Here is a 121,896-nt window from a genome sequence, read left to right as displayed (position 1 = left end):
AACAGTGTTACAAAGGTATGGGCGCAGCATAAATAGCAGCTGCTCTTATGCCTGATACCTGAAAACTCAAGAATATAGACATTTTTCCAGCTTTTTGCTATCCAGTGAATTTTAAGTGGGTGGCACTGCATAACCCTGAAAACAGTTTCTATTCTCTGCTGCAATACAAACCCACGCTGTTCAGAAGCCAGGTTTCATCTGCAGTAAAGTTTCTGGTAACACAAGCTCTGTGTGCAGTAAATTGACCCAAAGGCTGTGCCAAGTGGAGTCATGCACACACAGAACTACAGCAGACAAATCTTGAAAAAAGCGTATTTATTTTAAAGTACAACCCAAAGTTGTATCTGTAAGAAATGCACATGGTATCTTGTTTCTTGCACAAGTCTTGGCTGTGTGCATTTCACTTCAACTTAAAAATGCATTCAGGTTTACAAATGTACAAACAGCATAAAGTGTATTACAGTCTCAACAGAATGCTCTTACATTCAGCCACTTTGCTCTTAAGGTTTTGTGTTGGTTTTGTTGGTATTTTTTGTTGATTTTTTTCCTTTTTTACATTCTTACAACCTGTGTTAACAAAGACAGCCTTATTTTAAAAAAATACTCTGCATTTTAGCACAAAGTGCCTTTTGATTTTAAATTAGAACTTGGAGGATAACACTGGAAAAAATTTAAAAACCCAAACTTTTCATGAAAGTATTGCATGCCAGGACCATTTTAGAGTTCAAATTGTTTCCTAAATAAAGATGGCAGATGGTAAAATATGAAACCAGTGAAACTGTTCATATTTACAGGCTTTAGCTGTACTTGGGATTTGTGACCACACCCAGACATTTCCAAGCTTATCTGCAACCTCACACTACCAATATCGCAGGACAGACTTTAGAAAGGAGCGAGTGATGAAAGCACGACTGACGGGGAGCGGGGCTGGGGCAAGCAACGGCCTCAAAACGATGTTTCAAAAATTTGCATTCAGAATTATACCATGACCTGAATATGAGTTTTTTTTTTTCTTTTTGCTTTAGTTTTCATTAGGATAGTGTGAATTTGACCAAGGATCTGAACTTCTTCTTCCAATTGTTGGGCTCCAAATTCTCCAAGGATTGTAGGTCTGTCCCATGTCTTCAGCAGGATTGGCAACGGTGGCAGCAGCAGGCGGTGGCGGAGCAGCGGCGGAGTTCTCACTACCCATGAGATCAATGCCTGACAAGGCGTTGGCTGGAGTGGTGAAGGGAAGGCCACTGTTGAGATTACTTGACCAAATGGAACTGCTGAATGGAGTGGTGGACCACAGGCCACTGGGGTTGCCCAGGATTGACTGCAGTAAAGACAGAGCAAGGTAAGTGGCAGTTTGGAAAGGCTCAATTTCCACCTTGTTTACACCCTCCAAAAGAAAAGTATCCGAGTAGCAGCAACAAGAAGCCTCCTCTGGAACCCCTTCCATCCCTACTGCAACACAGAGCTCTGACCTCCCTTTACAGAGTTTGCCCAGAGGAACCACACTGCTCCTGCAGCTGAATGCTCCAGGAGCTGCACAGGCTGCAGGGCACGTTGCATTACAGCTTTCGAGCTGTTTTCATTTCAGTTGAGACATCCCCATACCAGTGCTAATTTAAGCACTATGAGTATTCAACACACAAGGGCCAGAACACTTAAGTCTAAACAAACTAGTTAGAATGAGGTAGATACACATAGTTTAAATCTCAAAAAGAAAAAAAAAATTCAAGTTGCAGTGGAGGATAACAGCAAAGTCCTTTTTTCATCTTTTATACTGTTTGCAAATTTATCTCCCTGTAGTCAGATGTTGTCTATTTTGGATGAATCTACTTGTGTTCAGTCCCACTGTACCTATTCCATATTCCCAGTTTATATTTTTCCCCCATCCAGAATTTCTCCAGATGAAGGGAGAGGGGATAGGAGAACTGGCCATTTATCAGTGAATTCCCTAAAGTCTATTCTGGCTCAAAACACTTGGAACTCTCTAGCAAATGGTCATGGTGCAGATACAGGTGAATTCCAGCACATCACAAATGCATCTGGGATATATGGGACAGGTACAGGAAGCCTAGAGAACACATGGAGGAACACAAGATCCAGGTTCTGTCAACTGTATTTTATTAAAGCCTAAACAGTAGCAAACAGCAAGCAGAGGAACCTGACCCATGGTGTGGTGGAAAGTGATACCTGGAAGCAGCCAAAGATGGAGTTGAGAAAGGTTAGCATAACTTTCTGCTAATATTAGCACAGAACCTGCTACATGTAGGCTTCTGGAACTACATAATCCAGTGTCAACAGATTTAATGTACATAAACTGTAAATTCAATTTGCAAATATACTGGAAACTTGATACATCCAAAAGGCAGCAGACTTGTTGAGTAAGTGCTGTTAGGTATAAACATCCTTATGTTTGGGTTTAGGGGCTGGACACAGGGCACCCCTTCCAAAGATCTATGCCCTTAGATAACATACACTAAAGGTTAATCAGTATCTCTCATGCTCTGGAATGAAGAAGAGAGGCTTGGTCTAATCATACCTGAAACTGGCTAGATGCTAACACACCACAAAATTTTCTACCAAGGGCTGGATAGGAATTCAGAGCATTGCTTGGGGTGAACCAGGCCAAAACCATCAGGAATCTCCAATGTCACAGAGAAATTGAGCAAGACCAGGGTCACAGTATATTACTGTCACATAAATAAATGGCCATACCAGCATTAGGCTACTAAACCTACAGCAGGAAAAAGTCTGCTGCTCAGGAACCTATGCTAACACACTAAAAATCCACCCTATTTACTGCTGCAGGCAAGAGGCAAGAACTATTTGTTCCTACTTGTACCAAAAGTGTTTGGGAGATCGTGATAGAAAGGCACTTGTTTATAAAACAGAAGCAACCAGGAAAAGAGCAGCAGAGAAGAGCACCTACTATGCCCTTTCAAGGCTGGTGGAAGGAGGTACAAAGTGGCTGGCAGGCAGAACTAGAGAACAGAGAAATAGAGGAACAGGGAGTAGGAGAATGTGGTTAGAAAGAAACCTAGGGGGAAGTACCAGCAAGGCTGAGGGGAAATGGGATCCACAAGGCAAATCCTACTTAGCACAGAAGTAGAGCTGTGAACACAAGGAGAAAGCAAAAGGAATAAGGAAGGAGAAAAACCAAAACTGACTCTTCAGAAGCATTCCTAGGAGAAAGGGCAACACAGAAGCCACTGCCTAAGTCCTCTTTGCAACAATGGCTCTGGCTCCTCTCCCAGAACAGAGGAAAGGGCAGGGACTGGTACCTGCTCTCTTATCAGGCACCTAGAGCAAGGAGGCTCAGCAACAGGAAAAGCCAAGCTTTTCTGTTCTGGCTTGCCATAAACACTTGAAAATACCACTATCATCTATAACAGCTTTGAGTACTTCAGTCAGTTTGCTACTTGCTTCTTGTTTATTATGTGATCTCCTTGAGTAAGCACCTAAAACATCTCCTCCCAAATCCAAGTACTTAAATGGAGAACTTCACACATCTATACCATTTGTCTGGCTTCCATCTTGATGCTTCCTGAAGCACCTTCTTTTTCTTCTAAATATTTTTCAGAAGCAGCTGGGAAATATGAGTTAAGAGCCAGAGAAGTTGTTCTGGTTGTCCTCAAGCCCTCCCTCTATCAAATGCTGAGAAACCTGCCTTCCATGTGGCCAAAATGCAAGCACCTTTCCTTACATAGTTTCAGTGGGGTTCCAGCTCTGGTTGTAACCACATGACAGGGGTGGGATCTGCAAGCCAGTGTCTATAAGAAGCTGTGTGACCTTCTTTGGCTTCCCCTGTCCCTGGCTTCCCCCACTCCATCTGAACTGCTCCCAGGTGAAGTAAACACTGCCTCTTACTCACTACAAAAACATTTTCAGAAGTCAACATGAAGGGTTTAAGCTGGCAGTGAAGACAGCTGTTGAACTATAAGTTCTAATCTGACACAAGGATGACAGTGCAGCACTACAATCTGTAAAGTTGGGGTTTTTCCTCCTTTTGCTAGACTCAAAATCTTCACTGAAATAAGTAGTCAGTTTAAAGACTTCACTTTGTGTTCAGTCCTTTAGTGATTTTTCCTAAACTGAAAAGAATATATTTAAGGTCTTTTAGATTGCTTTTTTGGGACCTTTTGTTAATTTACAAACAGGTGCAACACTGGAAAGCAGAATCAAAATGTGGAAGTTATCATTTTGCCTATTTTCTAACTGTCTATCAAACTGGAAGTAACATGTGCAGTCTTCAGCCATGGCACAGGAGCAAAACTGAAGGATGTGGGAGCAGAACACATTTGTAAGTGCTGCAAGGTCCTCTTGTGAGAAGTATTTTTATGGGAAGCAGTGTACATGGATTCATCATCTGCAAGTGAGAAGACTAGTAACTCTTTGTACAACAGCCATGTCAACTTAAACACACCAAGATGAATATGTGTAAATCCCCTCTTATTTTATTCTTCAGTTGATTTCTTCACATCCCCAATTCCTCTGAATTACATTACATGGCACATACAGAACAGGTTGGTAACAGTAATAAACCCTGTATTTGGATGGACTGAATACTTACTGCAGTTGTATGAGTTGGAGAACTTGAGCTTGTTGGCCAGGAGGGTACAGAATCTGTAGCTGAAGGATCCCAGATGGATGATGGAACATTATTGAATTCATTCCAGTTTCTCTGAACATCCTGCCCATAAGCAGATCGAGCTAAACCAAGCTTGCTAAAAACCTCTAAAAACAAAATGAAATAAAAATGAGTACATTACTCTTCCTCTTTTTCCAAGAACAATACTTTTCACAGTTATTTTCCATATATTTCTAGCAGGTCCTGCTACAGTGATATTAGAAGAGGTCACACAACATAGAAATCTCATCTCATGTGACCAGCATCAAACAGGGCCACAAAGTTAATCAATGTTACAGTGAGGAAAGAGAGTTGAACACTTGCTGTGGGTAATTCAGTCCAGCCTAAGCAGAGCAAGACTCAAGAGCACCCATGGCAGTTCTCCATGGCTGCAGTTCTCACTTAACCTTGCAGCACTCCCTTCCCAGGTGACTCCTGGTAGGAGCACTGGGAGTGCCCCAGCCCCAACCCCATCTCTGCTTTTAGAAGGAAAAGAGAACACCAGCAGTCATGGCTTGCCTACTTCTCACACCTGGAACTGATAACAGGCATTTTGCTGATGCCCTCAAAGCCACGGGTGCCAAGTGTTGCTGATGAAAAAGAAAGAACCCCACAGCAGCAGCTGCCATTGCATTTCCAGCAGACATCTAAGTGTTGCAGTAAATAGTATTTTTTCAGTAGACACTGATGCCACATCCAAAGTTTACTTTGCTTATCACCTTTGCAGCCACCTCAAAACACACCACACATGCCCAAGGACACAAATCTTCCCAAGTACACAGAACATCCACGCCCTGCAATCTCAATGCCTGGCCACCTCTACTATATTTACCCAAATATTTAAATACATTAATTAATTGCTGGGTTTAGTATGCATCGGTTCACTATGTAGCTATACAAATACTGCAGGAAAACACAAGAGGAAAGCAACATGAGCGTTGGGCCACTACCTCACTTAACAGTTTTAGGCAGGTGTTTATGCTTAGGAAACCACAGGCCTACTGGCACTTTTGTGAGATCTACAGTAAAGTTTTGGGGGAGGGATGGAGAGGAAGAAGATTAAGGAAATAAGCCCCAGAATCCAGAAATCTTACTGCAACAGAGAAACTCCAAACCCAAGCATTCTCAGCCCATCAGTCTATGAGATTCCACTAACTTTCTCTGGAATGAAACACAGAATCTATCACCAAATTTTTAACAAACACTCCTACATAGTCTTCCCTTTCAGGAGTGAGGATAGAAAAACTGTCTGTACTTAGACCAGCAGAATGAAGACACAACATTTCTTTATCTGTATTTAAATGCAGAAAAATATTTGAACAGAAAAACTCACCTCCAGTTAGGTTAAAAGAGTGTCCAAATGCAGAGAAGGAGTTGAGAGGTGTGAAATCAGGACTGCTGGGATTGCTGATAGGACTCCACAAACCCGAACTACATTTTATGGAGGAACAGAAAGGCAATACACAACTTATTAACACAGTACTATTGACAATATTAACTTACTGATCTATATACACATGCATGTGTGTATATATGTTTAGCTATATATAATTATATATATGTATATAAAACCATATAGTTAAACATATACTAAATAAATATTTAGCATTGATCAAGAGTTAGGAAATCAGTTTGTTTTTAACAATAGATTTTGGTAATATACATTTTCCTGTATATACACCCACCAACAAACATGAGAGTAGTTCTTTTGATCAGTTTTTCAGAAAACTCATGGAGTTCAAGCCATAGTACAGTTTTTTTCTCAAGCAGATAAAATTTACAGTCACTTGGAAGGGATACAAATACACTCATGGACAAACTTTTTAAAAATAACAGATGAGTTAACTGGAACCAATGTTAAACTTCCACCAAAACAAAAGAAAACTCCAATACACAAACCTCACTCAGAAAGCAATTCCTTTGCATATGGAAACTTGAATTCAAGTTCTACTTGAATTTCTCCTACTCCAGAGAGGTTACTACTTTTTACAACTGATGGGCTCACTGCCAAAATGTCAGAAAAGACATGTGCCTCAGGGAATGTGACTGAGTGCAGCTCTATCCTGCTCCTGACAAAGCCCACTGACTTTTCTGGTCTTGGTTAAAACAGGAGTGAAAGGCATTGCTGTGCAGCAAGGTACTCTGCCTGTGAACCTTCAAGGGACCTTGGTACACACTCCTCAGTACTGAGAGAGCCAAGCTGATTTCTCATTGTGTGGATGCCCAGGAACACAAAATTGTTCAGTTACTTGGAATGAGGGGGAAAAAGCTCTCATCACATCCAGAACATCTTTCTCTCTACTTTTGAGTCACTTGCAATCTGAAAGTTTACTGCAAGGTGAGAGATGCTGTGCCTAGACTTTAAAACATAGTTTAAAAAAAAATGTAACAAGAATGAATTCTGCCAGTCCCTTCAAAATGCCATTAATAGCTCAACCTTCTTTTCTTTGCCTAGAGAATAGAAAAATTACCTGTCAGAGCCATCACTGTCAACAACTGTGTGGGAAACGCTGATGTTGCTGGAAACATCTGTCTTGCTTGGAGAAACCTTTGGTAAACCACTGCCACCTGTGAGAATATGCATGTAAAAAATGAGTAAAATAAACCCCAGCAAAATAACAGAATATTCAGGAAATATTTGGAATTATTAAGAACTCCAAACTGGTTCTAGTACCTGGACTTTTGTCATAACCTGCAGCTACAGCAGCGAAAGTGGGGTTTCCATTCCTGCCTGGAAGAGAAGCTGCCTTTGCCAGCTTATGTTTGGTACCATTAGGCTGCTTGTTTTTTGTTTCACTAAAATGAGAAAGAAACCAAAAAAATAGAGGGTAAAAAATAGAGATTAAGGTTTTGGACTTCAGAAGTTTGATTAAAGAAGCAGCAATTTAATCTAGCACCCAAGTAAATGTTTAGAACAGCCCAACAATTCGCATAATTTCACATTTTTCCAATTTACCAAGTTGTATGGCAAGGCACAGTGGTGTACCTGCAGTTTCCATGGGAAGAGGAAACGGGTCTGAGAATAGGGAGATGCCCCATGTGAAGCACAGCTCCACCAGTGCTCAGTGCCAGGGAAATCAGTAGGAGGGTGGATCTGGACTCACTTGCTGCAGCTGCTGTTGACGATGCTGCTGTAAGTGCCTCCTCGTGGCCCAAAGGCAAAGGATGTGGGAGGAGGAGGGGGAGATGGAGAGGCGGGTGTTGGAGAGGGCTGGCGCTGCTTCAGGAAGGCATCTGCATTCAGGGTTTGCAGAGAGAGCTTATACAGGTTGTCTGTGGCTATAAAGAGAAACACAAACCATCTTCCTGTAGGATTTATAATTTAGCAAAGGTTTCTTAGCTATCCCTTCTGTTTAAGTGGAGGAATTATGAGAAAGGCTGTTTGCTCCCAGTGATGGAAGCAGCAGCTCCTTCATATGTTCACCTATGGTTACTCAGGTGTGCTGTTTATTTTCAGAGAGACTGATTTGCAACACAAACAGCTAGGAGGAAGTGAGTTGGTTCCCACACAAGGGGTTTACAATGCAACCACAAAAACTGTAAGTGTCCCAGGCTAACCACTGCACTAAGGTGTTTTCAGTGTTTCCTCTCAAGGACAAATAATCTAACAAGGTCCAAATTTGTCTGAAGCAGACCTAACCAAGCAAAACCCCATCTACTGTAGAAAATACGTAATTTCTGAGCAGCAATTCTCATTTTCTCAATTTCCTCAGCAGCTTCTGAACCCTGTTCATCAATGGAGAGCTGTAGAATGACCCATGTCCTGTCCGTGCCATTTTCAAACCTCCCAAATCATACCAGATGCTATCAATAGGGGGCCTACAGCAGAAAAATGGAGCTCAGCTATGCAGTGAAAAGAAGACAGGAAGATCTATAAACAGATTAAGCCTATCTACAGATACTAATTGCAGAACACTCATTCTGCCATTGTCTAGTGATTACTTACAGCTGCCAGCTTTGTGGAGAGGCACAGAGTCCCACTCTGGTGGTGGAGAATCCTTTTCCCCTTCTGAGCTGCTGGTGTTTCCTAGCTCCTGTGCAGAACCACTGGGGAGAAATTTTGCTAATACTGATGGTCTGTTCTCCATTAATTTACTACTTGGACCTATTAAAACAAAAGAAAAGCCAAGTGTGTGGATAATAAACTTAATGGTTTTCTTCTCACACCAGACTTAGAATTAAGCACTCAACAGCAGTTACAGACAATGATAAATTCTTGAGATATTTACAAAAAACAGCCTTGCACTACCTCTTGTTTTGGGGAGGTTTCTTGATTTAGAGCCACTTGACAAAAGATGTGGTGTAGAGATCTTGGATGGAAAGGTTTTGCGCTGCTTGTTTTCCAGTGGGGGAGTATAAGACAATTCCAAGGGACTAAAAGAAAAAAATAAGTTCTTTTATTTTAAAGCTCTGAAGTACTGAAAAGCACTATATATATATGTACACATACACATATGATGCTGCTCCATCACATTTCACTCTAGAGCTCCAGGATCACAAAACCCATTTGATTATATAGAGGCAACAAGAAATGGCAGCTGCCCTTTTCCTACTCTGCCCCTACACACCCCTGTCAGACCCCATGCTCCTAATATGCTATTGCCCTAAAAACAGGATTGGTTTTTAATCAATAATATAAAACTACTGAAATGCACCACCAAATTCAATTGCCTGTATATTGCTCTTTTTCTCCAGGTATTTGATTCTGTCTCTCAAACTTACTAGGGAAGAACTGTTTTCCCTGTTTCTTGCAGAAGAATTCCAAGCCAGCTCTCAAGCCAGCCTTTGAAAACCATGACATGTAATGAACTTGTAAGTTATAAGATAAAGCAAAGCACATAATTATAAGAATAAGCAAGAAGGAGACTTTGCCAGGCAGTGTTTTCAGAAATGTTTGGAAGAACATTAATTTCTTCCAACTATAAACTCAGTGTACTATTAATCACAACAGAAAAAACACAGCTGATATACCATAACTCCATCTGGTAAAATTTACTTTTGTGGCACTTGGATACCAATCTGATTTCACAATACTATTTCAGAATAGTATTACTAGCTATAGTAAGACTAAGATTCTTCATGTTTTCTCTTATCTATGCTCAGCAATCAACCTCATGCCAGTAAGAGACAGGGACTGGCAGTGGCAGCAGCCTCATTTAATAAAGCATCCAAGACTCACCTTACTCTATGATATGAAAAAGGAAACTGAGGCTGCAGTTTCCCAAGGGCAGCTAAAGGCACTCACATTAATGCTGGTTCACTGTGCTGCCCCTAGAAACTTTAACTCCACTTTTTGTATGCAATGCCTGTTATAAAAATCTTAAAATTGCTTTGCCTGATTTTCATTGCTGGATTTAGCTCTCACTTATGTGCTGTGCTTCTGTTAAGTAATTTATTATTTGCAGCTTCAGATACTCCCTGACATCAGGAAGGAAGAGGAAGCTGCTTAATGGTACCTGTTGTTGGCATTTGCCAAATTGGCAGCTACAATGACCAAATACAGTTATTTTTATCAATCCATCTTCCCTTTAAACATGATACCTTCCCTATTAAACAGCCTTCATCATGCTTACCTGGCTTTCACATCTACAGGGATTTCTTTCTTGATACTTGTAAGCACTTTTTTGGTTTTCTGTTTTACTGGGACTGTTTCATTTTCAGGTTTTTCTGCTGTAACTTTTCCCTTTTGTTTCTCAGGTTCCTATAAAAGATATAACAGCACATTAATAATCACAAAAAGCAAAGTCCCTCTTGCATCAGAACACATGTAACAAAGAAGGCTGAGGAAAGAATGCTGCTGAAAAACATGAGTATTTTTGCAGTATTGAGGGGTTTTTTCACGACTTAATGAGTTTGCCTATAAAATATGGTTTCTATTCTTTCTATTTGGAGATGCAGAAATGGAAATAGAAAATTAATGAGCTTCAAACAGATCTGATGCTTGCAAACACACAGACCCCCTGGCCATAGCATCTGAGTCTACTCTAGCTCTGTACTGAGACCTTCACTGCACCTGCTACATGCAGTCCAGGCCACCTGAAACAGACTCTTCAACAAAGCAAATACAGTATGAGCAACTTCACAATTCAATTTATTATTTTCTTTAACCACTTCTAAGACTTTCTAAATACAAGTATATTCTCACATAGCCATCCTGAAAAAATCAACAGTAACTTTCAAGTGACAACTTACTAAATTGTAACCTTTAAAATATATCCCTTGGATTTCTTTTTTCCCACAGCTATAATCCCTGTCTTTTACAAAGTTCAAATTAAAGACATCAAAATATAGGATTGGTTTCCTTCCCTTTGGCATTACCTCTCCTTTGTTTACAAAGACTGTTTTGGGACAAAATACTTATGACAATCCAACCACTACACAAATTGCAGACATTAGTTTATTACCTTGGAGCATGTGAGCTAAATAATTTAAGGTAGGAATATTGTATAAGGTAATTAAGTTAACTACATGCTGACAAGTTACCACCATTGATCTGAGTCCTTGTAACTGAAAAAGGGCATGATTTAGCATGCACCTTAATTATTGAATAAAACTAGCATCCATATTATGGCATTTTATTCTGCAAATAGAACAGGCCAGGAGACAATTATGACAATGCTGCTGACAGGTGCTGGATAATTCAAGCCACAGTCACCTGGGCATTTTTAGTCCTGAGACTACTGGACTCAAGCATGTTCACACTCAGAGGTGCAGACTTGATACAGTGAAGGCAACAATTCGGAACGGTGCTTTTTAATTAATGTTCTGCCATTTTTAGGTATTATATAAAACCTGAGGATGGTGTGGGGGAGAGACTGTGTTCCTACTCCAACAGGCGACACATGGCTACACAAGGGCCTCCTTTTCTCAGCAGTGCTGTACCTCTTTGAGAAGTGGTTCTGTATCTGGGTTGGAGGTTTCTGTTGTGGTTGAAGAACTGTCATCATCTGCCAAGGAATCCTTCAGCTCATCCTCCTGCTGCTTTCCTTTCCCTCTTCTGTCCTTTTCTTCCCGCTTCTTCTGTGGCTTAACCTTGCGCTGAATTGTTTTCCCTTTTCCTAGAAAGATAAAGATGCTTCAGATTCTCAGCAGCAGTGCTCAGAGATGGGCTAGTTCCCTTCATTTTGGAGGCCACCTCATGTGATTAAGCCTCTGAAGTTGGTTGCCTGTTATGACACACCAACCACTTTTGCCTCTTTGCACCAAATATGAGCAAAAGAACTCCTCTGATCTCCACCACCACATTTATGCTCCTGAGCTGTCCCCGTTGCCTCTCTGTGGATGTGGGCACCTAACTGCCTTTTAATTCATCTCTGCTCTGTTCTTGGCAATCCTTTTAAACCATAGAATTCAATTTGACAGTTTAACCACATAACAGTAGATTTAAACATAAATTTCTGAGGATGGCAAAAGCTCTATCTTCCAAACAAATGAAGAACAGAAATGACCAGCAAGCTTGTCTGTTGAAAAAACCCCAACAAAACACAAAACAACTTGAAATAAGACTAGTGTGGATGAGAGAAATCATTAATAGTATTTGTCTAGCAAAGAGTTTAAAAACCCACATGACCAAAACCTGAAAATCTCACACCCAAGTATACTTTCTCCTCCTCATGTATTTTATTCCTTCAGAGTGGACTATTTGCTATACAGGAACTGTGCATGTGCTTGTGTGAAGTCTAAATGAGCTCACCATCACCTACTGCTGTGCTCTCACAGGATTTGAGCTTTTACAAGAGTCTTATGCCTTACTAGCTGTAGTATGTGCCTTTACTCATAGCATCCTTCTTAAAATGTTGCTCTTCAAAATAAGCATTCTCATTTATGAGCCACACAGTACCTGCATGCAGCCTCCTGGATGGATTTAATTGTTCACACAGGTAAAGACTCAAGTAACAGTATTTTGGCAAATACCAGATACATATCAGTGTCTTCAAGTTTTGTTTTTTAAGACCTAAGAGTCAACGTTTTCAGTATCTAGGACAACAAAACTATGGGAGATAAAAATATTCCTTTTAGCATGAATGCAAATAGATATGTAAATACAAGTAGATCTTACCAAGAACAGTTTTTCAAGGTTGACTTCCAGCATATTGAGGGCATTTTGGCTGGAACTCAGAAGGCCAAAATTTGCTTGAAATGTAGCCTACATTCAGGATTGCTAAACCGTTTAATGTTGGTAATTACAAAATCAATGTAAAATGTTAGGACATTAAAATGTAACTGCGGCTGTTTAACAAAAACCTAATGCAGCTTCCACTGCAGTCAGCTAGGACCCAGGTATAAGGAAGCTGAAACAGAAGACTTTTTGAGACAGCAATTCTGCACAGGTTTTATGATAGAGTTTTAGACCAGAAGCTACCTGCTTCTGCAAAAGTTTCTGATTGGCTCTAAATATTTACCTAAAGACAAATACCCGTGCATATGTAGATACAGATAGATTATGGAACTTTCCCTGTGGTTTTACATTTTAAAAAGGACAAATGGAAATGGGCACACTACATTACCTGGAGTGGAAATATGCTTTTGAAATCAAACTTGGTGGTCTCCACATACTGCATGTAGCTGCATCACAAAAAGCTCTCAAGTGCAAGAGCTGCTTCCTTCTTAGGGGGAGCTAGAAATGGAAGATGTGCTCCAAAGTGCTTTCAGGCATTCAGTACATGGACTGGATCAGTCTACTGCACACCCATGTATGCTCATATGTAACCCATATGTGGCATCCTCACTACCAGGCACTTTGCTTTCCAGAGCTCCATCACTGTACTGTTTGCAATTATGGACACCATCCATGAAACCTCCCTACCATTACATCACCTTCTGGACTCCTATTTAGCCTTTATAGAGTGAATACCTAACAAACTGATGGCAGTTCTCTTAATTCTTCCAACTGTGAAGACCAAAAACCAAACAGCCCACAAACAGAGTAATATACTCCAGCAAGACACCAAAACCTCTCATCGCTTCAGAGGCATCACTCTGAAAGTCCAAACACATCCTAACATCCACTCTGAACTAATTAAGAACTTCCTACTCATTACTACCTAACAGAGTGAAGCCTTCGTCTTTGGTGAAACACAGTCTTACAGATGGTGCAGTGTTCATACACCTTTCCATGACTAATTTTCTGAACTTTATCTCTAACAAGCCACACAGTATCAGTGCCATTTCTGTACAAAGGTTAGTAGCAAAATGTGAAAAATTGTTTAGAAAGAACACTAAATAATCATATAACTCTGGGATGCAATTGAAATTGCTAATACAAAAATCATAATTAGAAATCCTACTTAAATAAGTGTTCATAAGAAGGCAATAATTGACATTTCAGAAGTCTAAATGTATCTAATGTATGAAATTAAATTCATTATTTTAAGCACTACACAACTGGAAAGATGGATAAACAAGTCCAAATCAACTGTAGCCTCATCCAAAAATGAATGCAATGTATAGACACAGGTGCCTTATATTAAATTGCTGACCATCTGACATTAAGGATTTTCTACACGCAAGTCTGGGCATGAAGAATTCCATTCCCAAACAATACCACAGGGGCTATTTACCCATCTCTCTCTCTTCCCCTCCTCCCTTTCTCCCTGCCTCACTTTTCACAGTACACTAAGACAACTTTCTTTTCCCTTTGTCAGCCCTGAGCCCCAAAGCCAAATGCTGGAGGTGGGAGGGATGGATGCCAATCCAAAGGCAAAGGAGTAGCAACAAAAAGGATTTTTCTTTTTCAGAGAATCAGGTGTCTAGATATTCACACCTGCTTTCATTCTTCCTGCAGAAACATGCCACCGTTTTTGCAGGAAGAATGACAAGCTAGCACTGCACAGTGAAGTTCACAGTGAAGGTAACACAAGTGTTCAAGACAGGCACACAGCACAGGCAGGGAACCACAGAGAAGCACTCTCTTTCCACAACAGAATTGTATTACCTTTGTTTTTTGCTAGTGGAGATGGGGGCTGTTCTGTAAACACATCAGGGGAAGGGGATTCCGGGTGGTCAAAGTCTTTTTCCATAGTTTCTATGAGGCCAGTGAGATCTGAATCCTCCGAGCTGTGCCTTCTGCTGCTGGCACATTCACTGTGAGGCGGGCTGAGAAGCGGGAGCTGTGGCAAAGCACTTTCAGTCTGTTGCTCTTGCTGCTGGGGCCCAGATGCTGGGGGTGGCTGGAGGGGCTGCTCTGCCAAAGCTGGTGCCTGCTGCTGCATCAGCTGCTGGTTCTGCCTCGTCCCCTTGGCTCTTTTGCCTGTGGCATGAGTCTGAGCTGTGGCACCTGAATCCAAGGTAAAGGGGCCCGTTCTGTTTACTGACGGCATGGAAGCTGCTTGTGCTGAAGTCCTGTTAGGTATACTTGAATTGGTTTTGGATTTGATGTTTTCAACATCAGGTGCATTTCTATTGCTGTGAAGGTGTGCTGTTGCATTGCATTGCTTATGATTCCCTGCACCGGATCGTGAAGATGAACTGCCTGCTCCATAAATTCCTCTGGACGAACTATGATTAGAATCCGATCCAAGTGTATTCAAGCTGGAAGAGTAACACATGTTTAAACATACTCTAAAATGTTTCCATTCTTCACCATGAAAAGAGACTTAGTATATCGAAAAGAAGCCTTGAACTATATTATCCTTGGCATACAAAATGCTGAAAATGCCTGAAACTGGTATGGCAAGTCAGTAGCCTTTACTATTTCCTGTTCACCCACCTGCTGTTTGTAAGAACAAAAACTCAGTAAAATGACTGTTGATATATATGACGGAGGGATCACTGAAAGATGATCTTTACTTAAGACACCTAAGGTAGGAGCTTCTGGTCTGCAAATTGTTTTCTTGCAGTCTATGTATTTCATTTTTAAGAACATTAACAGGAAACTTGGCAGGGCTTGGTTCTCGATGGATTTTTTTTTTCTTTCATTTTTTTTTCCCCAAAAGAAAAATATTCCTTACAATCACAAAATTAATCTTTTCATCCAAATCATCTTTTTACAAGCAACTATGGGGATACCTTTATAGATCCACCTGTTCTACAGAGCAGTATTGCTTTCTTAGTAGCCTGATAACTAAAGAAGAAATAAATGGAAAAACTACCACAAATAGCCCAAACATTTACTTACTTTCCATCAGATGAAATTCCAACTATTCTCCTGAGATCAAGTGGCCTTCCCATATCAAAGGGAGGGTTTGAGGCCTCAAAGGACAAGCGTCTTCTAAATGGCTCCCAAATTCCTTGAGCTTCTAGATAGGCTGTTCCAATTACCAAGAGAAAGAGTACACTGCAGAGAAGAAAGGTAGTCATCTAAGGATTTATTTCTTAGTTTTGAGCATTTAAAAACTACTGACTCTAATCACACAGGACAAAAAGTTTGTATCCTGTACTGAAAATACTTAAAATTGCATCCAAACCAGTTTTGTCTGATAGAAACATAACATACACAAGACTGGCATGATATGCAAATCACCAGCACTAAGAATGGGAGCTAGATGCAAGCATGACATGCAGTTCCTGAGTGTATTAATCCAAAAGAAAAAAAGTTGGAGTTCAAAACTTGGAGCCACAAGCATGTAACTACTCAAAGCAACAGTGATTTAGGGAAGACAAAACTAAATACCACCTTATCAAATTAAAAAATATGGGCTACACAAACACCTAGTGTTCATTCCTAGAAGTTAAGGATAGCTTTGCAGTGATATGGAAGAGTTATTTTAGTTGCAACTAGTGAACACATACATAATGGCATCCTAAAAGTTAGAGGCAGTTTATGCACAGGAATCTTGGAATATTATAAAATATATTAGGAATCTTCTTTAGTTTGCTATTAAAGAAGCACTTGTGTATTTTTAGAAAAAGACACAGTAAGGGAAAGGGATTAGTATTTTCTATTCTTTGTAAACTCTAATTAACAAATATACCACATATAAAATTATCCAAGCAAACTACACTTATAAGCTGACAAACATTACTTACTCTGTCAAATAATTAAAACCAAATTCAGCCTATACATTTCTAGCACATAAATAGAAGAAAACCACATAAGTACTCACTCAGCACTTAAAGTAATGCAGTGTTAGTGACGACACAAAATTTCCTAAGAAACAGAAATTTTCCTCTTACTTTGGAAAACGCAGTTTCCTCACTAAACACTGCATTACTTAGCAAAGTGCTGAAGAGTCAAAAAGGAAAATGAAGTGGGCTGTAATTTTATCTTCTCTATTTCTTTTGTTAATCCCTACAAGGAAAGACAGTCTAAGTGAACATTTGCAAAATGGAAGAGCCAGTAACTTACCATGGAGAAAAAGAAGGGAATATGGCATGTATGTGAAAATGGTTTGGATTTGCAGTACACAGAAAAACCCCTTTTTTAGAGGCATCTACAGCACCAACACATTTCACACTAAGATATAAGCTTAACACTAAAAGCATCAAAGGAAAGAAAAGAAAAGCAGCATTTTTTGTTACTGATAAGTAAAACCTCATACTGATAAGTTTCCATGCTAGAGTTTTCTCTGCACAAAAGCAGTGGGGTAAAGTGTCTCCAAGAGGTGAGCAGGGACATAGAGTTTATAACTCTTGATTTCAAATAAAGATAGGTAGAGGTTAGACCATGAAAAGAGTGGCATTTTCAACTCATAATTCAACACAGAGTACAATTAATACATCTGTTTGCTGAGGAAAAACAGACATTAATATCTTACTACACAACCTGTAAGTGTGCACTGTTGCAAACAATGTTCTTCAGGTTCTCAGAAATCCCATTATTAGTATCACCAGTTGTCTGTCATATAACAAGTGACAGCAAAGTTAAATTCATCCAAGGCACCTGCTAAGCTCATTACAGTCACTGCCTTATATCTCTCTAAGGCACAATACTCCAGAAGGATGCTCACATTTCTACAGGAATTCACTGCCATCAGTGCTTTAATACCTAATATGTTTCAAGTTTGGCGTATTTATCAAAACCCCTACAGATTATCAAGGCTAAGAGGAGTATATATCTCACTTAAGCAAATAGGTTCAAGCAACAAGTGTATGATTTTGTCCTTGGTTTGAGCTGAAAGTCAGTACTCCTTTGCCTTAAACAGTTCATACTCAATCTATAAGAGTGTTTATCAATTGGATCTCCTTTTAGCCTATTTTATTTTACAACAATTACAACATATGCTGAATACCCACGTGCTTCCCTGTAACCCATATTCGAGCAGAGGCAACTCACTCCCATACAGCAGTAAGAACAAACAACACACAACCTCATTATTCCTGAGATGATTATGTACAGTGCCAGCTCCCAGTTGGGCCTGGGCAGTGCTTCTGCACACGTTGCCAACATGTGATATGGAAGCGATGCATTCAAGATAAATACAAATTCAGAGCCTCCTGCAGTGATGAATTTTAATTCACGTATAACTCTGGAAGCAGTGAAATCTGGTGTAAACCTGGAAACAACATAAAGCACATTAGAACTTTTCATATGAACAGCACAAAGGTTTGAGGCAATTTTTATGTCACAAATTAAAAAAAACCCCTGTAATTCAACTCCATCAATTACCTCACAGCCTAAAAATACTTGTATATCTTTCAAATACATCAAGATGTGTTTGACTATGTTCATTAACACCTACGCTTAACACTTCTGATTCTAGATTACTCTGGAGGTCCCATATGAAGTAATAAGGTTTTAACCTGAAAATAAGGTTTTACCACACCTGTTAATAAAAGCTATGAATGCAATAAAAATATAACAACAGGTCTAAGTAATGGAGCCAACTACTGTGTGAGCTATAAATTTTTAAACACTTCACCTTTGAGTCACAAACTAACTTTTGAAAAACACCACCACTACTTCACAGTCTCATCACAAACTAAGATTGTACAGAAATACTAGTGAAATACTATTTCACTGCAGCAATATTTCATATATCCGCTTGCAGAACAGAAGCAACTTCTGAACTTTTTAGATATCATTTTCTGAATAGTTAAATTTACAACAAAGCACTGTTAAAAGTGCTTTGTTGTGGTTGGTACAGAGATTTTTTACAATAAAAAAATGGTAGAACTACACAACTGACAAAATATTCAAGACTAAAATACTGTGCATTACAATAAAAATCCTTGGACCAAAGGCTTTCTACATACTGCAATGCACCAAAACCATATATAGGTCTAGATCCCATGTGCATTCACAAGTTAAAGGAGAGAAATTTATATAACCCCATACAGTAACATTATTCTAATGCAGGAAGTTATACTCACTGAATTGTAATGGAATTAATACTATAGTCAGTCAAGAAAATGGTATAATAAAAAAAATCAAATCGTGTTTGCAAGAGAGAAAAATGTCATAGTTGTATAACACTGTACAAAACCACCATATACTCAAAACTTCAGTAAAAAGCTCTCAGAATTTAACCAACCAGAGTTTTCCTCTGAAACAAAATTAAAATTCCAAATGTAATGCTCCATTTAGATATAAGGAAAAACACTTACAATATGACAATGTCTTTAGAGGCATTGGCACTTAGTGCAAATTCCTGACAGTTAACTACTTTAAATCCATATCCTTCACATGTGTAGCCACTGATTTCCATCGTTTTCACATTAATCTGCAGCTGCCCTGTATTTTCCACTTTAAACGTTCTTCTCAGTGTGAAATTTGGTTCTTTGTATTTCATTTCTAGAAACAAACAGCAGTGGTTAGTGTTATGCTAAGCAGATATCCTTCACTACATTCTTATTTTACATTAGGAGAAAGTTCTGTCAGTATTACAACATAAGGGAGACTAGCAAGATCCATGGAAATTACCTTGTAGGAACATATCTCTGCAGCCATATTCCCATCACTGTCAAGGTAGGACACTTGTACAATTCCAGAACCCTCTAACTCCTCAGGGAAAAAATACAAACCCCCTAACATCTGACAGCACTGCTGCCCCACAAAGAAATCATCTAAGCTGCAAAGGTATTTGATGTACTGTCTATTGTTGTGGCATTCTGCAAAGAGCCTCAAAAGATAAGAATTAAAACAGTTTTTTTTTGTTTCTTTTTTTATGTGTCTTAAAAATAAAAACACATGGCTTAACTACATATACCTTATTAGCAAAAAATTCCCTAACCACAACAGGCAAAAGGCAATGACTAAGCTTTACTCCAAGTTTTCTTATTCACCCCTCACAAAAAGCAGAATAATCTCAGATAATAATTAACATAGCACTTAGAAATGTCTGAAAAACTGCAAAGTAGCAAAGCAGATTTTATTACCATATATAACTAAAACTCTTCTACCAGTTTCTTAGGTAATATAGGTACTCAGCTCTCCTCTCAGGGGCAAACCTGAGGCCACAAAGCAGAAAAGCTCTCTCTGATCTCAGAGTAGAATCTGGGTGGGATTTAATTTCATCAAGGAACACGCCTAACCTTTTTTCCCCAATGGCTACATGTTTAAAGGTTGTAAAGGTATGAAAACCAGAAGTACACAGGAAGTTACACCCATGATCCAATTTGTATTGAATTAAGGAACCAGAGATTTTGCTCATAAATATGACAAGATCTTTACCTCCTCTGTCTTGAATTTAAGTGGACAAAGAGCTTCTGTTTTCTTTCCTAGTTCTCACATTAAAACAAAAAACATAATATATTTTGTATTCTGTCTAAAAAAAATAGCATTTTTAATGTATTTACAAGAGTTGAATTTCTGGGTCACTAGAGGAGGGGAAAAATATTTCCACACATTTCAAGTTTTATGCATAAACTATGATTTCTTTTCTGTTCAGCATATTAGCTGAAGAAGTACTCACTTTCTGAACAGTCTTTTAATAATGCTTCTGTGATTTTAAAGCGTAAAGAACTTCCTGGACCAGGAGGTTTGCCTGCAACCTTCAAGCTTTCAGTTGTTCCTTGTCCTTGTACCATTACAGCATCTACTACAGTTAAATTATTTCTGTGGGGGAAAAAAAAAAAAGGTGAGGGGAAACATTCATAAAAGCTTCTCTATAGAATATGAGTCCATATCCCAGATCTGGAGAACAAATATATAATCTGTTCCAAAGCTAATTCCTCACATTATGGAGGTAAACAGCAGGGGTTTCAAATGTAGTGTTTGCAAGACAAAACTCCATGAAATCCTAACATAACATACAAATATAAACCCCAGCGAAATACCAGTTAAAATCTGTATCTCTTACTAAGGCATCACACCTGATTAAAAAGTGAACTCAACACTCTTTACTAGAAAGAATGAACTTGCATTGTAGCTTGGTCTTGCAAAGGGCATCTTTAACAGAGATCCTTCTTTCAAGACAGTGTAGGATGCATTTCAGAAATCAAGTCTCCATCCATTGCTGGGTGAGAGGCTGGACATGACCCAGCAATGTGCACTCGCAACCCAGAAAGCCAATCATACCCTGGGCTGCATCCAAAGCAGGTGCCCAGCAGGGTGAGGGAGGGGACTCTACCCTTCTACTCTGCCCTGTTGAGGCCCCACTAGGAGTGCTGCACCCAGCTCTGGGATGCCCAGCACAGGGAGGACATGGACCTGTTAGAGCAAGTCCAGACAAGAAACACCAAGGTGATCAGAGGTATGGAGCATCTCTGCTATGAGAAAAGGCTGAGAGAACTGGGATTACTCAGCCTAGAAAAGTTTCCTGGTGACCATACAGTAAAGGGAGCCCATAAGAAAAATAGGGCTAACGTTTTTAATAAGCCCTGTAGTGACAGGAAAAGGAAAGATGATTTAAAAAAAACAAAACAAGGTATATGCAGACTAGATATAAGGGGGCAAAAATCTACAATGAGGGTACTGAAACACTGGAAGAGATTGCCCAGAGAGGTGATAGATGTCCCTTCCCTGGAAACATTCAAGATCAGATTTAAGAGGGCTTTGAGAAACCTGAAGATGTCTCTGCTCATTGCAGGGGGGTTAGATTAATGACTTTTAAAGGCCATTTCCAAACCAAGCCCTTCTGTGATTCTGTGGTAAGTATAACAGTGGCTTATATATTTATATTACTGAATATGCACTGAATACAGTTAAAATACTCTAAGACATATCACAATTACATTTACATGAAATATTTCTGCAGACACATATGATTGTAGAATTATTCTTGTAAAAGCAATAGTTTTTTGACAGCTGATTGCAAGTATGATCTTATATACAAATAGAAAAACAGAGAAAAACTCACACTTATTTCAGAAATATCTCTCTTACCTGATAACAATCAATGATGAAACAGTTTTATTAAGAACTGGAGTGAACTTTACTTTGACAGACTTTCTCTCACCAGGTTTTAGTATTAGACTTAAAATGGAATGACGAGCCAGGCCCTTTGTAAGTCCCACAGTGGTCTGAAGTGGCTGGACCTTAAGAGGGTGGGGAAAACAATGCAACACTTTAAAAAATAGGACATCATTACATGTATTTGATAGGAATTGTATTATTTTAGCTAGAAAATTGCTCTTGTGCTAAAAAAGGATATCACTCAATTACATGTTCTGTTTTTTTAACCAGAAACTCTGCTTAGCACAATAATTTCCCTACTTACTAGTAAATTGCTTGTGTTAATGGATAAGCAGAACAACATAACAAAACAGAACTGAGCTAAACTTCACCCATGTAGATTAATAAGTGGAAATGGAAGAAAGATTCCTACATATATTTTTGAACACTAAATTAGTATCAAGCCATAATGGAATATTTTTCTCTTTAGAATTTTGCATTGTTAAGCAAACAAAATAGAAGAACTACTATAAAAAAGTGTATTTTGATAAATTTGCCATTTGTTTTGTCTTCAGACACTGAATAAGCATAAAATGGTAGTCTAAAACAAACTGCAAATGGAGGGGAAAAGTCAGATTAAAAAAAAGGAGTGTTTAGGATGTGGCATGCTCCATGTGAAAAAGCACACACTTAAAAGTAGCCCACAATACTCAAATCACTTAAAACAACCAACAGAGCAAGGAATAATCAATTATTTGCTACTTTTAGAAGTAGTAACCACTATGCTGAAGAAAATAATTCTGTCAGTAAGAGAATAAAAAATGCAGCTTTCCTGTAACTCCCACAGTTCTATTATAACGTAATTATATAGAAAAGATGACTTTATTAGTTGCATTTGAAGAAATATTTCTTTTTCTAATTTCGTGATATCCAACATATATTACATTTATATAACATTTTACACACTGATGCCTAAACTTGAAGATATGTATGACTGAGATCCTATTGACATTAAAATACCTGAATTTAAAATTATCAAGAATGTATTGAAACACTTACACAATTTCTGAAGACTTGGAACTCTAGAGTCCTCTGATTGAAATTAGTTGGTTTACTCAAATTAAACCTGAAATGAAATTGCAATTTTTTTCTTTCTCACAGATCAGGGAAGGTAATGACATTCTTGCATTTATGGATTTTAGCACAAATCAGGTATCTATGGTAGCCCAACATGCAGCTGAAAGCATCCTTTGATTTTACTTTTTCTTATTTCCCCCCATTGCACATCAAGTTAAGGGAGAAATGCAAACACATTTTAGATCAGTAAAAAATACAGATGTATGCTCAATGGTCTCAACTGGCCTAATAATTCAAATTCTAGAGGTAGCCAATACTAACTACCAACACAACTGCCATATCATGAATTCATTCCTTATAAAATGCATTTTTTCTATTGAGGATTCCACCCCAAGGATTCCACAATAGCACTTACCGTTCTAACAGCTTATCAACAAAAGTGGATGGGTTAGAATACAGAGCTACTGGAAGAAACTGAATATACACAGGAGCATCAGCTGGGTTTTCTAGAAAAATTTCTTCTTCCTATTCAGAAAGAATTTTTTGTAAGTTTACATTACTATTGATGCAATTAGAAACACCTGTTAAAATGATACTATCACTAAAATAACTTACTGATGAACTGTTTGTGTTGGTGAGAGGGAAGTTTAGATGCCGTGGTGAACTAAGGATGGAAGGCCAGGACATTTCTGCTGTAATTTTTAACCGAACATCCTTCTGAAGATCTGTGTCTACTTCAAATACAGCATTGAGTCTGGAGAAACAGTTATACAACTCGATTTTACATTTTGAGAATATAATTGAGATTCAGATCAGTAAGAAAAATAAACCAAAATGTATTTGATGATTTGCAAAGATACAAATAGTAGAAAGGAAAAACTCCAATATAGCATCCATAATCCAGAAAATGTATTTTGCCTGCATATGTACAGTAAATCAGTACATCTACACTCAATGCAATGGATACACAGACTCTGCACCTGTACATGTCCAATAAACCTAAAGCTAATCTGAACAATCTAATCTTGGTGCTAGCCACTGTTTCATCAGTCATCCAGACTAGGTTCCCCTTCTCCTGCAAGCTCTCCAGCATGAATTCAACCAAAACTAAAACTACTGAGTTTTCCAGTCAGCAAAACAGACTGAATACTAGGTTTCAAACCCAGAGAAATATTTTGGAGAGACTCCAAATCATAACCCCTCTGTTTTCAGAAGTTCTCTCCTTTCCCTGAATGATCCTTCAGACAAGTGGGTAATCTTAACTATCTTTAAAAGCATTAAATACTTTAAAATATGTTAAAAAATGGAAGTATTGTATATTCAAGCCAGAACAACTCCTTATTCAGAACTAATCTTTAGTAGCATTCTCCTTTACTGTTCTCTTACTGTAGGGGATAGAACATTCTTGAAAGTTACTGGTGTGGCTAAATAGAGGATTCTCTTTAGAACAAGTTTTCTCAGGAGTTAATATATCACCATTATAACACAGAAGCAATAAAGGGAGAATGCTTTTGGATTCTAGGATCTATTTAGCTGCATACAGACATTTTGTTTCTTCATATACCTTTTTTGTAAGGGTAATCTGCATGCTATCAACACAAAAGACACACACACTTGCTGTTTATGTTAACTCATGTCTCTTGGAGATTAAATCAACCTTATGTATGAGAAGGCAGATACTTAAAAGGTATGTAGCAGTCTACAGACTGTAACTTTTCTAAATATTAAGTAGCAACCATTAATCGTCTCAAGGTAAAATACAACAAAATTTTGTAATTCACTGAAATGCAAAAAACCCAGTATGATAATAACAGAAAACCTCATGAAATCTTAAAAGGAATATTGAGGATACTATTCTAAAACAGTTTAAGGAGGGATACAGAACAACCAGTATAATCTGTTTTTGGAAATTTTTGCAGAGTAGAGACTGCCTCGTTGTTACAATCTTTTCAAGAACTCCAGCAACTCAGTGAAGGGTAACTTCCAGTGTTTCCTTTAATTTGAGGAAATTATTACTGGTTTTTAACTTTTCAAATGCTCTCTCTAATGGTTTTGCAGAGAAGGCCAAGCAATTCCTTCTTGGCCTGCTCTCAAAGAACACAGCAATACTAAGAAGCTTTGTATTCTATAAGAGCACACATATCACAGAATTATTATCAAGGCCAGAGCAAACAACAGGAATAAAATACTTACCTATGGCTTGAGTTCTCTTTTATTTCTGTCCATTCTTTGAATAAATTCTCATGCAAATCCCAGTCAGAATCCCATGCATCTTCTTGCATTGCTATGCTGTGCTGAACTTTAGATTCCGCTGCAAAAAATGATGTGTTTTTATAAATCTTCAAGTAAAATCATTACTTAAGGAGAAAACTTATTTTAAATTATTTTCATTATGAAATTGAACTTTACTTACATTTAGATAGAAAAGGCAATCCTACATAACAATGATCTCCACACTGTAAACCAGCATCAAAATAAATATTTGCAATCTGCAAAACATGCAAGAACAAATCAATTAAACAGCACAGTTAATCTAACAACCAAAGAAAACAGAAGGAAGACTTCTGTTGAACACAAACTTAACATATGCTATATAAAAAGAGAACTTATAAACGTTTAGAAATAAGACATAAACAAACCTTTGATTTTTTTCCTGGCTCTAAATCTTCTTTATTGCTTCTTAGCCTCTTATAATAAAACCTTACATCTTCTGACAGGGACCGTATGTGCTGTATTTTCACTTTCTGAGAAAAGGAGTTCATAATGTTCAGGCTCTGGTGAACTACTTTTCCCTAAGGAAAATAAAAGGAAAAAAGTCTGGAGGATATGCATTTTTCTCTAGCACATGTATCTATTTATGCAGGCTGGCAAAGACCACAGCACTGCTGAAATGTTAAATTGAGATTTAAACTACACTATCTTAAAGAAATGCCATTTGCAACACTTCAACATAGTAAGTTTCTGTGAAGTTGTATTTTTAATTCCATCTGCTTCCAAACACAGTTCCCCTTTCGCTGAAAATTAAGAACACCTGAAGTATCTTGGAAGAGCTAGGACAACAGCTCTCTTTAATCAAATAATGATAAAAAAGGTATCAGAAGAGTAAAGGCAAGAGAAAACTTCGGTTTGCTGAGCCTCCTATTACTAAAGGGAAACAATCTTTTTGTAAAATATTCCTGCTAGCAATTAGAAATAGTAATCAGTTGCTATTAATCAGAAATAATCTGAAAGGAAAAGTAAAGGGAAGCTATGATTACAGAGGGCTTTTAAAACCCTCCTTTCTGCTTCCAAATGCAATTAAGACACCACACACCAAAACTACATTTAAGAAGAAAATTTAAGAGGAAGTTTTTTTCCCCCAGAGTTCTATACCCTGCCTCCTTTTCTGAGTCAAGCATTATTTTACCTTTTAAGCACAGAAAATGTAGCTTAATTGTCACGATCAAAATCCTTACAATGCTCAACCTCTACCCCTGGCTCAGCTGTAAATCAATGATTCTGTGGCCATGTTTTACACTTTACCTCAACACCCAACCCTGATGTGTATCAGAGGAAACAACAGAAACAAAAGCAGAAAAAAAAAGTGCAACTCAGGACTGGTGGGGAGACTTCAAATTTATGTGAAAAAAAAAAAAAGAATCAGAACGAGCAAATATAAATACCCAAGACTATCTTTTAGTAAACATGCTTTTTTCTTCTTCCCCTTAAATCAGTACTTAGGACTTAAAAAAAAAAAAAATCTCTATGCTTAAGTGGAGACATGGGAGAGGTCATTTACAGGGTCAAAATTTGACTGTAGCCTCAGGAAACAGTCACACACTGCAACAGTCTCAATAGTAGTAATTGCAGAGGCAAAGAAACGACAAGAATAAATCCTTAACAGTACAGTCCTGTTAAACTGAATTAGGAAGTATGTCTGGGCTTCATCTGTGAACTCCTATGAGTAATAAACTGTCATCAACCGGACAAGACTGAGGTTTGTTAAAAGTGTCTAGAACAAATAAATGGTATTTTACTATGACCTTTACATTGCATTTGGACATGAAACAATAGACAAGGGAAAAATGTTGTTCAGTAGTAATAAGAAAAACAGAACAGTGCCATTTAGCATAGAGGTGCTCAAATATGAGTTTTGATCAGGGAAGAGTTCAGAAGTGCCACTGTGAAGTAAAGATGACACTATGAATCATGAGTCATCACAGCTAAGATTTGCTTAAATCAAGACACTGACCTTTACAAGGCCTGTGTACATTGTCAGTGTATTGCTGACAACCTTCAACAGAATACCAGAAATCACACTTAGGTACAAATACACTAAAATTATAAACAGACAGACAGCTCTGGGAACCAGGCAGCTGCAGGAGAATTACATCCTAAGTATAAACTGACAAGCATGTGTTACTAAAATAGTAGCACCTAGTTATTCCTGGATGGTATAGCTGTCAAGTTTCTCTACCAAACACTGAAACAAAAAGAACTGATGCTATTTTAGGCTTATTTTCATAAGTAATAAAGGCATTACAGAACAACTAAATGCAAGAGTAGCATTAATTCAGTGAGCTGCTCATAACAGTTCAGTAGCACAATCTCTCCAGCAATTTGACATAGACTTCAGGACAGTAGTCTCCCTTGAAAAAGGCATATAAAGAAAAAACACAGCAAGTAAACATTTAATCTTCCCCAACTCTCTTACCGGAAAAGAAGGTGGAAGAAAAACATGCTTTGGAGAGCAGGTCAATGAGCCCACAGCAATCACAGCCTTCACTGGTATAGTTAAAATCTGGATAAAAAAAAGAACCAAGAAAATTTTAGAAAAAAATCCCTTACATTTCCAGCCTTTAAATACCTCTCCCACTTTTAAATTGCATAGAATAACAAAACCCTGAAATTCTACAATTACTGTTGTCTAGGATTACATAAACATTTAAAACATGGAGACATGATTTACGATTTCTACCCATCATCATATTCTGAACAGTCACTCCATACTGCCAGGAAGCACTCCTTTACTCAGCCACCCCCAGTTCTCTTCTATATGGAACAGAAAAGCCTACTGAAAACATAAGTTCCCCAATGGAGTATGATATAGGTCTCATTTGAATAGGGTTTACTTTGTTAGAAGACTTCTTGAAACACTGTATTATTGTAATACCTTGAGACACACATAGGAAAAGTAGTGTGGAAGAGATGGCAATGCGATTCAAGTACCAATATAAGCAGAATAATTTGTAACAAGCAAGAAAATAAAATGCTTCAGAATCTGTAACCGAAGGGTCACATAAATATGTGGATATACTAAAAAAAGCTTTAAATCTCCAATAACTGACAGAAATTGAGACTTTCCCATTTTCTGTAGCACCATCTGAACCCCACAATTAGTGATACAATTTCCTGATTTCAAGCACAGTCACATTTGGGGTATTTTTCCATGTATCTCACAAAGACAATAAATACAGATTGCATTATTCATTAGAGTGCCTTCCACAAAAACACGGCAAATGAATTTGAAGCAATCAGTTGTTCCTGCCATAATTATCAGTGCAAGGATTCTGTTTCATTAACTGCCAGCAAACTGTGGCAAACTGCAGTATGGTTTAGTGGGCATGGTGGTATCCAGGCTTTTCAAAACCTAATGATTCTATGACTCTCCAAAACACCTTTAACACTGCGTTTTAACAAAAAAATGCTGATATTACAGCTCAGTTTCAGCCACTGATAATGTATGGAGAAGCACATTGTCAGTGCATGATATACTCCAAGATCCACACATTGATGCTTTGAGGATGTGTCATGTCACTGAAGAAACCAAACTGCAAAGCATTAGGTCAGATTTAAATGGTTAGTTCTGAAAACCAGATGGAAATCATAATATAAGGATAAGTAGCATGTATGATGCAGGCTTAACTTACAAAGAAAACCTGACCTCTGGAGTTCCCTTCCAATCTCAACTTCTCCCTCATGCTACAGTCTATCCACTAATACAACACAAAGACTAAACAGATCTTTTGGGCAACACCCATTTATTATTCAACAAATATACCTCATAATCTGTCGTGATTTGTACAGCTCCATCATGAATTCCTTCAAGTTCCTTCGCTATTAGATTTACTCTGAACACTGCATAATAGCCTGATGCAAGGATCACCTGTAAATGGTAGAAAAAGTCACCAATATATTCCTCTAAACGAAAAGAAATTTCATTAAAACCAGACTCAAAATCCATTTAAAACTACTGTCAGTGATAAACAAAAAGTTTGCATACAGGACTAACACAAAAATTATCTATTTCTTGTGGTGATAAATTTCCACTCATCCCAGATTAATGATAAGCACCATCTGAGGTTATCAAGACTGGTTAGATTTGGAAAAGGTGAACTTCAGAAACAGCAATTTGAATACAAAGTTTCTCCTTAAAATAAATTTAGGATGCCTACATGCTTTATCATACTCAAGTTCAGACAAAAATTAAGAATTCTTATCTCTCCTCTGCTAAAATGAAAGAAGTTGCAGAGGTTTGTCTCTTCTCCCCTCCTGTATCTAAATGTAAGCAATGGATCCAAAGGTTTACATACCGAAGACTGATCAGATGCAGTAGCATTTTGTAGTTCATGGTGGTTTGCAATTATTGTTGTTCTGTTTCCCTTTTCAGTTGTTAGAAGTTCTACAGCCAAACCATCCCCTATAATATGCCAACTTTTTATAGCCAGCTTAAAAAGAACGAAAGGTACTGTTTTCAGTGACAATGCTGTTACAATTTTTTAAAAAGATAAATTAAAAATAAATGCATCCTCACCTCAATTGGATTGCTGTTGATGACTGCGAATAAAATGCTGGTAGCTTCTGTTGCACTCAATATGCCAAAATCTATAAATCGCTCCTCCGTTTTTGGAGACAGTACAAAGTACTAGAAAGATGGATAAAAGTACTTTAGCATAAGTAAAATATAAAGTGTGCTCAAACTATAAGCTCATTAAAAAAATGCATTAATAACTTCAATATAACACTACCATGACAATCTCAGAATTCTACATTAATAAATTTAATATGTAAAACTAAAGATTTAAAGGGAACAAAAAAGAATTTTTCAGCAGACACCAAAGTAGAGTAAAGAATTAAAGAGTCCTATGGAGTCTGCCTCTAATTAGACAGAAGTTGCCAAAAATAATAAAAAAAAGGAAAATACTTACATCTAGAAATCCTGTGTATGCTCGGACAGGTAGGTGAAATTTCGAAGCATTGGTGATAAGTAGGATATTGTTATCTACATGAGCAGATGATGTGGAAGGCATAAAATTAAGTGTAAAAATGTATCTGGATTCATTGGGTGGAATTAAAACTGGTTTACTGAAGTTCTGGACCTAGATCAGTGAACAATGAAGACCAAGGTTACAATTGAAGAAAATGCATCACATTTAAGCATTTACTAATAGGTAAAAGCACTTACTGAAAAGGGACTTACTTTAAACATTGGTTTTGCTTCTTCTGGTAACACAACATCATGTATAAGGACTGCAAAACTGAATGTGTTTGTTAGATAGATCAGCCTTTCCACAGAATCAGCAGCACTGTCACGGATGTGAAAGAGTGTGGCAGCATGATCAAATCCTAAATAACTATTAAAAGAAAACAGTGTAAAGAAAATAATGATTTTCCTCAGAGTGTTTTCCTCACACAAAGTCTAGAATTCATTATTTCAAACAGCAAAATATGTCCATACCTCACTGCATGCTGAACCTATATTATCAGCACTGCAGGGACGTTAATAACAAAGTAATTCAAATAAGATAAGAAAATATGTAAATCAGAATAATAGGAGGACTAAAAGGAAGTGTTGAAGTATCAAGATAATTTGCAAATGATGTGTATGTTTTATTAGCCAAATCATGTGTCTGCAGCACAAAAATTCTGATAGGTAAAATTCAGAAGTTTAGTTTGCTTGCCTTTAAAATACTCTGCCAGTTCTGTTGATAAAACAGCACCTAATTCATAAGGTTTTTAAAGTCAACTTTGTAGATAAGTAACAAAAACCACGAAAACACTGAGACTTCTTCCAAAATTTTGCTTAAAACCAAGTGTTTTCTCTACCCATACTTTATATAGCAATAAACAGCAAATACAAAAGCAGAAATTATTCCAATACTGCATTTCTAAAATGCCTCATATGCAGTCTGCTCTGAGAAACAACTCACTAAGGTAAATTTTAACTCAAGCCTTGAAAACAACTTATGAATGGCTAAGACTACCTCATCCATTTGTTTAAAAACAGGAACATTCCCTTCTAATTTGGAGCATTTAGTCTTTGAACAATGTTCAGTTACTGGAAGCTTACCCATCCAACACTTCTGCTTGATATGGTATTTCAAGTTTGGAATAGCTCTTCTCTTTTGCTTTAACAGTTATTTTCCCAGAAGACTGTGATGCTCTTTTTGCTTTTGATGCTGTACACACAAGAATATAAGAAGCGTGTTAAAGCTGACAAAAATTGATCCATTAAGTTAGACTAGAATGAGTGGAAGGATAAAACCACAGACATTAATTACCATGGAAGGAAAAAAAAGTGGAGCTTAAGGAAATTTCAATAAGCAAACCAACGTGGTATAAAGTCTATGAAGCAAGAGGTCCCAATTCTGAATTCTTCCCATTTAACGCATTAGATGACATGCCTGATTTAGTAAGTTTTCTACAATAGGGAAGCCTGATTGTTGCTGTCATAGAAAAAACTTAAATATGTTCAGAGAATAATTTGCATCCCAGATGAATTGAACTCTCCACTAAGAATATGGAATAAAAACCCTTCCCTAACAGAACAGAAGCCTGAGCTGGGCCCCTTACTTAGAACGATCAGTAGAGAGAGGAACTTTGGGCCAGAAATGTAACAACTTCTTAACAATGAAGAAATGAAAGACAAGCTAAATGTTGCAAAAAGAGAAGTAGAATCCATATAAAAATGCAAAACAAGCAATGTTAACCTGGAAGCAACAGTGTGGGAAAAAAAAAAAAAAAAAAAAAAAAGAGGTATTTAAATACTAATTAAGAGAAGCCACTAAGCTCCTAAAGCCCCTGCATTTAATAAGGACAGCTGAAATTGGAAATATTTAGGGCTGGCTGCTTCACTGACAAGAATTCATCAAGTCAATTCCTTAAACACATTAAGCAGCTTAACTGGGTATTTTTCCAAGGAACCACCATTCCTTCTAAGATGTACCATATGTTAGCCAGTAGGTCCTCATATAACAATTCCCCCTAGCTTCAAAATCTGAATGTATTATCACCTCAGGTTGACAGAATTCATCTCTTTCAGAATTTGTAAGCTGAAACATACTTCACTTGTTTTAGAAACCATGAGCTATTAAATTTTTCAAGTGCTGAGCCATAAATGATACTAAAAACCAATCCTCTCCTCTTTACCCATGCAACTTTTAAAATTATGTCTACCACAACTACTGCATGTATAAGATTCAATTTTTAAGCAATCCAGGCAGAAAGACTTACAGCACCAACTAATATCTTAAAGCAGTAATATCTGAGTAGACACCACCATTCTAATGGTTGATTAAAATCTCTATAAAAACAGAGGTGCCTTTTTACAAAATGTCAGCATAGTATTTGAAGTCGCCCTATGTAGGAGAAAAACCATAGAATACCAGGTTGGAAGGAGACCTCAAGGACCACTCAGTCCAACCTTCCCTGGCAGAAGTACAGTTTAAACAAGATATCTCATCACCCTGGCCAGATTGATCTCAAGTGTCCAGCACTGCAGAATCCACCCCTTCTTGGGGAGATTATTTCAATGGCTGATTGCTTTCACTATGAAAAATTTTCTTCTTGTGTCTAACTGAAATTACCCCAGGAACAACTTGTATGTGTTACCTCATCTATTATTTAGGATTTCTCAAAAGCAAATGTCTGTTTAAAATAAAAATACATTTGAACTATTGGTGCCTTAACATAAAAATACAGCTGTGGTTATTAGAAAATTTAAGAATACCTTCTCTTCTCATTTGTATTTATCAGTCTAAGATACTTGTTGATCATGAACAAAGACAATCCTTCCAGAAATAACTGAAGTTCAGAAGAACTGTAAGCCTTTTCCAGGTAGGAAAATCCCATTTTCTTCTCAAAATTATAAACAGTGTTTTGTTAAGCGAGTGAAAATAATCAATGAAACTCCAGTAAGTTCTCAGAGGCACTTGACAAGTTCTAAGAAGAGAGGAGCAGTACTTACCATCAAAGCTAATGCTTGCAACTTTGGTATATTTACTTTCAGAGGCCTTTAACGTAACGGGCTTGAAATGTACTGTTATAGCTTCATTCTGTGGTGTAGGTCTAACACTCTGCAAACAATCAAAATATAAAGCATCTGTAAATTTATCATTGCTAACATGCTGTACTGCAAGTAGTTTTGGCCAAGCTCTTACAGGTCTGTCTTTCCTATAACAAAGCAGCATTACAAGTGGTTTTGGAATTTTTTCAGGTCCTACAGGTTACTCAGCCAATATACAGGAAAGTGGGTAACAGTGAGTTCTCCTTGGGGATGCTGAATTAAGTGGTAGTATTGCCAGAAATATATTAATAAAATAGAAAACAAACCTTATTTAATTTAAGATTTAACTTTTATTCTTAAGGCTGCAGGGCTACAACAGCTAGGCTATTTGTTTCTGATGCACTCACTAACAAAGCTGTTAACTGACTTGTGCAACTACCAGAGAGGATATAGACATCTCCCTTGTTTCTAATCCTATGCTAAGTCTGCAGAGAAAAAAATAACTAGCTGTATAGAGAAATGTTCTGTAGATCTGTGAAGATGCTCGTTCTACTCTAACACTTTACAAGGTCACCCCTCACATCTGAGGATTGCTGTTTTAAACTAAAGGTAAATGGGCATTACTGGAAGAGTTATTGTGTCAGTTATTAGCCAGAGCTGATTTGTAGAGGTATTCATTGCTATGCAGCAGGATAAGGGATTCCATGCCATCTGAAGACTCTATAAGGACTGCTAGCAAACTCTCTATCTAGATTCCATGGAGAAACTGGGCATGAAGCATTTAAATGCTCTTATTCTTGTTTTGCTTAAAACTAGGATGGCTGCCATGATTCCTCCAGCTGTCTTCTCTGGCTTTAAGAACAGCTCAGCTGCTCACATAGCAGCTGTTAAGCCACAGCAAATTACAGGATGCTGAATTAAGGAAACTGAAATGTGTGTTGCCTTACCTTCTGCTGGGCTACAGAGGTTTAGCACCTGCTTAATAAGCAGCTGAGCCTTTCTTAGCCAGGGAGGGGCAAGGCAGACAGCTAGTGGTACAAACCAATTACAGTTCTTCCAAGTCAAGCTGTCCTTGGTTGTAAATTAAAGCCATAAAAGTGTACATAAATAACTAAGTTCTGCAGACCACATGATCCTTAGTGGGAACAAGCAGCACTACTGCTGCAGCTAATGAATAATCTCCGTTAACTCAACCAGAAGTTTTGTATTTTGGATTTATAGCACTGTCCTTTATCCATCCATGTCCGCATACATGGGGTGCAGGTATTTGGTATTTCTCTTCATCAGTCAATTAATAACTACCTCAATTTTATTCTAATGAGATCCACATTACAAAACAAATCTTGTCACACCTTTGTAAAAAAAACCTCTTAAAGCAGATGAAATCAAAGCTGTGATAAAGTTCACAACTTCTGGATGACAGGGATGATAAATACTTCTAGAAGCTCTTTTCATGCAACAGGCCTCCTTTAATTACTGGTGCTTATTTCATTTAGCAAATCAAACTGGAAATACTCAAAAGGACAGCCTGTTACCAGAAAAATGGCAGGTTTCAGAGGTGCATCTCAAACCACAAGTGCAACAAACCTACATGTATTTACTCAAAATGTCTACAGCTGCTGAATTTAGTTAGGGAAGGAATTTACACTATTTTGTTGAAAATTTCTGAACTATATAATGCACATTTCTCATTTCTTACTTCATGACATGCTATAATGGGAAATACAGAATTAAGATAACTAAGGAAAAAAACAAACACGTTAAGAATTCTTTCGATGTCGCTTTCCTTAAATTTCAACCTATTTCAAATAAAGCTCAAGTAAAACCTGTCCTGAAATATGCATTAAAAATCATAAAATATGGACAGGTCAGGACATACAAAAGACATAAAAAACAAGTTCCATCAAGAACACAATACCACCAATTTTGTCAGAAAATTTCCTAGCAGAGACTTTTGTAGGGAAGAATAATTTTAAATAGACATGCTTCAGTAACATGTGACTCTAACACAGAATGACCCACTGAAGATTCTTAACCCTGCTCTGTGAAGACACATTAAATATTTAGCATAACTGCAGAAAATTAAGATCTTAAACATTCTAAAGGACAAAAAGAGGGGCTAAAACTTTGTGCTTTTGCAGGAGTTCTTGAGAAAGAACTTGAGAAAGACTTTGAAGGTTTAAGAACTCTTGGGCTACATGTATTCTAATAAACTATAGAGTATGGGTTGGAAGACTGGCACATGTTCATCTATGCTGTTTACCAGTCAGAAGACTCCTGAATGTGGTTTTGTCTTGCCCACTTAGCACAGCCAAAAAAGCCCTTTGGCTATAGGTAACAGATTAAGGCTGGTTCCATTACTGTCAGAATCAACTCTGAATTGTTTTATTTGCTTTTACAGACACAACTGTCAGCAATTTCTCAGCCTTGTGTTTAAACAGAGAAACACCTAACTAAAGTTCACTTTCTCCATAAAGAGCCATTGAGAACATGGACAAAACTACTACTAAACTGTACTCCTTGGCAATTTTGAGATGCATGCACCCAAACATGAAGATGAAAACAACACAGAAGCAAACTACTTCTTGCAGGTTGCTAAGTGAAATTAACTCCTATTCAAAAGCTGGGACAGAACTTAATACTTCCTTACACAAAACATTTTTGTTTTCAAATTGATTACAATTCAGCTTCACTACGGCTGTCCTGAAGTTCCTGGTTCTTCATGCATCAAACATGATCAGGACCTCAAGCTTTGAAGTGTCCCTTTGCTTTTAGCAGTCCAACAGGCTTAAATTGCCTTAAGGAAACACAACATTTTTGTTACAGAGATGGGATAAAACAGTGTTCAACATCTATGTTTACCAGATTTTTGACAAAGCAGCTTAATTGTTCCAACATGACTAGTTTATCCAGTCATGAAATAAGCATTGTTCTCCTTAACAATGGAAAAAACCCTACAAAATGAGGGAGCTCTTATAAGGAGTTTTAAAACTCGAAAAAGAAAATTACTTGCTCTTATTTTCCTCAACCAGTTTATTGGACCACAGCATGACTAAGTAAGTATTTGAAGGCAGAACAACTACAAGTCTGGCAAGAGTATTAGCAGTCTCTCACACACTGATGACCTGAAGATATTCAGTTCCTCCAGCTTAAACATATGCTAAATATAGCCTTGGCCTTTTCTTCTGACATTAAGATGAAATTTGTCACACTGCTCTGTCTCACTACTTTTAAACCCTAGCTCTAAAGGGTCAGAAGTCTATTTATCAAGCTTTCCTAGAAGTGAGCTATTCACCAAGTTCTTTCCAAAAATTCTTTACTCTTGCTTTCTGCTTTGAAATTTGTTAATTAGCACAGCAGCAGAAATTCACACAACCTTTCAAAAGCTAGAAAGGTTACAAACTTCCCAACAAAGCTCTCCCTTAATGAAAAGAACAATTGACTTGATGTGCCATGTGGTACACTGAAAAAACACATCATGTCTGGACCTGTGTGGTAGCTTTTTCCTTGCAAAAGTGAGTTCCAAAGCTTTTAAAAATGCCTTTAAAAATACAACTGCTTTGACACACAGTAAAAAAAAAAAAAAAAAAAAAAAAAAAAAAAAAATCTGGAAAAGTTTTATCATGACGTATAACAGTTATCAAGTGACAGCCTTCCATTAGATTGATATTTATGGTTTAAAGCCCATAGTCCAAAGAACATAGATTTAAAAAAAAAAAAAAATTTGGTTTGGGTCTTTTTTAAAATAGAATATGGTTAGGCATTACACTACCAGGTATTAGAAGTCATACTGATAGTCTGAAAATATGGTTATTTGCAATGTACTCAGCAAGTATATTACACACTTAAAAAACCCCCAACAACCAAAAAACTCACACAAACTATCAAATCTACGGAGACAAACATGCAAATATAGCTGGGAAAATAATTTATTGAATTTACCAACCCTCTCAATGCAAAAATCATACACAGGTCCTTTTAGTTTTTAAAACCCTCTGTGGAAGTTGTGCTATAGCTTAGCAAGCCAGGAGTCCTATAGCACCAACTGACCTCATTAATGAACATCAGGACCTCAATTAATTAAAATCTTTTTGCACTATACCGTAAGTTTCTCTTGTTTGCAGTATACTGTAAGTTTCTCTTGTCTTGAAAATTATTAGTGAGTAACAGCTAGGCAAGTACTGCAATGTTCTATTGTCACTGTGAAAACATATCTTCATCACTAAAAATGTTTCCTCTTTCTACTTTAAATTCATCTAGCCTCAGTTTCCAGTACCCTATGATTTTGCTAGATGTCTACTATTAAAACACTGTTCCTCATAGTTACAGCTTCAAACTTTATAAACACAGAAATGCTCTCCAAGTTCTCAGTAATGAACCTTTGCCAATCCTTCAGTCACTCTTCTGGCTCCTCTGGTTTCTTTTCAACACTTCAACACTTTTTGAAGTGCACTGGGACAAGGTATAGCTAGCTACACAACTAAATCTGGAAAAGAAGGACGACAGGAAGGGGAGAAGGAAGAAGTGAGAAAAATAGTGGGCAATGAGAAAAATCACACAGGAAAAAGGTATGAATGAACAAAGGCGGACTACCAGACTAGTGCCAAAATTCTGAAATAAAAACAGAAAACCCAAATGCTAGAATTCTGAATTTGGCTGCACTTCATGTTCAGTTCCAGTGGTCTTTACTGAAAAGGCCCCTAGAGTGTTTGGGGTTCTTTTGTTATTTCAAACAGCAAAGCAGATAAGCACAAAAAAAAAAAAAAAAAAAAAAAAAAAAAGGGTAATTTTATAGATGGCTCTTGAAAGCTACACTTTGCTTATCTTAAAAAACTATGTTGGGGAACCACTTTATACACTGATGTGTAAATGAGATGTGTGTATGATAAAGACAAAGAATCTTAAAGGCTTTGTATTAATCTCTCACTCACTGAACATGAATTACTGTTCTCAAGTACAAAAGTTTCCAAAGGTTCAGGTATTACATGTAGAGCCTAAAAATTCTGTTCAGAGCATTCAAAGGAGGTGATGACGCAAATTAATTTTACCATACATAAAAATTATTTGCTCTGCTATTAAGTTACATTTTTAGTCACACACCACCTAGGCTTTTAATTCTGAACACTACATGGTGAACCTGTGAATGATCAATCTTCAAGAAAAAGTAAATCCAAGTAGAAAGTTTCAAATTGAAAGTAATTAAACTTACTGTAATTGGCACATCTTTTGTTCCTGAATTTAATAAATGGAGATTTAAAATTTTTGGCAGATCTGTTAAAGAACAAAAAACACACCTATTAGGCTATTTTAACATGTGAATCTTAGACAAAGTCATTTATAGTAGTTGGTTTCTTATATACCTCCACTATTCAGTGTTAAAATGTTATACTAACATGACAGAACAGCCAGTCAAAATAGCTAGTTCCAAGAATCTGACACAAACTGCATTCTTGTGTATTAGTAAGTATTACATGCTTCAGTTTACCACTCATGTTTCTAATACATTAAGAAGTGAAAAGGCTAAAAAAACTACAATCAATGACTTTGTCAGATGAACCATATTCAGATGAAATTACTCTTACTTGAAAATCTTTACATGTTAAGTAGAATGGAAAATTTCTTCAGAAGCTTTTTTTTTAGTTGAACAAAAGACATATACTGTTTTTTGTAAGCAAACTTCTTACAGTTTCAAAAAATACCTCTTATTTTACTACTTTCCGACATATACTTTTTTATCACTAAACAATATTAATATAAGCATAAAAAGTTAGGCCCAAATGTATTAGAGGCAGCTAAAAAAAGATCCTATCATAAAACATTTGATCAAGTTTTCACACCTTCAATTTTCTCCATGCCTGAAAATTATTGACTTGCCCAAAAGTGAAGCAATTTTCACAACTTCACAAACAAATTGAAACAAAATATTTTTCAGACTAAGCCATGTACAACTGTGTAACATTAACCTTAATACTGGACTTACCACCTGGTATGCAAACTACTGCTTGCTTGTACACACCCTAAGTAGTTTTGCATCTTTGCACTATTGTAACCTGCTGTTGTTATCTGTCTTTTTAAAAGCATCATTCCACAAGCAACCCTGAGCAGTACAAAGGTAACTGGGCTTTCCCCTCCCCACCCTATTCCTGATAAACACTTTGAGAAGTGAAGAATGGCTTACCTTGTGTTCGTAGAGTACCAAAATCTAGCATTTCTGTTGATGAATAGATTCCTGGTGCTTTAAAAAAAAAAAAAATCTTATTATACTAGGAGTTAATTAATTTGAATAACTGAAAAAACTCCAACCAAAACACATAACAAACCCCAAAGTAAAAAAACCCCAACCCCTCTTTCACAAACCTGTTGTAACTTCTACTTCAACAGGCAGAATAATAACTTCTGTGTTGTCTGAGGCATTTGTTTTTATTCTAATGAAGGCTGTATGATTATCTGCTTCTCTTGAAGAAAAGCTGGCTCTCATCACTCCTTTTGTTTCATAGGGAGGTATTTCCTGATAAATAATCAAAGCACATCCATGAGAGCACAGTAATTACAAAAAAAGCTGTCACACCAAATAATTACAATAAAAGCATTGAGTATAACTGTGTTAAGAGAAAAAGCTACAACAGCAGGAAGAGATAGCCTTCATATAACTAAAATTACCATTTAATTTATGAAGGATAGTTGTAATCATCTAATACAACACTGGTTAAAACTAAGTATATGCCAGAATCCCATTTGATTAAGCTAACTATTCTATGAGTCTAAGTTTTATGTATTCAATTTGTGGTAAAAAGACAGCAGAATAAATTAGCAGAATCTGGCAATAAACAAAAGATGTTCAGAAAAAATGTTGATAGTATTATCAAATATTGATTTTGCATATTCTAAATGATTTTTCTCCAAAGCAGACACAAGCCATACAGCTTCAGTGCTAAACACAAACTAAACCAGTGCATAACTCCATGAAGCTTGTGGAGCTTCACGTTTGTTAGTCACCACGCAATTTACAGGAAAAAGTAAAAATTAATTTTACTTGCTCTATCATGCCTATTTTATCAGTTCTAATCTGTATTCAGGGTTTGAAAGACATCTCTTTCTGTATCTTCTGGACACAGCTGAGCAACAAGACTAACTTTGGCACTACAGCTGAAATACTAACATTGGATTGTCTTCATCACTTTACAGAGGGTCTGAGGATTGGATTTTTGGTTGCTTGCTTGGTTTTAGTTTTTAAATAGAAGATGAAAACCTTGACTGGAAATTTTCCAAGGCACAATGACTGCAGATACATTCTTTGAAAACTGTTGAATATCAAAGTAAGAAGATTTCAAGTTCTGTTTTCACAGACCCAGCATAATGCAGCCATTCATTAATGTATCAAAGGATGTGATGTGACTCTTCCATCTGTGTAGCTAGGGATCCAAAGTTGGTCAGACCAAAAAATACTTCAGCATATGCAGACTGCTTCATCCAATCATTCAAGCATTTGGCAACAGAACAATTTTATACAATTACATCTACCCATATGTCAAAGTATCATCACCATATCTCAAATAATTTCTGCTACTTTGAAGCTTTCTTTAACTGCAGTACAGCTCTTGACAACCAATACAATGATGTATCTCTGTATTTCCTCCTACTGGTTTGATTTCTTCAAGCTGCCTTATTGTTTTTAAATACCAGTGGTTATATGAAAATGCATACCAATGGATGGATAGAGGAAGCAAGAGGATTAGTCCTTGCCAGACACTGGAAGCTTTCACATGTGAGTCATCATTACTTTCACTGCCAACCTGGCCAAGAGAAGCTGAAAAGCTTCATGCTCTGAAAAACACCCCCCTTGAGCTCTCCTGACAACTAAGAAGGGGCTATTTTTAGAAGCAAGGCAATTTGACTGAAGCAGTGTCAAAATATTAGGACATTTATGTTTTAAAATTAATTTTTGTGTGAATATCTAACCCTCAGCATGTGTTTCCACTGCATTTTTAAAAATGCTGTGATTTGTGTTAATTTCCTTGCAACTTCTGTACCAAAAAACTAAAATATTGCCATGCTAATGGACCTTCTCCAGAAAAGACAAGAATTAAATACTGTGATGGTCCTTTGTAACTCACTTGGAAATACCTTCTTATATATAAATATAACTCTCACATTAGTGTAATGATACACTTGAGCAACAGAGACTTATGGGCCCAATGGCTCTAAGTCTCTCCTAGACTAGAAACAAGTTATCAAAAAATCAAATCATTCTAACTGAAAAGGAAAACATGTTTTGTATCTAGCTGCACATTATCAATGGTGTGACATACAGCACAGAGCCAAGAACTCTACCTTTGGGATGCTTCTAAATTTTATTTCACTTAAAGATATCAGTATGTGTTATCTCAAACCAAAGCAGACCACAAGTGCATCCATTCCACTGCCTTGTCTCTAGCAACAGACATGATGAGCAGGGAGTAGCTGCAGGGCAGGCATGTAGGAATATTTTCCAGAACAGTTTCCAGCCACTCTCAACTCATGATCTAGAGATTTACTTTAGCTATACACACTGCTGTTTTATTTAGTAGTCCATAACAGATTTTTCTTCTCTAAGTTTGTTCAGCCTAATTTTCAACCTATGTGAGCATTTATAGTAATTTGCAGTAAGGACTAAGTTAAAAAACCTCAGCGGCACCAAAAAAGCCAAGACAAATAAAAAAATCCTAACCAACAAACCAAACAAGAAAACTTTTTCTGTGGGTTAGATTCAGCTCACAGGCCTCCAGGACTGAAATCTCAGGTAGGTGAAATTTGTTCTAATGGGAATAATTTTATTCTCCACATTCAAAACAGCACAGATCAATACATATGGCTTATCTTAATTAAACTTTTCATTCAACTCCTACTACCATAACATGAACAGACCCTGTTATTGTTTACATTTTTATGGAGTATTTTAAACAATTACATGACAAGACACAAAGTTAGTAAAAAACACCCAAAGCCTAAGCTCATGTCAAAACAAAACCTCCCAAACAAGTACAATGAGTGCTGCAAGACATGACTACTCACCCACAGCTTTCTTGTACCTCCCTGCTGACCTGTTGGAAGTTCTAAATGGAGATCACCTCCACTGGAATACATTTCTACCACCTGAGGTGGATAACAGGAAAATGTTAGAGCTCAACCTTAAAGGGATCCTGTTTATTTATCAGGTATTATCATGTGCAATGGCATAGATTAGTGACTATTTGACCACTGGGATACCTTACAAATTCACTTTAATGTTGATATAGCCATTTTCTAGTGCTATACTTTATGTGCTTTCTAGAGCATTTTATTTACTATTCATTTACTGATACTTAACAGAATCAGAATTTGGTTAGGTAAAAACATCAATCCTGCTTGAACATAAGAATGTTCTCCAAGATTACATACTGGGGTATACTGAAACAACACCTTATGCTGTGCAAACCAGACAGAATGAAGCTAAGAGGCATCACTGGATTAAAAGGTCTGTTTGTTTGCTTCAGTATTCATCTTAATTACCAGTGAAGTTTAAATCTTTATATTTCAGTCATTACAACCATTTCAAAAACTGAAATTTCACTAGAAAACCTCAATTTAGAAAATTAAGAGATCTGCAACTATAATCTACAATGTTTAGAACTGATTTGCATTTGAGCTGGAAAAAATCTTATAGTACGAAAGACACGACCTCAAACAGCTCTAAAGTTCAGAATTTTAAGAAGTACCAAAATAAACAAAATTTCAGTTTAATACCATAAACGAGCATTTGACAATTTTTGTCTTGTGCTCACCTGCAAAGGTTCACTGTGAGGGTTATGGATATTTATTATAGGAGAGAAACTGCTATTTACAGGAACTCGTGCCCCAATAAACGGGCGCAATCGATAGGGGTTCGGAACTCCAATGCCAAACACCTGGTTCAGAAACAGAAACACAATCTTAAGTAATTGTTGCAGAGCCTAACGTGCACACCCATTTTAGCAATACACCAAGAACTTCTTTTGATTAGTTTTGTAGTATACTTATAACTGAATCTTTAAAACCTGTAGCATACTAAAGCCCTGAAATAAAAAAAAACTGGTTTAGTTTGCAGCTAAAGGCTACTCCTCATTTCTACTATTTACACATATACTGAAAAACAGGAAATAAAAAAAACATCTATTTTTCTGACAATCTAGAATAGTATCAGATAGATAGAAACCAGCTAAAGGTCAATGAAATAAGAAATGTTCCTTTAATCACATCATTATGAAACTATCCATATTGTGAAACATTTTTGTTGTTGTTTGCAAAACATTATCATGGTAAGAGTTATATTCTTTCAACAAGAGGATTTCTCTCATTTTTCACTTCTCGCTTTCTCTCATCTATCTGAATTATCTTTCTGAATCTTCAGTGAGTAATTTTTTTCCAGCTTAATGAATAACAGTCTTGCCACTGGATCAGAGAAGAGCTAAGAGATGAACTAGATCCCTACAATGAGCCACTAAAGTAATACATGCAAAAAAGGTATTGGGAGGATTTTAAATCCTATGTAATTTCATTGATCTGGCTTACAGTGCAGCCCTACCAATCTTCACAATGGTGTATCTGTGTTACAACAAACAGCAGGGATGGAAACTTCTTCAACTGGGTTGATGGAAATGAAAACCTACATCCTACCACTATTCTGCCAATACCCTTGGATGGTTAAGCATCCCATAATAGATGCTGCTTTGCCTGATTCACACTTCACTTTTCTGGAATGTATGCAGTTCTCTTACCTGATAAGTAAATACCCCATGATTAGAAGTGTTAATAAATAAAGTGTTCTCTACATTTCCCACTACTCTTGCGAGGAAAACTACATCGAAGGACGTATTTCCTCCTGGAAGAATTTTCTGGAAAAAATAAAAGCAAGCAAGAAGAGGGATAAGCAAAACTGTTTACTGAATAAATTGCATCATGCAGACGAACAGTAGTTTTTGTGCTGCAGAAGATCCTAATGTGTTCTTTGTGGAATACTGACATCAGAAAGTCAACTGCAGATTTGGAAAGAAAAAAGTAGAACTTTCAAACAAATGAAATGCGCAACAAACCAATAAAAATAGCAATAATTTAAAATTATTATCAACTGCAGGATCATATTTAATTGAATTTTTGCACTGAATTCTGAATTTAGAGTTCAGCTTATCACAAAAATATTTTAGACTGACAGTTCAAAGGTCACTGGACAAATGCAACTGCTACAAGGCCTCCATAAATGCAACAGGCTGCATATTAGACAGGTTTTCAGAATTTTTTTCATGTTTTCATGGCTTTTGCTAAGCCACAGGCCCTTCAGACAAAACTGAAACTAGAAGACTCTGACAGCAATGTGGTTAGGAGTTAACCCTGACACCATGATTTTGAATGTGCAAGTTCCTTTAATACAATTACAGCTCCAAGAGCACTGGAGTGACTACTGCACACTAAAGCACTTCACGTGACTTAGAATACTCAGAAAATGTATAGGAACAGTCTGTTTCTGTAAGTGCTCTGAGGAAATGTACTCACTTCAGCAACAAAAGAGATCTGCTGTTAAACCATCAGTTATAATCTACATTTCCAATGTAGTCAGGACTCCTTTGCATTTCTGTGCTCAGTTCAAATTTGCTTTGATATGAGATGAAGAACTGCAGTATCTTAATACTTCTAGGTATGTAATCATTGCAGTAAGTCACTCTTTTAGAGAAGCTTCCATTCAGATTGAAGGAGGAAGAAAAGTTAATTTTGAGAAAGTAAAAAAACTTACCCTATTTTGGAAAAACGATGCATGAAAATGTGATGTTGTAGCAGATATTGATACTAATGTAATTGTTTCTTCTGAGCTAGGGTTATGTAGGTAAACTTTTTCCATTTTTGGCATTCCAACTGGCCTGTCAAAATAGAGAGAGAAAATATTTGCAAAGTGTCAGAAATCTAGACAATAAATCATTACATTTTACTATTACACCAGACAGGAGCATAAAAGTGATGAACACTGACAACAGATCTTTGCATTTAATGCTTTTTTTCAAGCGATGTATGTGTCTCAGACCTGTAAGAATTACTTAGTTAACATATTTTCCATTATTTTATTGCTACTTTTACTGAAGGTTTACCTAATGTTGCATCATGCTTATGAAACTCTATTGTTAGATTTTTTACTTCAGAATGAAAAGAAGCAAAGTTTTCTATTCCTATGCTAGAACATCTAAACAACTATCTTAGGATATACATAGCAACTGAAAATAAACAGAACACACCCTAGACAAAAGTCTTAAATGCAAATTTTTTTCCATGACAGATTATAAGTAGTCTTACTCAGAACTCAGAATTTCCCTGGTATCATATTTTATAATATGTGCTACAGAAATAAGTATGTGGACATGTACAGCAATTTTATTTCTATATTGCATTTGAATTCATACCTTAAGTAAAAAAATAAAGTTTTGAGATAAATTCTAGAATTTAGGAACCCTAGAACATGGAAGCCACACAGTGAAACAACTGCACCATTTTTCAGTAGCAAGACATTCTAACAATCTTATCTGACACAGGCTCTTGGCTAGTTTCTTTTTGCTTACAACAGCTGAGATGACAACAGATGCTCCAGTTTCAGCAATTATTTCTCAGATTATACTGTCTCTTCAGAATTGTTTTCATGCCTTTTAACTCATACATGTTTAGTATCAGCACGAAAACACTAGTAAACCATCAGTTTACAGATTAAAGTTTACTGCATTTTGAATTGTGGAATTCAAAATAGTTAACTTTCAGACTACATGCAGTCCATGCAGCACTCTCCCCTATGTCACTTGTTCCAAGTACTGCAAGGACACCAAAACAACTGATAAGAATTACGACCTGTACCTGCAGTGATGATGACCAGAAAAAGGCAGCTGTTCTGCCATCCTCAATTGACCTTAACAGACCAAATGAACATGTGCTATTGCAGTCACAGTTCTTCAGCTTAGAGGGAGTGTGGACTATATCTCAACAGATGAAGCAATGTAACTTTGTTGTAAATTAAAGGCTCCGTTGAATGACAATAAACAAACTATGCCACAATTTACAAAGTGATTGTGGTTACAGAACCTCCTATGCATGAAACACAAGCTAAAGCAGATGCTAAAAACCATGTGATTAATTCAAAAATGAAATTATTAACCATCAGTAAATGACATCATCACTAACAAAAATATATCTGCAATCTGCCACTGTAAGACTCCTTGCTTGCTGAGCTGACCTAATTTTATGTCGCTGTCAGCAAACACTCATTCTTGATCCTTTTTTCACTGTCAAAAAATCTCATTTTGACTGCTCTAATTTCACCAGTGACAAAGACCACAATTTCTCCCACCTTTCAATACCTGTACAAAACCAAACATCTGGGTTAAGTCCTAACAGAAAATATTTGAATCTCTTGCCAGCAGACATGGGGATGTCAGAAAAGGAAATGGTTTATCAGCTGCAACATTTTGTGCTAACTACTGTAACTGCTACACTGTTGATCAATGGAATTAAACAGTAAACCTATGCACCTGTTTTTCTTTTGCTAGGAAAAAGCTTATCAGCCCAGAGGAATGCAAGTGAAAGCCAGCCCTCCAAATTTCTTCATCTTTACCCCCACCAAAAATACCACCATAAAAACAAACATGCAAACCCAAACCAAGAAAAGTGTCTGCTGATAGGGAGTTACCCAGCACCCCCTGAATTATGAACCCACTGCTTCAAAAACTCTCTCACTGATATCACTACAGATGGCCTTGAGTATTTTATCTGCTTGGTAATTTTGAAAAACAGAAGCTTCTATACCAGTCAATATTTTTGCAGAAAATTCCTTGTTTAGACAAAGTGGTCAAGCCTTAAAGTAGTACTCTGATTCTACCAACACCAAAAATTTTTAAAGAAAAGAATCTTAACATTGAAGAAAGCTCTAGCAGCCCGAGGATCTGTTCCCTAGTTCTCACTACAATTTTCACTCTTCTCAAGCTCCCAGCACCTTAGTGCAACTCCTTTGCTTGCCACACTGCAGTTTTTGGGTACTTCTCTTCCCCCCAGCATGTCCAGCAACTTGTCAAGAAGGGTAAATCATCCTCCTACTCTATAACAAAGCACTCCAATCACTCTTCATATAAGGACTTAAAAGCACAAACTAGAATCAAACTGAACAGTTCCTTCCAACCATAACATCAAGAAGAGAAAGATGTGTAGATTTTAATCACTGTATTACATGTGAGCAAGTGACATGACTAGTGTATCACCTGTGGTCTCTGAAGAGAAACAGCTATGTACTGAAAACTAAAAATCAGAATTGACTTCAGGGACACTTAGGATGCATTGTGTGAAACATTGCAAAGTCAAGAAAATTATCTTGAATGAACTGGCAATAGTGAAGCACCAGTCTGCTCATGTCAGAAAGGTAGTTTGCAAATAAAACTCATTAGGTAGAAAATATTTCAAATATTAACAATCTTTAAGACCTTCATGCTTTTCAAGTTCTGAAAATAAGGGACTATGTGCCTGTTTGAGAGGCTCGAGTCCATGAAAAAAAAAAACTGGCAGGGAAACAGCCATGACCAACACCACAGCTCACTAATTTCATATTCCAGACTCAACTACTGCAGTATAATTATAGGTAATGAAGGCAGAGGGCATAAAAAGAAACTCTGATGTAAGGACTTTGTTTGACTTTACTCTTTTGCTGATCATTCTGATTTTGGAACAGTGAGTCTGGTATCACATTTGGCTGAGATACAGCTTTCCTTACATTTCCTTACAGTGTGATGTTACCCAAATATACAGAAATAGGACCTCATAAACCTCACCTGTTTTTTCTGCCATCAGACATGGTAAAACTCAGGTGGGGAAATGTGCACCAAACACCTCTAATGAATCTGCATCCCAAGCAATAATCTCATAAGGGAGGCTCTCCAAACTGCAGATTATCAAATCACAATGATCTGCACAAGTATGGTTGTAGGTGATGCCAAATTTTAGAGCAGAATTTCCCAGAGCAGTCACAGCTAGCACTTTTCATTGAGAGACGCTGTTATAGACACAGATGTTCAGGCAAACTATCAAACTGTGAACTATCAAAGCATGTAAGATTTTGCTCCTGATCCTTTGCCCTTGCATAATGCTGGATCAACCTACACTGATAAAAAAAACTGATAACCATAACCTAGATGAGAAGATGCTAATTAACAGGGGTGAGGTGCCTGGTCAAATGGGTAATGTTCTTTACTGCTGCAACTCAACTCTTTCCAAAGTCTGAGTTAGTATCTGCAAGTGTATTGCAAGATGTCCTTGTAATGGAATTCATTGCTGTTCCAGTGACTAAAAGGTAGATTATTTTAACAATGGAAAACAGCTCTAGCAAATTTCGGGGAGGTGAGTCCTTGAGTTATTGGCCCAAAACTGACTTGCAAAAATATGTAGCTACTCATTGTGAAGCAAATTGAGAAAATGCCCTTTTAAAAGAGCAATTATTTTTTTTTTCTTACTGCATATAGTTTAAGCACCTCTGTAAAATGCTCACATGATTTACGAAAACTGATACAAATTTATTACTGAAAAGCAAAAGATATGAATTCAGCAGACACATTCTTCCTCTTCCAACTCTTATTCTTTTTAATGAGACTAAAAGAGAAATGAAGTCAATCAAAAGCTTACTAGATAACTTTGAAATGCTGAGAATATACGAAATACATTTAATACTCAATTCTGATAAATTCCTCATGCATTTGAGAATTTGACATGTTTTCCCCCAGATATTTTTTTTCATTCAGCATCTTTGGCAACTGCGGAAACAGTTGTAAAATCAGTTGTCATGCAACATATCAGAAGAGTCACAAGGGTTAAATGAGTATCCTGTCAGACAGCATCCTATCAGACAGGGGTGAATAACAGATGCCTAGAAGGCAGAAGTGTAATGTGAAAAGCATACAAAGTCAGGTGCCCTGGATACTCTCCTAGGCTCAGGAACTTCCTGAGCCAATGAAGACGGTTCTCCAGCCAGAAGATCAGACTGAGCAAGTTCCAACAAGAACTTGGGTGTTGACTTGAAATGTATCCAACTACTTTTAATTAAAAGAAACAAAACTAGCTGGTCTTACAAGGCTTCCTCTAGAGACTGAGAATGCCTTTTGTGCCCCATTCTGAAGAAAATGCTAGTTTGCTTACACAAAGGAAGTCTGTATCATGTACAAAACTAGAGAATTAGCAAGTAGAGCATTCTTCCTGCTTCATACAAAATCGGTTGAGTGACACAGGCTTCTTTACCTTAACTTTAAGAGTAGCTGAAACACACATTTGCATTCTCAAACATGTCTCCAACTCAGAAAAGCAAAAGAAAACAGAAGGATTTTGGCTTTATATATGTACTAACCTATAAATTGGTTGTTTCTTAGCTTCCAGATTCCACTGACTGTTAACAGAGAAAGTTCTTTGACATTAGACTTGACAAGAAGCTGGTGTCAGTGTAACATACTAAACAGAGCAAGTGCCCCATTTTAGGCTAGGAATTTAAGTTAGATTCCACACAACAAAATCAGGCCTTTTCCAAACAGTTATTAAAACCACACATACAAGTAGTAGAGTTTATCCAACCATGTCACTAAGTGTGATTGGAATGAATCTAGGAGTGTAATGAACTTCCAGCAGCATTGTGCAGTCTAGCATGACATGTGAACAAAACCTGAGGCAGATCTGGATGGAATGTCAATTTACTGTCAACAATTTCTCACATTCAACAAACTCCAAGGGAAATCAAGTTTTCTTTAGCAACATTTCTTTAAAATTCCAACAATCTCAAACTCTCACAGATTAGAAATGTATCAAAGGTACTGTGCAAACATTTGGATGTACATTATGGGCAACTTACTTTTAAGTAAATGTACTTAAAATGTAGGAAAAATAGCAATCTGATTAAATTCTCTAGTTGCAAAAATTCTTAACTACTTCTTGTATAAGGGGTTAGAGTTTTTGAAGAAAACAGACCATTTTGCTAAACTTATATCAACCTTATGTTACTTGAAGTAACTCCCATGGCTTTAAGGATATTTAGATCCACTGTGTATCTAGTAGATTAAAAGATTTCATCTATGGATCAGGAGAACTTCCAATAGCTAAACTGTTAACAATATAATTTCTACATTATCTTACCATGCTAGTCCTCCCCTAAGTTATACACCAGTCAAGCCTTACAAGGGTGTAAATCAGTTTACACTGCAGGACAGCACATTCATGACTTTCTAAATGCTTCCTTTTCATTGGTCTGGAATTGCAGTCTGGAATCAAAGGGAGGTACATGAAGGCAGGTTTAAGATAGGCTGTATTCTCCAGATTTTTTCCCATTCTGACACTATTCTGTCCTTAAAGCATGTCCCTTAGCTTACTTAGAGAGAGTAACAACATAAGATTTCCATGCCTGCAAGGAGGTCACAATATTTGAACACTGTGAAGCAATTGCTTTCAAACCCAGCTTAAGTTTTCACAGAATATCCTGCCAAATACTATGGTTTACAAACAAGAAACATGAAAATCCCCTAATAAAAACACTTCAAAGGAAATGCAAAATGAGATTATCAATATAAAACTGAAATAAAGAACTTTAGAATACTGCCCTACCAATGAGAAAATTTTGTCTGAGAATGGGACCTTGCTCAAATTGAGTAAAGCAAAAATCTTCATTCATGCCAGAAGAATATGTTGATCAAGGATTAAAATATTACTGTAACCAAAAATATCATTTTATACATTAACCAATCATTTCTATGAAACAGGTAGGATACCAACTTCATCTTGTATAACTCCATATTAAATGAATTTTTTTATAAGCAGCTCTAGCTTATATTGTGGTAGTATCCTAAAATATTCCAATACACAAATGTTCCATCATGAAAAGGTACCTCTATCAAAAAATTTAGTTGAAGAACTTAAACTTCACTTTTGATATGGTCAGAGCTGAGTTAACAAAGATGAAGGCAATATATTGAGATCTGTGAAGATCTATATTCTCCCACAAAGTAGGCACAAGAACTGAATAGAAATCACCCTGTAAAAGCATTCATTCTTCAGCCTTCAACTCAGGTGGCCACCTCTAATATGAAGACCTGTCTTAAACACACAAAGTTTAACAGACAATGACTGTTCTGCCAAAATAGCCTCTGAGCAACCAACTCCCAAAATTATGGAAAATAACAATGACTACTGTTTGCAGGTTAAAACACTTCAGTTATTCCATTTAAAAACAGGGAAGAGCAACAGTTTAAAACAGAGAATACAAGGAACAGAATGCTGGTAAAAAAAAAAGTCAGCTAGTTGTAGAATTGGCTTTAGGTGGAAGGTTTTTTCTTTAAAGCCCTGAATCTCCAATACTCATGATGTAGAGTTTGTTCCAGAAAAATATTGGTGTTGCTTCAGCAACACAAGAAAGAGACTTACACATTAAATAGCCAAATGAGTATTCCACACTTAGTCCAAGTAGTCCCCTGGCACAGTGATATGGGAGAAACTGCCTCAGTTCTATCCCATTCCCAGAGGCTTAATGTATACAGAGAACATCTGGGATCTCTTCAAGTGAGCTAAAGATTTGCATATCCTTTTGCATATCCTAACATACAGCATGCATTTCTTTTGATAAATTGAGATTATCTGGACTACCTTCAAAGTGGTAGAATATGGTAGTGTTTGCTTTATATTAAAACAGCATTAAAAAAACTCCAATAGTTATAAAACAGAAGTAAAAGACAATTGTAATTTCATCTCCAGGTGGAATACAGGAAGTGTGTCTACAGCACATATTTATCAACTAAATACTGGTTTTGATCTTCTGAGATCCTTAGATAAAGAAACTTTTATTAACTATTATTCCTGCTTAAGTTGGCATGTTTTTGAATCATCTAATTAAACCCACACACTCTTAGCAGACCAAAAATGTCACAGTAAGAATGGCTTGACTTAAAACTGAAAATAAATATTAGATTTTTCTTTAGCCTAGGTATGATACATGTTGATAGCTCAGTATAAACATGAACTTGGAACAAGTTTGCTCTACTAAATGCTACATGCTATCTCTTAACAAAACACCCTTAAATATGCATTTTAAGCCTTTTCTAAAATCCATTAATAACAAAGACAGAAAGGCCAGAATTTGAATGTGAATACCCTGTTTCAAAAGGCAAAAACCCAAAAGCTTAAATCTGCATTATTTGACTTCCAAGGTGCTTGGCACCTGCAGCTTGTTCCCACCATAAGGCTGAGTTAGCATTTCTCAGAGTTGGTTCACAGATTTTTAACCTAAACTTTGGCCTCCATATCTAAACCTTTCCTAAAACGGCTTTTGGCAACTTAAGTTTTAATAAATCAGAAGAGGATTTCTGCCTGACACTATAATCTAAATGACAACAGATAAATGAATGATATACAGTTAGCAAAAAGCCACCCAATCCAAAGAAGGAACACAATGAATCAAGATCTAACACACAGGTTCCTTATTTTAATTGACAGAAGGCAGCAATCCCCCAGTGCAGTTTGCATGTATTGTACAGAGCCATTCCCAAATAAGAGATTTGTGCTACTTTTAACACTGTATTAGATCTACATTATTTCTTCAGTGCTTTTAGCTTTGACATGAAGAGTTTATGTAAAAAGCCGACATATAATGAAGAATGACAAAATATTTATGGTGCTGTCTTGGATCTACTCACAGCAAGGAGGAAAAAAATCATCTTTGGTAATCCCCAAAACAGAAAAGCATGCATAGCTTTCTTCAGAGCATAAGATTGTAAACTCTAGATAACCTTTAAAAGACTCCTCAGAGAACATCGGATTTATTCATAGTAGAAAAAGGTGAATAAAATATATTCCCAATATCAAAATCTGGAATTACTACAAACTGAAAAAAACTTAAACCAATTGGTAAGTTTACAGTATCTCTAACAAAAAGCACACTGCTTGACAAGTTTGAATTTGTACTGCACTCACCAAAATAATTTATTATCTATAACCTAAATTTCTTGTAGCAGAGATGCAGCAGAGTAGGGCCGACCACTAGATATTTTGCTATTCAGTTTAGAAACTCAATATTCTGTTACCTAGAACCAGTTACTGACATTAGGAAGAAAAGCAACAAAATCACACAATATCAAAAGCTAAAGGAGATTTTAAAGGAAAAAAAGAGCGGCCAGAGCAACTTATTCTTTCTTTAATCAGATGTAAAGCCAATTTTGTTAGACTGAGTACAAATAAGTTCTGTAAAAGGAGGCATTTTCATACAGCTTTGTTTTTTAGTATTAAATAACAACAGAAAAAGGTAGTATATCTTCATTAATAATCTATGGCTGAACTGGTAACAAAATGCTTGAAATGCCTTCACTGCAGTACACTGGCCTAAGCATGAATCATGCAGAGAGGCACCATGAACACCTATGCCAGAATCACTTTGACTGTTGGGAAGAAGAGGGATTGGGGTTACACATATACAGCAAGCAGTTCATGGAAAGACAAGTTAGGACTGAAGTAGTTCTCGGAGAACTAACAGGTACATTGATGAAATGTTTAATTTCCTTCTTTCATCCTTTTTAAAAATGGAAACAGCAACCAGTTGCAAGGTAGAGAACATGGAGTTAAGTTCCTGGAGTCTCTTTTTCCTCCTTGAGGCTGTATTTTCACAACTCAACATTACTGTTCTAAAAATTGCAGATCCATAACCAGTTTTTTTGCCACAAAAGCAATAGAAGAACTTATATGCTAGGGTACATGCTCCCTGACATGGGTTATATTCAAGCAGAAAGGTAAATCTCACCTCAGAACATTACATTCTAGACTTGAAACTGTCCACTCTGCAGAGCAGCTAAACAAATATGTAAAAATTACAAGTACCTACATCATCAAAACCACAGCAGCTGACAGGCCCCTACATGATGTTTAAGACTGAGTACAGCAGCCCTCTGTAGGGCAACTACACTTACAATCTATTAATGCAATCTATGTGTACAACCTTCTCTTACCAGCTTTAAATGTTGTTCCTATTTATCTTCTGGGTTTTTGCTTATTGTTTGTTTTTTGCTGTGGATAGGGCTTTTTGCTTTGTTTTGTTTATTTGTTTTGGGGCTTTTTTGTTTGGCTTTTTGTTTTAACTTGCATAAATAAACAGATCAAAACACTTCAACTTACTGTTCATGGAAGTCCAGCATTGGTGGCTCAAACCGGAGAGGTCGGCAATTTCCCCGATACAGGGATACACTGCAAGAAAAATTGAAATGCTGTAGAAGATATATTAAATGACACATTTTTGCTCCCTTCTCATCTCAAATAGCCCTTTCTTAGCAAAATGTTCATTAACACTAATAAAGCAACTAATTCAACAGAAGAAACAAACAAAACAAACTTGTCCAGTCACAAAACCGTAATTTTACAACATGATTATGTGGTGTCTCCAAGACAGATTATGCAAGAGCACATATCTTGAAAATGGACATAATTGAAATGTAAACCTGTCCTTTATATAATGATGGCTGAGTGAAACAACACACTAAATAGATTTACATCATCTTTCATAGCTATGTCCAAACATTGCTATGAAAGATATTTTGGATATTGTCCAGTGTGTAACAGTAATTTACATACTCATCCTGAGTTTCTCCAGCTACTTCTATGCTAGTACATAAACAATCTTGGATGCATTTGAAGGCACTGAGGCCACATGTGAGAAAACATGCAATAAGAAAATACCTAATACTGTTCAAAACCTGCAATATCCAGAAGACAATGACTGTGTTCTGGAAACATTCCTTAGCTTTGTCTATACTAACCACCCCTTGTAAACTCTTTAGGAGAATTCTGGTAGATGAAGATCACAACTTAAATAGCACTCAAAACAATCCAGCAGTGAAGTCAACAAAGTACCTGGAAGCATTCTCTACTACTGCTTATTTTATCAGTACAGTTATATAGAGCACAGTAGTTAACCCACACAAAAATTAAAAAGTAAAAAATACAAAGCAGTTACATTGAACAAAACATTTTTTATTATTCAGAATGATGTGATTGTGACCATACTTAAGCATCTCTGTAACTGTAAAACTTTAATTGAGCTGACTAAAAATCCTGTTCATACAAAAAACAAAACAGGGAGACAACATTCAAAAAAAAGGGGGGGAAACTAAAGAATAGAAGAAGATCAATGGCTCCTGAATGGCAAGACCAGCAGTTGTTTTTTTCTTCAATGCTTCTTTTTCCTGATATTAAAACAGCATTGTTGTTTCAGATCATTGTTTTCTGACTTTGTTTCAATCCTAGATGTCCAAAGACAGAGCTGCAACCACTTGTCCTGGGTAAGGAAAGTTACTCCACAAACCCAGTTCTACCAGAACTACACAGTTCTGCCTCAACAAAGAGGAGCAGCCAGGAAATGGGACACGCACATGTGGCTTGTCTTATGAAAGCTGAGGCCTTGAGCAAAGATCAATACAATTGCATCCAGTGCAATTCCAGGAAAACTAATCATTGATCAAATTCAGATGTCTTTCCACATTCCAGAACCACTTCAACAAGGAAGCTATTTACAGAAGTAAAAGTTTAAGAATAGGCTAGGAAATCTTAATTGTATCCTTTAATCAAAATCAAATCAAAAGCTTTTAAAATAAAATTACAATCTCTCAATGACTCACTCTAAAACTCTGCGACTGAATCTTCACACTTCAAGCACAATACACAGCATGCTAAACAATTTCCAATGCTCTACGTCTGGATGTCAAAGCATCTTCAATGTTACAGATCTTAGTCATCAAAAAGAGCTTTGTCCACATAAATGTAATACTATCAGGACAGGAGTGGGCTTAGTACATCCAGTCAGCCTTAGTATATCCTTTAATATGTGTGTGTGTGTGCACATATATCATGTGTGTGCAGATCACAGTACAACAGAAGTGAAAATAGAAGAAGACACCATTGGGAAAAACTGTGTTCTGATCTACAAAAAAAATTAAAATTCTTGCTGCTATTAAGTACAGTTGTGACACATTACAGCTGTCAAGTAAGAGTGCTTGGATACACCTTCTCAAGCTAAAGTCAAACCTCAAACCGCAGAACAAATGCTCAACAAAGTTTACAGACACACTGAACGCAGGAGAATACAACTGAAAAACTATACTAGCAGTTATGTTTCATATGCACAGAACAGATGACTAGTATGTCTTCAGAGTTTACAGTCTATTTTTAAAAACCATTTAAAGTGCATTACTGCATGAAAAAGGTCAAAAAAGCTCCTGTACCTCCATTGCTGAGGTAACACTAAACAGAAACCACTCAAAGTGATCTTAAAAATAATTCTGTCCATTTCTTCTGAAAGTAAAACTTTGAATAGTTAGACAGTACCCCTTTGGTATTGATAATGCTTGGTAGAATGACATAACAATTCCTTTTATAGAAAAATACTCAAAATATTTACAATGTTCACTAAGTGATAATTAAAATCTTTATTTCAAATGCATTGAAAACACTGCCAAGAGTAACTTGGCCTAACTTGAACAGTCATGACATACTCAATTTTCCACACACATACATGCAAAGCTTAGGCAACATTTTCTCAGGCCACAGAGCTATATTATCCTGGAAAGCCAGATGGACACAGACTTTTAAAATTTATTACATTTGGTTAAAGTTTGGTAAAGGCAACAACATAATAATGAATGCCAACTAATATAATAAAAGTAACAACTGTAATAAGACTCAAACAGGAGCAAGCAATATTGGGATTCACACACTTTGTCTACTGAAGGGCCCAACATGAGTCAACTTGCAGCAGACCAGAAAATGATGATAATGTCTGCTCTGCTGGGCACTTGCTCACTGAAGGCTGGATACACCCACGGGTAGGGCAACTTTACAGCATAATGACATGAAGTTAATTACTATTGTATGCATGCAGAAATATGGCTCCCAGTCCTATATCACAATTTAAACATTTTTCCTTCCCTACCCCTCCAAGTTTTCTAACTTTTAAAGACAAGAAGAACAACATAAAAAAGATCTATCTGGAAGAGAGGATTGCTGATACCTGCCAAAAAGCACCAGCAGACTAAGAATTGCCAAGAGTCATCTGAACCCATAATCTAAATGGTCTCAACATCTTTTTCCTTCTGCAAGAATTTTGATCTTAAAAATGAGACTTGAGAGTGAACTACACATAGTCCTCAGCAGGATCATTAACCTCCCTGTTCATTCCATGCTGGATCTCAGTGGGCAGTTACCTCAGCTATTAACTAAGCTACTGCTGCTAACCAGATGAATTCACTGAGGTGCAACTTCATGTCTCAATAATGTTTGTCACATGGTCAAAATTGCTGTGCCTGCAAATGCTGTAGCTGATATGGGTATCCATCTGTGCCAAGCCACAATATACTTCTGTCTTAAGGAAATTCTTCAGCATTTCCATAATGCTTTGCTTTTTATCAGAGTGCTAGGCACTCAATTTTAGATAATCAATGCACATCTTTGCATTTGGAGATGAAGAAAAGGCTTGTCACATACAGTATTTAAAGATTTCTGCAAAGTTGGGCAGCAACTGTGTCTCTGTATCCTCACTTTACCTTTCTAGCTGTTCTGGAATTTCTGTAGGAGTTATGTGCTCTGTGAAATCTTATCTGTAACATCTTTAATTGCTACTGTAGAAAATTCAAATCTAAGTATACTCCACATGTATTTTTTCACATATTACTTCAGCAGTTGTTTAAAGGGTTTTATTTCCTCTCTCGTGCAATAAATTGTAAAGAAATATAGGCAGCAGAATTAAGCTGTGAAACTGAATTTATTTACCAACAAGAACTCCTAGAAAGGTGCTACTTTATTTCCATAACCACAAAATCAAATAAAAGCATATCTAAAAATAATTATGTGAACCTTCAAAATGACAAATTGGCAAATACTTCACAGTGGGTGTCTTTTATGCCAGAATCCTCGAAAGAGCTGCAGACATTTTGAGCTGAAAATGTTTTGTAAGTAACCTGAGCGCATCCACAACTTATTAATACTTAAAAATAAGACTGAGCTGCATGTATCAGAAAAGATATTTTAATTTTTAAAACTAGATTTTTTTTTTTTAGAAATATGGGTATTAATCACAGGTTCAGTGAGAAAGTGAACTCCCACAAGACAATTGACCACTTCAGCATCTGGCAGAAGCTGCTGCTAAAAATGCAGATGAATAAAAAGACCATCAACAATTTTTTTTCCATAAACTATCCAGATAGTAGCTAGCTCAGATATGTCAATATTAACCTTGTATCAGGAAAACACACTCATACCAGACAAAGTTCAAAGCTAACAATTCCCAAGGGGGAGTGTCTGGGGAATGAACAGGGAGAAGCTTGAATAAATGCAATGTAACCTGACCATGGAACATGAACAAAACAAATTAAATTGCTAGTTCCTTTCCCTCCTTCCAATTAGTGCTAAAAAGTAGATCAGAGAACTGAATAAACTCTCTAAATAGGGAAAAAATATTGGCAAGCTGTACCAAGAAGAAGAAATAATCTCTAATAAGGACAAGGAAAGACAAGTCATCCAGAGAACTTAAGTATTGTTTTTAGTAATGCCATTGAAAAAATCACGTAGAAAAAGACTTATAGGAAATTTTCATGCAAAACCAATAACGGCAGTAAGAGAGAAAAATAGAAAGCAAATTTGGTATTTACTATGTAATATGGTATCAGAGAGCTTGTGATGCAGACCTTCATCACATTGAGACTGAACTTCAAATAGGCTAGCACTGTTAAGTGGAACAGACTATTTGTTTTCAGATATCTAAACCAGTGTTTTAACAGAACATACTGTAGAACACTGAAGTTTCCAATACAGAAAACAATCTTCTTAGCAGAGAAATTAAAATAAAAATATATTGTAAGCAATCTAGTCCATGTCCTCAATCTCAAGAACCACCAAATTCAGCTGTTTTCTGGGAAACAATATCACACCCAATCTGTGGATGTCAATATAGGCACTTTATTTCTGCCAGTGAGATGTCATGATTTAAGCAAGACACTATTCCATTTAAAGAACCATAAGGTCTGGCTACATCCACGACACAGAAATATGCTAATCGTTGTTATCTTTTGTTCAATTGTCATTCCTGTAAATTCATGTTCTCATAATTGCAATCTGACTGACATACTGCAGCACATAACTACAGCTGTTTGCATTCTAGACCATAGCTGGAAATTTCAGAGGTTTTTCAAAACGTGCAAAAAGAAGGATCTTAAGCCCACAATTAAGTAACTATACACAGAGTAAAATAGGAACTCATCCAAAATGGAAAATTCTTTTACTAGATTTCCTGAAAAGGAACAGAAAACAGGTAGTGGAAAAACTGCAACTTCATTTACTGAAAATGCACTGACAGTCTCCTGAAAGCTACTGTGCAAGAAACAAGCTTCATTATTATTGTTCAATGCACTCATTAAATAAACATATAAATATCTGATGATTCTTCAGAGAAAAATTAAGGACCAGGGAAAAAAGAGGTCACTTTTTTTCTTCTCACACATGGCAAACTCTTCAGTAACAGATTATGTCTTCAGGATAGCAGAGGACAACACAGGGTCATGGGTTGTCTAGTCTGGAGAAAAGGAAGGTCAGAAGTGACCTCACTGTTCTGTACAATCACCTGAAAGGATGCTGTAGTCAAGTGGGGGTCAGACTCCTCACAGGCAACCAGAGACAGACCAATGGCCTCAAGCTGCACCAGGGAAGATTCAGGTTGGACATTCAGAAAAAAAAATAATCATGTGGTTAAGTACTGGAACAGCCTCCCTAGGGAAGAGGTGACATCACCATCACAAAATGAGAAGGTGTACAACTGTGATATGGCTTGGTGGGCATGGCAGCACATGGCTGAAAGTAGGAGTTGATGATCTTGGAGGTCTTTTCCAACCCTAATGATTCTATGATGGGACAAAGGAATATGGGGAAGGATCTATTAAAAATAACACCAAGTTCTTCTTCAAAGAGTACGTCAAGAACTTTTGAAGCAGGCAAATTTTCTCCTCAATAAAAGGAACTACAGAAAAATGATTTTAGAAAAATCTACAAGCAGAGTCTCAGTTTAATGACACAGAATTACTCTGTGATCTACATTACAAACAGAATTAAAGAATTCTTCAGTTTGTTATTCCACATGTGAAGTGTCTTCCTCATGAAGGGCCTCATCACAGAGATGATCAGAAGGACAAAGCACCTCTCCTGCAAAGACAGGCTGGGAGAGTTGGGACTGCTCAGCCTGAATGCTCCTAGGTGACCTTAGAGCACCTTCCAGCACCCAAAAGGGGGCTACAAGAGAGGTGGAGAGGGACTTTTCACAAGGTCATTTAGTGCTAGGACAAGGAAGAAAGGGCTTGAAACTGGAAGAGGGAAGGTTTAGATGAGATATTAAGAAGGAATTCTTTATTGATAAGGTAGTGAGAGGCAGGAATCTAGCCCATGGCAGAAGGATGGAACTAGCTTATCTTCAAGATTCCTTCCAACTCAAACCATTGTATGACTGAGCTGTCCAGTATTAAAAATTATCTCACATTCTAGTTTCATTTCCTATGTATGAGAAAATAATTGAAAAAAAAATCACATGGTTTGTATTTGATCTTTTTTACACTGAACCTTTATTATTCTTATGAAAAGTATCACAAATCTTACAATTAAAGTCTGCATTAAACTTTCAGAAAGATGCTTACCTTTTCTGTTGATATGAACTGAGGCCTAAAGTTGTCTCAGTCTGTAAAAGAAAAAAAAAATAAAATAAATTTAAGAGACCAACAGCATTACATCCCCCAGTGAGGGAAAATCCTCAACCTAACATGCTGGCAACTGCAACAAGTTAGCATATCAGAGCTTGAAAGAAAAAGAGAAGTCCTGAACTGAAGCAGAAAACGTAAATTAGCTTTTTCCAATTAAAGAAATTAAGTTTGTTCCTGCTCAAAAATTGTGGCTGTAATGCCCAATAACTACAAAACAAGCAGCAACTTAACCTAAAAACTGAGAGAGGGAAAAAGTCCAGGAAATTATAACACTGTATGGAGCATAAGAAAAACTTAGCACAGATAGATGTAAGAAACAAACTACAAAGAAAAGCATATAAACCAAGAAACAGCCCACCAATTATCTCATTGATGTAATTTAACACCTAGAAAACAAAGAAGGCTATAATCTCCATTTGACTAGGAAACATCATCTCCTCCTCTGCTAATGATCTTCTAGCCTCTATTATTCATACCCTTCCTTCCACTCTGCTGTACATTTCAGTTAATTACCTGAAAACAAGGAGGTTAGGTTGTCTAGGGATTTCCAATTAGCTTACTCTTGCCTATGAAATACCAACTGTTTTAGAAGCCTGCATATGCAGTGTCCTCCTGATCGAGCTCATGTTAAAACACACCAGACTTGGAAAACTTCTGTCTTCCCACAGAATTCGGAGATCAAACTGAGGATTTTAGTCATTCTCTCAGACATTTCATGGTCAAGCTGAATAGTTATCTCCAGAGAGTGAGAAGATAAAGTCTATTGTGCACAGGTCTGATAAAGCCTATGGTGCACCTTGACCAGCTCAGCTCTAGTAGAAGAATGTCGCTTGTTTGCAAGGGGAACGCAAACTCGTATCTCATTTCAGAAATAAAAATCAAGTCCCTTTTGCTGGACACTTCACTGATTTCTATATCAGCTTAAAATTACACTTTCTTTCTTCGTTTTTTTCTAAGCCAAAATTATTTTTAAAAATAATTTCTTAAAAAATACCTTTACTTAAAATATAGATTATTTTACTAGAGGAATTTTGATTTTGCTATTTGGAGACACTTTTTGGAAATTTTATAATTACTCCTTTTAAATCACTGAGTCTACAAACATTAATGTTTGATTCAGGTCAAGGATCAATTTTGGATTGTAAATCTAAGTAGTGTTCCAGATTTTAAATACAGTTATTTTGTTTACTCACTCTCCAATTCGCATCAAACTAAAGAAAGCTGGAAGTGTATTATTTGCCATCGTAAAACAAAGCTAATCTGTTTCTAACTTTAGGATTTACTTGCAATTTTGAAAGCATTCATTACAATCTTTGGTTTAAAAATCTCTAATATTGTCAGACTGCCTTGCTAAAGGGATATTGCAGGAAGAGGTTCACATGAAATTATATTTACAGCACAGAATAATCAGTGCAGTTTATCCTCAGTGAAGAGAAGACTAAAAAACAAGTTATTTTATACTATGTTATTCTAATTGGAAAGTCAGCAAGCTTTCCTTTAAACTTACCTACTACATTTTTATTGTAATTGGGAAACCAATCAATTTCTTATTCTTCACTGAAACACCATGAATTTAATGAATAGGAAAAAAAGCTTACACATCTTTCTATGTTTTCCTGGCTAAGGTATACTACTCATATACTGATATGCTTTTAGATCAGCTTATTAACTTCTGATGCCACGCTCTGTTTTCTATTTCCAGTAAGATACAGGTAAATACTACCCTGAAACAGTTTACAACAGGTTGAAAGAGAAATTCAATTAAAATGAAGAAGGAAGAAGTTTAGAATCAGTTTTAGTTAAGTGATGAATGCCTAAGGTACAAAATGTTCTCTATCTAAAACTTTCTAGGAAGCACTGATAATTAACAAGTTAATCAGCTCCAAAATCTAAAGAAATTAAACAGAAAAAGGAAGATCTCTTCCTTCCATTCCTTATATTTTCCTCAAACTGGAAAGACAAAGGAAAAAATTCCAGTTTTAAACTGCCACACATTTTCTCCATTCAACCATAAGAAAACTCATGGATTGAGATAAGGACAGGGGTATATGACTTCTGTGACAGCATGTGTCTGGGAAGGTTTAGGTTCAACATTAGGAAAAGGTTCTTCACCCAGAGGGTGGTTTGGCACTGAAATAGGTATTTAAGAAGTGTTTGGTCAATGCTCTCAAGCACATGCTGTGAACCTTGGGGCTGTCCTGTGCAGGGCCAGAAGTTTGACTCGTTGATCCTTGTGGTCTCTTCCAACTCAGAACATTGTGTGATTTCTTTATTTTGCTTTACCTATTTATGCGTCTTTATCTTATTCCACGAATTTTCTCACTTTTACTCTTCAGATTGCCTTCCCCCACCCCACAGGGGAAACAGAACAAGCAGCTGTGTGGGGCAGAGCTTCCAGCTGGAGTTAAGCCACAGCAACCAAACTTACTCTGCGAAATTAACAAATATATAAAACTGCATACAAAACCCTGTAATCCTTACCAATATCCTTGAAAGCAAATTAATCACTAAACTTAAATAAAACCTTTCTTTCAACAATGAAGGGTCTTTTTCTTTCAAAACATAACAAAAGCACATAATTAAGTTACCAGCAGTTACCTGACAGTCAGATGATGGAGCTAACAGGTTCAGATCCTATGTCAGGGCAACTAAAATAGCCATTAGCAGCACTGCCCCATCCTAGACAACTAGCTTTGGCTCTAACAAGACAGCACATTCTATTATGTTTTAAATAATTTCATACAGAAAGTTGTTAGTTATATGTACTCTTAAGCATCATAAATGGCTGTCAATACCACTAATATTTGACTCAGTCCAAGATCTCACCCAGGCCAACTTTTAGACAGAGGGTAGCAGAGAACAAATTTAATTCCAGAAAAATGTAGAAACAAATGGAAATACACATAATTGACAAAAGTGCAACTATTACATTGCCATGGCTGTAGTTAAGTGTTGGGAGTTGAATTATATGACTGCACACCCAAGATTTCCCCCCATGTTCTGAAACCACTGATTTGCTATGAAAATATTAAGTATCTGTAAATCAGGTTTAAAATCATAAATCACTCTGCAAAGACTGGCATTTCTCAGATGTATTTAAGAGCAAAAATCCCTCAAAGATTCATGCTTACGAGGAAAAGTCTGGTGTTTGCTTTCAGATGTGTATTAAACACTAGAAGTATTATAATTTCATTTTAATTACACTTTCTGGTTTTTTGAACAGGACCTGTTTGCTTTTTGCTTTGTTTGATTGTTTTTGTGGGCATTTTGTTGCAGGGATTTTGCTGGAGTATTTTAAGTTTGCTTTTTGGATCAGGGTCAATCAGAGCAAAGAAATAGCATACCAACTTCAGCAACATGGCATCATGGAACTAAACCAAAAATAAATCTCATGTGGCAGTTTCTATAATTACCACTCATTTTTATTACACGTCAATCTTTCAAGTCATGCAGTAAACAAAAACATACAACTGTGTTCAGTTACAAGTCCTAAATAGTTTTTTTTAAAAATTTGATCTCCAGGTATAATTGTGGACCTATTGTATTGCAGTGTGGCCTGCTATTTTTCTTGTATGACTGCACAAAACTGCCAGGAAATAAAGCCATGTACCTGATCAATCCACCATTTATTGTGTAGGTTTTGTTTAATACTGTTGGTTTATCAGTTAAAGAGAAATAAAATTATGCTGTTTAAAGAATACAGCTTTGTCTTTTCTTCCATAAAGGATACATTGTGAAAGAACAGAATTAGCAACATATTATTCATACAAAACATTTATGAAATCTTATCTGTACTGAAGAAGCATTACAAATAACAAAATATTGCAATGTACAGATCAGGAAGTATAATGCATGTGCACACTATTAATACTTCAAGATACATAATAAGATAAGTTACAGGAAAAAACTCCTGCAATTGGATTAATTTTCCAATTCAAATCCCTAACAACAAAACCTAAGGTCAGCACAAAAGGAACAACAGAAATATACAACTGAGCTGGTAGAAAGTGAGAGAGGGAAAAAATCATTCCTTTTGCCAGTACTGGGCATTTATGATCCTTCCACCCAACAGGTTGTGTTTGAGCCTTGAAGATAAATAATTCTTTTTTTTTTTTTTTTTTTTTTTTTTAATTTAAAGACAACAGATAACATTTAGGATATTGCTCCTAACAGTAACATGCTTTAATTTAATCTCTTATATAACCCTAGAAGGATTAAACTAAAAACCTAGAGGATTTCAGTATAAAGATCTTGAGAAAACTTGAACACCATGAGCTAGAAAATTTCAAGGCAGTCAGCCAACACCATGGTTTCAAGACAAGAATAGTTTCTCTCCACAGGCTTGTATTCTCAAGATAGATTTCACAGAGAATCTGTACTTCAAAGTACACTTTAAAGACTCAGTATAATTGTGGAAGACACCGGACAATAATCTTGCTTACATGGAGAATTAAAATCCATACCTTACAGCCTGAAGGCTGTATCTAAATAAATGGTTGTTTACTCCAGCCAGAACATAAAAACAAAAAATCCCACCAAATAAACAGTCACAATCCCCAAGTTAATTCTAGTATCTCAGCACTTTGTTATAATAGCTATTCTTCGTTTCTTGTTAAGAGGTCGTATTACCTAGCACTACATTCAGTCATCTAAACATAGGCATTTGCTGCCACTTGAGATAAATGTCCTAGGTCTCAGACTGACACCCAGAAGGACACAGTTTCTCCTACACCCTGTGCCATATCTGCCAGGTCCATGTAGATACTCAGGACAGTCCAGGACACCTCAAATAGCACTGGTTACCCATGTTTAAGCAACTAAACTAGAGCTCAGAAGTCTTCAAGAAGGACAGTTGGGGCAAGGCAGGGAGGCAAATTCTCTGAATCAAAACCTGGGGTTTCTAAGACCAAACATATTTCTGTAATGTTAACAAAATTCTCATCAACCAAAGCTTTTCATATTCCTACACAGTAGGAAAGACAGTACCTACATCAATTTAAAAGACTGTTGCAGTCTGAAAGACTCAGAACATTCTACATCTCTCTATTTCATACTAGGGCTGGTTCTTTCTTGTAGAAGAGTTAAGTACTGCTTGCAACTAAATGTTGAGAGATAGCTACAAAAGTGATACATAAATGGCAGCTTAAATCTTCCCTGTTGGGCTCATGAGCCCTATGCTAATAATTAATGTAATTAAAATAAACATAATTAATGAGGAATATCTCACTTAAGGTAATGAAAAAATGAATGCTGTAATCTGAAGGGTAGAAGAAAGTGGACTGAAGTAATTCTTGCCCATTCTGGTCTTTTATGACCCAAACTCACATAAGGAAACAAAAACATCATCAGTGGACTGTAGCTGAAGCAACACATTCTACTGACACTGGCTTTGCAACAGTCACTGCTGGGCACCAGTTATTTTTAATCTAAAGCCTGGGGATGGCAACTCTTCCAGTACAAGAAGAAGAACTTCAACTGCTCACAAGCAATGGCAATGAACTAAGGCAGTTCCTACTCCTTTATAAAATCCCACATGGGAAAGAAAGCTCCAGAGACCATCAAGATAGTTGTTGCTCAGTAGAGATCACATTAGTGGAGGTTGATCACAGCTTTGGGCAATCATATTTTGGGTATCTCAAAAGGTAGAAATTCTGCAACTTCTTTTAATAACCTGGTCAAGTGTTTGAATATCCTCAAGTTTTAGTATTTTTTCTTGCATGGATTTGGGAATCTGTGTTCAAAGTTTCTCATCCTTCCACTGCACACAATGAAAAATCTGGTTCCCTTTAATTTCACACTGCCCACAGCAATCAGTTTTGATCTTTTCTTCTAATAGCTGAAAAAATACATCCTAACATGAGAAGCCCTCCAGCCCCCAGTCATCCTGTACTACTCTGCTGTGCCTGCTCCAGTATGTCAGTGCCTTCCTCACACTGGCTAGCCCAGACTGGACACCATGCTCAGCTGCAGCCCCACAGGTGGGAGGAAAATCACACCTTTACCTTCTGGGTCCACATTTGTTCACAGTTCAGTGAACATGTCTTTCCTGCAGTGCTGCTGTTGTGGCCCAGCCCATCCTGTCACACAGGGCTGTTCTCTCTCAGACACAGGCATTGCATTTGTCTGGGCTCAAAGTCACGAGCTTCCTGCCCTCTGAAGAGCAGCCTCACCATCCAGTGTAACAGCTACTTTGGCCAAGTTGGTACCATCTTCAAACTCACTGAGAGCACTCTCCACACCACCAACCAGGCTGCAAAGACAACATTAAGGAGTGCTCTCCTCAGTTCCAAGCTCCATCACAGATAACCAGCTCCCAGCTGAACTCTGTCCTGTAGAATACACCCACTGAGGTCAATGGTCCAGCCACTTCACTGCCCACCACAAGCCTGTATTCTTAGTACTTTGGCTACAGAGATATCAATGGAGATCACATCAAATCCCTTTAAAAATTCAATATACAATAGGAAAATTCGAGTTAATTAAAAAATATGCTTAGACTTTACTCCCTGAAAACACTGTTGCTGATCCAGAACTGCATGCCTGCCATTTCTGTTAAGAGAATTCTTTGCTGTGTCACTGAGAATGAGGTATAGAACATGCAGAAAATACTAAACTTTCACCAGTAAGAGATCAACACTGAGTCCCACTAGGTAAATTTGGTTGCATGTCTTCTGTGTTACACACAGAAACCACTGCAAGTCATACTAAGGTCTGTCTCTTTATCATGTAGGACGATTTTAATTCTCACTACCAGTCTTCCAACAAGCTGTTCACACCAGTGTATGAACAAAGACAGCAAATATGTATTAAGTATATTCATGCACACAAGTTTTCTTTATTCCCCCTATTTCAGCTATACTGCAAACCAGTAATTACCAGTAAAATAATTTCTAGGAGTTTACCTGTAAAAAATGCTTTCATACACTTACAATTACTGCAGCAGATTCATGTTAAGATAATTTGACTGAAGTCTTACCATTTTCCTTTTCCATTTTAGCAATACACTACTTAAAAATACTACTACATAAGCAGAAGTACTTTCAGAAGTACTTTTAGAAGTACTAAGCAGTCGGAATTACAAAAAAAAATTTAAAAAATAATCAATCACTCTAGAAAATAGTGATCCCAACTACACTGTGACAAGAATATGATATATCCAAGGCAAAAGCTCTAACAACAAACAGAAGGAGCTGGGAAATAGTCCTTTATTAACTAAAACAAACAAACAAACAAACCCCAACTTTGCTCTGAAAAATCAATTTTCTTTTACCATTCACTTTTCAAAGTAAAGTCCTCAAAAAGTGAGCCAGTATGTTGGCTTAACATGAAAGGACAAATTATTAAGAGCAACAGTTGTAGTTTATTTCAGCCCTCCTAATAGCTGCAGATGACATCATTGTCAGAGACATGAAGCATCTGTCAGGTCTGGACCAGGGTTCAAATAATCAAGACAACACATGGAGGAGATGACCTGACATTGACATAGCAAAGTTCAGCTGAAGGAGAGCTTAAATGTAAAACTGAGAAGGGAATAACTGATAACACACTAAAGAAAAGAACATTCCTGAAAAGCACAGTGAAATACAAACTATATGAGCAAACAAAATGCTGTCAAAATCAACTCATTTTGGCAATACTAAAAGAAGCATTACTAGACAGGAAGGAACTATTCTGTCCTCTTTCTGAGCACAATGTCTCAAATAAATGCTACACTTTAAGTAGCAAATAATAAAAATACAGTCAATTTAGAGTGTGTTGTAAAAAACTCGCATGAAGAAGCTGGAGGTAGATTTTAGCACAAAATTATCATGATGAAGAGGCAAAACAACCTAACAGAAAACCCAACTACACATACGTTTGAGAAAAAAGCAGCAGCAAAACCAACTTAGGCATGAAACCTACACACTTCTCTAGAGGTTTGAAGAACAAGGGAGTCAAGCACCTGCCAGGCATAGTCTATCTACACACAGCACCACCTGAAAAACATTCACATGATCTCCCAAGGTCTATTACAATCAACCAAATCTATGACTCTGAAGTGCCAAACAACTGTACAGACATCTGCAAAACACCTGCCATTGAAGAAAAAAACCAAACCCTACACCACATTTACATTAATACTAGTCCTACCCTATGCTCAGGATCTTACTGAATTATTTGAAGAGTTCAGAAAGTTGAGTTCTTAAAGGGACCAATACATGTGAACAGGCAGACTTAAGAAATTCCCTCTTTATTTTAATTTAATCCACAGGCAGAACTAGCATAAATATATTTAAATATAAACTTTTAATCTCAACACATAAGCTAAAGAGTAGAATTCTCACTCTTGCTCTGGCAAGATAGAAGTTGAACTACATGGTATAGCACTTTCTAAACCACAAACTGGTATAAGTCCACATCCAAAGAGTAGAGTCTCTAGAGTCTCTATGTTTGCTAGTTATCCAGTAGCATGAAATTTCTATTGACAATTTATTTTTATCAATGAAATGTTTTTCTACTTAAATATTTAGATTTCTTCTCTTTCAAAAGACAGCTGTTTTCAGTCAGACTGCTCAAACCAAACTTTACAACACATTCCACTTATTTTTTACAACAAAATTCCTAAAATGTGATTGAAAGACATAAGGAGTATTTTACCAATAGTATGTATTCCAAATTAGTACAAAAAATCTGTATCAAGAGGGTTGACACTAACTGGAAGGAGGTGGCAGGAATCTCTAAAAATAAAATTATTCAAGGCTTGGCATTTAATTTACCTTATTTGTAAAGCAACTCTTTCAAACAAGAAAATGCTTGCTTCCGCTCTAAAGATATCAGATTCTTGGGGGAACTGGAGATAAACCAAGACTGGAGATAGTTTTCTTTGATACCTCAATGTTTATTAATCACTTTATGTACTGAATTGGTTAATTTTTATATTAAAAAAATCCAAACCACCTGAGGGTGATATAACATTAGATAATATTGGTTTACCACTACACCTTGGTATTTGTAATGAAAACAGACAGTTGTGAAAGATTATGGAAAGCCTGAAAAAGAAACAGTCAGTGACAACACAGTAGGTTTAAAACTCTAGTAAATGCTGTTCACAAGATATAAATCTGATTTTACAACAGTGTAACTGCTTTTTTAAAATTGCAGTAAGTAGTCACAAGAGGTCTTCATATTAATATCTACATGAAAAAACTCAAATAATTTGTAAGCTAGAGAAAACAGTATACCCTATCATTCTGACTGAAAGGAAGTGGTTTCACTTATATAGGTGTGTTTGGCTTAAGAGCCACAACGATAACATAAAACATACAAACCACTTATCAGAAATTTTGTCTCTCCTGTTTAGTTTTAAATTATTCAGCAATATTTTAAGGGAAGTGGCAGCCCAAAACTATTTAAAGCACTGCAATTTTTATGGTGCAGCATGCAGAAATGCTTGACTTTGTCCCACCATAATAATATTGCTACATCTTGCAACAGTTAGTATAAGTAACAATCCTTTTTCTTTCCCATCTTTATATGGCTTATGAGTAGCTCACAACAGTACCATTACTTTCTAGTCTAAGAACTAGAGGTTAATAGAATACTAAACTGAGTAAGAAAATTGCAGATTTTTGATATTAATTTGAACTAGTTTAAAAAAATAATCCTGGTGAGAAAGGAACAGTTAAAATATAGATAAGTGAATGCAAATACATCATCTTTACCTTAAACACTGGGCAAATGGCATCTCTCTTGTTTTTATTAAACTACTTGTGTCAAACAAAATAGTTTCTAATAGAGTAAGTAAAAGAAAACAAACTAAGCCTTGTGGGTTTTTTCCTGATATTTATGGTGATATGTGGTATCTTCATACAAGTTAAAGAAACATTCACAGTCAAAAGTTTTAATAACTGAGACTTCAAGCACTATATGGAAAAGTTCCACCACTTTACTCTACACATCCAAGCATAAGCCTATACACAGATACCTATTATAACAATATTTTTAGCACATGACAGCTGAACAAGTGACTAATGAGGAACCTGAGGCTTTTTTGTTTACGTGTTTGGTAGGGTATTTGGGTTTGAAAGGCTCTTTTTGAGGGGTCTGTATTGGGGCTTTCTTATCAGTTTTTAACTGCAATGTTTCCAACTGCAATGTCACCAGTTTACATAATTTTGAAGCATCTTACTCTTGTACATTACAGTCTTAACATCTACAGTAAGATATTTTTGAGTTACATTAAGGACCAAGGATTGAAGAAAGGAAAAAACCAGCCTGAGCAACTTGGTAGGCGGAAAAAACCCAAAAAAGACAACATCATAAATCTGAAACATGTAATATGCTGACACATATAAGGACTTTTCTGAACTACACAGGAGGTAGGAATTATAAATCAAGCACTGCACTGGTAACTTCTCTGCTCCCTTTCAAGTAGTAGACTATCACCATCAAGGAGTTTTAAGAAAAATATTCTCAACATACATACAATCCACAAAATGCATGCATATGAAATCCTAGTCAATAGAACTTCAGAGCTGTGTAGCTCCAGTATCAAGGCATGTTGCTTGTTGTATGTCATCCTAAATACTACCATCATCTCAAAATATTCTCTAAAATTACCTTTTTTCCTGTTTTGACTCAGACAAAAAGAAAATGGACAGGAATGGTAACAACATGAAAAACAACTACTTGCAACAGTAATTACTTTGCCACAGTAACTGGATTTCTTTAAACCCAGTGGTAACTTCGTCCCAAGAACTGCCTTTAGGTTTGCGAATCTTGCAACACTTGCACTTACTACAGATGAATTAGCCTACTGCATCCCAACTCTAGATAAAGACTAGCCCTAAACACAAACTATCCCCCAATTCCTCTGTGAAAGAAAGAACTGAACAGAGACAGGCCAGAGAAAACCTGTTTTAAAACCCACGAGTTTTCTCAACACAAACCATCAAGGAATCAGAACCTCTGGCTACACCAAAACATACTGTTGAAAGCAACTTTAGAAAATCCAAAGGTTCTGTGCTTAATGCTTATTTTCAGAATTCCACTAACCCATGAGTTAAAAAACAGCTATCAAAAAGAAGAAACATTGCTAGTTCAGACTATTTACTCAAGACTACATACCTGCAATAGGTCTCCTTCATCAAAACGCAGCATTTCTATTATGCCATCTGACTGGATGAAAGCTGTAAAGAAAAACAAAAAACTAAGTAATTTAACAAAAAGCCCCTTTGTTAGAAAATCAAAAGAAAAATTTAAACATCTAAACTGTATCTCATTTTGTAGATAGAGCTATGACAAACCAAAATACTAATGCATAATCTACTAAAATAACAAATACAAGTCTGTGACAATAACTTTGCTCAAGAAGTATCACACTTGCCAAATTAATCTTTTAGCTTAAAAATGTTTAACTTCAAAGGGAACAACTTCTTCTAGGGTACCGAAAAAGGGTGATTGTACAAAGCTAAATCCATACTTCAATGAATATGATAGGCTGGGTACCTGAACAAGTGAGTTTAATGCATGCAAGCTCACAAAGAGTTCAGACACAAACAGAATTTCTGTTTCATTTACACACCAATAATCTTAACTGTACATCTGGAAAGACTCCTTCACACTGCAGCCTAATCCTTGGCAAGGCAACTATCCTCTCCATCTTGACAGGAACATATTAAAATTTGAAACAGTTTAGAAGTGTTTGCAACTCAACTCCACGAAAAAATTCATGCCTCAGTCAAATATAAGATCCTCAAACACTCCATTCATTTCCTCTACATGTTTGGTCAGGCAATTGTTTTTCAAGTCCTCTTAAAACGTAGGGAATGTAACTTTCTTCTGAAGATAAAGAAATAAGGGCATTGCCCTTCCTGTAAAATATAATAATCTGTACAAGAATGAGTATGATTTAAAGAGGAAAGAAAGGTTCAAAGAGTTCTACATTTTACTCCCCAAAAATCTATTCACAACACACACACACACAAAGGTCTTTAGAATAAAATGCAGTAGCGATCTCAAATGAGAAAACAGTATTAAAAAAAAAAAAAAAAGAGTCCTATAAATAACTCCTCCTCTACCCTATGTCCTTTGTCCATGACTGTCTTTATCATTTACCATTTATGCTACATGTAGTTGAGTGAGTGATACCATTTCTCTCTTTCCACAAAGAGGAACAATTTCAAAAGGAAGAAATTAAAGATTTTTCCAGTACACAAAAGCACAGTGTGTGCTTCTGGAAGATGGATTTTGAATCACAGTCTGAAAAAGGAGACTTAGACTTTTATCTCCCACTTTGAAGCTCAGTGTTCTAACAAAAACAATTATTATAATGTCACCAACAATGCCACTCTATGATGCTTTAAACAAAAAAGTGTCAGTACTTTCAGAAAACAAAAATCTCTGAGTAAACAGAAGTAAAGGCACATACCACATAGAGGAACATTAGCTTTGACATCCATTTGTCCCAAATATTTCCTAGTTGGCTGCTCTGGTGACACTCAGCACCCAAAATTCACTATGCTAATTAACATGTCACTGTTTGCAAATCCCATTCTGCATGCCTGACATGCCCACACATTTCAATACCTTCTCCTCAAAAGCTCCACAACCTGGCTTTCATACAACCCAGAGTGAAAGTTAATATAAGACAAAGATTGCTGCTATCATCTGCAAAAGTCTTTTAGTATGCAAAAACCCTGAAACAAATTTAATAGATCCCCAAACAACAAAGTTTTATACAACTGCTTTTCAAGCTACCATACCACACAATTCTAACATGCCACAGGCTCAGAAAGCAGACCATCTTAAGTGGAGTGTGAAAATCACCACAGAAGAGAAAGAGGGAGCTCATATTATAAACAACATGCATGTCTTGCAATATTTACACTGACACTGCAATATTTACAGTGGCATGAGAAGTCCTAGTCAGTTGTGTCAGCAATAAGTTAGTATTTTTTGGTGTGTGTTTATTGTTATTACCTTAATGTTACTCAAAACAAACAAAATCCATCCTTGATGTAAGAATCAAGAGTTTGGTCAATCATTTATATTGAAGAGCTATACAGAACATAGGGCAAGAGATTAAAAAAAAAAAAACAACAAAAACCAAACAAACCAAAACAGCATGTAAAAAGCAGTTAAAAAGTCAAGTCCTACAGTTCATGAAATTCTGGGTTTTTAAAATTTAGATTACTGGAATAGGTCTGTCAGTTTAAAGTTTAATGCCAGAACAAAGAAAAAGTGAGTTCTTCTCAATTTAACTAGCAATACATTTCATGGTTTAAGTTTGGTTTTAAAATCACTGAAAAAAGCCTCTAAGTGTATGGCAGTGCAAGCTGTAAGAAAATGAAGCTTTGACACGTTAGGTTAAAATGCAGAGTATGACAGTTAATCATGGATTTCACAGAAGTGTCATGCTTCTACTCTGTGCAAGAACCCCAAATTACATATTAACTAGCATAGAGGGAAAATTCTCAATTTTTAACTTGGAGAGAAATACAGAATGAAACTATGTTTTCTCATGTGTTTGATTTATGGAAGTTCAGCAATCACAAAAAAAAATATCAGATACAAGCACACCTTCCCATTAATCAAAAGCAATTGCACCTCTGAAGTTGGAATTTTAGGCATTTCATTGACTTCTAGATCTCTGGTTTGGAAATAAAGAATACGCAGCACTAGATTGTGACATCAGGCAGAAACAAAACAAGTCATTAGAGAACAACTTTTTCTATAAATAATTTTTAACAACCAGCAAAGCATCTAATGTCAAATTCTTAATATTTTTGAGGCTTTTTCCCCTGATTTAAATACATTACCCCACCGGTACAAAGAGCAGAAAGTAGCAATAATTCTTCCACCAGGATAATACACACTGAAGGCCCCAGAAATTAGCCCAAGCTTTCTACCCAGGTATCTTGAATTCAGACAGACCTTCTGTAGACCCCAAACACTTTCTCAGCCACCCTTCAGTAATTTCATCTTTGCAACAACTTATGAACAAAGCAACAGATGTTACAGAACATTTTGAGCAGATAACGCTGTTAAATAGAAGTGCTATTCATCATTATATCATTTAAAAAATGTTTTCAGAGAGCAGATGACAGTGCCAGGTGAAGTCAGATGCACTGTAAAGCCTGGCTGCTGAGCATTTCACAGCAGGCACATCTCAACTAAGACAGTGATGAAGTTGCTGTGGTTATACCTTTCATTTTGGTTTAGACTAACTTTCAAGCCTGTGTTCCTCTTTATTGGTTATTTCATCAAAGCAAGGAAATGGCAAGTAAATACATATACCTTCATGAGATGAAAGCTTGTTTTTGCAACTGGTTTCTCAGACTCTCAACTCAGGATGAAGCAACAAGTCACCTCATTCAAATGAGGCAAAACTAATTACATTTTTAAAAACCTCCAGTGACGAGTCACAAAGAGTCACCAGAATCCCTCTAAGAGCAGCCCTCGAACTGCCCAAGATGGACCACAGAGAGGACAAAGCCTTCTTCAAAGTGAAATGCTGACAGTGCACTTGTGGGTACTTTTTTGCCTGTTCCAGAATTAGAAGCAGTTGCTCATCTTTTGCACTTGTGCTACCTGACTTAAGCAAGTTCACAAACTTTGCAATGCAAGCCCAAAACCAGTTTTGTACTGTCCTTTTACACAAAATATGTATGTCACCAACAGATGATAAGTTACTACCATGTGCAAAGTCACTATAATTAATTAAGTAAGAGATCACTTGGGCAAGCTTTATTAGGTGAACCATTCCCCATGCTAGAGAGGAAGATGACTGCTTTCTGTTAAGTCCCTGACAATTTCCCCTGGAAAAACTTCTTCCCAAAGCTTAAGCTGCTACCATCATGGTCTCCATTACCAGTCTAACACTGCAGCCAATACTTTAATACTCTGGAATAGTAAAATGCAGTAAAATTACCAACTCTTGCCTTGCCACTTCAGTCATTCCTGGCACATGACTGGGGACTGCTACAAGAGGGGCACAACATAATATTTGGGGTAGGAAGCATGACAGCTGTCACAGCGTGATCTGCCACAGCACAAATCAGCAGCCAAGAAGCCAAATTACACATTAGGAAAATAATTTCTTCCTGACCCTATAGGCAATTGAAGCCCTGCAGGCTAATTATAATAGCTATTAGTCAAACTTTAAATGTTGACAGACCAAAGAAGGAAAAGGACACATATTCATATCCGCAGATTTCAAGGCCAGAAGAATCAGTCTCCTTTTCTCTTCACCTAAGCTGAACAGAATACTTTCTTCTGAGAGGTACACACAAATTCCTTTCAAAAGAAAACCTCTATCCTTTCAAGCTTCCGCAAAAAGCAAATGTAACAGATTCATGAAAATCTGTAACAATTTCAGTCACTGTCCCTACTGAGATATTATATGATTTCAGGGTCAAATTTTTTTAGCTTCTAGCTTGCCTGTTCTTGGTTTCCTCTTTTCAGACAGTAAGTCACTACCAACAGAATATACAGAAGCTAACACTAAAAATACCCTGAGGTTTCATTTTCTGTTAGTTTTCAATCCACAATCTTTAAAATGCAACTTCTTTGATAAAGTGGGCTTTACTACAAAAAGCCCATAAAAATATATCAGGAAAACACCATGAACCTAGCTAGTCTTTCCATTTGCTCTAGAACAGTTTGCTCTACTGACAGCACTTTCCAAGCTTTCCAAACTCTAAAAAATGGCAAAAGAAAGCCCACCACCATGACCATAGTCCCCAGTCCCCAAATCACAGCTTTCTGGAACAGTGAAAGCACTATCTAGCCATTATCACCAGTAGATTCCTGAATGCCTTCCCCTGCACTTTCCAACAACATCACAGCACTTGATGGTAAACACCTACCGTGACAAAAATTAAAGCAACAGTAGCTGAATTCACTTATATTCCTCAAAACTTCAGCAGCATCTTTTCACAAGTTTATATATCTAATAGACAAATCTTGTGCAAACACATCCCTATTTTGATTGTCTCTTGTCCAAGCCTTTCATATTTGGGGGTAAAACAAGAAAAATACAGACCTATAAACTATCAAATAACAAGAAAAATTTAAAATCCTACACATCTCCAAAGCAAACAGGAACTTAATATCAAAGTAACTTTAGCCAACTCCAGTCTTTAGCTGTGACTGAATTACAAAAAACAGAATAAATTTGCATGTAATGTGAGAGCAGTGAATATGCCAAGGCGTTTGGTGCACAACAACAAAAAAATTTCCATGGCTCACAGTTATGAGGCCTACTCTGACTGAGGTCTGGTTTTTAAGGTGGCTTTGCACACTTATCTTCCCTTTAGCCACTGCTAATCTCTTCATTTTTATAGGAAAGTATGTTCTGGCATATATACCTATAAAAACACTATTCTGAAATATAACTTAGCTCTTGAACAGCTACTCAATAGCAGTGCATTGATTTCTTTTTATGTTAATGATCTTTATAGATTCTCTTACATGCTTGAAAGAACTGTTTTCTTTCCTAAGTCTTGTCTAAACAAGTTTTCATTCTTATAAACTGGATTTATACAAACCTGTATCCTCTAGTCTATGAATTTTCTCCCAATTCTAAAAACTATGTCCTATCTTACCAAAATAAGGAAAGGGCAATTATTTAAATAATTCCTAATTTACATTAAGGTTTTTTTTAAAGTCCAGTTTCTTTGTCTTAATGACTAGGCTCACTTCAAGGAAACTATAACCATATGAGCCAATTAAAATGTGTTAAATGCTGCTCACTTCTGTCTATGTAATTGTAATTGCTACATTTGTATCACTACTGGTAAAGCACAGAACTAAACCTGAACAAGTTATTTTTAAAGTTTTGGCTATGAATTAACTGTGTATGCACACTCACAATTTCAATCATCCTGAACAGTGGAAGACTGAGCAGCATGGGGAATACAGGCAGAGGGATACCGAATGAAAAAATAAAATTATTATGGATGGAAAATTACATTGTAAAAAAAAAAAAAATACCATAGAGATAAAGGAAAACAGTATTACACTGTAATGTGAATGATCATTTTAATTAGCTTCAGGATTACAGAAGTCTGGTGAGCCTCAAGAAACACGTCCCAGTTCAGTGTTCCACACAACACATCTGTTTAAAAAAGGCCTGTTCTCCAAGACAGACAAGTCAGTGTAGCTTTCAGCCTGGATTTCTGCCTACATCCCGACAGGTGACTGTTCACTGGAAATGTAAAAGGTCATTTCCTTATGAGACAGAGAACATCAAGCAAGTGAGAATCACCAGCCAGCAGGCTTGCTTTCCAGCTAAATCTTCCTGCACTTACCTAGACAATTTGTTTGTTTATTTTCCAGTACTCCATAACAAGAGGAAATTAATAATTTTTCCAACAGACCTCAGGAAGAGCCATCACAATAAAGAAAATACACACAATGCAGTAAAGACCACATGTACAAATGTCACACTTCTAAGTGTTTTTATACAGAAACATATTGATTCTTTCTTCATTATTAAAATCTCTAATGACCATCCCTCAAAAAGCCAACTGGCCAAATTTGTATTTTCTGTTTATATATTAGATTTTAAATAGAACCATTCCTAGATAATCATCATGTGAAATGAAAAAGCAATACATTAAGCCAAATTACAGAAAGACAAAATCTCCATCAAAATCCTTATTTTGTACTACTGATTAAAAAAAAAATTCTGACTTAACACAATACATACTCGAGTAAGTTCATATGCAGCAATCTATGCCCAAGTTAATACAAGCTAAATAGAGAAAGTAGCTCATTTGCATTGCAATACCTGAGGACACTACTGACTATTTCACAGTTATGGGGGAAAAGTCAAATTATTTCTACTTTACTGCACACAACAGCACAAATTGAGCATATCACTGGCACCCAACTAAGTCTGCATATAATATTTCACTAACTTAATTTTGTGTAATTTGTGCCTTCAGATAAAAGAAAAGCTTCTTTACCCAGCAAGGCCCTAGAAAGAAAAGCTGTCACACTGCACTCATTCACTCATCTCCTCTCCTCTGATGCAGATTTTTAGGAATTCAGTCATCAATTCAGTTTTTAAAGCTAGCCATGAAACAGATAGTGACAGTGTGATTCTGAGTCAGAGCACAGGCTCCAGAGAGACAATAAAGCTACTGCTTAGAGTGAGAAAGGAAGAAAGTGGGTCTCTACCCTGAAGCTGCTGCTCACACATCTGGCTCACAACATTTGTTCCACGCTTCAGAAGACAGTGCAACTGCTTAAGGGTTTCTTCTACAGTTAACACTGATTAGATGTGCTCTGTGATACATATATCCTAGCAAAAAAACTATACATACATACACTGAAAAGCTCACTTAAAGCAAGATGTACTACACCTTACTACACCTAAAAATCTGCTTTTATTTATTTTCTGAACTAAATTACATTAGATGATTTCATATTGTCACACACACATAAAACAATAACATATTATTATTATACCTTTATTCTCAGATGCTTATTCAGTATTCAGCCTGTATTTCAGCCGTGCAGAAATATGCATTTCCATCCACTTCAACTAAAGCAATTTTTATTTTCATATAGTTCTTTTGTATTGAGTTTTAAAAAATTTCTGCTGTTGGCCAAAATGGTGGATTTCAGGTGGTAGCAATAAAGGCCATAAAACTTCACTTGGAAAAAAACATCAAAATACTACTTTGAAAGCTGCCAGATGCTTTAAGTTGGTGCTTTACTTTTAAACTTTTCAAAAATTTGATTTGTTCCTCCAAAGATATTTATTTCCTGGCTCCAAAATACTTCTCTGGAAATAATACTTAATTCCATTCATAGAGGGGTAGGAATGAGAAAACTTACTTTAAAATAATTTTTTAAAAGAATTAAATAAAAGGGAGAAATAATTCTCTCAGCAGAAGAAAAACTTTTGTGCATGCTATTTTTAAGCCAAAGAGAACAATACTCCTGACACTCATGGAAACTTCTCAGAAACCATTTAAAGAAGGAAAATTTAAAAGGAAGCTAAAGAGAAAACAAAGATCTGCAAATAGCATCCATTTTTTCTGCTTTGGGCCATACAAAACACGGCTATTCTTTCTAATGATGACAATTTAAAAATTTCAATGTGCTAAACTAAATTATACTCCTATACATATATTGTTCTTGAATGTGTACAGACATAAAATTATTTGGAACTACCCCCAAAAACAAAGTAAGTTGTCCTGCAATGAGAGGGCACAAACAAAACTACTCTCAATTTCTCAAGTTTTAGATCAGAAACTTTTCATTGTGGCAGTTTTACTACTCATGTAGCACTGAAAACTGATGTGCAAAAAGGTAATTCTAATCTCAGCATATAGAAATGTATTCAATACATAGCTTGCCAGAAACAGCAGTCAGTTCATGCCTTCTGGAACCTCAGGAGAACAATGCATTAATGATAAAAATTTCAGCTATTACCATTAAGATCAGTCTTCCAAACATATACTCTTTTGAAATGAACCACTGAACAGACCCTCACTTACCTAAAATGGGTTGTGTCAACACAGGGGATAGACCAACCTAAAAGGTATATCCAGGATGATTAACAACCTTAATAAGCACCGACAGAGATCAAGCATTGTTCTCCACACCATAGAAAAGAGGAAGGAAGATGCAATTTTCAGAGTTTCCAAAAAACCCCCTACAGAACAGGAAGCTGACATAGCCAGGCAGATACCTCCTGACATCTAAATGTCTTGTTGGCAATGTGAACACTATCAGGTAAAGGCTACAGCTTATGCTCTGTGGACACTGCTCAGTTTTCCATCCTTACTCCTACCTTGCTACCTATACAGAGGATGCTTTCTATCACTCATGGCACAGAAACAGTAGTGAGAGTTCTGCTTTCCTCCCTGCCTGATTTTGCCTCCCTCCCTTTATTTATTGGTCAGTTATCAGGGTGGAACTGCACGAAATTTTAGAACAAGGGTACGTGAACAACACAATTGTTTAGATTTAGTTGTGTAACAGTTGCGACTTGGTTAACACAAAGTGACTGGAGGGAAGAGGGGAAGGGGAAGCTATCATTGGAAGGGGGGAGCCCAGTATCCCCACCCCTCCTACGCTCACCTGGCAACACTCAAGTGTCCACTAAAAACAGCTAGCAAGCCTAAGAACAAGTAAAAAAGAGAGGCAAAATGATGCTTGTTCAGCTACCATTTAAAGTTTATAAATACAACAATTGAAGGCGTAGAAAATGCCTGTTGTTAAAGCCACAGTATTAATGATGTGACAGTAACACTACTTACTGATTGCTGAGCACAGCAGTCTGTTGACTTGCCATGAGGGAACACAGACCAGCAGGAAAAAGCTGGCTGCAAGGTTTGATAAAACCAGAGAAGAAAGGGTGGAGAAGAACAGCTGAAAGTTTTGAAAGGAGATAAAACACAGAGCAAAAACAATGAAACAAAACAGGCAAATTTCAGTTTGGGAGGAATGGTCCAAAAACATTAATAAGTGAAGGTGCAAGTAGGTATAGGGATATGAAATGCTTGCAGAAATGCAACTTAGCTACCTACAATACCTTGGAAGCAACTACCCCTCAGGACTAAATATACAATCTCTTCTGGTCAGACTCTTTTACAAACAGCTGTGATGATCTAAGTTGACACCCAGTGCAACACAGATGATGATTTCACTCAATAATTCCAAATCCTTAGGTTAGTGACAGAATATGTTATGGAGAGACATTTAATTTTACTTTGAAGTTGCAACAACCACTCATCACTAAGTTGACCCCTAAAACCTTCACTCAAAAATACCTCTCATTTCTACTTTGATATGCCTAGTACTCAGTCTCAACCTAAATAGGCACAACTTTGCTAAATTCAACACTAGAGGGTTTTTTTTTCCCCACAAAACAGGTATTTCCAAAGCACAATTAATTAAGTAATGCTAAATAAAGAAGTGCTCTATTCAGTCTCTGAGATCCTTAGTCTAGTCTTCTTCCCGAGAGAAATTTCATTTAATCAAAGGAAGAATTCACAACACTCATCAAGCACCGAAGCTCACAAATTTTCCCTGATGAACTGGAAGTTCATTTCAGTCTTTTCTCCATCAGTTAATGATATTCAATAATAGTGATTGTTAGAGTCAGATTGTTAGATTGTCACAGATTTCACCTGTGAAGATTCAGATTGTCAATGACAACCACCTCTTTTTCAGTATCAAATGTAATCATGTTTCTCCCAAAACAAGGAATTTATTAATCTTTTGAATATTTTGGAAGATGCAGGTCAGCCAAAGCTATTTGGGCACATCATGACCTAGTTAAGCTACACAAAAGGAAACTGCAAAGATATATGATAATATAAAAGTAGCTGTATCATAATATAAAAGTTACACACACACACCTTCCTTACCTTCTTATACTTAGGACAGACAACTTAGAGGGCAAGAGCAGCCTCAGCTTCCTGGTGTACACTAAATAATGGTAATTTCTGGTACCTCTAAACTGCCTCCACAGATTGAAGTTATACACAGGTTCAGAATACCAAAGCAAACACAAAAGAAGGAAATGGTTACTAGTAAGGACCAAGTACTTCAAGAAAGGAATAGTCAAAAACTTCGCAACACTAACTATCCAAATCTCTCAGTATTTCCTCAGACATATTAGCTGCACAGATTGTTAAGCATAACTTTAATACATCTTGTATATTAACATGTAAACCATAACTGAATGTATTGTTATATTGCCAGCAGCTGGCAAAGATGAAAACTAATTACTGTGTTATGCTTCACAGGAAAAATGGAATACAAATACTCCTTTTAAAACAAATATTTCAAGAGAAAGAACAAAAACATGGAGACAAATAAAGCATATGTGGTCCACAATTACCGAAATAAGGAATGGTTGATAAGGTCTTGTTTTTATCTATGATCACACTTTTTTGTGATGCAGCAATCCATGAAGCTTCCTGGTACAATTACTAGTCTGCTTCTACCAAAATTATATCTATATTACTATTACCATAACACTGACTTCACCGGAGAGTTACATGAAAAGTCAGACTTTTGTCTTTTAGGTATTCCCATCAGCTGCAACAAAACTATCGCAAGCTCCAACTAAGTTTTAAAATCACAAGGAAGACATATAACATTGAGATGGGGAAACTGAGAGTGGAATGGTCCTTCATACTGTCATCCAGCTCCACCTTCTGCTGTTACACATTACAGTGAATGCTGAATTTGGATGATGTTGCTTTAGGCTTCCATTTAGCTGGTCCTTGAAAACCTCCAAAGTCAAGAGATTGCACAACCTGTCTAGAGGAGGTGTTTCAACGCCTGACCATGCTCAGGGTGAAACGCAGACTCACGCTGTCAAGGCAGGAGACCATACCTGACCGGAAGCCCGTGACAGACGAGGAGTCAGAGATCCATGCGGAGCCAAGCGGAGCAGACCCAGCTGGGCTGGGCTGCGTGTCTGGGCTGGCTGTCAGGCCTGTGCTCCCAGGCTGCAGGGGGAGCACAGCCAGCCCTCTGAAACAGAGGAGCTGTTTCCAACCAACTCCACCAGCGATTATGCCACCTGGGTGGCCTTGCTTTATCTGAAAGTGCAGATGGAAGTTCCCATGTGAGCATTCTTTCTACCTGACTGCAAAAATTGTGAATAGAGCTGTCTTCTTGCAAGAAATCCACCAACAGAGCAACATGGGGTAGCCTTTCTGTGGATAAGATCTGCACAGCATGTTGCACATGGATTCTGCAAAGGTCTATTTGGTGCTGCACAGTTCAGGGCTCCCAGCATCAAAAGAGATATAAAATTATCTATACTATTCTCTCTTTATATGGTTATCTTTAATAAATAGAATTTTCAATGCTATTTTAGAGTGTCCAAGTGCCTCTCCTACTCAGATCATCACAGAGCAGTATCTCCCAGCACAAAACAAACTTTCCCTGGCTACTGTCTCAGGTTCCAGCCATACATCTCTGTGAGGAGTCAGGCTTCATTTTCCTCCATAAACTACTTTGATATTGGCATGTTGCCATAGGATCCCTCAGCCTCCATTCATAGGTCATGCACATATTGACCATCCTTGCAAACTTCCAGTGGGATGGCAGAGAACAAAACTATACACAGTGGTTTAGGTGTGGTCTATTAAGTGCTGAGTAAACAGGAATAATCACTTTGTTCAGCCCAGTGGCTACACTCCTATATGTTGCCAGGGTACATTGCTGACTCATGTATAGCACTTCCAGGTTGTATTCCCTGCAGGTGGTTATTCTGTTCCATATAAAGGACTTTCTATTTGTCCTTTTTGGATTTCATGAAGGTCTGACAGCTCATTGCTCTGTCCTGCTCAGATCTCTCCAAAATGGAGAGTTGCCCTTGAGCACTGGTACATTCCAACTCCAGATCGGTGACAAAGATATAAAGCAGGACAGGTCCCAGAATAGAGCCAGGAAGAGCTCCTTGTGGCCAGCCTCTGAGATAAAGCATGAACCACTGTGGGGAATAAACCAAAACCATACATCTTGCAGTTTATCTAGTTGCTCAGATAGTTTTTATCATTATCTACAAATTCCACCTGTAAATATCTGTACAGTATTTTGGTGTAAATCACTGAATCATTTAGACTTCCTCTGTGTTTCTAGATTATTTCATATTTATTTATAAGCTTAAGATAACCAGTCTATAAATTAATTTAATATATTATGACACTTATTAGGAAATGTTACAAACTACTTAAATTGGTACCATACTTGTCTACAACTTTGTCTCCTATCATCACTCCCTCAAATGGTGATTTAATCTATTTGACATCACATTATCTATGCTTCCTCACTTAAACAATTTTTAAAAACCTAACCCTATAACCAAGGGTTGTCTGGGATTTTTCTAGTTTAAGTAACTTTAAAAAGTCCACGCACATCCTATTACACTGAATCCATACAGCCCAACATCTAGGTGATCAACTGAAAGAAACCTCAGATAACAGTTAAGACATTGAAAAGACAAACTGCTTTATGAAGAATACAAAATGGATCCAATTATAAAGTAACTTAAAAAAACTAAGCATGTTGCATTAGAGTCAGCCAAACAGTTCTATTACATAACATTTTGTAGCTTCACAGAGTACACAGACAGAAGGAGCTGCTACGTGCATAGTTTCATTTCCTGTACAGTTCCTTCCACTAAATTTCACTCAGGTATCTCTAAAACCAGTTTGAGAAGGACAGCAGAACTCCTGTTCTCAGATTGTTCTCTGCTGCTAGCTATGCCAGGCAGAAGGAGGACAGGTATTAAAAATGCATCTATGATAGTCTTGGTGAGAAGATTAATCTGGTAACTGTAGCAGGAAAATCTCAAACTAGTGAAAGAGCTCAATTTTTTCCTCCTTTTCAAAGATTGGAATTACATGGCAATCTTTCAGCTCTTTGCTATTTCCCCATTACATCCAAGGTTTTCAAAGGGAGAGAGAGACATGATCCTGGTTTTGGCCCTTTAATATTCCAAAGCAAAAGTTATCCAAGGCTGCTTATGAGAAAAGGTTAAAATGGTATTTCAAAAATGTTAAATGCAAATGCTGCATCACATCTTTGCTGCAGTCAGTAAATAACTAATTATTCCATAAGGACAGTTGGGAAAACAGAAATACACAGCAATCTTGCATCCCATTAAAATTTTAACAGCTGCCTCTAACAAATCCATATCTGATAGAAGTTTATTCTTCACATGTATTTATGACTAGAAAGGCAAACTGAAAGTATTTAGCTCTAATGGTCACTGGTTCCTTTGATTTCTCCCTATGCAAGAAGAAATTCTGCATCCTGTCCTGGTATAAATAACATTAAAAATGCTGAAATACTAGCACAATTTTTTTTGAAAATCAGGAATTACTTTTAAAATAACTTCAGCTCAAACTCAAGTTAGCTTACTCTCTCAGTGTGAATAGATTAATGTAAGGACTAATTGTGCTCAACTTTTGGAACTCCAGGATAATGCAACCCTGGAGGCTCCACCCCAGTCACCTGATCAGAGAACATCTAGTTAGAGGAGGCTGCCCAAGGTATTACTTAGTCCAGTTCCAAGTACCCCCACCAACTACTATGAAGAGTAGATATTTAATTCAACTGCTGTGTTTTAGAAAAAAAAAAAAAAAGGCACTTTCTTGAGCTCCTGTTATACCCAGGTAAGCTCATGCTGTAGACTGACAAAGTCAGAGGCACTACACTGGACAGAAGGTACAAGCAAGTGAAATAAAAGAGATCATTATAGACTTCTATTCTTGCCGTACCCACAAACACAGGAACAAACCAAACTGGTTCTAGCCTGTGCTTCAGTCACATAACTTTTACTGCTCGTTATGCATGAACCACAGCATCTACCATTCACTGACAGACTCCCAGGTCATTTACCAAGTTTACTGTTTGAAAAGATTCTTTGAACTTACAGACTTGTGGAACCATAACACGTATCACTTTAAGCAGTGTAAAACTGGGTAGGCTTTGAAATAAAATGACTCACAGCAAATGTCCAAGCAAAGAGCTGAAAATTTTAGTATGCACAAATACATCCAAATGACTCAGAGCAATCCATACTGCAATCATTCACAAAAAAAAATCACAACTGAAAGCTTTAAATAATGCAAAGTCTACCAACTTCCGCACACTCTGGTGGAATTTCATCATATTAGCCACTACACAAATCCATAGCAAGTTCCTTCAAGAGATGACAATTCAGGTCCCTCAACTGAACACACCATCCTTCAAGGGATCTCTACAGGTGAGGGGACCCAGTCTGCTTCATATGTGCAATATAACTGAACACCAGGGAGGGAGAAAGAGGTGCAGGGAGGGAATAGCATGCATTTTGAGATTGCATTGAAGGTCATGGAGAATATGGGGTCTCAACCTCCTGTCCATTGCATTAAATTTTTGCCTTTATTTTAGTCCAAAGATTTCACAAGCAAGGAAGAGACTATTCAATCCAAGCACGTGACCAATATTTTTCATTCACAAGTGCAAAGACACAGTGCAAACCTAATCAGCTGTCCTACACTTAAGTTTCAAAACCACAGGGAGATAGCATGGTCAATTTTTATCCACTGTGTTTCCCTCACACTCTTCATGATTCTGATGTGCTACTTCAACTGGAGTGTTTTCAGTTTGACTGAGGTCATTCTTTCTGAATCACTTTGATTTAAGTCAGGGTCAAAACACCAGCATAAAAGTAAATGCTGGCATGCTTAGATTAGTTCTGACAGCAGGATATGACAAACAGGCAGTATACAATGAAGAGACTTTTTATAATATGAAACATATAAGCTTTCTCTCAATTATCTTCCAATATTAATCTAGTTTTTGATACTCCTGTGAAGTATCCTGGTTTGCTATTTTAAATATCAGTAGAAAACAAAAAGGAAAAGTTATTTATTTTTAAATTAGAAAGAATGACAAAAATAGAACCAGAATGCCAACATATCAGTGCACTGCTCTGTTGATAATATCCTACTTACACTCAGTAACTAACTAGAAGAGAATATATCAAGCATTAAGGAAAAAAGGTCCTATTTTCACTGGTCTATCTGGCATCATAATGTAGATGTTTAAAAAGAATTTTTTTCCCAGGTCCAGCACCAAGATGCAACATCAAAAATTATAGTCAGCAATAGAACATAGCCTTAATATCAACCTTGTTCCTGCTGCACCTATCTTGTGAGCAGATGGGTAGGAAAGAGAACTATCAAAGTAAACAGCCTTTCAGTCAGCTGGCCAAATAAAAGGGAATTAAAAAAAAAAAAAAAAGTTGTATAAAGTAAAGATTTTCTAAAAATATATAAATGTACATAAATAAGGGAACCAACACAAAACAATTAAGGTAAAAAAGCATCCTCACATCAGATATTTATCTTCAAAACACTTAACTTACTAAGGGGTTATAGCATTACTATGGCTTCCAGCAAACTAAACCCCAGAAGGCTATTCTGTGTGTATTATGTGTCCTTCAGCCCCCAAAAAAACACAAAACAAAACAAACCCCAAAACAAAGCAAACAACACACCAAACAAAAAGCACACCAATATAAACGGACAGCTGTGCTCAATCTATGCAGCAATACAGAATGTGATAATTACACTAGGAAAGGATAAGCCTTACAAAAATCCTGAAAATCATACGTATTTGCCAACGAAACTCTAAAGTTAATTCTTGCTCCTCCTAGACAGCAAGAGGCTCTGTGAGACTGAAATTTTTTCCTGCCATGTCATTCTTTTGCAATGGTTCACAGATTTCCTAAGTGAAAAAAAAACAAACATAAAATTTTACAACCTTCTCAGCCTTACTCATTCCTCAGCAATACATGGGTACCCATGAGGACCCAGCTAGGGACAAAAAAAGTCACATATCAGTGTTTAGTCTGAAAATTATGTTTAAGGTTCTCTGGCTGGTTCATACACAGTTTTCTCTACCCTGCTATCTGTTCAGATACCAGATAATTTCTACAAGTTCTATTTCTCTAGCACAGAGTGTACAGCAATGTCACAATTCCTCAAGACTTTGATTTACAGCTAGAACACACAAACAATTTCAGTTTTGCTTGCTTTTAGTCAAAGATGTTTACTCCTCAAACTCCTTAACTAAGACTGGGTACTAGAAACAGTCATGTCTATTTAGAATACTCCAGCATCAATCTTCTTTCTACTTGTGACAGCTCCATCCATAAAGAACTGCTTGCTGGTCCTTCTCCACATGAAGCCAGCATAATCTTCTCACCATGGTTCCCCCAGCTTCTCCTCATGCAAGGTAAGAGGAAAAGAGTGCCCTCCACATTAGTTTTTCACTTTCTTTTGTCATATTCTGATCTATTCTTCTCACACTATTTCACCTGGCACTTGCTTCTACGAAGACTTTTCTGCAGCAAATTCTCTGGAGTATTGCACTGTGTCTTACTATAGCCACCTTCAACTTGGCCGTGCTCAGGAGCAACAATGCACAACCTCAGCCCTAATCCCTCTCCACAGCTTCCTTCCTGCAGCTGTAGAGAAAAATATATGCCCACAATTGGGAGATGGAAAGGATATTCCTAGCTACTTCCCTGCTTCCTGACTATTATTTTTAAACTGTGTCTTACTACATTTAACTTGACATAACGTGGTAAAAGCTAAGGCAGTTAAGGACAGAGCCTGAACACCCTCCCCTCCTTTCTTCTCAACCACATTTTGAGCTCCCACCTTGGTCTAAAGACCCAGTGTCCAAAGTGGTCCTTCCTCTCCAGTGCTCAGTCACTACCTCTCACAGACTGGCCCTTATACTGCAGCTTAAGATCAGTGGGACTAGATCTCACAAGTCCCTTTAATCTTTGTCTTGCTTTAAAACTATTGTTTGGTTTATGTTTCGATTTGTTAAATCCAGGGTTTAAACAGCCATTGCACTCAGCAAAAGGAAGACTGCAAGACAACACTTTCCAACATGTGATCCACAAATGCAGATTGCCAGTGAATTCTGTTCAGGAGTCCATAAAAGATGAATAACTGAGAAAAAGCCCAAAAAAACACTGAAGAAACACTTACTAGTGACCTTAGATGTGCTACTCATAGACTACCCTAAGCAGCAGAACACAAGGCAAGAAAAGCAAATGTCAAATCTGAAGGCTAAAAGAAATCCATATTCTGTCTGAGAAACAAATTCACCTTTTGAAAATGACAGATGTATTGCTAGGATAACTTTTAAGTAAAAGACTTTAAACACAGAAGTAAACGTTATCATTACAAACTACTCAATTGAAGGGCTTCAATCGTATCTGTGTAAACTCTATGAATCTAAAACTGCCTTTGTTTATTTAGGAATGCCAAGAAAAGTCCATAGAGGAAAAAACCCAGTATCTTCTTCACAAATGAACCAAACCAGACCATGGCCCTGGCTGTCACAACTTTTAGAGTATGAATCAATACCATCATACCAGTATATGACATCACTGACAAAGCTTATAAACACATATACCTTACTGCCTGTGAAGGAATGCAGTCACAATCAGAGTTAAAAATAGAAATTTCTCAAGCATTTGAACTCTTTTAGTACCTCAGGACACCACAGGCCACACTGAAAAACTTATACATTCTTATCTCTCTAAGGATATGGGATCATACTCACACCGTTTTCTAAATGTTTGCATTCCTTGTAGACAAAGCCAAGTGAACAAGAGTGGCTGTGCAACAACTGATTTGGACTTTTAATCAACTTAATACCAACATCCTCATATTTGTAAAACAAAGCTATTAGAAAATGAAATTGAGCCCTTCTTTAGAAAGGCGCATCTACTTTTTTTCAAATGTCTGCATTATTAGGATGTATTTCTTCCCTCAAGTCTGGTTTAGGCACAAGACTAGCCCCCTCTTTGCTAAGCTCCTATTCCATGCCCTTTCTATTCTTACTCTTTTTTATTCTTACTCTGTTTCTTCCTATCAGACCTCAGTCTCCTCCCTCCTCCGGTGCAGCAACTTGCCTGAAAAAAATTCTCCTGTCCAGCCAAAGTAAATCTGCTTCACCTACTTTAGTAATACATTATATTTACCTGCTGCATTTTCATGCTGCCACACAGCCATGCTTTCAAGTAGCCTACGAGTCTTGGAAATGCTTGAAAGCTGTTCTCAGCAATGCTACAGATTATGCTTAGGTGTTTTGCTCGGGGCTTTTTTTCCTTGCTAAACCACAATGAAAAGACTTCATGCCAAAATCACAGACACTGCAAGTTAGGGAAAGTCAGGCAGGGACTTTATAAAGTTTGGAGAACGCGCCATAGACCTCGCAAAGGCTCCGGACACCTGTCAAAAGTTCGGGGAGGGAAAGGGGTGTCCCACAACCACTTGGTGAGGGATCAAAATCCCATCCATGCAAAAGCGTGCATTTCTGCCCTTTCTCATGCAGCTTCGCCAGTCTGTTTGGCTTGGCTTCGTCTCCTGCTGGAAGCCTGCCGCAGGGAAACCAGCTCAACGCGAGAAAACCTCGTATTTAATTTATTTATTTATTTCCCTTTCGCCTGTTTAAAGGGCAGCTCCATCTCCATCCCCGTCCCCGCTGCTGCCAGGGAGAAGAAAGCCCCGCGAAACGAGGGCGGCACACACACGGCCACAGACACGCACCCGCGCTCCGGCGGCCGCGGCGGGGCGGGCAGGCAGCGCCGCGCCTCGCCGCACGCCCGGGACGCGGAGCCGGCGGGACGCGGGACGAGCACCGCGACCCCGGGGCGCCCCACAGCCGCCCCCCCCCACCCCGCCGCCGGGGAGCGGGCGCGGGCCGCGGCCGCCAACGGCCCCACCGCCACCGGAGGAAGGAGAGGAGGAGCGGGGGCAAGGAGGACGAGAAAGGGAAGGCAAATCTGGGTCTCACCTTCCTTCTCGGCCCGGGCCGTGTGGAGGAGCAGCGCCAGCGCGAAGCGCAGCGCCGCGCCCCGCCAGGCGGCTGCCCAGCCGCCGGCGCGGGGGAAGGGGCAGCTGCCGGGGGAGCAGCGGGGGCAGCGGGGGGAGCAGCGGGGGCAGCCGGGCGCCGCCGTCATCGCGCTGCTGCTGCCGCCGCCGCCGCGGGTCCGCCGAGTGTCCGCGTCTGTCTCCGGCCGGGCCGCGGCGCGCGCGCGGAGGAGCTCGGGGAGGGGCGGGGCGGACACCCCCGCCAGCGCGCGCTGCGGCTCCTGACGCGCGTGTCACGGCCCGCCACGCCCCCCGGCGGGGCCACGCCCCTACCGCGCGAGGGCGGGGAGCAGGTGCCATTTTAAGTGCGGGCAGGGCGCTCCTCCGCTCGCCCCGCCTGCTGGGGCCACTGGCTTGGCGAGTGGGACCCTTTGGTTTAACTTTATGTTTTTAGTGTTCTTTTTTTGCTTTTTATTTTAGCTCTTCTGTAAGCGCGGGCTGTTGGCGGTGGGGTCCCTCCGCCTCCGTAGCGGTGTGTGGTTGTCCCGGTCTCCGGGAGGGCCGGGGGCCGCTGTTGTTTCCCTGCCGAGGCTGTCGGGGCTTCTCCCACCCGCGCCCAAGATGGCGGCGGGCGGGCAGCTCCTGTGCGGGGCCCCGCGCGGCCTCGCTGAAAAGACTGGGGCGTTTTTCTCCAGTGTTCTGTCCTTTTCCCATGTCTCATCTGCCCAGCTGCAGGCCCCGAGCGTTGTTCGGGCAGCAGGGGTGTTGATAGCTTCACCCTGAGGGAACCCCCCCCCCAACCTGAGCTGCCGGGCCGGGCCGGTGCCGTCGGCGCAGCAGCCTCGGCCGCCGCAGGAGCGGAGGAACGGGAGGGTTTGCATGCCTGGGGCGCGGGGAGGGCCTGTGCTGGAGCCGGGGCGGGACACCACGCGTCTGCCGCTCTTGGGGGAGGAAAAGTGCCTGTCACTGTCTGGGTGACCCGCGTGGCCGTAAGGCGTTCGGGAACGCGTGGAGTGAGTTTGTAATAGAGAAGGTGCCTTGTTACACGTGTGAGGTTTGTGTCTGTCAAGTGGAAGCTACGCTGGGAAATGGGTCCGTGGAACCAGTGCTGACAGAAGCTGTGATACCCGGTGTGCTATGTGGAAATGCTCTCAGTAAGAGATGTGAACCGGGTATAATCTATCCCGGACTTAAAGTCTCAAAGTCATCTTGGATAAAGTGTCAGAAACAAAAGTCTGTAGTACAGTCTGTTCACTGGAGAACTGCCTTAGCTTTTTTAGAATAAAAAACTATGCACCCACGTGCCGTTCTCAACTGCTCATTTCAGCACCTGATCAACACGTCACACTGGGTTTGAAGTGGTTGAACACATCACTGAGTTTCATCTGTCACAACAGCATAACAGATCTTGGTAGTGTAATTGAGCCAGAGTCTCTAAGGGACTGACTAACAGCCTGACTAAAAATAGTAACGTTTGTTATGGCTCTTACACAGCCGTAACATACACTGTTCTTTATTGTTAGAACTCCCTAAAGACACCTTGAAAGTCTGGATGCAGTTATTTTGTTGAACTATAGCCACAGCATCAGCTAGATTTTTTTTCAAGGAAGAAAGGGAATGTTAGAAGTACTGGATCGAAACCTTTCCCAGCAATAGTGATCATTTCCAGAAGACGTGAGGAGGAACCAAAGGCTTCTGTGTAAATTACTAATCTTTCAAAGTTTTGTAGTCTTTTGACTACTGCATTGAAAATGGGTTTATAAAAATCACTAATTTATGAGCATGAGTCTCTGTTCATATTTCTTAGAACCACCCAAACCACAGTAAATATAAAGCTGGATCACTGCTGTGAGCAGAAGCCCACATGTTGACTTCTGTGGGGGTTAGGTATGTACATCAAAGAGGACAATCAAATCTAAGAACTCAGAAAGGTAAACAGCAGTTAGTGATGCTTTCTTATTACAGTGGACTCTGTAAGATTTTGATTTTACCTTCCTAAATGGACTTCTGCTGTACATGCATTGCTCTTCTGGAAAAAAAAGTCAGCTGTTTTCTATTTCTCGTATTTCAAATTCAGTATTGCACAACCAAGCAGCCAGACTTTCTCGTAATTCATGCTGCAGAGCATCCTACCCACTGAAATGAATGGGAACTCTAACGAAGCTAAGATGTAAGTGTGGCAAAATCTGCCTTGGAGTAAAAATGGAAATGCCAACTGTGCTATTAAAAAGAAAGGCCATGATATAAATGAGAAAAGAACCATGAGTCCTACTGTTATGTTATCTATGAATCTTCAACCTTTCAGCATTAAAATATGGGTAGTTTTTGTTTGTTCTAAATACAGAATGTCTTTTGAAAAGATATTATGACTAGAAAACAAACAGTTCACAGTACATATTCTCCCTTTCATCTTTGTCCAGAACTCCCACAGTTTTCTGTGCAGGAAAAATCAATACAATATGGTCCAATGTCTGTAAATGATAAAGCAAAAAAGCATTCCATTAATTTATTTCTGCTTTAATCTGGGTTATATTATTTCATATGTATTTGAGACACTTCAAGTTGCTTCATTTATATAAGCAGTGCATATAAATATCAGCATTTGGATACTGCAGTGTTGTTTGAGCATGTTGAACAGTTTAAAAACCAATTTCTATACTAGAAAAAAAGCTTCTTATAATAAATTATGACAAGACATAGAATATAGTTTTTATGCAAGTGTGTTTATGTTCATAAACAGAAGTGACATAAATACTTTAAGACACTAAAGTTCAACAGCTGACACATCAGATGAAAGAATGCCCTGTTCTACAGGAGAAACACGTCAGAAAGACTTTGAAATGGGGAGCTGTACTCTGATTCCTGCAGCCACTGTCAGCTTTGTGAGCATGACTGCCACAACAAAGTTAACACCAGAAAAGTGTGGTGGTCCCTCAGTCAAAAGTTGTGTACCTAAAGACTGCTACATTTACTGAGCTGTAGTTTAAGGTATTCCTTCTAAGCTCACCAAACTGCCAGCATTCAATTATCATGTAAGATACCGTGGTTGATAGTTTATAGTCTTTTTGTTTTGTTTTGTGTTTTTTAATTTTTTTGTTTTGTTTTTTGTCTTTCCCCTGGGCAAGATACCAGAAATGCTAAAATACACATATGTAATTTCCGCCAAAATTTCTGGGAGAGTGTCAGTCTGGTTAGTTAGAATCTGCAACCTTTTCAACTGCTGGTACTCACTAGAGATTATCTGCCTGGCAGACTACAAAAGCAATAATCTATTGTTTGAACCACCTTGTCTCTCCTGCAGGGAATTGCCTCTTCTGTGTGACATGGATCAAATCCAAGTGATGTTGCACTCAAATAAATGAGAAATTTTTGTGGGGTCAGTTTTTCAGGATCTGGGAGCACATGAATTCTCTTAAATCAGCATTGAGATTTCTGTCATGTGTGTGCCTTGGGTTACTTTCTTTTTACTTTTACCAAATATTGTACATTGTTAATTGGTGGAAGATAAACCAAACATAGGAAGAAATGGGAATAGAGGAGGCTATGCTGTGGTTATGTAATCCAATCAACTCTTCTGCTACTGCAGACTTACTCCTAGTAGCTTTTTTATTAGTATTTTTAAAATTATTTTTAAATAACTTTAAAAATTTCCCTGAAAATTTTGCACAGGCTCTGCTCTTCACTGCCAACAAGATTTTCTGATATTCAGTCTTTCCCCACCACTTTTCATTTATTCTTACTTGTTACCATATGTATAAGCTGAAGTATTTCCTTTCCATCCTTAAGGTTTGCATTACTTAAACATTTGCTGGCTGGAGACATGCCTCCATCCACCTCTGCTTTAACAAAACTGGCTGTATTAAGCTTTTTTAACCTTTCCCTATAAAACCACTCTTCCAGATAATGCTTGTTGCTGTTCCTCAAATTGCTTCATTTGCCTCGAAGTTATGATGGATGACAGAGAAACGAGGCACATAGCACTCTTGAATCTGCTAGGGAAAAGTTGTCCTTTTGGAAATGCTTCAGTAAGCTTGAGCTGCCAAAATGACTTTGCATCAATTTGGTGCTCTCCACCGCTTGGCTGTGTTTTTGAGCACCCTAAAGCAGGGTTTACTAGCTGGTGGATCTCTGGTGTGTCTTTTACTTGCCAATACTGGACCTTTGTGCTGAAGGCAGCCCTGCAATGAGGACCAGTGGCTCAGGACTCCCCCACTGCTTCATTTTCCGTGCCAGCTTCAAGTCATTGGAGGGCTTTGTTTACAACACTTTGTTTCCAACATTGGTGGCGTTGCGAAATTTGTGCATGATGAAAACAGAGGAGATACGATGTCTTGGGGATTTTAATATTCAGGATTGTCTACAATATTTCTTTTCAGTGAACCCTTGTTACTTTTACTCAATGGTTTTATTTTCTAGATAAACAGTGGCAAATGGAAGCAGGGGGAGGGGTTATTATTTGTTCTTAGTTTGATTTTCTGTTTGCTTAATCACTCATATGATCATGCCCCTAAATTAAAATCCAAGATATGTCATATGATTTTTGTTAACCCCATGAGAAAAAAACCCTCATTTCTTTAAGAATTTTACATATTAGGAATTGAACATAATTATCCAGAAGTTACTTTCTTGGAGAAAGGTGATGACCTTTTGAGTGGGCTCATAATCTGATACACACTTGCCCAGTGAGAGCCCACTTTCAGCTTTGCCTTGATAAAAGCTATGACATGATTTTGGTTTGCCACTTCTCTCTAATAAAAGAACAGTAAATAAAAGATGAAGTGTTTTGCTGCCAATAGTGTTAGCTGTAGTATCCCTGTTGTGAATGGGGTTGTGAACTGTTGCTGTGGATACACACCTGGAAAGATGCATGAAATAAGCATTAGCCTAATTTATTTGGCCACCAGTTCAGGTTTCCCTACTGGTACATCAGTGTCTTTCAAATGCCCTGTCTTTGTCCCTCTCTCCTGTAGTGCCTAGTACCAGGCAGAATGGGCTGGGCTGATCTGGGATGACTTAAATTAGTTGTGTCTGGCATGTAGGTTTGATATATAAAAAGGTGAAGTTGTGGAGGGGGCTGTCTAGAAATGGATGCTGTGTGGCTGTAGTACAATGGCTGTTACTTGACCCAATTCATTTGCACTGTCCTCATGCCCTATCCCATGTGGTGCTGTGCACTGGCTCATGGTGAGTTTGGGAGATAGAACACAAAGGGCTCTATTCTGCCTCAAAAGCTGACACAGCAGAAGACTTCAACACCAGGTTAGCTTTGTGCATACAAGCGCTGTCAGTGAAGGGAACTGCTCCTGTTTGGCTGTGTGTTTGTTAGATGCCTTGCTAGTATGAGCCAGACTTTCCAGATTCACTCCCCAAGGGTGCAGCAATACAGCCCCATTTGCTGTCAGCACAGTATTATTGCCTCCCCAATGTTTGGCAGCCTGGCACAATTTCAGGTGTAGTAGATAGGTATTTTGGTGTGATCTTTATTCCACCTATACTTCACACTGATTCAGCAAAGCTGGAACTTTCTAGTACAGTCCTCCTCTCTGTCATAGTCTGGTATAAATCCAAAGCTGCTAACATGGTGCTATAGTGTGGTACCACAGAATCATGCTAGATAGATGTTAATTTTATAGTAAATCCTGTGTATTGAATTTTCTGCCATAAGAGCAAACATCTTGTGCTAAAACATCCATGACTGCAGAAGTAATCTACTGATGCAATAGAAAAACAGAGAAAGGAGAAAGAAATAAAAGATAAATGGGCCTGAACAGAATGCTGATAAACCAAACACCTTGTTCAGCCCAAAGATATACAGGACTGCATCCTTAAGTTCCTAAAGCTTTTCTGTGTGTTGAAACTTCACTGGAAACCTGTTCTTTCAGTAAAATTGGATTGTACCAAAATAGTGATACACTCAGCTATGCACCATGTTTTCTGATGAGTACATCCAGCAGCATTGCAATGATGTACTGGTGTCAGAGGGTTTCTGTGCTTGGGTGAAAATGTGGTAGTTCATGTACAGACTGAAGTGCAACTCATTTTCATGGAGAGTTGAAAATCACCAACACACTGATCATTTATCCAGTTGTCTCCATGCAGATTCAGAAGCTCAGCCACAGACACCTCCATCTGAAATTCTTGGCCAGAGTTTATCAAACCCAGATTACCTGCCAATGCTCATGGAACCCATAACATAGGAGGGCATTTTTTATGAGGTACTGTTGATTTCAATTTACAAACTGAACATAACAATAGATGAAACATGCACTCAATCAAGTGCTGTGGATTCCAGTTGCTGCCTGGGCCCCTCATTCTAAAAGGAGACTGAAGTCAGAGACATCTGCTCATGAAGATTACCTTGCTGGATGAGGTAGGATGAAAATCTGATGGTAGAATTTGATTAAATGCCTTAAAAATTGAAAATGGTTCAATCTGGTTTTTACTACTTTCTGTGCATGTGTTGTGTCATCTGCTCTGTATTTTTAAAGTCTTACTTCTGGAGGAGCTTGAGGAGTTTTATGATTACTCATTCTCCTTGCCCTCTAGACATTAAATATTTTCTCCATCTTAAATGTGTCATCTGCTCTATGATATGAAGTATAAGTAAGGGGATGTCTGGACTTTCCTGTCCTTTCAGGTAGCCTAGGTTATCATTAGTACTGGCATTCTGTGTACAGACTCTCAGATATGCACTTCTCTGTTGCCTCTTTCATTTCTGTTTCTGGGTTTAATTGTATACATGATGGCTCTTCACTTGTCTGACTTCCCCTCTGCTGCTGTGGGTAAGCATCTCTTTCACTTCTGCATGTTACAATAGAAAAAAAAACCAAAAAAGATGAGACCAAATGCTAGGGTAGTCTCTCATGGTACAGCCTTAAATGTTTGGAAATATCTTCCCTGGTATTCTGTTGTTGTGAACTGATTGGCATCACTTTGTCCCCAAGTGCTTATTATCTCTTCTCTCACACTGGGAAATAAAGACTCCCAAGAAGAACTACGAAGGTATTTATGGGTGAGGGTTAGCCCCAGTACAGACTGTGTGAGTATGAACATTCAAGGCTCTATTCCCTCAGATTCCACGTTTGTTTGGGATCTCTGCACCTTCTTTTAAAGTGTGCTGTGCAGTCCTTTTTGTGCTATAAGGCTCCAGGGGAAGGAGTGAGGTCTGAGGAGATGAGGTATAGAGCTCATGGGTGTTTTCTCCTCTCTTTCACCCTTCAGAGGAGACATCAGGCAGGGAAAAAAAAAAAAAAAAAAAAAAAAGGGCAGAAAAAGAGAGAAGTGGCACCAGCTGAGCAGGACAGGACCAACACAGCTCCTGCAAGAACTTAAGTAACAGCATGGGGCTGAGCAAATGGGATATAGGCAGTACTTCAGGAATTTGCTACAGTTCCCAGTGCCATCTCTTCCTCACATGTTTCAGTCTTCTGCAAAATTTTATCTAGTGTCTATCAAATCCCTGTCTGCAAAAGCTGAAATATGACTGAATATGAGACATCCCAGTCTTTTGTTATACAACAGAGTACAAAAATATTCAAAAGATGAAGTGCTGCCTTGAATGAGGAGCTGTGGTTGGATGGAATGCCAAGGAAGCCCAAGTTGAGGCTCCCACATAACTAGTTAATGTTTTTTGAAAAAAATTGGTTTTAATAAGAACCTGCTGCTCTTCTTCCAGGTGCTGCTTTCCCATCAAGCAACACAAGAGCTGTCAGCCTTGCCTGTCCAAACTGAAGCATAGACGTCTGGGCACGCATCAGGGTGGAGGTGGAATTTCATCTTACAGAGAGAACTGAGAACCCAGAGAAAACAGAGCATTTTGGAACTGACGTTCTCCCTGGAACATTAAAAGACCTTATGCATACCTCAGGGATTATATCTGTATGGATGGGTGTGGAGAGCTGCTTGCCTGCTCTTATACTTTGAGCTACCAGGCTGCAGGCCAGCTCTGATATGAAAATTGAAACCGTGACAGTCTGTGCACTTACCATAACTGTCCTCTCTGCAGGACTTATCAACACAGCTCTGAGCTCTTGGTTAGTGCAGCTACCTGATACCCAGACCAGTCTGGATAACATCCAGCTGGCTCAGACCATAAGCAACTGCATGCACCACCCTGCATGGGCACTTTTGCTTTGTTGCAGAAGTCAGCTCCCACAAAGGCTGCTGCAGCAGTTGTACACAGACACAGAGTGAATTGCTAGCCACTGCAGTGGAAACAAACTCTTCCTGTGACAACAACACTCTTGGCATATAATTTCATATTTCATGGTACATAATCCTTTTGGATTGTTCAAGTAAAATGTAAAAATGGCAATATATTGAAACCAAAGCAAAAAAAATTAAAACCAGAGGAGATCTAAACTGACATTTAAAATAACTTTGAAATGAAATTAAGCTTTTCAAAGACAAATGGGCTTCTTGTGGCTCCAAAAGAAACAGTAAGCAATAAAATCCAGAGTTACTTGTGTGTAAATGATTTAGGTGGCGGATGGGGAGGAGACAGTCATAGAGGGCTGAGCTGAAGAAAGTACGTTTGCAAGTTCATGAAAAGCCCATGTAGGAGAGAGTTCTGCAGAAAAACTGAATAGTATGACTCAACTTGATGCAGATAAGGTTTTCCTAGGGGAATAAAAGACAAAACCTTTGATCTTGGTTGCTGTGATAGAAAATTGAGTAATAAATAATGGTTCTGTTAATGTCTTAATCATAGCTTATACATGATGTTCTCTTGCCAACATTCCTTTGCTTCTCACTGTACTTTGACACAGCATGATTGCATGAGTGTAACAAGTAAACTCAGTGGCTCTTCCAGAGGAGGCCTGTCTCCTTGTAGCCCAAAACTGGATGTGTCAGAAAAAAGGACTAGATGAAAAGCAGACAAGGGGACTTCCTGGCTGGGGATTGTGGAGCCCGGCTATCAGCCTGCTTTCCTGGAAATACTAGCAAGAGAAGCATCCCCAGGGAACCATTTGGGCAAATGACGACAGATGGATCTGGGGAGTCAAACTTCTTGCTTAAGCAACATCTGCTGGTGTTGGAAGTGTCCAGAAAGCTACACCACACTTAAAAGTGAAACAAAAGGATCTTCAAGAAGAAGAAGAGCAAAACAAGATAAATTAGCTACATTTTAACCATAACCCTGCATGAAGAAGTTGCACAGCAGAAGTCATGCCACATAGAAAGCAGGGATCATTCAGTGTCATAATCAAGCCTGAGCCAAATAAGGGCTGGTCATGCCCTGAACTTCCAGGTGTTAAACTCTCAATCCTGATCAAAACAATATTATTTCTAATGCCTTCCAGTTTACCTGCACATTGCTCCTAAGGTATTGGGAAAGCAAAATACTTCAGAATTTTGATAGGCGAAACTTTAGGTAGGTGAAGCTCTGCTAGATTCTTGTGTGGTTTGTGAGTCTTGAGATCTCTTTAAAGTCAGAAAATTGAGATACAGAATGGTTACACTGGTCGAAAAACAGGAAGAGAGAACACCAAGGCTTTCAATAGAAAACATGTAAATTCATAAGAAAAGGTATGAGGAAGCATATTTTTGAAATTATTATCTCTAATAGACAACAAAACGTAGTGCTTACAGTGATGTTCTGTGAAGTTCACACTATTTACTACATTTCACCTAGCATATTGATCTAATGACTGAGCAGGATGTAGACTTTCGCTCAAAGATAATAAAGACACAGTACTGTGCTCCAAGATGAAAAAGCTCTGTGTCTGCATGTAGCAGATTAAGGCTGGTTCCATTAGTGTCAGAATCACCTCTGTAGTGTTTTACTCACTTTTACAGGCACAACTGTCAATAATTACTTGGTCTTCTGTTTAAACAGGGAAACACCTGGGCATTGATAAATGAGTTGGTACCTTGATAGTGAAATGTATAGGAAGCTGTGTAAGTTTCTGGAGGACAAGTGAAAACCAAGTTATTTATAGTTTAACCTTTCATTTCTTTTCATGCTTCACATCTTTAAAACCAGTGTCATTTTTAGCCTGTCAAAATACAGAGGCACCAGTTTCATTTTTACAAACCTACATATTTAAAGAAGGATGTTTAAACAGTGCTGGGAACTTCATATTTCTAAGTGTTAGTGTTCTGGTTTTCATCTAAATAAAGGAAGCAGGATTTGCAGTTGAAATATAAGTTTTTAAGCACAAAAGATACAGTTGGGAAAATACATGGAGAAAAAAAAAAGTGCCAATTAAAAATATCTGTGTTAAAATCGGGCTGTAGTGACTGCTACAATATTGCTGTTACCGATGCAGTTGCCGTAAAAAGCAGAGTACCAGGGCCAAGTACAGAAGCAAGAGGAATTAACTTTTAGCTACTCCAGCAGGGTAGAGCCCTGTGAATCACACTAGGAAGCCCAGATCAAATCCTCTTATGTAAACACCGTACGGGGCTGGCTCAAATCCTCCGCACACCCTAGGAGGACTGCTGATGTGGCATTCTCCAAACACACTTTGCGTAACTGTGGGCAGCTGCTCTTGGGTGCAGGAGGCCTAAGTGGGAGAGCATGTCTGCTCAGGGAGAGCAAAAATAAATGGGGGAAGGCAAACTCTGAACATGGCTGTGAGCTCACAGGGCTACCCCGTACACCTCTTGTCGTCGCTGACCTTGCCAGAGACAGGATATCCTCCCCCCAGCACACCAGTATCTCACGCCTGGGTCCCAGCCCTTGAAGAGCCAGGTGGCCTGTCTCAGTCCCAGCTCCTCCTGGATCTCCAGTCATGTCACTGGTGTCCCCCTGCTTTTCCCAGCAGTTGTCCACTTCAGTGAGGAATGCTGAAGACCCATCTCCTGTTTCACACCAATGTTTAACTTGCTGAATCAGGACTCCATGTAATGATTCAGACCTGGTTTCTGGTGACTAATGCTGGGCACTCCCTTCCTCCTAGGCAGCAGTAGCTCCACAGTGTTCCCAAACTGTTTAGCCAGGCAGCTACAGAACTGGAGGCCAGATGTTCTGCTTACTCCCGCTGAACAAGAGGTGGCTGTTTTTTATTTATGCAGCAGTGTCAGTTTCTAGTTTAAACTTACTTTTTTTTCTTTTCAATCTGTAAAGGTATATGACCAAAAAGTATAATCCTTGCAGACACAGGTCCTAGAGTTTACAGAACTTATTTTCGTGAGGAATGTCTGGGTGGGGTAGTATGAAATTTCTGTTGGTGTTCTTCTCAGTCAGCTGGGATTAAATGTGAAATAATGCAAACACCTTAGGATAAATACTTTATTATAGGCATGGTTTTATCTGTGTGAAGCTTTCTTCTTCTGAATTATTTTTATCATTCACACATAGAAGTTTAAGATTTAGAGAAGCACTCTGAGTAAAAGCTCTGGCACAACTTCCATTTTTCTCTCCTCACCCATCAAACACAAAAAGTGTGATATGATAAAAATACAGCAATTTCCCACAGAGACAAACATATGGCATCATAGCCAGGTGCTCTCTGCAACTTTTCCCTATTTTGTTCAGTAAGAATTTGAAAGCATTATCACTTTGATCACTGTTGTGATTTCTGTGGTCGAAGGAAGCTCACCAGTCCTCACAGGCTCCAGTGTGAGAATGCCTGCTCAAGTTGGGGGGGTACCCTGAATTCTTGATTCTAGATTATTGGTGAGACAAAAATGTTTGTTCTATCACCCAGGTCCATCCATCCTGTGCAATCTGTCTCTTCAAGGTATCAGTGCAAAAGCCAATGGCATCCCACAAGAGCTAAGCCTTTACTAATCTGAAACAGCTTCAGAGACCTTTTGGCTTGGTCTGGATCTTCCTCCTATGGGTTTTTCTAAATGTGTTCAGTTTTCATCTCTTATATTAGATAATTTCTCATCCTCTGAAATATCTCTGGTTTATCCATGAATATGAAAGGTACTCTGCAGATCTTGTGCTAACTTGTGCTCTGTCTTAATTTGTCAATGTCAGTGTAACTAGATGATGCAGTCTCCCAGTCAAAACCAATAACACATTCAGCTCTTGACTGCAGGAAAGTTTGCTGCTATTTTGAAATACATTTCTTATAGTTATTGCAAAGCTTTGACTCAGTAGTTGGTGAAATGGCTGAGTAGGGTTTTTTTAATAGTTCCAATATAGGAAGTTCAAGATAACATGGACGTGGTCAGGCTGTTTTCCACCACCCAATACCTCACAGATATCCAGTATGACCACAAAAAAAAAAAAAAAAAAGCAAAGGCACATTGTGGTATATCACCTGATACTACACCCATGCATGTTCAAATCCTTGCAAATTTAAGATAAATGGATTGTATTAGACCAATGTCTTCTATTCTTTGTCCTCTGTGACTATTTCCCTAATACTTAGACAAAATGGGATGTTTCACAATTCTTTGCCATGACATGCTGTGAGATGTTTGGCTGTTGTCCTTAGAATCTGGTAATGTCATTCACCAATCAATGTCAATTTTTGTTCTTACTTAGAGCTCAGCTTCTGATGCCACATGAGGCTGCATCCTGACCAGGAGAAAACCTGATGGCACAGCTGGAGTTTCAAATACTCCAACAGGTTCACTTAGGCATACTATTACACAATGACCTAGTTTAGAGCTGTCATGGGGAGCAATTAATCTTTGTCACTCCATAGTCATTGTAGAAGCACCTGAAGCCCAAAGAACTCCCTGGAGCCACATCTCTTCCTGCCAGCTTTCTGTGGAGGGGTTCAGTTCTGCTCCAGAGATAGCATTTACTTGCTTCAGTAGTCCAGAATACCTTCAGAGTCATTTGATGAAGGCGAAGAGCAATAGAAATACTGATCACAAAATGTAATCCACTGAGTTTACACACCCCCAAAGTTGATGGGAGATTAACTTCTTTTGAAATCTGCATCAGCCAGTCATTCGTAGCTCCCAGTGTTATTCAGGAAATACATTTCCTTCCCCTTCAGACTTGTAAGTATTTTCCATGGGTGCTATTTTCACCAACAGCTCTTCACACGTTGCTCTGGTTGTTGGGTGCTGCAGCTCCTATTTTTCTGGATGAGGGTTTCATCCATATGGGCAACATGACCTCCTTTGGCTTTTGTCTCTGCATCATGTACAAGTGCTGTCTGGCCCAGGAGGCCCCTAAAACAGCTTCTTTCACCTGACTCATGGGATGCCTGTGAATGCATTGGGCCTCCTCCAACTCTTTAGTCACTTCATTAGAAATGTTTCCTTGAAATGCTGCATCTGACTCACCCCCAGGGCTGGGAATTCACAGCTGATACCTTTAAAAAAACACCCTAAATTTCTATCTCAGTGTTTATAGCTCTGTTGCTAACCTGCCCATGGAGTTATCTTCCGCAGCTAACAAATTATGAGTTGCCTTTGTGAAAACTCTTTTCAAAGTAAATGTTAACACAAAAGTCTCTAATTGTCTCCCACTGGGCACACAATCTCCATGCATTACTCACTCTAAATTCAATACACAAAGTTCTGCCTCGTTAAAACTATTTTCTAACCAGAAGAGGGAACTCCCCCAGCAAAGCTTCCTCAATGCAAGTAACCATCCTGTGGTTCTTTTGCTGCTTTTTGGTTTACTTTTCATTTATAATTTCCAGGGAGACACATTTCTGTATTTTTCCTTCCTGTACATCAAGAAAATGTTTATAAGACTTCGCTTTGCAAAGCCTACACATGAAAAATTTTGACAAATACTCTGGCCTTGACACACTGTCAAGATGAAGCCCTGCTTTCCCTTTCAGCTCAGAGACTGGAAACCCCTCCTACTCAAGGCCAACAAATTTCTCTCTAGAAGAGTTTTTTCCTATTTTGAGCTCACTGCATAAGTCCAAAGTACACAATGGCTACCAGGGAAAGACCCAGCATGGAGAGCAGCAGTGCCCTCCTTTACTGCCTCTGGCTCAGAGGCAGCAATTACAGTATAAAGCTGCATAGTGTGTAATTAATAAAATACTGCACCATCTTTTGCAGGAAGTGCTGTCTGGCCTAATTTTTTTAAAACTATTTATTCCCTCTCCTGTCTAGGAGAGAGCAGGACTGGGTGTTGCACCTTGGAGGCAACTGAGTTGCTAGAAAGGTAATGGATGAGTTAAAGACCTGCTCGGGTTTTTGCAGAGGAAGGCTTAAGTAAAGTCAGGGCAATGATGTGAGTCTTACAAGACTCTTCTAAACTTGAATCTGGCCCTTGAACTGGGAATATCCTGCAGAGTCCTGCTCTTAAGTGACCAGGCTTGCTGCTAATATACTTTTCTTGGTAGGCAAACAGTAACCAAGGCAGTTTGCCAAACTGCCTTGTCCTCTTTATTAGAGTGAAAGAGTATTGACTCACACCTCTGCCACTTTGTTTGCTGTTGGTCAAAGATCCATAGGGTGATTGATCCAGGTGGGTTACTAATACCTTTGCAATAAAATATTTGTTTAAGTCTTTGTCTCAAGTGAAATAGATGTTCTTATGAAGATTAACATTTGAATTGTACTTAATGGTGTTTTAGCCATCTTTTTTTACTTCTTCACAGGAAAGAAAGGCCTAGAATAATTTCTTATTGTGGCAGTAAAATCTCATTTAACTTTCTCAGCTCTTTATTGTAGAATGACTTCCATATAGCACTACAGCTGACGTGTGAAGGTAAACAGCATTATTTTATTTTTTCTGTGACTCACTGAACTTAAGCCCACATTTATTCAGACTTTGTGGAGCACAATGATGTATAGGAAAATTATAGTTACCAGGCAAATGAGTATTTTAATTAATTTAATTTATATCTACCTCTAAAATAAAATTTTAGACATTTGGGGCAAAAGTCTTGTCTGAGGCCCATGGCTTGTGATCTAAGATTCGTAGGCAGCAGACAGACTTTTTATTTCTTTATGTCATGGGAGAACTAGAGTTATTAATGCTGGTAAAATAACAGCTGCTGAATGTTATTTCCATATGACCTAGCAATTATAGCACATGCCATCAGCTGATAACTTAGTTGTTCTCTTTTACAGTCCTCACTGTGATGGGTTCAGATATTTCAATTCTTTATCCTTCTCCCAGAGTATCAGATGACTCTAAACAGTCAGTGAGGTCCAACAGGCCCTTTGCAGAAGGCTCTGCTTTTTTTCTTTTCCTAAAGGGGAAATTGCTTAGTAAGCAGGGCCTTCTGGGCTCATAAATAGAAATACTGGATGCATGTCCTGTCTCTGTGCCTGTCTTCTTCTTGCTGAAGGAACGCCATTTTCAATCTTTTTTTTATAATTCTGACAGTGAGTTACTGAATTCCCATTGCCAAAGATATCTGAGATCTGCCCAGCCATCAGCTGCACCTGTGAGACTATGATGCTGCACCTCCTATCCCTGTGATGTGACTTCAGTGCTTTCCTTTTGCAGAGGGGGGAGAAAGGCCTTTGGAAGCCTCTGGTCCCATCACACCTGGTAATCCTTCTACTTACCTAGCATACTGTAAATTTTTATTAACAGTAAAGGCTCTGACCAAAGAGGAACACAGGAGTTTACACAAGGAAAAAAATAACCCATCTGTAAAACCATTTATTTTAAAGTTCATCAAGAGATCAGTCATAGACTGTTCCTCTTACTCCTTTTTCCAGCTACTAGACACTCCTGCAAATACTATATAAAACCAATAAGTGATTAAATGCTGTATGTTGCTAAAGAATTGATATATATGCATGTTTTTGTTCTGCAATCTGTTCCTTTCCTATGAATCCAGGCATGGTGAACAAAATCACCTATATTTTAAAAATTCTAGAAGAAATCACTTAAATAAAACTATTTGAAGTGGAGCAAAGCAAAAGAAAGTATAGTTGGTACTGTAGTATACCAGCTACAACAGGGAGATTGGCTTTTCTTGGGTGTTCACAAAGTTATACTTTCTGCTGGTCTTCCTTTGTTGATTTTCCATAACTCAATTGTCCCACTGCTTTTTATGCTTTGACTGCTGAACAGCTTTTGGTCATGGGCTTCTTTTGACTAAACAGATACAGCTGAAGTTTTCCCACTGCCTGAATTCTTTAATTGGAAAAGACTCAAGACAAATATGAGAGGCCACCAGATCCCTTCCTGTCATCTGTAAGTAATTTTCAAAGACTAGAGAGAATGTTGCAGACATGTCAAATTTTCAGTAATCTCAGGAGGAAAGAAGGAATATCCTAAAGTAAATACCAGGTACTATATGTTATCTGTTCTGGGAGGCCAGCATGCCAATCAAACCAAAAATATGCTCTTCATTAGAAAACTGCCTGCAGCTTTAATCAGTTTTAGCTGATTTTTTTTTTTTCAGACTACCATATTTACCAAGGTGTAGTTCAACCCTGAATGGAAGGTAGCCTCTCACTGTCTGTTCTAGCAGGTAAAAAAATCAAATATCATTGTGTGTTGAAAATTCCTTTAATTATCACTACAATGCAGAAAGATCTCACCTCTGACAAGCCATATCTAATGCCTGATGGAGACAGAAAAATTAATGTAGGAATTATGCTGGTTGTAAGGGCTGGGCTTGTTCTCAGATGAGACGGTGATTTCATGTGAAAACAAGAAAAAGTAATCAAATAAAAGCTGTTCCTCTTTAAATTTTGGAGGGTATTTACAGGGGAATTTCTGGAGAGAAGTGTATAGAAATGACAGTAAAATCTTCTTCAGTAAAGAGCACCTGGTTTTGTGTCTATGATACACAGATGATGATGATGATGACATGGATAATGACCTGTAGGGCAATAATGTAGTTTATGGGTTGCAACAACATAACCCATACATTGGTGGAAATAATTATATCAGTAATTAAAGGTGTACCTTACAAATAGATCCTAGGATCAACCACTGTGGGAAACCACAGCAGATTCAGTATTTAGTTTGGTAACCAAATTGTAGAAGAAGGAACCATGAGCTGCAGATGTTCCCTGTTAGCAGCAGTGCCTTCAGCTGGTATTTCAGGATGCTGTTATAAGCATTAATACACTTAGAGACCTTTTGAAATGTTCTATAAAATCACAAAAGTAATTACATTTTTGTCCAATTTTACCCAGGAAATAAGGAGAGAGTCATGCCTTTTCTATACACAGCCAGACAGATCCCATGCAGAAGAGCTGCCTTCTGTCTTGGAGCATTGCTTTAATATCTGGGCAATTTGTGATTGCAACATGAATTCCAGAGGTTGGCTAAAAGTCCTAAACATGATACATTCATCTCATACTCTACACACACTGAATATTTCAGTACTGGAATGTGTTATGAAAATTACTTTATTTAATTTAGTTGATATATGATGTAGGCTACAGTTTCTTTGGGTATCAGATTAATTCTGAAAAAAAATCCAAATGTCCAACTTTCCAAGGTGAAATGCTCTCTCTTCCTCCTTCCCACATGCCTGGTTCCAAAATCTGGAAGAAAAGCCCCTAAGTCATTAAAGATATAGAGAACCATAGAATCCTTACAGTTAGGAAAGAACCTCTAAGATCATTGAGTCCAACCATGTTTAGTATTACATATTTACATATTTATATTAGTATTACATATTTAGTATTAATATTTAGTTTATAATATAATGTTACTGTATGTAATAACAGATCTGAACAGAAAGACTACTCAAAAAGAAAAGAAAGATTACTCAAAAAGACTATTCAAGACCACTTAAAAATTTTGCAATTCTTTTGACAGATCCTAACTTCCTGGAAAAGTCTGAAGACATCCTGCAAATGTAGGGTACTGATTGCACACATAATCATGTGATTGCCTGAGTTTAGCTGTAGCAATCAGACTTCCAGCCTACAGGAAGTTTGTTGGGGGCCATTCCCAAACATTTCTGTTCGCTCAGCCAAGCAGAACATAAGCTGTCCTCTAAAAATAGGGAAGCTGATATAAAGGTATTTTGTTTGGACCTGCATCCCAATACTGCACATAGTTAAAGTGCTCAGAGCCACATGAAAACGCAGCTTAGAGCCACAGGAGAGAAGTCATGGCTCAAGGATGTGTCACACATTCGTGAGGACTACGCGGGTGACTTGACAGCCTGCAGATGCTTGGGAGGAAAACATTTCAGGAGGGCCAGGGCTGTAGATCATTGCCTGGCATCTCTTCAGCTCTGCAGACTGTTCTCTTCCAGGATCAGGTTTCAGAAAGGAATGCCGTCACGGGAGATTTTACCCGATGACTAAAACTGCTGACTCTCCAGTGCAATGTTTAACCTCCCGTTCCACGCTCCACGCCTGCTTTATTTACTAATCCAGCCTCTAGCTCTGATGTGGCAGAGGAATGGGGATAAACTATGCCTTGAGAGCATGTGTATGAGTGGAGAAAGTACCACCATCTCCCCAGCTGTAGTTGTAGAAATCCAGAGAACTTGACTCTTCTGCCGAGTTCTGATTGTGGTCATCACGGTAGCCTCTCCTCTGAAACAGTAGGAAAAGCCTTCATCTGCAGTCAGGGACAGAGCATGAACAGGAATTGGACCTCCCTCTCAGCAGAAAAAATAGCTGTAGAATAGAGCATCCCAAGCTGCAATATATCTTCTGTTTACATTCTCCATGCTGGGAGGGAGGATCTGGACAGGATCCACTGCAAAGCCAACAGCTGCAGGGAGGTTTTATAGCCACATGGTTCTATGAGACACAGCTTTCTGGTGTCAGGAGATTGATTCGGGGCAACTCCTACAAAATATATCTTTTGGTGTATTTCAACAAACCACCAGCCAAAGGTAAAACCTCCAATTGCTCAGAAAGATCAATAATATTTAAAGGATACCAGTTTTTTAATGTCACAGAAGCACCAAGTTTCTTATTACCTGCTCTTTTGTAGCAGCAAATATGTATCTCAAGATAGAAAAGTTCAAAATGGGAAACCCTGTAAGCCCTGCTAACTTGTGCTGTGGGCTTGGTTCAGTTGCCATCCATGTTCACATGCTCTGTACGACAAAGTTTTATCCTGAATCCCAGCTAAGTTCATGTGACTTTATGAGATTTTTCCTTCTTTCCTTCCCCTCCTATCAGAGGTTGGTGTCAGCAGCCATCATGGAAGAATTTGAAACCGTAGGTTTCCTGAAGCCTAAAAAAAGAGAAAGCAAACCAGCCCACCTTTAATGTGTATATACTTATACACCCATACACAGATGTATGTGTACATGGTGTGTGTGGGTGTGTCCTTATGTGCCTGTGTGGAGGGAGGGCAGGAGAGACACATTTCACCATCTCTGTGAAGGCAAGGGTTTCATGTTTGGCAAGGCAGTTCCTGGCAATGCCAACCCTCTTTAAAAAAATTAAAAATAAAAAAAAATTGCAGATACAAAGCCAGTTTGGAGAAGATTCAGCCTGGCCCTTCAGGAGTCAGAAGACTTATGGCTGGATTTTTCAAGCATTTGATCCCCTCAAGCTGTTTTTCATGTGGACAGAGGTGGTAGTCAGTAGAGAGCAGGAGCTACTCAGGAGGAAGCACAAAAGCTCCATCTCTTCCAGCAAGAGATTCCAGCACCCTGATACTGCATGTAGTTTTCTCACTCGTGGTAGCAGTTTGCATCATACTTTGTGAGGTCAGATGCTAAGGATCCAAAAATTACATTCTTCCTTATGAGTAAGCTTTAGCATGATCTGGAATGACTCATCAGGTTAAAGGGTTGTAAGGTCAAGCCATTTATGGAAATACTCTTTTAAATATTGGCTGAGTTTATTGAAAAGGATATTTTGTATAAAAAGCATGAGATATTAAATATTTAAGAGGGGTTTTTTTTTGTCAAGATTTTGTAGCTGTAGACTTTCTTATTTGTTTCTTATTTTTTTTTTTCTATGTGTCAAAATAAGGTGTGAAGCAAAAAAACCCAACACAGATGCTGGCAAATACTCATACTATCCAATAAATTCAGACTTATTTAATTAACTTGTCAGGCTTGGTTTTTACCAGGCTAATTTTGTGGCTCTGACAAATTGTGTCTTCCGGATCTGATTATCCATTAGACATCTACTGTGAATTTCAGTTTCCCTCCTGCTTAAAATACAGTACATGTATAATGGGATTTAGAATAAAATATGTTTATTAATTTTATTTAATTTATGACTTTCAATTATAGAATTTGAATTCTAAGAATGCTGCAGAACCCATCAGTTAAGTATACTGAGCTAATTAGCAATTACAATAAGCTTTTTTGTCTGCAGCACATGTATTTTCAGACCTGAAAGAAATTACTGGATTGCATATTACTGATATTAGCTTAAAAGCTTGATTTTTGTTTCAGTGGTGGGCACATTTTAATCCAATTTTGGAGTAAATAATGAATGACTGAATCATAATTGCATTTATCAGAAAGATTCAATGATGAAATTAAACATTATTTTATCGTTTTCCACTGTTTCTTCAGTTGCATAGTGAGGTCTTGGGATGAGCATTTCTTTGCTGTACTATAGGAAAAAAACTTTGCTGTCCTGTAGTTGGGGAGCAGAATTGGAGTTGAGGTTCCTTGTAGCTGCTGCTCAGAAACCCCAGCCTGGCCAGCACATACAGATAGCTAAAGGGAGGTTCCCTCAGGTTCCTGTAGATTCTGGCTTAAATGGATAAGAGCTGTGTTCCAGTTGGTAAATTACTTCATATGTCTGTTTCTCTGGAAAAAGTGATTTCATGCTTTCTAACATGAAGATGACATATTGCATACACACAGACACACATTAAGAAAAAGAAATTAAATAATGAACTCTTTTCCCTGTGTGGCTGACTTGATTTTCTCCATTCAAAGATATAAGAGACTGTACTGTAAGTAAGTACAGTCTCAGGTAAAATTTGCATAAGAAATTACTTGCAGCAAGCAGCCAACCACCATTTCATTACACCCACAGGAAACCCCCTCTCCTCTCAACAAAACAAAAATTTAAAAATGGGACTCTGTATGCAGAGCCTGACGTTATTGCTCCTGACTTCAGCTGCACTCCTGTCATTTATGACAGTTGTGTAGTTTGCATAGGTCTTCACAGGCTGAGAATGTGCAGAGAGAAATGCAAAGTTTTTGAAAATGCCATTAAAGTAATAGGCAAGAAGGAGGATGCAATGTTACAAGTTTAAAAAAGAACACAAGCTTCCCAGTGTCATTCTGACAGACCTTTTAATCTGGGAAAGAAAATAACACCTGAACAAGTTGTCTGAGGTTGTTTTTCCTTCACAAGTAACTTCAAAATACAAATGAAAGACTCTTCCAAGAGATATTTTCTCTTTCAGCTACTGCTCCTGGGCTGGGAAGTGCATTAATTCAAGCAAGTGCAACAGTTTATGTTAAGAAAGTCTCATCAACTCTAAAATGAACTGAAAATCAACACATTTTTGTACTTTACCAACCTGTCAGGAGGATTAAGATTTGATATCAATAGGTTACACTTCTCACAGCCCTTTTATATGTGAAATCTATGATGATACCTTATTATGTCCTTTCCCTCCATAGCACCTTCCTCCATGGGATCCTCTTCTGTGTGAAGGAAGCCCCCTGAGGCCACCCCTTTATTTTTAATATGTTTTAAAGTCTCTTTTCTGCTGAAGTGCCCATAAGAAAACAGCTGCTGTTGAACAGTTTGAGCAAGGTAAAGCAGGAGCTGATATAAAAGCATGAGAAACTGTGATACAAAGGATTTTTTCACATTTGTCAGTCTCCCTCTCTCCCTAAAAGATTTTGGTGCTGTTCTCTTAGAGTCTGATCTACCAAGGGCAACTCAAGTGCAACACAGAGCACAAAGAACCTGTGAGAGGTTCTTATAAACGTTAATTAAATATTTTAAACCAATTATATGAACACCCAACTCCAGTTAAATGAGACTGAGATTACATAAGCACACATTCTGCTGCTCCTGGTGTTTCCTCCCTGCTTGGCAAAAATAGCTGGAAATGGTTTTTTTCTGATTTGTAAAAGTGCTTTGTGCCACTGACAGTTTCATAGTAATATGAATCCAGTTTCACAGACTGAGATGGAAAGCCTGGTTGAAGCCATAGTAGGCAACAAGCCCTGACTAGAAGCAAAATAATCCTTAAGTGCTGGGTATTCCTCAGTGACAGATTGAAGGGACTGCACTACTTAAGGCGTTGGCTGGCATTCATGGTGAATTTTGCCTTTCAGTTTTTGAGGAAAGAAATTAGTTCTGCAATTAGGGATGGTTTCAGTAGAGAAATATTCAAAAAACCTTTCTGTATTCACTCCCTGACTCCACTCTGGTGACTCCATGTGTGCAGCTGCCCAAGACTTTGGGCATAAGATAGCACCTCCTTCCTCATGCTGCCACAAGAGTTTTTAAAGCACTTTGGCAAGATTAGAAGCTAAGTGTCATTTGTGAGCCCTCTGCTCCTGTTTCTGACACCACCCCAATATCCAGGGCTTCAGCAGAAGGTAGACATGTCTTCTGCAAGCCCATGGCAGAGGATGCAAACAGCTTCCTCCACAGCCACTCTTTTGAGGAAGCCACCTTTGTGAGGTTATGCTGTGCTTTTAAAATTATGGATTAATTTGCTCTGCCTGTCATTGTTAATATGCAGCTGTATATATTTTGTTGTCTTCCATTCTGTGGTTATATTGAGCAGGCTTTTTTGGGGGGGACAGCAGCTCTGATCAGTGGGAATAAGAACTCAGAAGGGCAGAATTATTTTACACTTAGTGTCATTTTTCAGATGTTTTACTGATCCGCCTCTACTTCTTTGGGAAATGGGAAGTGTCCTTCCTCTCTTTTTTTAAGCATCTGTGCATTTTCCTGTGCTTGTGGGAAAAGCAGCAGGGCAATGACCTAATTCAATGCAAATGAAAGGGATTTCCTAGCAAAGGATGGTAATTGGTGCAGTACTGCAGGTATGTGAAAGCACTGAATGGTAGCCTGGGACTACTGAGAGAGGAAGACCTCTGCTGTAACAGAGCTATAATCACCCCACACTTTCACTAATTGCCAAGAGCTGGAGCTCTAAAGTGCCATGCTATTTTTCATATAAAATCTATTAAATTGCTACATCTTAGCCATTTCTCCAGCTGCTCCTATCAGCCCTCATTATCACTATCCCTCAGTAGCCAGTTTCAAAAATGAATGCAATTCCTGCAGTCTTCCATTCATGAAAATCCTGTGGTAGGGGATACTGTAAAGAATAAAAAGGAGACAATTGCTCAGCACATTATAATGAAATGGGCTGTAGTCCTGGCTTCCCCTCTCAAAATTAAACCAGAAATGATCTTCCAAACACAATGCCTTGCCTCAAAGCAGACTCTTCCATACCTCTCACTGACATTCTGTGTCGTGGGGATGCTGATGGTCACTCTTGTATATATTTTCTCATGTATTTCAGCAGAGTCATCAACTGTGCAGGTTTTCATGAATAGATAATCTACATTGTGTTTTTGTAATAGTTCTTCATTCTCAGATGTGAACATCTTAACATTTTTTATCTCTCACTCATTTTATCAAGCTCCTCCTTTCCAAAAAAGTTATGATGATACAGTTGTGTGTTCTAAATATTAATTTCTTCAGAGTGATAGAAATTACAGGACAAAGTAAACCAAATAATTGAAGGGAAACATTTTGTTGGAGCATTGAAAAATAATTATATTTTTCTTGCTACATGTGCAGATCCATCCAAGTACAGAGGGGGCACAATATATTTTTATCTTGCTCATAGATCCTCATTCAACCCATCAATTCAACATGTTAAAGCTAAAGACTCCTTATCCTGGATTCTGATTTCCAGGATGCTGATAATATTTTTCAAAACCAAATACTTTTTGGTGCTGCTTGTTCATAGTTTGTATCCAAAGGATCAGGGGCTGTTACAGCAGTGAGATTTGTTCTTTTTATTTTTCTGACCTGAAAGGGGAATACTGGTGGAATCTCTGAGAGGACACTTTACCAAGAAGTCAAAAGAGGGAGAGCAAGACTTTCTGTAGAAGCTTTCTAAAGAGTCTTTGTTTGCTTTTGGGGCAAGAGCACTTTTTATGCTTACCATTGTGACACTGTGACAATACCAGAAAAAGAAAGGTACTCAACAGTTGGGTGTACCTGTCACCATATGCTTATTTAAATTCTTGTCAAAGCAAATGATTTCACAAAAAGAATATGAACTGTAAGGGCCAACACCCTTTTGCTAGTTACCTACACCTTAGAATGTATTTGTTCTCACTTTCATGGATAAATTCGAAGTCTTCTCTGGCATTTAGACCTTTTATTTTGCTGACACAGACCACAAAGTGTGGACACACAGCTTTATATAAATATTCATAGCAAGATCACTTCAAGACAGAATATAAGTGCATCTGAAAGGCAATGAAATACCTGCAGGAAATGGAGTCTGATATGATTATTGCTTGCAAGTGTCCTGGCCACATTGGGGACCACTTGATGGCACAGATTTTCTTATTGAAGTGGATTTTTTATGTGGGATTCACAGCTTTTAGGTGCGAAGTGGTGGAAGGGCTTGTTACAGTACTTTCTTAAGTAGAATTTAAAAAGTAGAATAAAAGAAGCCCCAGTATTTCTCTGTAAATAAATATTCTGGGTTTCAGTATAGTCTTTCAAATAGGCTGTCTCCTCATTTACTCCTGATTAGTGCTTTGGATAGTATTTGAGAAATTATGAAGAAGGATAATGATAAATTGATGATAAACCTCGAAGAATTAAGAAACAGGATATAAAATTATTCATTTTATGGATGAGTAACAGCTGAATCACAACAGAGGCTTGAATTGGCAGACCCTTTAAATCTCTATGCCAAGTGAAATTCCAAAATATGAAGTAAGTTCAAAACAAAAAATAAACTTGAGGTTGCCCATGGAAGTAGATTTTTGGATTTTTTTTCCCCAGGACAACATTCTGAATGACATATTTGTTTGTCCTTTACAAATTTTCCCTCACGTTCTTTGGACAGTCAATAGTTTTGGCTCTTTACCATGCAATGACGTGGGAAGCTGAAGAGAAGGAAACTAAAAAATCCTGATTTCCTCAGATTTTTGGACTGTGGAGAAGCCAGGAATTGGGAGTCCTGGAAAAACCTTCACATGAACATCTGTTTTGGAACCTGGAACAGAATCATTGTGGGATTATTCACACCAAGACACAGACTAATCACAAGGGCCTTGCCATTTAAACACTCCAATTACTTTTTTTTCTGCTATAGCTCCTGCTCTTCTTCACATCCCACAACGCATTCCAAGGCTACTATGATAATTGGAAGTATATTCCTGTGTGTGTGAAGTGGACTTTAATTAGCACCTAAGGGGCACATTCTGGTGTGGTGACTCGTGGCATGGATGTCCTCCTGAGTGTCTCCACCATAGCCAGTGGGACTGCTCACGAAGAAAGGTACTTCCTGGCCCGGGCAAAGGCTGCCTTGGAAGCTCTGAGCCACCCGGATGGGACAAGAGGCTCCACTGAATCTCCAGCACACAATGCCATGGCCCAGGGCCCTATAAAACAACAGTTACACTAACACTTCCAATTACTTTGCTCAACTAATAAGCAATATGAGTGGCTCCAGATTTTAAGTCTGTGAGCAATGTAGAAACACTGTAAAAATCATGATTGCAGGGAGCTTTGTAATGAATTAATAACTTTGACTATTATGTCAGTCATCTGTAAAATGTGCCCTGAGTTACAAAGACACACACCAACTGTGGGGGATATCATGGAAAATTAAAATTAATGTGACTATTTCATTTGCAATAAAAGTACTGCAGATGGAAGTGATGGGAAAAGTGGGAGGGGCAAAAATCTGTGATTAGTATAATTACACCTATGCATCTGCTTCCCAAAGGCAGGTTGCAATTTCAGCTCAGTATCAGCACCTCCTGCCAGCCGTGCAGCAAGGCAGCTGTGAGCAGACATCCCAGCTCCTGCTCTGTGGAATGAAGCTGGCAGCCAGGATGAAAAGAAATAAAAGGCACTGATTAAAACAAAAAGCCTAGTCAGCAGGTTCTTCAAACATGATGTAATCAATTTTTTTTTTTTTTTTTTCTTTTTGTCTTGTTGCTATTAATTGCCTTTCAAAGCCTTTGCGAAATGCATTTTACTGATAATAATGAAATATTGCCTCCCAAATCTGTTCTCTGGCTCTTTCCTTATTCTAAACCTATGTGCACTGAAAATCCTTACCTGGTGGACATAGAGCAGATCTCTAAATACAGCTTCTCAGATGGTTACTACAGAATGATGCATGTCACTGTCCTTTTCATCACATCCTGTGACAATCCAGCAGGAGGAACCAGGGCCAAGTTAAAAATCACCTGGGCAGTGTCTCAACTCTGCTATCTCTGAGAGGCAGGTCCTGCCTGTAGTGACACCTTGGGATTAAAATGTCAGCAAGTACTTCATGAAAGTTGTTATCTATTAATTATTTCATAACTCTGTAGAATATGTATGAAACTATGCTGTAAAGAATTATTTAGACATGAGAATTATTATCTTAATTGTGCTTAGACTGTAATTACAATTCACTGAGATTACTGATCTCTTCTGAATGAGCTCAATGGTAGTCAAATATTTTAAAATCCTTTAGAGTGAGGAAAGAGCTGAAGTTATTTAAAAATAAAGTCCTGCCTAAGAGTATGCTGAGTAACATGCCCATCACAAATAAAATAAGTAAATATATGAAATCTAAAAGGTGAAAACCAGGTCTTAATTGTTGAACTTATTTCTTTCCTGTATTATCAAAATGTTGTGTGGGATTTTATCAACACTGAATCTATTTTATGTTGTTAAAAGACAGGAAAATGCTTTAAAATACAGCATTAATAAGTTTAATGCCTTCTGTTGAATCTAATGTAAAAAATACTGTGCAAAAGTCTAGTTATCTGCCAATGGAACAAAGCCAATCTTTTTATATCTTACATTTCAGAAATTATAAACCACTTTTTTTCTAAATGAAATAACTGTCCAGCATATATCCTGCTAGGTAAAGAACTGTCATCTATGATATATTGCTTTTGGCCCAACAACCCTTAGCATGAATGAAGGTAATTATTTTATTGTTGAAAACACAGGTCTCAGTGTAAACACAGTGACTGGATATAAACACTGCTTTCGGGATCAATATTTGTAAATCCCCCAGTGATTGTTGTTTAAAAACAGAAACTAATCTTTTTAAACCCCTTTTATCAGCAAGCCTTGCAATCTCAGCTTAAGATGTAGGCAGCATCTTTGAGCCTTATTCAGGCACGTAGCTGGCAGCAGCTGGAGAGCTTTGAGGCCCTTACACAGCCTGTCCTGCCCAGCAGAGGGTTGGTGCAGACAGGGATGGGGAGAGCAGGGTGAGCAGCCGAGCTCTCTGCTGCTGCACACAGGTCAGTGCCTCTGAAAGCAGGCTGCTCTCACCAAGACACAGGAAGGGCTGCCTGCCTGGCCCCTTGCACAGACTGGAGCCCACTGGTGGGACCACACCATTGCCTCCATTTCCAACACTGGAGAGCTGCAAGCGCTCCCTCGTTCGCAGAGGAGCAAGCTGGGCAGCCAGAGCACACGTGGGTGTGAGGAGAGGGCTAACTCATCTCTCTCCACTGACGTGCCAAGGAGGGCAGGTGACTGGCTCTGATTAATCACCCATCTCATAGGTGATTGAGGTCATATGAGACAAACCTTTTTTTGTAGGCTCAAGTGACCAGCAATATGCCACCTGCAATTCTCACCCCCAGTTATCCCTTTTGATAACACCATGATACTGTACTCTGCATGAAAGAAAGTAATATTATTTAGCTTAAATAATTTTTCAAGCTGATACACTGTCCTTTGCCATGTATTTAATGGCAGACAAGCAGATGAGTCCACATCAACTTTCTCTAAAACAGAAAATAACTGGGTTTGCAGCTGTCCACAGTAAAATATCCAACCTGGTCTACACTGGAGCACCTTACTGATACAGGGTTTTCATTTGTGTATTAAAATGTTGAATTTATTGTTGCATAACATTAAATACCTTGCAGAATGGTACTGGGGTATTTTGGGTCAGCTCCCATTCTTTTGATTCTCCCCTCCTGTTGTGCTTGTTTTCATCTGTGCCTTCCTGTTTTTCACCATCACACTGTATCCCCCTGCAGCAGCCATGCTTTGGGTATTGCCCTACTTTTCATCAGTTGGTGCTTCTCTTACCCCAGTTTGCTCTCTGTAGTTTTGGCAGTAGTACAACAATATTGCAGTATTTCTTGTCTAGGCTTGATTAGAAATCTTAACATAACCACTTTGATTTGCTGTTGCAGCGAAGATCCTCTATTCTCTATATATGCAAGATATATAAGACACATTCTCTATATATGCAAGATATATGCAATATATATCAATACAATATGTGCAATTTCTTATAAAAATTGTTTTTAACAAGTACTGGTCTTTTTTTCTGCTGTTCCAAACATTTCTTAATCTCTTAGGTTTAGTCACTGTAACAAGGATTTCTAGTCAATACATATTTCTCTATAGAAGGTAGACAATGTGGCAGAAATGTGTTATATGCACTTATATATACATGTGTTATATACACTTACACTGGCACACACTTAAGGAAATAAAATACAATGGCAGAATTCTTTGTTCATTCATTGATGATTTGATTTGAGTATGAATAGTGGGGTCACAGCACAGGTAGAGTACAGTGAGTGCGATGTGGCTCTAGATATTTATAAATAAAACCACCTGACTTCATAAAGATTGTACTATTATAAATCAATGTCCTTTGAGTTAAATACAGCCTTTAGATATTATCAAAAAATTGTCTCCAACCTGGCTGGAATCCCATAGACTCTGAGGTATCTTGATAACTTTGTCACACATGACCTCTCTCTCTCTTTCACACATGGTGCTGCCAGAAAGACTTTGGAGTTTTTGAAGACAAGTCAATCTGTTGGTTTGCACAAATCACTGCACAATTATATCACTGTTGCTCCCTGGCAAGCCAGACCTTCCCTTACTAGAGGAAATTGTTCATTCTCCTTGAAAATTCCTTGAAAGAATGAACTTTTAGCTTTGGCTTATCCTAATGTATTCAGCTTGCTAAGATATTTACTGGCTTTTAGATGTGTTGGCAGAATATTTGTTAGATTTTTGAACTCTTCTGGTACAAAACGAAGCATCTTTAGTGTAAACTGTCACAGCTGTGCCCCAAACATCTCTCCACATTCAGTGTTTTTATGATGGTGCAAAATGAGTGTCTCAACCCAAAGCAAATTTTAGTTAAGGGTTTTAAATGCTCTTAGTTCAAATACTCCATTGAAAATTTCCCCTCCAGTGCAAATTAATCTACTCATGCATGCATGCATTCATTCATTCATTCATTTTCTCACTCCTCCTGTCTCTCCATTTATGCCTCATTATCCTCTTTCATTTCTACCTTGTACTTTCTACCCTACTCCTAAGAATAGAAAAATGCTGAACCTTCTTAGTCAGTCTGTTCCCTTTCGTATTAATCTCCATCTTTTAAGCTGCTCATGTCCCACCAATACTCTAGCCTTAAGTCTGATCCAAATCCTCATTTTTCTCCCATTTAAGAATTTTGTTTTGTTTTATAAACTAGAGTTATTAATCACTACCTTAGTCTCCTTCATTTGCATGTTATACTAGCATGGACAAAAACCCAACAACCTTATTTTCCCACTTGTGCTCTCTGTGCTTCCCAGCCTCTTTACATATACTGGTATTACTCATTTCTTGATAAACTACTAGGCTTCAATGCCCTGACCTGGGTGTTCACAGACCAAAGGATATCAGCAGGCTGATTTTAGTAGAAGCAGGCTGGGACTTTTTACACATGTTAACTAGAATGATCCTGTGATGGGAAGACAGGAAAATGTCATGGCAAATAATGAGACAATTCCTTGCTGGAACAAGAAATCAGTTCTTTCCAGTCTTCTTAAAGAGAGCCCCTCAGGTCAAAGACAAGCTGTAAATAAGAGTGACTTCCAAAAATAGGAAGAACATCACTGACCATGGACTTGGTGAAGAACAAGAGCTGTGAGAGCCTCTTCTTTATTAGCTGAAGAAGACAAGAAGCACTCCCAGGCAGCTTATGCCTCATTCTCCTTTCAGTACAGTATCTCCAGTACTGGCATGGTGCCTGCTAGCATGCTTTTGAGCTTGTGCAAGCAGGCTACCTGGAAAGAAATTCATGTGATCTAAGTAAGGCAATATCACCCCAAGGCAATAAGGAATCAGCAGTATTTGTATCTTTCATCCTCCATTCCAGAAGACACAAACACCATGTGGATACTGCGGAGCAGCAACCTTGATTTGCAGTGCCTGTCTTAAACAAAGATCATGGAGCCCTGCGATTGTTTTTATTATTTTTTAATTTTAAATTTTGACCGATCTATTATGCACTGTTCCAAACAACATTGCTTCTTCAGTGACAAGTCACCTCCATTGATACCTAGCTGTACTATATGTAGTTACTGAAAGACAGGGATGGAAAAATTTCAGTTTGGAAACACTTCTAGTTAAGTATAGATCCAAAGAAAAGTAAAAAGAAGAAACAAAAATAAAAGCTGAAGAATGGTATATGTATATTCAGCAACTATGTTTCTTTCAAGACTGCACTGGCAGATTCAGGAAGCAGCAGTGTATGACTAAGTAGAGGAGATATGCACAACTCAAAAACATAGGTGGGCTGGTGAGGACAACCAGTTGCTGGCTTCTGTTGG

At 37.9% G+C, this 121,896-nt stretch overlaps 1 protein-coding gene across 1 annotated transcript; it reads right to left on the bottom strand.

Moving 5' to 3' along the window:
- Positions 1 to 300: 300 nt before the first annotated feature.
- TMEM131 (transmembrane protein 131) lies at positions 301 to 91,623 on the bottom strand. Its single transcript, XM_079307887.1, has 41 exons — positions 91,314 to 91,623; positions 72,084 to 72,145; positions 60,915 to 60,955; positions 54,367 to 54,435; positions 44,957 to 45,080; positions 43,947 to 44,063; positions 42,975 to 43,097; positions 42,226 to 42,306; positions 39,532 to 39,682; positions 39,353 to 39,409; positions 38,384 to 38,445; positions 33,136 to 33,244; positions 31,240 to 31,348; positions 30,370 to 30,523; positions 30,098 to 30,268; positions 29,704 to 29,814; positions 29,483 to 29,617; positions 28,951 to 29,055; positions 27,604 to 27,690; positions 25,550 to 25,702; positions 25,324 to 25,399; positions 25,104 to 25,221; positions 23,526 to 23,664; positions 23,326 to 23,435; positions 22,893 to 22,959; positions 21,825 to 21,976; positions 20,413 to 20,555; positions 19,106 to 19,292; positions 17,869 to 18,054; positions 15,738 to 15,896; positions 14,556 to 15,151; positions 11,504 to 11,679; positions 10,195 to 10,322; positions 8,871 to 8,995; positions 8,568 to 8,726; positions 7,726 to 7,900; positions 7,296 to 7,417; positions 7,093 to 7,189; positions 5,955 to 6,052; positions 4,565 to 4,728; positions 301 to 1,318 (listed from the first exon to the last, which is right to left on the bottom strand). The coding sequence occupies exons 1-41, from the start codon at positions 91,477 to 91,479 to the stop codon at positions 1,022 to 1,024; spliced, it is 5,661 nt and encodes a 1,886-aa protein (XP_079164013.1). The 5' UTR covers positions 91,480 to 91,623; the 3' UTR covers positions 301 to 1,021.
- Between the last annotated feature and the right edge of the window lie 30,273 nt (positions 91,624 to 121,896).

This window comes from Erithacus rubecula (genome assembly GCF_903797595.1).
Source record: "Erithacus rubecula genome assembly, chromosome: 1".
In the NCBI taxonomy this organism is placed as follows: Eukaryota; Metazoa; Chordata; class Aves; order Passeriformes; family Muscicapidae; genus Erithacus; species Erithacus rubecula.
Note: the sequence above shows the minus strand (reverse complement) of the source record. Positions and strands in the feature narration are given on the sequence as shown.

Bases quoted from the DNA above. Each gene is read 5' to 3' on its own strand.
- TMEM131 (XM_079307887.1), bottom strand. From the start codon at position 91,479: ATGACGGCGGCGCCCGGCTGCCCCCGCTGCTCCCCCCGCTGCCCCCGC. The intron at 31,349-33,135 runs GTAAGTACTGCT...TTGTGTGTACAG, and splicing joins TGCAAGCATTAGCTTTGATG to CATCAAAAGCAAAAAGAGCA. The intron at 27,691-28,950 runs GTATATTTGTTG...TTTTTTATCCAG, and splicing joins AAATCACGACAGATTATGAG to ATTTTAACTATACCAGTGAA.